General features: G+C 36.9%; 3 protein-coding genes across 6 annotated transcripts; 2 read left to right on the forward strand and 1 right to left on the reverse strand.

Annotated features, from left to right (window-relative positions):
- The first annotated feature begins 995 nt into the window (after nucleotides 1–995).
- LOC137266186 (T-complex protein 1 subunit eta-like) lies at nucleotides 996–22,552 on the forward strand. Of its 2 annotated transcripts, none has more exons than XM_067801691.1 (12): nucleotides 996–1,235; nucleotides 2,864–3,017; nucleotides 11,599–11,705; nucleotides 14,097–14,222; nucleotides 18,012–18,064; nucleotides 18,505–18,676; nucleotides 19,104–19,268; nucleotides 19,376–19,509; nucleotides 20,018–20,170; nucleotides 21,005–21,156; nucleotides 21,523–21,711; nucleotides 22,007–22,552. In XM_067801691.1, exons 1-12 carry the CDS (start codon nucleotides 1,227–1,229, stop codon nucleotides 22,231–22,233), a joined length of 1,641 nt encoding a protein of 546 aa, XP_067657792.1. In that variant the 5' UTR covers nucleotides 996–1,226; the 3' UTR covers nucleotides 22,234–22,552. The 2 variants fall into 2 exon arrangements, with proteins under 2 accessions (XP_067657792.1, XP_067657793.1); XM_067801692.1 differs by having other exon boundaries at nucleotides 1,229–1,310.
- A 76-nt stretch (nucleotides 22,553–22,628) lies between these two features.
- Nucleotides 22,629–63,045, reverse strand: LOC137266185 (ectonucleoside triphosphate diphosphohydrolase 2-like). The gene is made up of 12 exons (XM_067801690.1): nucleotides 62,948–63,045; nucleotides 39,384–39,669; nucleotides 35,506–35,645; nucleotides 35,134–35,254; nucleotides 31,296–31,446; nucleotides 30,443–30,608; nucleotides 29,504–29,734; nucleotides 29,069–29,227; nucleotides 28,498–28,647; nucleotides 27,409–27,528; nucleotides 26,906–27,040; nucleotides 22,629–25,847 (listed from the first exon to the last, which is right to left on the reverse strand). The coding sequence occupies exons 2-12, from the start codon at nucleotides 39,640–39,642 to the stop codon at nucleotides 25,617–25,619; spliced, it is 1,863 nt and encodes a 620-aa protein (XP_067657791.1). The 5' UTR covers nucleotides 39,643–39,669; nucleotides 62,948–63,045; the 3' UTR covers nucleotides 22,629–25,616.
- Nucleotides 63,046–63,315: 270 nt separating this feature from the next.
- On the forward strand, nucleotides 63,316–119,092 carry LOC137266178 (AT-rich interactive domain-containing protein 5B-like). Of its 3 annotated transcripts, none has more exons than XM_067801664.1 (12): nucleotides 63,316–63,601; nucleotides 63,816–64,070; nucleotides 110,091–110,307; nucleotides 111,094–111,333; nucleotides 112,073–112,221; nucleotides 112,490–112,643; nucleotides 113,395–113,447; nucleotides 113,693–113,790; nucleotides 114,754–114,901; nucleotides 115,187–115,282; nucleotides 116,622–117,878; nucleotides 118,692–119,092. In XM_067801664.1, exons 1-12 carry the CDS (start codon nucleotides 63,581–63,583, stop codon nucleotides 118,998–119,000), a joined length of 2,997 nt encoding a protein of 998 aa, XP_067657765.1. In that variant the 5' UTR covers nucleotides 63,316–63,580; the 3' UTR covers nucleotides 119,001–119,092. The 3 variants fall into 3 exon arrangements, with proteins under 3 accessions (XP_067657765.1, XP_067657767.1, XP_067657766.1); XM_067801666.1 differs by having other exon boundaries at nucleotides 63,489–63,601; nucleotides 115,187–115,270; XM_067801665.1 differs by having other exon boundaries at nucleotides 63,489–63,601; nucleotides 113,398–113,447.
- The last annotated feature ends 5,118 nt before the right edge of the window (nucleotides 119,093–124,210 follow it).

Below are 124,210 nucleotides of genomic sequence, written 5' to 3' on the forward strand. Positions count from 1 at the left end.
TATACAGTGTAAGGGACGCAACTCCGTGAACATATACCTTATTTGTCATCAACTACTGCCGGCCAGTTTGTGCGACTGGTCCGCGCAGTCTGACATGGTGTTTACGTGACTCAGAAAATGTTCGATCATTGCATAAAACATTATACAAGCACAATGTGTTTTACCCTCTGAAAGGTGATTTGTCAACTTCGTGTGAGTCAGGTGGAAAATTCCTTCACAACACGTGCATGCTTAGACCAGGAACTCGCTGTGTAACACAATACAGGTTAGGATGTGCGTGACTGGAGTTAAGCCAGACGGTCTATATATATGTATTCATGATGATTAGCAGAAGACGATTATTATCATATACACGCCTGTTAATGGATACAGAAAAGACGTTCCATTCTGTTTGTAGTTTAATCCATTTTATAAAAAGAAAGTACTCTGATGCATTAACGTGTGACGTCACATCGCAATTGCCTCCGCAAGACAGCGACAGTTACCGTTTAATTTAGTACATGTATCGGAATGAATGACACACGAGTAAACTGTATGACCAGGAATTGGTAAATCGTCGGCAATTCTAGTGTCAGTGAAATATATATTTCACAGTAAAACAGAGAGAGAGAGAGAGAGAGAGAGAGAGAGAGAGAGAGAGAGAGAGAGAGAGAGAGAGAGAGAGAGAGAGAGAGAGAGAGAGAGAGAGAGAGAGAGAGAGAGAGAGAGAGAGAGAGAGAGAGAGAGAGAGAGAGAGAGAGAGAGAGAGACTTCCATCGAGGTGATTATATTTCAGCAGGGTCCAGATGACCCGTGAAGATCCGGTTTAGAATTGGTATTATGAAAAAGTACGCTTGTCGTAACTGGCGACAAATGGGATCGTGTGATTTAACGATTTAACGATAACAGCAAGCTACATTGGCGGGATACCGAATTACGTATTTTAGGAACACCAGAAAAAGGGTCAAAGACGCAACAAATGATGTAGCTCTAGGTCTAATTCTCACGCTGGTGCCAGCACTTCTTGTAATTATTCACTGCATGTGCTAAGGAATTTCTCAATGCAGTGAAGCTGTATCAGAAACACGAAAACGTATTACATTCACTTATGCACCCTGAACGTGGCAGTATTAACAATATGTACCAAAGTAACGATCACACAGTTAACTTAGCGGCGAGCAGCAAACGGGCCTATGGCCAGAGTTACTTCCCTTACGGAATTCTTCTATCAAACATAATTGGAAAACATGTCGATGGTGAGTGCAAAATTATTTATTACTCAAAATCCGTCTCATCAAACATCATCGTAGTTCTTAGGAGTCCCAATAATGGTCAGCTATGTTCTTGCGTCTCTAGCCGATGTCGACTATCTCTAATTTGAACTCTCTAATGGGTTTCTGGTGCTCAAGCCAGAGCCGGTGTCCAGTCGATCATGTGGAATGTTCTAGACGGCGTCTTGGCAACCGATACCTAAAATCTTCAGTGTAGCAATATCTTTGGCTATCACAACCATGTTTTTGAGAATAGGGCTCATATCTATTTGATAATAAATTCATGTATGTGTTTCTCTAAATTTTGAATTAAGCGGAATAAAGGGGTTACGGTGTTTCGTTACAGTCAGCGTGATTCGTGATTTGACAAGTTATTCTACACTGACATCATCGCGAGTCGTTTGAAATGAAAGGTGTCTTGGCTCTCTTGGTAGTAATTTGGCCGTAAGGTTTCATATATACATATGCTAATGACTGTCTTGATTTGTCTTGAGAATGTTGATGTGTTCCCGATTGTGATGGTCAATTTCAATTTGTTTGACTTGCAGCGGTCGTAATTTACCAGTTTTGTCAAGCTTGAATAATGTGTAATGTGCTGTGTAAACAGCTCCAAATCTATCATGTCTAATTTTGCTCTGGGAATTTGTTTCACTTTTTGTAGCCAGGACACCAATTGCCATACATATGGATGTACCCAGTTTATTATGTCAGCAAACTCTGTACCTTTTGAATCCAGAGGCATGTTAAGAATCGTGAGTGCCTGTGAACACCCGCGAGCCCTCAATCCTAAACGCCTGTGACCAGATGAGTGCCCGCAAACTATGCTCCCAGCTGCCTCGCCAAGCGAACAAAGATGGCGACCATGTTTAATAGAAAAAGACCCATTCAAATCATTGTCATTAGTTAGCATCCATCTGACGAATGGGCATGGAATAGCCAAGAACCGTTGTGTAAAGCGTATGGAAGAAGTTGACATCCATAACGTTTTGTCTTATACATGCTTAATGCCATTCCTCACCATTCACCCCTTTCCATAACCCCCAAAGAGAAGATGAAAAGCTATTCGGCTTTTCCCGGAATAACATGAGTTGGTCACAAATGGTTTGATGTAAGCAAGCGCTCGCATCCGTTCAGGACCCATTTGAGGGCTCGCGGGAGGCAAACGCATGGGCGCTTGCGGTTCTGAACACGCCTCAGGCTCCTGGTTGTGTTCATGTGCATGACTTTTTATGTGTTACCATTTCTTTTACAGTTTAGTTTGTATAAGAACTTACATTTGTGCACAGGTTACCTCTCTCTGTTATAATGGATGATACAATGAGTCAGTGAAAACAAAATCCCATTTGCAATATTATTTTGTTTCAGCCAGGTATTTAAGCAAATTAGCAGTCTGTGAAGTTTTAATTACTTAACATTAGCAAACTTCATTTTGGGAAAGCAACATATTTCATAATGTTTTAGTTGAATAATTGAGCAGTTGACAAGTTTCACACTGAGCTAGTTAACGATGTCTGAGCTTAGATTAAACTTGAAGTACGTACTTCCAGGTTAGGAGTGTCAGATATTACTTGGATTATGAAATCATTATTGGCATGTTTGTCCTCATGTTCCAGCAACCACCAATCATCCTGCTAAAGGAGGGCACTGACTCTTCCCAGGGTTCCCCACAGATTGTCAGCAACATCAATGCCTGTCAGACTATTGCAGATGCAGTCAGAACAACTCTTGGCCCTCGTGGCATGGATAAGCTTATAATTAATGATAGAGGTAAAGAGGCCTTTTCAATGCTTTGTGATGGATGTCAGCTATATGTGCTACTTGAAACAAACCAGCTCCTAACCTAGGTGCTCTTCAAGGAAGTACACCTATAAACTGATACTTGATAAATTGCCCAGCAGTGATATCTGATGTAAATCTACTTCTGTTCTGGTAGTTTTGTGAATTTGTCGCATCAAGATGCATCATTCTTTCATGTGCCTGAAAAAAATCTGACCTTGTGTAGGTTAAAAATGATAAATGTCATTAACGTCATATTTGACGATCACTTGCTCTTAACACTATCTAAATAAGAAAAGGTTTACAGTTTGTAATTAGCAAAAGTTCTTGACATTCAATGCAGCAACTTGCTCTGAAATGGGTAGTCAGTATTAAAATACTTAGGGGAATTTAACTGGTCTTATTGTATTATGTTTTCTGACATTTGTTTAAATTAGCGCCATGACCATCTTGATTCTGTTTAACTTTTAGCCTGCTGAATTAATTTCAGCATAAGGCGCTGATAAGACTGTGGGTGATTTCAAACTTTTGGTGTGTCACTATATAAGGAACAACTGAAAAAATATTCAGCTCATTGATACTAGATAGAAAAATAAACATTATTATAAAAAAATATCCAGATAATTTCAAACGTTCAGATATTAATTACAAGACAAGCATAAATAAAGTACATTTTCCTGAATTTACCTGAATTAGTAGATTGACAACCGGATGCGTTTTATACAAGGAACTGTATAAACTGTCCAATTATCAAAAACTTATTTCAATATTCTTACTACTAATATTTCATAAGTATCTGACTTTAATTTCGTATATTTGTATCAGCAAATATCCGTGCGACGACAAATTAAAAGTTAATTGTGAAAAAAAAATAATCGAAAACGTTCGTCGTAAACAAATCATATTTTCGATGTCATCACAGGTCTTACTGAAATGGCACTATCATGTTTATTTAAAGGTGTCATGTCATGAAAATGGCAGAATAAAATACATGATTTATATACATTCATGAGTGGAAATTTCAAGTGTTATGGTTCATTAATTTTTGCACAAACCCGCAAAAAGCCGAAGTTAGATCGTGTTACACGTACAAAAAACAAACATGCTGCGCTTCGTCCAACTCCTTCATATAATATAGCTTTTTTTGTCAGAAGAAAGATAACAGAACTCTTCTGTGTAAGACCTGGCGAAAGAGGGAGAATTTCTCATTCTACAAGTGTTCCATGTATCATTTTTTCTTTTAGTATGACGAGAGACAGACGAAAATTAAGATCGTGAAATCTAACTTGTTTTCTAGTGACTGCAAAGGTCACCGGATGTGATGTCACAGACAGGGATTGCCTGATGAAATTCATTCCCTATTGAATATTAACAGAAAAGTTGGAGATATTTCGTCTGACAACGCCAAATGTAACATAAATAACTGTTTAAAATGATTAATCAGAGCTCATAGAAATTTCTTGGTGTATTTTTGACAATATAATTTGCACATAGCTGAACCAGTTTGACCTTGTATGCTCCCGTGACCCGGAAACAGTCGATCAACACTGCAGATGCAAGTTTTACAGTATCTTTTATTTGAATTTTTGTTCATATTAGGCACATTACTTTATTGTCCACTGAATATAAAGATAGCAAAGATGTAATTGTGATGCATGTTGATCTCAGCTTATTCTTTTTTTCACATGGTCCGACACAAAAATGTTTACAAACATCATTCTAAACAACAGGTGCGCTGATATGGGCGTGGCATTTGTGTTTCAAAATAACATTCATGCTTTTCTTTTGTGACGATGTAGTGTAGTAGCAACTGCAGCATATATGTTTTATAAACTAAAATACATTTTCAGTTATAATTTCACATGAAATCAGGGAGGATTTGATAAATATTGCGTTCTTATTACATGTTTGGAAAAATTATGTGTCTCACTTCAGAACAAGTTGAATTACATTCATAATTTTATGCGATAAATTAACGTTCTTGTTGAATAATTATGGTAGATTTGTCAATTGCTTTGTTTCATATCTGGTTACAACTTTAACCCCCTGGGGCCCCTTTCACAAAACTCTCGTAAGCCTAAGGTCTCGTAACTTTTCTCGTAGCATTCATACCTCCTATACTGTAATACAGGAAGTAGGAATGTTACGAGAAAAGTTACGAGACCTTAGGCTTACGAGAGTTTTGTGAAACGGGGCCCAGGATGCCACAGGGACATATGTGTCCTTCCTCTTCACCCCTCACTTTGAAGTCCAATAAAATTCTAAATATACCACGCACATATAGATACTTCACAGTTTTGAATTCTGTGGAAAATTCCATGTTTCTTGATACCATCCACTATTATCTCAGACCAAGCTAAAGCGCTTAGTTGCCTTTCAAAATAGGTTTCATCGTAAATGTCGCCATTCTCAAAATTGAGAATCACAGCGTTATTTGCAGTATATTTTGAAATGTGAAAATTGGATAATTACTGGGAGTAATGAATTTCAAAAACAGCATATTTATGATCACTGTAACCAGTAATAATAATTCTGAAACGTCAACGATGAACCCAGAATCGGTTGGGATGTTTTCGAAAATACACTTACGCGAACACCGAAGTACGCTTTCTGCCATATTGGATAGTGTTTACAAAACCACGTTTCGAGAATGCCGACATTGAGACGCCTAATACATCATAGTCAGCTGCAACAAATGCATCATTGAAATCCTCAAACATCTTAGAATGAAATTACAAATGGTCTTTGTCATGGATATCAACTGTCTAGATAAAACGAAATGAAAACTACAGGATATGAAAACGAATGCTGTGCACGAAAGACTGTGCTTGTTTGAAATGTAAAAAAAATAAATCCGATTTTACACTACGTAGCATTTTCGGACATTTTTCAACATCCAGCGGTCTAATTATTGCCTACAATGCCTCAATACGCTTAGAATAGTCAGGAGAAGAGTATCGGAGAAAAAAATAGCAAATTGAAAATAGATACAATGCAGTCATTTGATAATTCATAAGAAACTGTCAGACTTTTAGTGCAGCGTGACGTCATGACTGATGCAAAATCACGCAGAACGACAACGGTACTTATCGGAATTTCTGTCTTCTTCAGTCACTTGCAATGTAAACGATATAAACATATGACAATACACAGATAGTCAGAATAATTCTGATTACTTAAATCTCAATTTTATGTACAAAAGATTCCCTCAAGGAAAGAGTCCTCACGAAAGCCAGTGTACCCTTGTCAACGAAGCCACCATTTTGAAAGAAATCGGTCATCGGTAGTGATGTCACACGTCAACGTTGTTGCACATATTAGGCATTTCTTTGAGGTGAAGGTCGGTTGAACAGGAGTAAACACAATGGCCATATCATTCCAACTGCACTTTCAGTATTGTGATGTATATTTTGCGTATCGTTCAGATATATTTTCATGAAACTGATTTCAGTATCTACATATATCCATGTTCAACATCATACTAATGTGAGTATAGGGTGTGCGTTTTTATTCTTTGAAAGGTTTGGATTGTTTGAATAATATTTACATGGGAAATTGCCTCAGTAAGTGTACTATACCACATCTTGAACCTCTACACAAGTGTTAGAAGATGACACGTAGCCATTACTGCAACATGTGCTTTAGTTCCTGTCATTCCTGTGATGTACAGTATTCAATACGTCAGGAGAAATATTGCAGTTTCATATGAACAGGTTAATAGATAGCAATTTAATTCAACCTCATTAGTAGTAAGTATTAATGAAAATGATTTGTATATTTTATGAAATGTACAGGCACACATATTTAAAGGAATTGTCTTGTTCACTGCATTGGTTTGTGTCGTTTTTGTAGACAAAACAATTATGGAAATTGATTGACCAGGTGCGAGTTTGTTGAAAAACGTTTTATGATTCATTATCATTGTTTTCGACAATAAAGTCAATTCGAATTCGATTAAAACATATTTTGATGGCAGAATATCTAACTGAAACAATATTTTTAGGGAAATTGTTTAAAAATATATAAACCACGTCATGTCTTATTTTGGACAAACCTAACATCCATATTCTAATAATTCAATGCAGAAAAACCCGATCTCTTTGTACCTTTCATTGCATACTTTAGAAGCAAAAAATTACATAATGATGTATATAATCATAAGGAGAAAAGGTTATATCCTAAAAGAATATTTAATGAATATTCAGGAGTTAAATTTTCATTTACGGTAAATTGATGCCAGACAGGTGCGCGTGTTGCTCACAATATGATACGTTGTAAAACCGTCTAATTGTTGATAAATTCAGGATACTATTTCAGTGGTAAAACCATCCATTTTGTGTTTTGTCTAAAAAGTGTTGAATTCTGAGACAGTAGCCGAGACCTTTTACACATTGAGTGGAAATTAGGTTAGATATATACTAATTATCAAACCAGTGTCGTCTTTTTCCGACGTCATGAAAAGCACAAAACGTGCCATGACGTCAACTAAAACGTCACATTATTTTCAGTTATTTCATTACAATTGATGATGCGGCTGTTACTCCGTTAATAATGATGCAAAATTAATAAAAATACATCTACCAAATCAGGAGAATATGGGAATCTAAGAACTAAATTATGTATTGGATAGGACCATCCAAACCTGCTTTCTCATTTAGTACATTGGCATCTTTTCTTACAAATTGTGAAACGACCTAAAGGTATCCGCTCACATTGGGGAACTTTGTATTGGAATGGTTTCGTTCACTCTGAAGAAAACGTGACGAAATTATACTGTCCGTGTCCACAGCAAATTCCCTTCAAGTGATCTGAGTTACACTGACCTAATGTAAAGCATAGCGGAGTTATGCCCCCTTATCTTTATACGTGCATGACCTCTCTGTCAACGTTTGACGTCATAGGAGAAAATCAATTTTTTACATTTATTGCGGGTCATTTTCTATTTTGTGCGCATGACGTTATACATTAGCACTTAAATCCATTTCATATACATTTTTGTAGTTAAGATATCAAGCTGTATTTTCTTCGCTCACACTTTCCGTAAAGATGACAAATTAAAATAATCGTAGCAGAGTGTTTTTATTGGTGCAGGATAAAAAGCGGAGAAAGTTACCATTTTTTAATGCGCACAAAAATTTTGGACAACATTTAACTGTGTCTGTTTCTCAAACCCCTGAGGTAGCCGCAGTTATATTAATAACCAACGGATTGGAAATTAAATATTCAACATTTGTGTGTAATTTTATAGCCACACGCAGATTCAGGACTACGCGAGTGCAATTCTTGCACAACGTTCACTTTTCAAACTTTACGAAAATGTTGGCCTGAAAAAAAACCTCGGCATCCAGAGGGTTAAATCTTTTCATATATTTTCATATCTTAATTGATATTAATAATATGACAATTATTTTTCTCTCCCAAAAGACACGGGCAAAGACACTCAAGATCTGTCAGTGCATTAGCAACGTGTAAATAACCAAATTTTGATTAATGTCTTTCAGTAATGTGGAAAACTGACAATTTTACACAATTCTTTAATACAACTACATGTATGCCATAAAATATATGGATAGATGTTATGTATTATTTTGTGTATTTTATTTCTTTATAATATTGTGCCAGAATGTACATATGGGTGATGAGCTATTTTTGTTTTCATCAGTACCCCTTTGTTTACTGAATTATTTTGAATCACATATGACTGATGTCATTTATGTTGCAGTAACAGTATATTTATCAGAAAATGTTACCATTTGATTAAAAAAAAGAAACCATATACATATAATAAGTGATATTGTCTGGTGAAAGTAAACAGGCTTCATATTCTGTAAATATATATTATTCTACCTCATTGTCTTTTCCTGGGATTATTAAACTTTCAAGGATTGTTTCTGTTTGCTGAAGTGTCTGATGGTGATATACTCCAATTATTTAGTGTTCAATAGCCTAAACCATCATAAAACAAGAAACACCAAGAACAGTCTTCTTTGAATAACAAAATGCCAAGGACTGAGCAGTCAATTTAAACCATCATAAAACAAGAAACACCAAGAATAGTCTTCTTTGAATAACAAAATGCTAAGGACTGAGCAGTGTTTCGTTTAAGATCTTGAAGCATTCTTAATGAAATAGCTCCAAACTGGACAACAAAAACCACTCACTGCAGAGCTCAGTATTAGGAAAAAGAAACCTACTTGTCCCTGGTGCCATCACATGATTACCTTGATGCCACAGACTAACACAGGTTGCACCTTCTGCTCAACAATCAATTATCTGTCACTTTTAGTTTTTATATGCCATATTCAAAATATCACTACAACAAAATTACTCTAGGTCTGGTATGATAATTTCATATTACTCCAAGAAATTTCATCACAAGAAAAAAATGAGTCTGTCTTTCAATCACTGCCAGTGTAATAATTGCTCTAAGAGTTTGGATCATCAGTCTGTTTCCCAGATGAAGTCTGTTTTAACAGTAAAATAGGAACATAGACACTGTGCAAGTAGGTAAGAAGTATGGCCATCAACATGAGGTACATTTTGCAGTTCAGGTTGCACTAGGGAATATCTAAAAGCTGTATGGAGCCACGGACTGAGCCACATGACATTTTTTTTTATAGACATATGCACACATGTCAAACAATTTGATCTGAAACATTACCTGCATTATATTAGGTAGAATTAACTCTGAAAGCTCTGCTGTTCGGAGTAACAAAATAATTTCAGTTTTGATCCAGATACATTCTCACACTAGCTCTGGTTTCGTTCGTTTCTGCGAAAGGAAAAATGATTTTATTCAAGACCCCTTCAGTCATCAAAATTGTACTTCTTGTGACGATATACACAGAACAATATAATGTTATTGTTACGACACACTGACAATTTATAAGTCTCCCCGTGTCAGAACATTCTTTGAAAAATCATCGACTTTGGATTTGCTAAACTAATGATTAACGCATTGACGGTTAACTTGAGGAGAAATACTACAACACAAGCAACAAGTGACAACTGCTATTGAACACAACTAACAGTAAATAATTGAGGATGACTGAAAGGTATGGACCTTACGGGAATTTGAATCAATTTAGAAAATGTATCAATGGTCGTTTTCGAACTCCTTTATATTTTACCTCCACGAGTGCCTTGTCGTGTACGTGCTTCCGGTTTCATCAAGGGTGGGTACAATTACAAATATTGTGATATTGTTTCATGATCTGCATTATATAGGTACTGAGTCATTTTCTTTCAATGTATATGAGTTCAGATTCTGCTACCCGTGAAGGTCCCGGGGTAGAATAGGCCTTCAGCAACCCATGCTTGCCATAAAAGGTGACTATGCTTGTCGTAAGAGGCGACTAACGGGATCGGGTGGTCAGACTAGCTGACTTGGTTGACACATGTCATCGGTTCCCCATTGCGCAGATCGATGCTCATGTTGTTGATCACTGGATTGTCTGGTCCAGACTCGATTATTTACAGACCGTCGCCATATAGCTGGAATATTGCTAAGTGCGACGTAAAACTAAACTCACTCACTCACTCACTCAGATTCTGCTTATGAACTCGTATTTTCAAACATCCATGTGTCTTGTCACTTAGAAAAAACGCAAGGTTGGCCACGCCCTTTTGGGTCACCTACAGCAGTCAACATTGTGAATGTTGAAGGTTTATCAAACAAAATCCAAATAAACTCGCTAAATATGGTAATTTCTGTGCAGAAACAATAACATTTACCTATTCACACCATGTAATTAATCCCAGATAAAATAGTTGGATATATCAAAAGGATGGCACATTTTCTTCGGCATCACGATGCATGTGGACTTGTTTGTTTACCGCTGTTGCCATGATCGTTCCTGTTTGTCTAATAGATGATGTACCATTGAGATTGGTTTTGTTTGTAATTGTTTAAGCCGAAAGTTACCAATTTTTAGAAAATGGGAATCTTGTGAGTTTCTCTTCGTCAAAGAACAAAAATGTTGATTAAACTATCAAAAAATATTTCATTATGAAGAAGATATTAGACCGGGTACCACTCGATGTGGTGTGCTTGAAAGTCAACAATGGCCGTTATTTTCGACTGTGTGCCGAGAAATTTGGCGATCACATTTTTAATTCGCAGGCATTTCGTTTTAAGGTACATATACATATTGAAGATTGTATCTTTATAAAGGTGAGAATTAGTGCATTCCATACATATTTCATATGACAAGTAAATCCAACTTGTTGAATAATTATTGCAAGTTTTACTTGGAGATGTCATTATCCAACACTCCTGTCGAATGGGTTCGACGGCACCATTGAGAGGACTAAGTATGGGAGTTTCAATCACCATATTGCTAAGATTGCTTTGTTGAAGTCGGCACTTATCTTGTGATATACCACTTGCCATATCTAACAGTAGCTTGACTACCATTAATGCACTCAGATGTAGTTACTCGTAATCTGACAGGAACCTGTTCATTATGGAACCCAAAATATTTTACAATGTCAAGTATCTGAGGTTAGACTGAACTTGTGATTATATGAATAAGGCAAAATATACTGGATATTGATCAAATTTTGTTCACAGGTCAGGCAACAATTTCCAATGATGGTGCCACTATTCTACAGAACCTTGAAGTTGTACATCCTGCAGCTAGAACACTGGTAGAAATAGCCAAGTCCCAGGATGCTGAGGTGAGCATGTCACGTATAGTCAGTGTAAAATCAGATGTGAGTATCGTATGTATGAATGTTCACTGTGATGGACGGGCACCACCATGTGTGTGAAGCCCATTCTTGGTGTTACCTGCCTTGATGTTGTTCAGTGTTGCATCCCTGCCACGCGATAGCGGGATGACTTGTGACACTCTTCTGCAGTGACAGTCTTTTACTAAAAAAATAACCTATAGCTCCAACAACACCTCATACCTAAACGCATTCAACACGGGTGGTCAAAGATGGATAAGTATAAAAATGTAATAGTAGGAACTAAAAACAAAACTCACCGAGACGGGTGCTTCTTCGAATGACACCATGTTTTGCTGCGTGAGTTTCCGTTCGCGTCCGACAAATCACGGAAGTGAGTCGAAAAATGTCCGAAGACGGCCGAGTGTGTTTCAAGTATTACCGACATTGCTTCCAATATGGCCGATGTGTTTCTGTTATTACCGCTAAATTGCCGATATGGCTACAATTGTTTCGCGAGTGGGCTGCGTTTGTTTACATTTGAGATGCAATTCCTTCAAATTTGTTGTAATTCCTTCAATTACTTATGGGGGCCTGATTTATACCTCCCGCAAAAAATGAAAATCAATGCACGATATGTCACGCAATTTAAATCATTACATATCTATCATATTTAATTGTGTCAACTCACACACTTACATAACATGTGGAGCTCTTGGACACATTTATATATCAAAATCCTCTCTAATATATACGCAAACAAGACTGTGAATCATGTTTAATTCTTCCATTTGTTAAACCAAACCAGTTTCATCATTCCTTATCTTTTCATGACAGATACCCAAATCGGTTTCCTCACATATGTCTATTTTCGGTTTTGCATACATTAATGTACGATATAATCTGTAGGTGTTCTCCAGCCAATCATGTGATGCCTATTAAGTATTTGAACTACTCGTCTCTTTCCATGACCTACAACAAGACTCTTTCCGGAATGACACGAGTTTTTATGGAGTAGTTTCTTTAGCTTGATGATTGGTCACCACCAACTAAAAATAGTCTAGCACACCAAGGGTATACTTCAGAATGGGGTAACAGCACAAACAATACACCAAAGGTGCTGTCACATAATCCTTAGTTGTAATTATATATATTTTACATTCATAGACCTGCTATAAACAATGCTCGATCATAACAGTTTTAGATGCAATATTTTCCCAATCACTATATCAGATTCCATGCCTGAAATCACTGACAGATGGTGTTTGGGGTACCTGTGCACAACTGATTGCTATTTCCATCTCAGTATACGAGACAGATACACATGGTAACTTTTCCCTGCTACAAACTGGCTTTTTTCCTAAAAAATAGGCTTATCTCCTAAAAAATAGGCTTATCAAGTGTAGTATCAGTATATGTATAGGTATGTGGAAAGTCTCACAATTGTTTCATCCAATGACATCGCTTCTTATTTATTGTAAGCTAATACAGGCAATTTCATTGGCTGATACTCGGAGCTGTCAAGTTTTAAATACATATTGTTTTGAATTACATGATTAAGAAGCAACGCGTGTTTAATTAGAAGAAGTTCACAAACAAGACTGACAGTAGGAAAACCAACAAACTTAGTGACTTCTTCGGTGTCTTGGGAAAACGAACAACAGAACGACATCTTAATATTGGCTCAGAAGTTCAACAAAATTGCGCTGAATCTGTTAGCCGTGACCATGCTGTTAGACTTAATGGGAATGAAACCAAATGCGAACGTGTGACTGCTGATACGATTACTACAGAATCAGCAAGTCTGAATAATACTGAACATGATCCAGACAAAGTGAATCAGTTAATGACGATCCAAATTGAGGGACCCAGCTCCAAGGAATTTCCCTTTGATGCTGCTATTGCAGCTTGGCGAAGTAAGAAAGAAAGACACATATTTCGAAAGTGTTGAGCCAGGTAAGAAATTTCATGAGACGAGTTAAGCATTTTTGTGACAGCATCAGCATTATAGTAAATAAATATCATTAGTCAGTATGTGATCCCCCCCCTTTTTGTTGTCAGGTCCCCCTCTTTTGTAACAGTTAAGGGGGATGTCCCCCTTAATCTCAAATTCCTGGATGCAACACTGTTGTTTGATTATTGCAAAAGAGTGCCATAGGCTTTGTGGTCAGGCTCACTGATTTTCATGCGTCATCGTATCAAAGTTACGAAGATTGAGGTTCATGCTGTTGGTCACAGGATAGTCTGGTCCTGATTGTTTAGACCATAGCCATATAGCTGGAATTTTTTCTGAGTGTGATGTTAACAAGCCAGCTAACCACCCATGGATGTCTTGAATGGTCTCACTGTGCTGTAATGTTACAATGTTTTAAGGGGAGATACAACTTTTTGTTGTTGCAGGTTGGAGATGGTACAACCAGTGTTGTGTTGCTGGCTGGGGAGCTGTTGAAACAGGCCAAGCCCTTCATTGAAGATGGGGTACACCCTCAGATTATCATCAGGGCATTGAGGAAGGGAGCTCTTCTGGTAGGTTATACTTTCATACAAAAATCTCCCAAACTACACACCTGCAATTAGTTCAGGAATGATAGTCATTTATATGTCTTACAGAACAACTAAACTCAATTTTTTGGTACTCTTTTTATCACTGCATATGAAAGACTTCTGGTTAGTCACAAATGGAACACCATTTTTAAAAAAAAGAAACTTGTGGTTAATAATTACCAAGCGCTTAAAAAGTTGCTAAAAAGCTGCCTGCTTCTCTCTCGCCCGCAAACAAAACCGCAGACAGGTCACGTAACTCTTGTCGCCAGAGCCCTACAGTGACGTCATAGAAGGAACGATTTTCAATTGAATGTATAGAAAATGTGATTTGCTGATTTCTCGATGTCACCAAAGACATGCCGAATTGTTGTGTTGCCGTCAATTGTTCCTTGGGGTCGGGTGATGGTGTCACTATGCACAGATTTCCACCAGACCCCGTAGTTTGAGCTTAAATTGGTTGTTAGGGTGTGCGAAGTGAGCATTGTGGAAACCTGTGGTATATACTAAATCAAATGGTTCGCCCCCTACCATGCTTCCAGGATAGAAAATGGAGTTAGTTTCATCGAGTTTATAAAATCAAGACTGCTTACTACACATTGCTGACCAAAAGGATTTTGTGTGGACTTTATTATTCGCCCGTTGAAGATATTGCAGTGTAATATTTTCACTTCAATATTACACTAGTGTAATACGTCTTGACGTATGACGTCAAAATGGTGCAAAGTTGTGACGTCACAATGCTAATGTTGATGTCGCGATTTTACTAGACCTTGCTTGACTTGAAAGCTGAGTGTCCTCATACTATAGGCGATTTTGCCACAGGTTCTGTCAGTTTATGTTGGCGAGTAATAAACAGAATACTAAACTCGCTTCCTTGAAATACCATTTTCATTAAACTCGTTAAAGATTTAGTATCAAACTCGCTTTCGCTCGTTTGATACCAAATCATTAACTCGTTTAATAAAAATGGTATTACATGGAAGATCGTTTAGTACCCTCTATTTCTTCCTCGGAAACGAGGTTGTGGTCGAAGTGACAATATTATTGTAAGTAATATTATTTTGACCCCTTATATTGACCACTTCCAAGAGTGAAATTGTTATGTTATAAGCATTGTCATGTAAAATCCTAATGTCCATCAATAAAATACATATTTAACTACCAGTGAAAAGTAATTTTGATTTTGTAAGTCAGTGAAAACAAACTTAACCTTTAGCCTGCTGAATTAATTTCAGCCTAAGGCGCTGATAACAGGGTGGGTGATTTCAAAGAGTCGGTGTGTCACTAAACAGGGAACAACTGAAAAAATATTCAGCTCATGAATACTAGATAGAAAAATAAACATTATTATCAAAACATATTCAGATAATTTCTGACGTACAGATATTAATTACAAGACAAACATAAATAAAGTACGTTTTCCTGAATTTACCTGAATTACTTGATTGACAGCCTGATGCGTTTTATATTAGGAACCGTATAAATTTTGTCCCATTATTGCAAACTGATGTCAATATTCTTACTACTGATATTTCATAAGTATCTGACTTTTCAATGTATATGAGTTTAAATTCTGCTTATGAACGCGTATTTTCAAACATCCTTCATGTCTTGTCACTTAGAAAAACCGCAAGGTTGGCCACGCCCTTTCGGGTCACATACGGCTGTCAACATTGTGAATATTGAAGGTTTATCAAACAAAATTCAAATAAACTCACTAAATATGGTAATTTCTGTGCAGAAACATTAACCATGTTATTAATTCCAGATAAAATAGTTGGATATATCAAAAGGATGGCACATTTTCTTCGGCATCACGATGCATGTGGACTTGTTTGTTTACCGCTGTTGCCATGATCGTTCCTGTTCGTCCAATAGATGATGTAACATTGAGATTGGTTTTGTCCGTTTTTCATTTTTGAAAATCATGAAGTCACGGGCTAAAGTCCATTAGAATTATTGAGATTATGATTTGTTCTCATCAAGTTAGAAAATCAAAGCTACTTTTTACTGGTAGTTGAATATGCATTTGAATCATGGCCAAAAGGGTTTTGCATGACACAACTTTTAACATAAGGACTTCTTCCAAGGAGGCAAGTTGGGGGTTGAAGTGACATTTGTAGTGCAAGCAATGTTGTATTGACCGCCACCTCACTTCCAAGAGTGAAATTGTTATGTTATAAGCAATGTCATACAAAATCCTAATGTCCATCAATAAAATACAAATACATATTTTACTACCAGTAGAAAGTAATTGTCCTTTTATAAGTCGGTGAAAACAAAGTAGCATTCATCCCAAGACTGGGCGCCACCAATTTTGAAAATCGTGAAGTCAAATCCATTTAAATTAATGAGATTATGGTTTGTTTTCATCAAGTTAGGAAATCAAAACTACATAAATATGTATTTGAATCATTACCAAAAGGAGTTTGCATGACACAACCTGTAACATAACCTAATGAGGTTGGGGTCGAAGTGAAAATACTGCACGATAAATTTCTTCATTTGCTAAATTTATTTGGTTTGTAACGTTCACTCACCAGTGTGTAGACACTTGTCAATATACGTCTTTATACTTAGTCTCATAATCCTAATTACTTTATAATCATACTTGCATGCATTTGCTTGCAACTTAATAAAAAGAAGTGATCTGCGAATGTATAACAGGAATGTAATATGTAGACATTTCATAGCCTATATGATCATAATTCGTGTGCACGCCCTACTGTATGTCGTCTACATCATTACACTTCACGATGAAAACAATGATTCTGTTGAAAGCTACGACAACTTAATAACAACAAAAATGCAAATATTTAAAATTGTTCGAGGAATGTATCCATCAATATCCACAAAAACAAGTGATGTATAATTCATCTGCAGATTTCCCAAGTGATGTGTCTTTTAACAGTCTAATATACGGAAACGTGATGTATCGTTTCAGGTTTTTCACATTGCTGTATAGTTTCATTGATTCTTTTTAAAGAGTTAGTTAGTTAGCCAGTAATGAGCTATCAATCAATGTATTAGCGGTTAATCCTTTGAAAGAAGGGGGTTGTTTTTACACAGACATGACAGAGTGTATTCAGTATAGATTAGTAAGACCTGTGAAGGTCCCGGAATCGAATAGGCCTTCAGCAACCCATGCTTGCCATTAAGCCAGAGGCGACTAACGGGATCGGAGGGTCAGGCAAACTGACTTGGTTGACACATGTCATTGGTTCCCAATTACGCAGATCGATGCTCATGTTGTTGATCACTGGATTGTCTGGTCCAGACTCGATTATTTACAGACCACCGCCATATAGCTGGACTATTGCTGAGTGCGGCGTAAAACTAAAACTCACTCACTCACTCAATAGATTAGTAAATGTACATACATAAACACTACATATAGCTTTCATTTTTCTCAACAGCTTTTGCGATTTCACATTTGTACAAACCTGTAAACGAAATAGTCTAACCCCTGAAATGTAGATGAATACTGCACAGACCCTCATTTCTATACCTACAATTACGTCACGGAGACGCGCCGCTCTGATTGGTTGAAATTTCATTTGCGGCTGAGAATTGTGCACTGTTGACAAACAGGTCGATTTAAGTTAATTAAAGGTCGAAATGAGTAGTTTTAATGGCGGGGTTTCATTTATAGCGATGTCAGCAAGTGATTTTGTATTTGTACCCTACTAGAGTATATGTGATCTTTAAGATGTATGTGAAAAGGTGACTCCATCCATGTAAAGATATTACAACAGTTTTGTTGACTTTCAGGCTGTGAACAAGATCAAAGAAATAGCTGTAAAGATAAAGAAGGATGACGTGAGGTAAGCACCTGCAGAGCTGTCTTTTGAAATAGTCAAGAGCAGTAGTCACATAAGAAAGCTTGTTCCAACATTCGGATGTTGGAAATTCTCCATGACCCTTAGGGATTTCATTTATATTTGCTCACCTTTTAAAAGTTAATTCAATGATGTATGAAGCTACATTGAAACAATGCTCTATGCTGTAAAGTTGTCATCCATTAAGTGGTATGTTTCATTTTCGAGTAACCAACTTCTAGAATGCTGATCAAACAATTGAGACTTAGGTGTTCTCCACTGCTTCAGAACTGTTATAAGCATTTGTATCCAGTGTGATGTTTTAGGGTATTGCCTATGTGATCATGTCGTCCTGTTTGTATTATATATGGTAGGTTATTTTAAACATAAATGTGTGTCTTTGAAGCCACTTCAGTGTGTTGTAAAAGTTTGTCATTTTGTCATAGTGAGCAGCGGAGCCTTTTGGAGAAGTGTGCCGCCACATCGCTGAGTTCGAAGCTGGTGGCCTCCCAGAAGGATTTCTTTGCCAAGATGGTGGTGGATGCTGTGATGATGCTGGATGAGCTTCTGCCTCTTAACATGATCGGCATAAAGAAAGTGCAGGGTGGAGCTCTCGAGGTGAGACAGTCGACAGTTTGGTTTCATCGTGGTCAGGTGAGGTAGCCTAGAGGTTAATGTTTTCGCTTGTCATGCCAAAGACCAGGGTTTGATTCCCTACATGGATATAATGTATGGGGTGTGATATTGCTGAAATGTTACTAAAATAGATGTTAACCCAAACTCCATCACATGCTCATTTTGGACAAAGATATGATCTTGGAGACACTTGCACACTCATGATGTTAGCCTCTCTGTTCTTCACTGTGCCCAAGCAATTGCCTAATTTTATTTTTTGATGAATGTACTTTTAATGGTTTAAGATTTAAATATTCATAATCATTTGTCCGCTAGGTGTGCAGTAGCTTTAACAACACTAGTAAACATGAGTCAATACCAGATACCATTTGCTTTGTCTCTGTATGTAAACACTTGCTTATTGACACAGGATTCCATGCTGGTGTCTGGGGTGGCGTTCAAGAAAACGTTCAGCTATGCCGGCTTTGAGATGCAGCCCAAACAGTACCAGAATCCCAAACTAGCTCTGTTGAACGTGGAACTGGAGCTGAAGGCTGAGAAGGAGAATGCTGAAGTCAGAGTAGATACTGTAGAGGTACATAACTTGTATCTTTCTGTGGACATCTCCCTGGAATATCCATCTAGCCCTGGATAGTTGAACATGACTGATTGTATGTCTGATATCCCTTTCTGCTGTTACAGGAGTACCAGTCTATTGTTGATGCAGAGTGGAATATCTTGTATGACAAGCTTGACAAAATTTACAAAAGTGGAGCCAAGGTGGTCCTGTCTAAACTCCCCATCGGCGACGTTGCTACTCAGTACTTTGCCGACAGGTGAGTAGGGCAGATTATCAGTCATACTTTTCTTGAATACATAACTGAGTCTTTGCAAAGAATACTACCTGTGTCAGAAGTCAGAATTTAAGACCCTACGTTTTTAATTAGTTGTGCTTGCAGTTTGCTCATTCATTGTACTACTTGAATGTAGTGTATGTTTTTTGTTTATTGCACTTAATTTTATTTTCTTGGCTCCAAAAATTCTCAGTAGCTAATACTGTAGAATATATGAATGTCACAGTTCGTTACGTTTCAAAAGTCTTAGCTGTAATTTGGTGAAGTAGCGTAGTGGTAAAGCATTTGTTCGTCATGCTGAAGACCTGGGCTCAATTCCCAACATTGCTGTGATATTGCTGGAATATCGTTAAAAACGACTCACTCAATAAACTGAAACCTTTGTTTCCTTGACCCAGGCTGTGTGTGTCAACCAGATGGTAGGTGTCCATGTGAAAACTAAACAGTGCACTTTAAATGTGTGTCTCAATCGTTATGACCTTTGTTGCAGGGACATGTTCTGTGCTGGTCGTGTCCCAGAGGAAGACTTGAAGCGAACCATGAAGGCTTGTGGTGGGTCTATACAGACATCTGTTCAGCAGCTGACTGAGGACGTGCTGGGGTCATGCGAGAACTTTGAGGAGGTTCAGGTTGGCGGAGAGAGGTAGGTTTTTGTGGATGAATATGATTGCTGTTTGAGACTTGTTGAGTTTCTGGCAATTTCTGAAAATATCACTGGTTGGTGTGGGGTTCAGTTGTGTTGCGTTTATCATGGTACTTTCAGTATCAATTGCAGCCAAGGTGACATTGTACGCAGACAACACATTCATGCTATTCATCACAATTGTTCCTCTCTGTACCTGTATTCACGATATGAAAGGTGGTGGGTAGCCTAGTGGATCATTTGTCACACTGAGATCCGGGTTTAATTCCCCACTTGGTTACAGTATGTGAAGACCATTTATCTGGCCTAATGTAAGAATGTTGAGTTTTGATTTGTTCAAGCGACTCTGATAAAATACCATGTACACCCGTCACGGTCCACGAGCAGGGAGTACAAAAGTCATATCAACCTGCCAAGCCTCGGTGACCATGCAAAGGGAGAAAAGCGTGCATCACCAAGCCTGTGGTATAATGTGCGCTGCATTGTGGTCAATCGATCAGCTGGTGTCAACATGGCAGCAAGGAAACCTTTTGCGACAACAAAACAATTCGATGCATATTGTTTTCTTTGGATTTAGGAAAATCATTCGACTATGATAAATGCCTTATCACACCGTCTTCGAAAATACAGGGTTTTATCAGTCCCTCGTAAGCTTGTGGAGGCTTGGGAAATACAACCTTACTTGGGACCGATAAAACCCTGTATTTCCCTTGACGCTATGTGCTAACATATTGTGTTATGTTTTTGGAATATTGCTAAAGGTAGCATACAGCCATTAACTCTTGACTTAATGTTGGTTGACTAGTGTAATTTCCTGATGTATCCTGTCCCCAGGTTCAACTTCTTCAAGGGTTGTCCCCAGGCCCGCACTTGCACCATGATCCTGAGAGGAGGAGCAGAACAGTTCATGGAGGAGACGGAGAGGTCGCTGCATGACGCCATCATGATCGTCAGGAGAGCCATGAAGAATGATGCCGTTGTTGCAGGTACGCAAGGGGCCAAGATAGTACTTCACAGGTTTACCAGATTCTGAGGTTCTTTCAAAGTCTCTCTTAAATATGACAGGTCATATGTACAAAGAAGACAGCATACAGTCTTTGATGAAGCAACATGGTAGGGGAAGCTTAATAGCTTGTAATGAAATCACCAGGAGATAACTATAGCGTTATATGGCTTCAGCATGCTGATTTTCAAAGGGCAGTGGCTCTCAAAAGTCCGACTGTTGCATTTTTGTTTTGCTTTGTCTATTCGTGGATACTTGATTTCGACACATTTCAAAGATGGATGATGCTGAGCAGGAGTAGATTGTATGTATTTCCATCCAGCATTTACTGATAATGTGGTTACTGTAGGTGGAGGTGCTATTGAGATGGAGTTGAGCAAGTACCTGCGTACCTACTCGCACACCATTGCCGGGAAGGAGCAGCTTCTCATAGCTGCCCTAGCCAAGGCCATGGAGGTCATCCCCCGACAGCTCTGTAACAACGCTGGCTTTGACGCCACCAACATCCTCAACAAACTACGACAGTGCCATGCACAAGGTAGGTTTTCCTTACAATTCTGACTAGCAAGCACCAACTTGTGCATGTATAACATTTAGCGTAGGCGTAGGTGTAGGTTTATTGTTAAAGCCTGATGGATTTGCAAGTTCTCAATACTACTATCTAAAGATGAAGCTTTGCAAACCTTTCCAGCAACAATTATTGGGCTCTGACAGATTTTGCTTATTGTTGGTTTAGATCCCAGTTCCAACTCTTACATGAAAAATGTAAAGTTCACTGTTGTTCAAAGGGACTGTCCACTGTTGTAGACATCTGTTTACTGTTGTCTCCTCAGGTGGGATGTGGCAGGGAGTGAACATCCTGGAGGAGGACATCTCCGACAACTTTGAAAAGTGTGTGTGGGAGCCGTCTGTTGTCAAGATCAATGCCATCACTGCCGCTGCAGAAGCAACCTGTCTCATCCTTTCAGTAGATGAGACAATTAGGAATCCTAAATCTGAGGTCGGAGGCCCAGGACCAGGACGACCTCCCATGGGACGAGGTCGAGGTAGACCAATGTGAAAAACATAATCATGGACATCTTTAAGTGCTCTAATTTAAATTATACAGAATCATGATACCATAGCCCCTGGCAGAACATGTTCCGTGCATGGCACCTGGACCAGAACATTCTCAGCTATGGCTGCCTTCATTTAGCTGTGGAAATATTACAGGGAACTGAAAGTTGTATCTGTAATGTTCTTGTTTAACAATTGCTCCAAATATTCTCTCTTCCCATTTCTGGTACATGGTGGTGACTTTGAGGCAGATGTGCTACTTTTCACGGATGTGCTACTTGTGCTTCTGATACACTTTTTGTATTAAAAATTTCCACATCACCCATGAACAGTTTGTTGTGAGAACAGCTTGCACAGGCTTGCTGCAACCATGCTGGCAGGTAGAATCTAAGACATCCATTACACGGTGCATTTATTTGGTATCATAATGTCAACATAATAATATCATTTCTTTAAAAGGTTCTAAGGTCGTTGTCTGAGATGAATGTACATGAATGGAGGTGAATTTCCAAGCTCGATCAGTTTCTTCATGTACATATATGAATCAAATGTTCTGTAGCCTATTTACGAAAATGAAAATAATTTTGATTGTCATCTGCAAAATATTAAGAAAACTGTTAAAACCATTTCTAAAAAGAACTATAAAACTGATTCTAGATATATATAAAATCAAATACAAATGAATGTGAAACCACATTTATAGTACAAATTTGGAATGAACTGAAACCTTAGCCATTTATGTGAAAACACCAACTGTTCCAGGCATAGTATATATAACATATCAAATACGTGAAACCACATTTATAGTACAAATTTGGAATGAACTGAAACCTTAGCCATTTATGTGAACTGTTCCAGACATCTGTGAATACTGATGTTTGACCAGTGTATGAGGACACCCACATTAACCAGAAATTTAAAGTTTCTAGTACACATACATTGGTGCAGTCAACCACCCAATATAGACACACAAAGATTTTGAGAAATACATAAAAGTTTGCTGAACACTGGATGCCTTAAACTTCATAAACTAAAAGCCAATAAACAAGGAGCAGTGTATCTTCAGAGATTTTTCTCTATGGTTTAAGACACAAATTGAGGTTTAATTGTTGAAAGTGCAAGCACATGCTTAATAGTCACTGCAAAGTGATTAACATTTGAAATCCAGGAACATCTACATAGATGCATCTTTCTCAAGACATGGCCATAGTTGTATGGAAGTTTGTTTATGGAGTATTACAATTTCAGTACAAAGAAAATTGGAATGTTCATGACGTACTTACAAGTGGTGCCATTTATGTCAGAATCTCTTCTATGAAGTAAGCATTAAACGTCAACAAGAAACAAAAGATGCTGTCAACACTGACTGAAGTAAAAAAATCTGCATTTTCAGTAGATGTAATAGCTTGGTGTGGACACTTTCATATTTGCAGACATTAGCTCTCTTGACTCTCAGACTGGTGAGCCCTGAATCTATTGCTACAAGACATACATATGAGGCTTAAGAAGCCTGAAGGCAAGAAGCAGCTTGTACTCCACATATCCCCACTGATAGACCTTGTGGTCTGGTACACTGTCAGCTTACCTGAAGTCATTGCGACAATGCCATAGAAAGGATACCTAAAATTATAACCTCATCACACCACTACCAGCATATGTATATTGGTGAAGAATGTCAAACATTGAAGATCTTCACAATGATCTCTCCATGTGGACAGACAAAGCACAACCAGTCGCGCAGATGTATCCATTTGAAGTGTACATAATACATACAGGACAGTCTGCGATATGTCATCTCATTGGCCATAACATCAAGCATCTCAGTACTAACAGCTCATGGAATGTGGTAACATAACAACATTGTATAACCTGGGGTAAGCATGGAGTGTTCTATACATCACTCTCACTGTTGTCACACTGCTCTATAATCACCATCCACCCTATGATGGCCAGTCCAGAATTAATTGGTTGAACTCTTGGCACTGACACAAATATCAAACAGATGACAAGGTCACTCATGTAAATGGTGATTATGTCACCTAGTTACATTAATGGCATATCAACTCTAATATGTACTCCAAAACATATATTTTATAATTCCTACCTGTCAATATGTTGGCCATTAGGATCTATATATGGCCTAATGAAAAGTCCTATTAACATACAGGACGTATGACAACCACAGCGACAGGATGTCTTCATGGAACTGAACTGTTCCTCTTTCCTGAGGGTCAACCTGAGGCTATGTGAGACTAGCTGTGAAAGACTTGGTAGGTATCTATAATCTGGTCTTTCTCATATCAGACTAAAGCCATGGAAGTGATAATTCTACTGGAATTTCAGGTTCCTGTGCTAAAACAGAACTATTCCTTCATTCAAACTTGAGAATGTCTTACAAGGCAATTCCGCTTTATCACATTACCTACCAGTATTAATAGTCAGACCAGAAAAACGGGAACGAGTTCCAGCATGAGGACTAGTGACAACGCACGGCAACCTTGCTCCACTCTTCTCACCACTAGTAGGAGTCAGGAATCTGTACGATGGGAGTTCTTATAACACTAATAATATGATATGATCGTAATATCAAACAATGGCATGAACCTGTTATTGTGATTGCAAATATAAATACACAAAACAGTTTTGGCTGTAATTAGTGGCTTTGTGGATCAATACAGATCTTACAGAACTGAAACACACAAGACTTTGCTCAGCGATGTAATAATGATATAAGAAAACACAATTTAAAATATGGACAACATTTAAGTGTTCGTCTCGTATCATAATGTCCCTAACCCTTAATAAAACAACTAAAAACTATAAAAAATGTACACTGATTTAAAAATATAAAAATTTACACAAGAGTCTAAGGTTTGTCATCTAACAGGATAACCTCTAGAATCTAAACTTGGTTATATGCAAGTTCAACTAAGACAAGGATTTCAATCTTGAGTTGAATGTCTTTAACTAGAAATGGCGTACAATTTGAAGGTCACACTGTTTGGGGGGTAAGTACTCTTCAGTAAATAACAGTGGTGAAAACATATTCAGATTACAAAACATACTTTGTAAATAACACACATAAATACTATATGAGAAAATTTAAACCATACAAAAATAACTTTTCTCTGTGAACTTACATTCCATCTGTAAAAGAATCTAATTTTCCTCAAATGCAACCATTAAGTATTCCAGTTTTTAAACTGTTAAACCAAATTACTAAACACAAATCCTTCAACGAAAAATCCCTAATATGATAAAGTTTCAACTCAAGACTCATGGTACCACATATTTCCTTCATACAACAAAATGTCCTTCTCAATGCTAATTCTTTTCTATGAACTCCTGATCAATAATAACACTACAAACGACTTGATCCTACTATCATCAAATGCTTCCATATTCAGCAAGTCTTGTGTATTTCCTCTTGGCTTTGGCAGTCTTGTACAGTCTGGCATGGCAGGCGAAGCCGACAGCAACCAGGATGAACAGCGCAAACAACACCGTCAACAGAACAAAGGTCACAGTGCTTATAGACGTGGCTGGCGCATTCACTGGTATCCCATTGCTCTTGTTAAGCATAAACCCTAGTGACCAACCTATCTTCGTATCGGAAACCTGAAACATGAACAGAGACTGAATTAAAGATATTCTACTACAACATATACAAAAATGTATAATTAAAAAAAGTACCTAGAACAATTATTTATTTCACAGCTAAGGCTTCATGACTGGACTAGACACCATAAATGTTTTTACTCTAAGGTCTGAGACATAGGAACACATGCATGATGATTGATGATTGATACATTGACGTATATGTACATGTATACACATAGCAGTGAAACTTTGTTAGAGCTTGGGGGCGTGGATGGTGGGCACCTATGGTTTTGAGTGAGTGAGACAGTATGTTTTATATGACACTGTTTGCAATATTTCGGCAATATCACACTAGAACACCACCAGAAATGGGCTTCACATATTGTACACATTTTGGAATCAAACCTGGGTCTTCAGCACGATGAGTGGGCAACTTAACCATCCGGCTATCACAATGCTCTGAGATGGTTTTGACTACTGAAGTGTGGTGAACTTTTTTTTCTGTTCAGAAAGGATATTTTGATTTCAAGCTCATGAGCAAGAGAGATGGAGTGATACACGAGATGGAGATGACATCAAGCCATTGTGGCAGACTGCTCTGGTGTACATAACGCAATGGAGGCACATGTATTGGGCACATCCAGCATGCCAGGACCTGACCGTGGCTCCATCTGATAGGGGAGACGGACAAAAAAAGTCTTGTTTTTGAACATCTGACCATATAAGACAGATTTTCTCAATTCTGATTTTCTTACCTACATGAAACACTTTCCCTTAGTTCATCTCTCAGTTTAAAACCTTGAGATGAGAGCCTAGGGGAGCCAGACTTTGGTTAGTTTTCTCTCAGTCTATTTTTTCAATTTGGTTATTAATAGGTGAAAAAAACTCTGTTTTTTTTCCTCCCAGTCTTACTTTCCCACAGTTTTATCAGGGTTCATAGAGACATGAAGGCTGTTCTCTGTCTAGGTAGTGCATGTGTACCAGTTAAATCCAGAAGTTAAAGATCACATGCAATGTAAAACACAACCTTGAAAATTCTGGTACCTTTCAGTATGCAAGAAACTAACCCCACTCACCTTTTCTACAAAATGTAAGTTGTTCCAATTACTTGTGTCGAAGCCATATCCCTTGGTGAGTATGATGTCAATAAAGTTACTCTGGAAGCAGTATGATGGAAGGGCAAACTTCTTGGCAGCTGGTATTACCTTTACCTGCAACAAAGTCCACAAAATATGTATAGTGTTGCTACAGTATACCCATATATGTGTGCCCCTCATGCAACCTCAGCTTATTTCTGTGGTCTTCTACAAATGTGACTGCCCTTCTAATTGCTAACAGATGCGTCTGCCCTGCTGACTTCTCATAAATGTGACTGTCTCCCCATTAAATGTGACAACCCTTTGAATCTCCCATAAATGTGACTGCCTTTTTGGCCACCTGTACATAAACATGTCCTCTCATAAACATGACTGCACCTTTAACTGCTGTGACTGCGAATGTGACTGATCCATGAGGTGATGCCACCTCAGCTGTGAATGAAATGTTCTCCTATCTAGATCTAATAAGAATGTAAACCTACCTGTTTCCATGTCTTGTTACAGAAGTTGTTGATGGCATTATGGAATTCTGGCAGGGTGAAGGCCATCGTCCCATCGGTCAGGTTCAGGAAGTTAGTCACATAGTAGAATGTAGAAAATGCCTGGTCATAGTCAAACAATGGCAATGATCAAAACTGAATATAATTACAACAATTGCAGTATTCATGCTTGAGAGCATTCTACAGGTTTTAACCTTCAGTCAGAAATATCGTAGCAGTTTGCAATGTGACTTGTCCTAATCCAACCAGTTGACCATGTCTTAGTATAATAACTGTGTCTCCAATACACAAGTACTATTCCTACACAGTGGCAACTATCACCCCCGAACAATAAGAAGGATGAAAAGACACGGTCATCAATATCCCTTGCCACAGTGATCTCTTCCTTTTTGGTTCCTGTTTTTGTAACTCCACCACAACATTCATGTCCTGAAAACACATATTACATATGGTTTCCATATCTACAATGGTTGCTGAGAAATTCTGTCCCCACTGGGGTACTGTGCACTAACATGAATTGCATGACAAGGGCTGTAACTCTGTAACAGATTGTTACACTGTTTCCATTTTCAAACTCATCAAACATTGATGTCCGGAAAACACATCTCTAATTAAGTTTCCTTATCGCACGACTGTTTTCGAGAAAATTTGTCCACATAATCTTGACTGGATAGAAGGACGGGTGAAGCTCAAACCTATGTGGCCCTCCCACTTTCTGGTGGGCTGTAATAATAGTCTATATAAATGCATGGTCATTTAGTACTGAACACTTCCTGTGGAGAATACAATCGGTCACCTGTCAGACATTCGAGGTTCAAATTCAATTTTACTGCCTGGTGGACAGAGGCAATTTTGAACAAACTCACTTGCCTAAGGAGAGACCTCATGTATCACATGTGCTTTGTTGTGGGGCAGGAATAAATCCTAGAAACACTTAGGAATCAAGTCCAAGGACTGTCTGCACCAAATGTTGCTTAACTTCAAATGACTGTGACCTGAGCTCTATGCACAGGACCACCTATAGCTTATTACAACAAACCATACAAAAATAGGAAACAATAAAATACATACATAAAAATCACCAACAACTGGAGGCTGGAAGATGCCATTGAACGAACATGGGCTGTCGTCACACTGGGCAGTGAAGTTGAAGAGACTGTCTTCTACAAAGCTCTGGCATTTCCTCAAGTCACTGGCACCACTGAACAAGAACACTGTGTCCTGTGTACAAGACAGAAACAGAGTCAGATGCTACTCAGAGTATATTATAGCGGATGGCAGCATGATAAGTTATGTTCTCAGACCACTCAATCCATACATTTGCTCAGTTCCCCACCAAGTCCCCACAGGCCCAAGAGCCTCTCTGCATTACAACCAAACATCATTTACTACCTGCATGCCCAAACAACTAGGTTCAAATGCCTTGATATCTTTTGCTACATTGTCTCCAAGTGGAAATTTCCCTTGACTTTACATGCAGTAGATGCATGTTCACCAAAAACTCCAGGAAAGAACCTTTAACAAGGGCAAGACTGTGTCAATCTTAATCATGCTGAATCTAATTTTAGCTTCAGAGCAAACTTATTTTTCACAAAATTCTGTACATCCTGTCCAGGTAACTAGATGTGAATCACACACTTACTTCTTCCAAATAGTCATCTGGGATAATACGAGAGCCGAAGGTGTCAACAGCATGTTGCCCTCCAACACATGGGGCCTGGAATAATGCATCATGGGTAAAGTTGCTCTGCCAGCCAGTAGGAGCACATGGGTCGCTGATTTCCACTGAGAAGTTCTGAGACTGAAATGAAGAGGAAATGTAATCCAGTGAAAGAACAGAGTCGGTGTGAGTCATATGTAATGCAGCAACTAAATGTTTAGATACATTCACTTTGGTTTTTTTTCTGTTTTCATTGTTGGAGAAGTATGACTATCTGGACATGAGCTAAGATGCTGGGGTGATGCGTTGATGAGTGTAATGAGAGAGTAACCTATCTGTACAAGGGCTGCTCTGTTGAATTAGAGAACCATTGTGACTATTTAACCTACTGTAGAACTCAATGACAGAGTAACCTACTTGTACAAGGGCTGCTCTGTAGCGCCGAAGAGCCTCGTTGATGCCGTAGCAGAGGAAGCTGTGTGTGTAGAGGGTGTAGTTGTGACCATACAGCTCTACAGGCTGACTGTACCCCTGAGGTATTGTCATGTTCGGAATGAAAGTTATCTGTGCTGATGCTCCGCCCATGTCTAGAGCTCCCGTTGTCTTGGAATCTATATTTTCTGATAACATGTTAGATGATGGCGGGTTCTGAAATTCAAATAACTATATCAGACAAAAGAGGACAACCTAGAGTACTCAGTTGTGTTCTGCAGTCTGAATCCTAGAGAGATTTCTCATTGTCTCAGATGAATCAGAGTTACAACCAACCAACAGTGGATACAGAAACTGTAGAGAGACAACAGTTATGGCCTACATTATGAAACAGGGAAGAGTTTGGTTTAAATTCATTTGAAAAGTATTTCAGTTAGACCAATTAAGAAAGGTGAAATGTTCCTGGGGCATCGGGGCATTGGTGCATCACTTTTATTTTTGCGGGAAACAGGTTTTTATTGCCATCTACTAAACATAATTTTGACTTGGCTGTGTCCTGATCATTGATTTGTCCACTATAAGAATGAGTGTCTGTAAGAACGAGTGTGACTGAATCTACAACTTATTAACACGTGCTAAACTTCCCAATTTTTATTTCCGAGAGGAAAAAAATAGAAACATGTTCCTCCTTTATCAATCTTTTTTTCTGTTATATGTCTTTAAAAAAAGTCCTACCCCTCGCATTACTTTTGAAATAAAATGTGCCCAAGAAACATTTAATTTTTTTATGAAGCCTTACAACATTGATGTTGAAGGCAGAGCCTTCTGGTGGTAGTCTCACACCATCAATCAAAATCTATGCCACATTTTAGTTTCAAGGCCATGACCTGAGAGCCGATCATGGCTCGGCTACATAATACTGACCACGTGGAAGGTGCCCTGCACGTAGTTGCTGGTGATCCAGGAGAAAGCTCCTTCTTCCTCCCCAGTGATGATACGGACGTAGTCATCACTGGTGATGAAGGAATACACCGAAATGGCCTTTCTGATAACATCCAAGATCTCATCACTGATGGTCTGGTTCACTTCACTAAAACACAACAATGTTTGATCACAGTCTGAAAGAGGATCACCGTCTGAAAGAGGACACAAGTAACACAACATAGTTTGATCACAGCCTGAAGAAAGACACAGGTAAGAAAACAATGTTTGATTACAGTCTGAAAGAAGAGACAAGTAACAAAACAATGTTGGATCACAGTCTGAAAGAATACACAAGTAGCACAGCAATGTTTGGTTTTGATCAAGAAGACACAAGTAACACAACAATTTTTTATCAGCGTACGAAAAAATTCATATATGATATTTTTTTGCAGCAATGTTTTGTTTGACAGCGATGCTGCTGAAACACAAGGTGTTTGAATTTCTAGCCTAGCAAAAACAGAAGCAGATCCATCTGGACCATTCCTCAAAGCTGCATACCTTAATGTAAACACCATGTACCTCCATCATGTCAACGTCCAGTGTTACCCAACAGTTACCCAAGGGTTTTGGATGTTCCAGCAACAACATTAGGAACAACAGACACAAGGAGTATGTTTCTGAATAACCTCACAGATTATCTTGACATTTGATACCCATAGCACTAACATCACATGTGGTAAAAACTGAGAATGATACAAAGCATGTTTAACTAAAAGCTGACCATGACCTCACAACCAACAGAGTTGATTCATTTAAGTGACCTTCACATTTGTGCCCCATTAAGTGAACTCACTTCAGCATCCTCATCCCTGCTGTGGCACCAAGGTACACAGGGGTTTTCTTCCAGTTCCTTTGTGGTATCCTGTCCTTGGCTGCATCCAGACAGAACTTGACAACATTTCGACCTTCAGAAGGGTCAGACGTGAAGAATGAGATCCCTGCAACTGTAATGAAAGGCAACATTGATGACTGAGCCCATTTCCATGAACTAGAACTTTACAGGACTTAGATAATTATTCTGCAAATGTACATATCAAGACTGTATGTTTGATCCGCCTTACACTAATAGGATGGCTGGTAGGGGAATATGGTGCACCGAGGTATTTTGCCTATAGTTCAGTGTACTGTAATGCAATAAAAATTTCTGTATTGTTAAAATCTACATATTTTGATATTTAAATACTTACTTTACCATAGGTCTATAGCATATTACCTCAAGCTTCGCTTAGGAGGAGATCTGACAGAGTTGAATTGCTATTCAATCTTGATGGTTACCTCGCAATCGACGACTGCCATGATACGGAAGTATCTGGATCTCCCCACTGTGCATGCTCGCAGACTCCACGAGAACTTCACTTTCACTTCTCGGTCTGAAGAGTCCGTAGTGGGGAGGAGCATCCAGCGTTGGGAGGGACTAACCACCATATGGTAAAGTAAGTATTTAAATATCTAAAATAGTTTGATTTTAACAAATTTTTTACTTACCTTACCATAGGTCTATAGCATATGGATACAACAGACAGGACAGTGGTGTAGGAGTCCAGAGGACAGTCAGTGTCTAAAAATCCAACATATGCCTCGGGGCAGCCGACCACTACTGATTTACTGTATGCTGGTCTGCCGCAACAATTTCTCGTGAAGGTCACTGGAACCAGAATCAGAGTAGTAGGTCACATACTAACCACCGGAGGGGTACAGTACATTATCTCATGTAAGTACAAGACCCCCATAGACCAAGGTAAGTAAGATCGTACCATATAAGGCGGAAGGACATGTGAGTTGCTGTGCAACTACTCATGGTCCAAAAGACTGCAGCCGCTCCATATCTTCCACCGCCAAGTCCCGCAAATAATGGCTAGCAAATACTGTAGAGGACTGCCAGAAGCATCCAGTCATAATTCCAGGCACTGTAGTACAGTTCCCGAGGCATCATAATGGATTCCCTCCTCGGGATGTTGCGCTTCTTCACTCTGACGCGAGTTCCAGTTTTGTCATGAAAGGCAGACAATAGTAATGCTGACAATGGTACTTCAGTGTTAGTTAACTCCGCATGCTCCTTGAAAACATCCGGGACTGCATTACCGAAGAGGGCCTCTGAGGAAAAAGGAGTTCTTATAAGCCAGCGCTTGAAATCCTCTTGCCACAAACAAGCATCTAAGAACCCCATCCTGCCCATCACTGTCATCATCGCTAAAGCTGTGCGGACATGCCCCAACAAGTCATGAAGCACCTTGCCCTGCCACAAGAACAATGTCGACAAGTTCTCCGTCAGGTCTACAGCTGATGCTAGCGCTGGGACTGGCTTCAAGATGCGCCACAATTCCGTGTGAATAGCTTGCATCCTGAAGTCCTGTACCTTATTAAAGTTGGTGGAAGTCAATCTTGTAATGGCCTCATCCAACACCACCCCAGAATCTGCAAAGTTGAGACTATGTACCTTGTAGTCCTGCTTCTTAGACTTAGGCGCTCTGATCGTAGAATTCAGTGACAGCTTAAGCGAAGTCCTCATTTAGGTAGGATATGACGTCAGCCACCATGGGATGGGGCGGGATCATTAGTTCCGGGTCCACTTGGCGCTGTCCACCCCTGATGCTGGGAAAGGGCAATCCGGGATCCTGTCTGCTATCCAATCATACATAGCAGACAGTGGCAGGTATGAACCTTCCTCCTTCTCTTCCACATGAGCGGGGTCCTCCTCATAGTCAGGGGAGAAGTACTGCTCCTCATCGATATCCCAGGAGATCTGCGCTCTGGTGCCTGTCTTCTGTGCACCGACTGTCTGGCACGAGGAGGCAACACAGATCTAGACAATGACCGTCGGCGCCGACATATGCTGGACAAACTGCTCTGGGAGCTTCTGGATCTTGACCTCCTGACTTTCCGGTCATCCTGTTCTCACGCTATCACTGGTAAAAGCAGTGGTGCCCCGCTGCGTTCCAAATGCCAGTGTGCCCGACCCTGGCGCCGACTTCTCTAAGCCTGGCGTATCTGTAGCTCCAGATGCACCCACAGACGCCGGCAACTGGATGCGCTCCTCTCACGGCATTGCCTCTGTAACGTCCAGGAAGAGCAGAGAAGTCCTATTCGGAGGTACCGTCTGGGCGTCTGGCCTTGACAAATCCACCCAACATCCCATCTGAATGGAAGGCGTCGACGACGGAATCAACATAGGCGTCGGCATTGGTGTCTCGTCCCGCCCGAGCAGAAATATCTGACACTGTTCCAGGTATCTCCAGCGCTGTTTGCATCTCCGGCGTTCAGGTTAGAGATAATCTCGATCCAGAAGAGGATGCAGGAGAATGTGACATCTTTCGCGGTCTCTGAGTCTTCCTCTTCCTAACCAACGCCGAAAATGTCTTGAACTCAGCAACTCACAATCCTGAACATGCTGCACAGCACTGCAGAAGGGTGCAGGTTACCTTAGCACAGTCCGGACAATAAGGGTGCAGGTCCTTGCTGGACTTCAGGCCTTTACAAACATCACTGAAGTGATGTGTCATGCACAACTACTGCTGAAATGTAAATGTGGTTATAAGGGTAAAGAAAAAATACCCCTTACCAAGTAATGGACTGCTCCACTCACACGTGCAGCAGCATGCTGGCAATAGACAAGTGAAATAGCTGCCACTTCAAAAAGGACAGCAAAATTTACCCTCGATACAGTGTTAAGTAATACAAAGCTTAAATACAGCAGACATAACTATCAATAGAAACAATCCGCTGACAAATGAAACCGATCTGGTAAAAATTACGGAGGCAACAACGAAAATAGGAGACACGCTACCATGTCTGTTACGAGGTAGCCGACAAGTATACAATAATGAAAATATCGACACAAAGATTGAAAAATATACATACCACACACTAAGAACCTGAGAGGAATCAGTGCGAAAGTGTAGTATAGTCAAATTTTATTAGCTGGAAAAATAAATCTAGCAACCCAAACACGTCTTGACAAGGAGAGACTTGAAGTAAAAGTGAAGTTCTCGTGGAGTTGTCAGTTGCAAGGCAGCCATTCATGATTGAACAGCAATTCAACTCCGTCAATTCATCTCCTACTAAGCGAAGTTTGAGGTAATATGCTACAGACCTATGGTAAGGTAAGTAAAAAATTTTTTTGCTTTTCACACCATCATTTTTATCTAGTCATTGAGAGTTTTGGTCGTTTAAGATAACAACTGAAGGCTGAAATATGTACTGTACCATGCGATGAGTGTACCGCTTCACCCCTAATGGTATGTAATTGAGTTTGAAGGACTGGAACATCAGATTCTAACTGATCACTATAATAGCCAACAAGGAAAATCAGGACAAATCAGCCATGGGCATTTTGCTGTGAACATGGAATGAATCATTAAGAATTCCTCACTCTCTTACCAACCAGTCTGTACCCAGTAAACACAGACTATAATAAAATCAAACTTATTCCAAAATTAGGAAGTGATTGTTAGAGTGAGAAAATAGGTTTAACATCACATTATTGCAATATTTTAGTCATGTTAGATGATTGGGACACCTAGACATCACATGATAATCAAATATTTGCCATGACACATCAAAACTTTAATTGCTAAGCTTCTCAAAAGTCCTCTCTACTCTGAATGAATTCTGGAATCTGGCACCGAACCTACCTGGCGGTGTGACAGGTTCCCCGAACTGAGAGGCTACTGCTGTCTCATTCAGCTTGGCACCGTTCCATCGGTAGATGTACATTGACGTGTGTGATGAGCCAGCATCAAACACAATGCCATACTGAAACAGACAAGGTATTTCAGAGTCACGTACTGTGTCCATTGAATGCAAGTGTCTTCTAGTTATGGTAATCTGCGATTCACCTTGATTGTGATCTTTCGTATAATATCAACTTAAAAGTTACTGGGTGACTATGAACATTTACTGACAATTACTTATATATTTCCTATATGTCAGACGGTTTCTAATTGTGTGCACCTAATATGCTGATGAAGAGAAGCAAATAAACCAGCCAAGCTCAAGGGACTTACACTGTAGGCAACATCATCTTCTCTGGACTTGACAACACTGATGGCGACAAGGCCAGTGGCGCCGATGAAGAAGGCGATAACACACATAAACCACCAGGTGTTGCACCAGCCTTTCACATCACTCACACCGGCTGACGTATCTGAAGAAAAAGACTTTGATCATAACACACAGTCTGAATACCAGGGTACACAGCTAGTTGTGGTATGATTCATCAACAGAACAGTACTCAGCTTGGCAAGGTCTGTTTGTGTGAACAAAAGGGTACCCAGCTTGGCAAGGTCTCTTTTTGTCAACCAAAGCTTACCCAGCTTGGCAAGGTCTGTTTGTGTCAAGTAAGGAGTACTCAGTTTGGCAAGGTCTCTTTGTTAAAAAAGGGTACACAACTTGGCAAGGTCTGTTTGTGTCAAGAAAGGAGTACTCAGTTTGGCAAGGTCTCTTTGTTAAAAAAGGGTACACAACTTGGCAAGGTCTGTTTGTGTCAAGAAAGGAGTACTCAGTTTGGCAAGGTCTCTTTGTTAAAAAAGGGTACACAACTTGGCAAGGTCTGTTTGTGTCAAGAAATGGGTACCCAGCTTGATATGGTCTGTTTGTATGAAAGGGATGGTATTCAGCTGTGTATCAATGTTTGTGTCAACAGAATGGTACCCTGCTTGGTGAAACCTTTATGTCAAAAAACTGGTACCCGGCTTGGTAAGGTCTGTTTGTGTCAACAATAGGGTGCCCAGCTTAGCAAGGTCTGTTTGTGTCAATAAAATGGTACCCGGCTTGATAAGGTTTGTTTGTGTCCACAAAAGGGTACCCAGCTTGGTAAAGTCACAGACAAATACAAAACATCAACATATCTTTTTTATGATTGGCCACCTACTGTGAGTTAAAGCCATCATGCAAAAAGGCATAACTCACTCTCACTCACTCACTAAATGATACTACAAACATGTACATACACAATCATATGATTGTAGAAGCAAAGCTTCTTTTTCACCAATAATACTGAATACTGAATGGCATAAGAGGGCAACTGACAAACCAAAGCCAAATACAATGATCCAAGCCATCTGATTTCTTTTGATAAAGATGTCTGCCAGGGTCATTGTCACCAACACATTCATCACAGTATGCCATACAGAAGTGTAAATCATTCCTGAAGTGTTAGTAGGGAGAAACAGTGCTCTCAAGTAAAGATCAATACTCTGTGACAGTTTTTCAACATCTGGGGTACGTATTCCTTATTTTGTCAATACAGGAGTACTGACAAAAACTTAGAAATACATTGTGAGTACTGAATGGAATTTAATAGCATACCAGTAATCTTGTGTTTCCTTTTATATATGCACCAAATTCATATTCTCTTGTGTAAACAGGTCAATAAACAATGAAACAATACTTTTTCATATAAATATGTCCGAAAATGATTCTAAGACAATACACCTTTGCTGTGATGTGTATCTGATACGTTTTCTAAATTATTTCCTACCGTATGGTGCATATTTTTCATCTGTATATATGCCGATATGGCCTCTATCTGAAGTTTTAAATATGCACACATAACAGACACATATAGCATGAAGAAAAAAGGTAATATTTTCTTTGTTATACATCCGACAGAAATAATTATATTCATCCCTCATCCATATCCCCCACCAAACAAAAAAAAAATCATGTCATTATTTAAGATCAATTCATAATTGGAAGTTGTAACTTGTCCAACTAACACTTATTCCTCATCCCAAGAGCAATAATCGGATCACTTACCACAGTTCACCTGTGTTCCAACAAACACCACTTGGGTCAGCCCCTTTCTCTGGAGACTGTTTATTCAGTAAACAATCGTGAAATCCACATGACCAAGCTGCAGCTTTGAAGGCAGCTCTCAAGTTTAAAGACAGCAAATTGTGAATGAAAACAGTCTAAGAGTTTTCATTTGTTCAAAACAGTGAAAGACAAGCAATAGATTCCGTTCACCTGAACGTCTCAACAAGTCATTCTATTAGGTATATTACCTCTAGACACACTGATGCGACTTCTTATCTGAGACACTTAAATCTTTGTTGGCATGCAATGTTCTATAGGTAGATGTCATATATGAGTCAAGGGACTCTGAATAGACATAATTTCTAAAGTATACTTCAGGTGTTTCATCACAGTTCGTAATCAGTAGTCTAAACAAGTCAAGTAGTGGTTGACAACATGAGCTAAGATCCATTAATTACAATGACCTAAAACCATCTGGGTAATGCTGTAACAACCAAATGTTACCCACAATCGACAAATTAAAACGGCATAAAAACTGTTCAGTCCACAAATTACATTGACATAAAACAATCTGGCTAACATGGCAACCACCCAGTCCAAGATTGAGCACTCTCAAACATAGGTGACATGATTCTGTCCATGCCATGCATATCCACACTGATGACAAAGGACCACTTTCTTCAAACATTTTTGTTAAACCAAGATGATAAACACTAGGACCAACATGGCAACTGTACATCACAGTCTTGAGCATGGTTTACATTGAAGTTTGAAAAAATTCCTCAACAAATGTGAATCAGCTTCTTAAAAGTCTTCAGAACTTCCATTATCATATTTATAAAACACATTCCTAGAACACTGGGTTAAACCATATCACAAATGCATCTTCTCATACTGCCTCTGCAGCATTCTGGATGGGCAATGACTAATTTGGCTCACAGTGACAAATTATGAAACCAAGTGCCAGGCAATGACTGCTGTCGGGTGATGATCAAGCAAGATGGGTTGTTGGGTATCCTAAAGCTTAAAGCATTCATTCTTCAGTTGAAAACCTGGTTCCATTACCTATATTGGTACAGCATGTGAAACCCATTTCTCATCTCCCTCTTGTGATACAACTAGACTATTGCTATAGCTAAAAGTAACATAAAACGCATCTCAACTCACTCATTGTAACATCGGGTAGGGTCTCCACTATTAACAAAACATCTTCTATAATCTGCATTCATCAACAATGTCTCTCAAATCCTGATTCAGATATATTTCTTTGAATATCATCTTTGTTCACTTACTGGCGGCAATCCAAGATTACATAGTTCCTGAGCCTGTTTGATTGTTTGCTTGAAGAGAGTTACAAAGTCAATATTCACTCAGTCAAGTCCAGATTGGACAAGATTATCAAAGTTGGTTGCACACAGAGAAAGAAAAGGGCTTCTTTGACTAACCAGTGTATGCAAGCCTACTTGGCAGACATCTGAGGGATGATTTTACCTCCATAAGCAAGGAATGCATTCTAGTATATTGACTGAACTTTGGTACATGCTATTAACTTCAAACAAGAGTACTATGAGGGATTTGTGGACAAGTTTCACTGATGTAATCTATTGTGAAGATGGTGTTTGTTAGGTAGGGACTAGTTTGTGAACATTTGTTGTTTGTAGAATTTGTATTTATAAGTCACAATGTTTATAGCAACTTTCCAGAAAATTGAAGAAATGAGGCTGCATGACTCAGAATATTTAACTAAAGCTTTCATTGCTACACATATAGCAGTGAATATTGATGATATGTTGAAACTTTTCCAGCTCAAAATTGGAAAGTTATGAGATTCTATCAACTGCAAGCACAAGTTGATCTTAACACTTACCAAGTGCACACACTTTCAAGCAGGGTATGATACTCCAAAATGTTCAGCCAGACAAGGCTGGTTAGAAATACAACTTGCCACCCCTGACCAAAACTTATCTGCCTACAAAATATTTTCATATACATGTCCAAATTTTAACCAGACATCGGGCAGGTAAATTTGAGAATCTGACATTTGAAAATAACCTCTCAAGAGCAGTTGAGCAAGCAGTCATTCCAAACACTGATTCAAGTTGTTGTTCCCTATTTTAACACCTACCTTCATCGCTCCAATGAAGCACACTGCCGTTGATCACATCCAAGTTGTTCAACGTTTCAAGGGAGGGGAGCACCTCATTCTTGCCGTTCTTCAAAACATAGTGTGGCAATAACGGCACATTGGCTTCTCTGCACACTCTTCTCAACACCCCTTCTACACTGATGTCGTGTGGGACTTTCAGCGAAAACTGCCCTTGTGGACACCCCGGACTGAGTACGCTCTGGACGATCACCTCAATTTCAACTGGTCCTTCTTCCATGATGGGAACTGTCTATGGCAGTAAATTCTGAAGAGAAAGCGATGACATCTTAATCAAAGGTATTGTCTAAACACTCAAGTCAACACAGACCTAGTACATTCTAGCCATGGGTCTGTTATTTTGTTTTTGTTTTAGTGTGTGAGTGTGTTGCGTGTGTGTGTGTGTGAGTGTGTTGCGTGTGCGTGTGTGTGTTCTAAGCCTCTTTCAGCAATATTTCAACAATATCCTAGTGGGTGATACCAGAATGGGCTTCGAATATTGTACAGATATGAGGAATGGTACCAAGGTTTGAGTATGATGAGTGAGTGTTTTACTAAACTACCTGACTATCCCCATACACTCAGAACTTCAGGAGAAATCTTCAACTTCTAATCCCAATTCAAAAACAAAACATTCAGCAAACATAACCATTCGTAGGTTCATCATTTTTACCCTAACACTGGTTGGGTACAACCAAACTCCATGTATCCTGTAAGTAAGAGTTATGTCCCTTGGACCAGTTTCACCAACATCTACCACTGCATGCAAGATCTGTGGGTATAATTAATACCAATTAGATCTACTAGTCAGTGGATCTACTACAGACACAAGCATGACAGCAACATTAGTCATAAAAAGGTAACTGGCGTCATAATACAAAACCTCTACCATTGCTTGTTGAACAAGTTAATATCTTCCTGAATCGACCATTGATGCCAAACAAGTAGTTTGTTATCATGGAAACCCACAAGTAATATGAATATTTTAACAGCAAATAGCTGTCTGTTTTTGAACAATTCCATCTGAACCAGTCATGTGTTTTTCAATGACGCCCTGACCTATGCCTTCCAAAAATATTGATCTTGTGATCTCTTATTTGATGACATTTTCAAACACAATAAATATTCTAATAACTACACCAAATAACTAATAAATATTAGATGTTATTTGCTTGTTGCAGTAGTATCTGAATCATGTTTATGTTGACATATTGAAGTTAGTTATGAATAACCCAACTCAATATTTGTCAAAAACAGCATAAAAGAAATAAAAAATGTGGTCTGTTTTATTGAAAACTTCACATTTTATCGCACCTTATTTCCTTTGAAATTATATATTTTTAAGGTCTTTATTTCATGAAATGAACAACAAACTGGACCAGAAATTATTATTATGTTACTATGCATTGTTGCCATTAATGTATTGATTAAGAAATTACTGAAATCAAGAAATGTACTAGTATTCCAGATTAGTAAGATGTTTTCAGTATCTTTCAGCTTTTCACTTTTTAACATTATTGTAAATTACACATTCCTCCAAGAAACAAAAACATTCTTCAGCTTGTCTTGCAGACTCTATAGCTGTGTTATATACGATCAACAAAGAATTGCAGCATGTCATTAACAACGTGAAATATACACCCTTGATGTGTCCATTAGTGCGTTCCTTTTGCTGTAATTACATGTCAAGTAAACGACATAGCAGATAATGCTTTAGGGTGTACCATGCTGTTATTGGAATCTAATTAATCAACGTCAGGAGGCAATTAATTAACATAAATAGTCTTCGGGACTTGGCACAAGCAATCCAATGCACAGTTTGACTATGTACTATTTTATGAATACATCTCATCAAACAACATAAACTTGTCAACAAATTATAGTTAGGTTGATGCAGAAAATTATCCTGATTCATTCTGACATTTATTTTCTTGAAATAGATATTATATATAACTTATGTATTTCTTTAAATAAGATATTCATATCAAAGGATTAATATCTTCAGCTAGAAGCTTGACTCTTATTGTAAATAGTTTCAAAGGTTTTAGTTGAATAAACAGTTATTTCAGTGAATGTTTTTAGTTCTGCTGATAGAAATGATAATTATGCTTAAGACAAGACAAAATTCAATTTCCAGAAAAGTCTTAATTTTGATACACAAGACATATCACTAACAAAATACTTAATCACTGAAATAAAATAGACACTGAATGCTACATGATTTTAATCAAATGTCACTTCTTCCATATCTGAAAAGGAATTTAACATGAAAAAAGGGAACAGCCTTCTGAAAAATTCCATGTCAGATGAATTATCACAATATGCACAATCAACAGTAATATACCAGGAATAATACAACCCTAATACTTTTGATCAGCCCTGTCTAAACAATTTCTAAGACCATCATTATAATATTTTTACAATAGCAAGCCAGGGCATTTCATTCTCATTCCAGAACATTCAGTTGAGGACTCGAACAATGTTTAATAGCTTTTGTGCATGATCGGTCATGCGTCTTCTTCATAGCAGTTTGTGGATGGTATATTATCGTACTTACAATCCTAGCCGATAAATTTCAACGCCATGTTTACATAGGAGGGGTCTTACTCTACACGCATACTGAGTTTGGCCTGCTCTCCTTGTTTCGGTCAAAGGTTCAGGGAATGATCAAATTAAGCCCAAGTGTGTGAAGATGTAACATGATGGTGAATCAATGAAAACAATGCAGGCCACAAAAGACGCAAACTGACATGAATTGAAAAACAACAACCTCACACACAGCAACAACTGAATTTTTAATAATATATTTTGGTTTAAGCTGTTTTGTGAGATCTGTCATGAAATCAACACTTGGTTGTAAAATGATAATAAAACAGACAGTGTATTTATTCCATTTACAAACATTTATAACAATAAAAAAATTATTATTCTAAAAAATCTAAGTTTACGTAGATCTTAAAAAATGTGACTGTATCAGATGTTTGAAAATGTGCAAGTTAACTAGAAAAAAAATTAAATTGAACAAATGTGTGGAAACTGTGAGGGACAAATTGCAAGGTCTGAAAAAGCAGTGGGGCTGATCAACAAGAGAATTTTAACACTTTGCATACTGAAATTCAGGTCAGTTTTTAATAAAATCATTTGACCCACAAGACTAATATATTTGTTTGAACTATCAATGTGGCTGTTAATACAGAGATAAGTGACTGCACAGTGACTCAAAGATCAAAGTAATCAGTTTCTTTATTTTTGTCATACATGGCAGCAAATATTGATGTTTGACAGAAATATATTCACATTAGATTAACACACATTAGATTATTTCTTCCTTCCCTGTGATGAATAAGTCACAAAGCTTAAATATACAAAAGCTTGAGAAATTCTAAACATCAGAACCACAAAGGCTACAAAGAATATATGTATGTAACTCCTCACTATAACAACAAAACTAGTACACATTCCCTAATATATCATTATTTTCATAACAGCTCAAAATCAACAATTTTTTGTCTACATACAATTTCAAAACTTTTTAAGACATCAGGACTACTTAAGCCAAAAATACATGTACTTTCGGGATTAAAACAGTAAGTCTACATTAATCTGCCTTATAAAGAGGAATATTCATCTACTTGTGAAGGGATAGGATTCCAGATATTTAGGTCAGCTGAGGGACTGGGTAACTAGCAAGAATAATTTTGCACATTCAGAACTAATCTGAAGACTTGTGCTAGTGATTCTCAGAGATTATATTTCCTGAATTTGATCCATAACCTCAGGGACATTCACTTGCCAATTATTTTGATAAATTAACAATTTTATTACTTCACACAAATCCTCAGACAAGAAAATTTTAATGTAAAATTGATTTTCTTTAATACTGAACAAAATACAAGCCTCGCTCTGCTTGAGTTTTATATTTCATAAACTGACAATTAAATCAAATTTGAAAATTTACATCAAATTCATAAACCCTGCATTTTGAATCAGGAACAGTACATGGGTTACCTCAGTACTTTATACAATAACACGACATACTAAATGGAATATTTTTTATTAACAGAACCAGTCAGCCATTGTATCCCTATAAATTCTTTATGGGTAAGTCACAATGTAAAAGTATGGCTGCCATGATCTTAAAGATGTATATAATGGCTGTTTGTGAAAGCAAGGACAGTACATGTCTAATCTCTACACATAAACCCACGTTTTATCTATGATAAGACAATAATCAATTTTTGAGCTGGTAATGTATTATAACTGACAAGCAAGCCCACTGTTCATTGCAATCGGGTCATTTTTTATTTATTCCTATTTTCTAGGACCTTAGTCAGAGATCATATAATGGTATGAGCTAGCCAGCACTTGGGGAGGACTAGCTTTATTATTTTTTCTGTGTGTCAAACATGTTTTGTTGCCTTGCTTGACGTCTTTCCACCATGCTGTCAGAGTACAATGACTGATTTCAATATAACTAACAACATATAACTTGTCAGGCTGGTCTCACTAGTGTCATGTGACAGGTGATTGATTGCAATATATATGGCCTGGCTATTTCACTTTTGAAATGAACAAGCGACAATAAATGACAGCAACTTGTGGGGTCATGATGAAATGAGTAGCAGTTCATGGTGAAATTTGTGCATGAGATATGATAGTAGTGGTGTTCCTATTATCTAAAATAACAGAATCTTGATCAATAGAAGGACTAAATATAATTATCGATTGTAAAATCATATTTTCGATTAATTCGAATTTTGATGTCTTAGCATAACACATGGAATGAAGCAAATTACCTGTAATTTGATGAATACTCATGAACAAACATGCACTCATTAAGGTATAGGTACAGTAGAGCTATGCCCATTGCAAAATGTCAACCACTTTCATAGTTTAAATACAATTTCAGGGCACAACAGTGTTAATTCTTAAACACATTAATTCTTAAACACATTAATTAGAAATAATCTGGAAAAAAATCTTAAAAATGGTGATTACATAAAAATGTATATATTTCGATTATAATTGATAATTGTTCACCTTAAATCATCCCATAATCCATGATGGATTTGGTTTTCCATTACTATGTGATAGTCTTTTATTGATTGGTAGAGTCTGTAACTACCAATGCATAACAACGTCCGTGTCGGTTATTAGTCAAAGAATCAACCAGTAACTTATTAGATCACAGTATCAATAATGGACGAATTTAATCAACGTGAGACAGACAAGGTCTTTCATGTTTCCCACTTTCTAAACATACATACATTCAAAATGATTTTGTGATAAAGGCCTTTAGTAGTAGGAGGAAAGTCATGCTTAATGCAAGATAAGAAAGTATTTTCACAGAAAGATAATGAATATTATTTTCCTACTCTAAACAACTGAAAGCAAACTCAGGAAAAAAATCAATGAATCATTGTATATATCAGCTGGTGACATGCAATAAACCAGTAGCACTTGCCCATACATGTTGAGGGCCTGTAAAGAATATTGAGGGCAAATTGATATGAATTAATGGTTTACTTGTTACAACTGGGACTATGAATCTTATCATATCTATTGCCAAACCACAGTGAAATCTACACATCCATATAGGTTAAAATGTATTTACCTCAGCAAATTTGAATACAATGTACTTCATTCTGCCATGTTATTCATTTAAGAAAATATAAGCATGAAATTGAAACACATTTTTTACATTGTTATTTATCAAAAAAAAAATAATAATATATATATATGAAATTTAAATAAATTTCATGCAAACATATACTTTAATGATTTCATAACATTAATTTTATTTTCACAAAATTAGGACTATTTTCTCCTCCAGCCTTAACATACAAACATGTTGTTCGGTTTATTTTGGGAGAAATATGCTTGCTCCATCTTTAAGATAAATTGGTTTCTCTAATTGCACTGTGGGTCAGTCAATGAAATTTGGAAACTGGCATAAGAAGGTCAGTGTGAGTGTCCACAATGTTTGGCTATTTTTAGCCTGTTACCACGGCAACAGGGGGAACCTGCTGGGGGGCCTGTTGATTGATGTCCAGTTTCACTATTATGAAGAAGGGGCAACATCTTGAATTAAATAATACCCTTTCTTTCGGAAACCTTCCTGCAGCAGAAAATTAAAATACAACATTTGCTGGGCCATCTTTCAGGAATGTGCAGCTGTAATTGACATTCCCGTATCGACATGCTTGGCAAAATTGATTGAAATTGGACACACTATCACAAGTGTATATAATAGGAATAGCTGGATGATCAATGAAATTGGTGACATGTTGCATGTGTGCATTTCAGGAACTGGTCTATCAATACTGATAAAACCAGTATGCTGAAAAATCAATGTTTGATAAACATGACATTTCAAAATGGCATGGCTGTATATCTCATCAAATTTTGTGATTTATTTTTACATCTATTTTCTTGCAATGCCTTTTTAATCATATTATTCAGAAATATTTTAGAAATGATGACACACAACATTATCTAAATTGTTTTGAAACACTTCAATTTTGTTATTTTCACAAAAAGAGCAACACATTCTCAAACAGAATAAATATCATGTCAAATATAGGTAATCTCACTTGAATAACATATAAATTTATGTACTGAAACTAATAAAGTTCTTTCCGAAAAAATATACATCTGCAATAAAACATAATATATGCATTTATATAAATAAAACCAGAAAAAATAGGCTCATTCTCAAATTTCATAACAACTACTTAATTATTCGTCCATTCAGGTGATCAGCGAGTATTTGGGGGTAAACGTCCTGATGGGTTAACCAACTGGTTGTCATTTCTCAGCTGTTGATTGACAGGCCATACAATGAAGCTCTGGACAATAATCAATCACCTCCAGTCACAGCTGTCTCCTAGCAAGTACTCTACACCATGCCTCTAGTAAGCAGTCCTGAGAAGTCGTATAATTAAAATCTGAATTTGAAGCAATATTTTGGAAAGTGGAGTTTTAACTTAAAGTCACAAATATCAAAATCTTGCTGATTAAAATTTGATCTTCTTCAAAATCAAACAGTTGAAAAATTGATTGTATTCTTTTTCTTGGTTCAACTCCAAACGAACTGCAGTGATAGCAATTAATACAATCTTCCTCTGGCTGGTGAGTCAGTTGATACGAGAAGATTTCCTAAGGGACAGCAGAATTCAAGCATGTTTGTAGTTTTTATGTTAGTTAGCTAGAAATCTAATTTCTTATTTTAAGTATTTTGTGGTCAATATGCCAAAGGCGGGAGACAAAATTGGAAAAAGAAATCATTTTTTCAAAGTTGACTTGAGGTCAATATCCGAAATCAATATTTGGAAACACAAAACAGTTATTACAAACAAACCAATTACCAAAATGTGAACATATCAATTGCCTGCATTTACTTCATACTTTTACCAGAAGGACAATATAATGAGGGCCATAAACTACAACAGAGACTACAAAAGTTGGAAAATGAACCAAACTTACAGAAATTGTATTTAAGCTGTGAGAGCTCTTCATATGAGTGAGAAAAAGACAGGGTTTCACTGTAACCTACAAAACTAATTGTTCAGAGGACAATTATTTACTATGGTACAAATGCAGGAAATTGTACTGTACTGTATTGTAACCACCCTGTACATGATCGACATGACCTCTTGTCAGAATGCTATGTCTCTGGAATCCTGGGTGTCCGAAACTGCTGATTCTGTGTACTGGGGATTTGATGTCTGATTCTGGCAGCGTGAGACTGTACAATACAATTCCAGATACAACAAATGATCCTTTTGACCACTTTTACCACTTTTTAAAAGACATTGTCAATGCTATCACAGCAACCTGTGTGGTGACCAGTGTCAGAGTGAGGCCACTGATCATAGTACCACTGGCTCCCAGTAACCTGTGTGATGTCCAATGGCAGAGTGAGGCCACTGATCACAGTACCACTGGCTCCCAGCAACCTGTGTGGTGACCAGAAGTGTCAGAGTTTGATCACTGATCACAGTACCACTGTGTCCCAACAATGTGTGTGGTGACCAGTGTTTGAGTTGTCACTGATCACAGTACACTGGCTCCCAGCAACCTGTGTGATGACCAGTGTGAGAGTTAGATCACTGAACACAGTACCACTGGCTCCCAGCAACCTTTGTGATGTCCGAAGTCAGAGTAAGGCCACTTATCACAGTACCACTGGCTCCCAGCAACCTGTGTTCCAAGATTGATCTTTGTTGGTCACAAGAAAGTCTCTTGCTGTATCAGTTCAGTCCCATGTTGAGCTGGATGACTGACTGCTATATCAGCATTGATAATGTCTTGAAGAATCATGTCACGGTGAGGTGAAATATAGTAATCCAATAACATCATGAAAATTTCACTGCTCGGCCTGCTGAAAACTGGGGTTTGGCATAGAATCAGCCTGGAAACTAACCACTCTGAGTGAGTGAGTGAGTGAGTGAATGTGTGAGCAAGTGAGTTTTGTTTTATGCTGCTTTTAGCAATATTCCAGCAACATCATGGCAGGGGACACCAAAATGGTCTAAACAAACTGCACGCATGTGGGGAATCAAACCTGGGTTTTCCTCTTCAGCGTGATTAGCTAATGCTTTAACCGCTGGGCTACCCAACTGCCCCACCACCACTCTGAAGAACAAGCATCATTGCGCAGGAGACGAAGGGACACACATTAATACTGTAAAATCATTATTATTCGCAGGGGTTTAATTTTCGCGCTTTTCGCGCAAAAAAATTATCCGCGAAAATAAAACCTCCGCGAATAATTTTGATATACTAGTATTGTGGAAATAAAAACAAACAAAGAGCTTTGAGTTTTAGTTTTGTATTGCTAGTGATTTGACTACAAGTACACGTCATTCATTCATGACTCAGTGAAACAAAAAGATACATAAAAACAAATTAAATAGTTGATTCAACACATGTCATTTTCAGTGTCTCTGATTGACACGATACGCACAACTTTATTAAATTAAAAATGTCAGGTCACCTGCTACTAGTGAATTAGTCCGAAAGTCCAGCTTGGCGAAATCCGCTTTGGATTAAATCCTTCCTCTTGGATATGTTGTCGTAGGTCTGGATAATCCATTGCGCATGTAGTGGTTTGGCAATACTGGTACACGTGCACAGAGCTTTCTGAGTAGCTGATTGGCCGAGCGTGTCATGGGTCGAGGTCACATAGGTCAATGATTTCTTACGCAAATCTCAACATGGATTCTTCAGTGCTCCATTGCATCTCTCAACGTAGCGGAAGGCCCATGTTTCCCCAGCTAATTAGGCAGGTGACAGGACGACAGTTAGGGTCAGTGTTTTCTTTACAGTTTACAGTTACCTGTGTTATACTCTCGTGATTTCTGTACTTTGATGATGCGCAAAAATTAAACCGCGCGAATTAGTCAATTTTTCTGTGTCCGCGAAAATTAAGCCACGCGAAAATAAATGATTTTACAGTACTTCAAACACCAACATAAACACTAAAAGAAGACTACAGAAGAAACATGCATTGTGTGTGTGAGTGAGTGAGTGAGTGAGTGAGTGAGTGAGTGAGTGTGTGTGTGTGTGTGTGTGAGTGTGAGAGTTAAGGGGTGGAGGGGCGGGAGAAGGGAAGGGGGAGGAAGAGAAAGAACAAGAGAGAGAGAAAGAAAGAAAGAGAGAGGGGTGGGGTGGAGGGGACACCAGTGCTTCCCCCATTGTTCCCATGTGAGGAACTAAACAAGGGTCAAGCGACTGCTTTAGCACTAGGCCACCCTACCATTACATTGAGTGAATGTATTTAATCTGTAATAATAACCGACTATAGAGTCATAAATCTTTGAATCAACTGCAGAGAATGAGACAATCTTGTCTGACAGTTTTCCTCATAACCGGAATGATCCGGAATGATCAGGCCAATGAGAGACATCCGACATACTTTCCTCCAGAGTAATTATGTCTTGACATTTCATGAAATAATGACAAGTGAAATGTGACAAAACTTATCAAAGTATTTCCTCCATAAGAATAGATAACAATCCTATATAACCTTTACTATGGTGTGAATGTGCCGACATAACTTATTCCAAGGTATTGATATTGATATCTGCTGTCCTATTCTATATCAGATTCTATCCATAAACCGGCCTTTCTTGGGGCTTGCATATGGCCATCTATCAAACAGATAGTTGGATACTGACAAGAATCCATCTCTGACACCTGACAATATAACTCATTCTCAAAGAAAACATCATTTCAAGTTTTACAGATATCAGAATATCTTCTCTTGACAAAGAAGGATCAAATGACAAAGAAGGATCAAATGAACATGCATGGCACTGAGTCACTGGGTCAACGAAAATGAAATATCAGCATCACATCTCCCTCAAATATGGAATTTCTAATTCTTTTGAAATGAACAATTTGACATTTATTCCATCAACAAGTTCTCAGTTCAGGATTAGATTACACTAGATGTAACAACAATCCAAAATATACACAGCACATCAATCTACTGAGAAATTAACAGATGAAATTTACATCAGGAACATAGTCAGTTTGCTCATAAATGACCCCAAATGTGATGTTCATAACATATATCATCTTATTATTATAATGAAATGTTTGTTGTGGCTCAATCTGTCATGAAAATAATACATAATGCGTAATGAAACTGCAGCAGCACATTTCTCTTGCTGCCGATTTCCCCCAAAGACACACAGTTATTGATCAAAACCCAGTGCTTGTTTCGAAATCAACCCAAAGCATTACCAGAGAAATGGAACTATATCATATTGATGATTTTCAGATAAACCATTTTCATATTCTCTGTTATTTAGTAGATCTATGGCAGGGTGTAAAACCATCAAGCAGAAAGACGAGGTGCAACACTCATTTGCCAATGATTTCAATCTACTCACATTTATCATTTAAAATACTGATAAGATCATTAGTGCAAATATCAATGTGCTTTGTTTTACATGTCATCATTTGGAAATATTCAAAATATTCCTAAATAATACAGATCATGTGTTATTTCGTTATACAATGCAGAACACAACAGGATTACAAAAAACCTACAAGTGTATCATATTTAGAACTGAAATCCTGACACATATGGCATTAAACGATACTGTGTTACCATGGTAACAGTCTTTTATTATGAACTGCATCACTGTTATGAAAGTCAATCTTTTTGTCAAATAATGGCAAGAAAATGATTTATTCTTGTTCACATTAGTCCTATGACAATATACTGCAGACTTGTGTTATATTGATAGGGAAATAATGTCCAGTGTTCAGAGGAGCATATTTTTCATTTTAGTTAAAACAAACATTAACATGTCATAAATCCTTAGGATTATGACTTTAACTTCAGCATTTCATTTCATTTTTATCATTATTTCTTTTATATATGAATTTTACAGCATTCATTACTCATGGTCCAAATAAACAGACATCTACCCATGTAAAACAATGTCTAATTAAGTGAACAGTCGAAAACACCTACACATGAACACCTGTTCAAAGAATACAAGCGCATGGACATCTGTCTCAAGAATACAAGCACATGGGCATCTGTCTCAAGAATACAAGTATTTGGACACTTCTTCCAACTATTTGAACAATATATCCCCCCCTTCCCAGCAGCCCCCTAAATATTTGAAAGAACAAATATCTGACAGTTACTTGATGTTTTCTTGATTAAGTCTGAATCGTTTCCATGGAAGTCATGAAAAATATAAATGCCATGTATCTGTAATCTGTCATAAAGACACCAACTTCAAGATCTGTCTAATACATCTGTCAAGATCTGTTGAAAGATATCAAATGGACTGTCAGAATCGTTTCCATTGAAACTTGGAAAATGATAGATCACAAAAATCTATAAATAGCAAAAGGCACCTCTTCAGGTTCTGGTTGATATATCTACCAAGTTTTGCAGAAAAATATAGAACGTTTTTTTAGTTCTGCTCCGGAAACGAAAGACACCTCTCTCTTTTGAGACTATGTCCAAAACGTTTCCATGGAAACCAAGAAAATAATAAATCATAAAAACCTATAACTAGCAAAAGGCACAACCTTAGGTTCTGATTGATATATCTACCAAGTTTCGCAGAAAAATATTAAACAGCTTTTGAGTTCTGCTCTGGAAACGAAAGACACCTCTCACTTTTGAGACTATGTCCGAAATGTTTCCATGGAAACCAAGAAAATAATAAATCACAAGAGTCATCAGAAGATGACATATCCCCCCCAGCCCCCAACATGTCTGAAAGGACAAATCATCTGACAGTTACTTTCTGTGTTTTTAGACCAAGTCTGAATTATTTCCATTGAATTCATGAAAAATATAAATGCCATACATCTGTAATCAGAAAAAGTCACCGTTTCAAGATCTGTCTCGTATATCTGCCAAGATCTTTTGAAAGATATGAAATGGGTTTCGAGTTTTGCTCCAGAAATGAAGTCAACAATGTGTTCTCATGGAAAAGAGAAAATAATACATTAAAAAAAAAAAAGGAAATAGCAAAAGTTTTTCAGTTCTGCTCCAGAAACGAAACACACCTCTCACTTTTGAGAGTAAGTCAAAAACGTTTCCATGGGAACTGAGAAAATGATAAATCACTAAAACCTGGAAATAGTAAAAGCACCACTTTCGGTTCCGATTGATATATTTACCAAGTTTTGCCGAAAAATAGTTTTTTGAGTTCTCCGGAGAAAAAGGAGCCCATACCTCCATTTTGAGACCGAAACATTTCCATGGAAACCAAGAAAATAATAAATCACAAAAACCTGTAAATAGCAAAAGGCACCACTCTGGGGTCTGCCACACATATCTACCAAGTTTTACTGACAGATATTTAGAAGTTTTAGAGATCTGCTCCGGAAACGAAACACACCTCTCACTTTTGAGACTAAGTACAAAATGCTTCCATGGAAACCGAGAAACTAAGAAATCACAAAAGCCTGTAAGTAGCAAAAGGCACCACTTCAGATTCTGACTGATATATCTACCAAGTTCTACAGAAAAATATTGAATGGCTTTTAAGTTCTGCTCTGGAAACAAAGCACATGTCATCCCTCACTTTTGAGACAAAGTCTGAATCGTTTCCATGGAAACCGAGAAACTAAGAAATCACAAAAATCTGTAACTAGCAAAAGGCACCATTGCAGCTTCTGACTTGTATATCTACCAAGTTTTGCAGAAAATATTGAACGGATTTTGAGTTATGCTCCGCAAACGAAGCACATCCCTTCATTTTGAGAACATTTCCATGGAAACTGAGAAAATAATAACTCACAAAAACCTGTAAATACCAAAAGGCACCACTTTAAGGCCTGCCACACATATCTACCAAGTTTTGCAGAAAAATATTGAACGGTTTCTGAGTTATGCTCTGGAAACAAAATGATTATGGAAGGACGGGGCGTTGACTATATCCCCCTGCATTACATGCCGGGGGGATAAAAACCTGTACATAGCAAAAGGCACCACTTCAGGTTCTGATTGATATACCTACAAAGATTTGCAGAAAAATATTGAACTGTTATAGAGTTCTGCTCCGGAAACGAAGCCCACCCCACCATAAGACTAACACTAAAATGTTCCATGGAAAAACAACAAAAATAAAAATGCCAAAACTGTGTAAATAGCAAATGGCACAACTATAGGTTGAGATTATTATAACTATCAGGTTTGGTCTAAAAATATTGAACGGTTTCTGAGTGATGCTCCGGAAACAAAATGGACGGCAGACGGAGGACAGGTGGACGGACATACGGACAAACAGACGAGGTGTCGACTATATCCCCCAGCATGTAACAAAAATGCAAGCACATGGACACCTGTTTCAGTAACACCAACACATGGACACCTGTTCAAAGAATACAAGCACATGGACATCTGCCTCAAGAATACAAGCATGTGGACACATGAAGAATACAAGCATATGGACACCTTTTTCAAGAATGCAAGCACATGGACACCTGTTTCAATAACACCAACACATGGACATCTGTTCAAAGAATACAAGCACAGAAACATCTGTCTCATGAATACAAGCATGGGGACACTTGTTTCAAGAATATAAGCACATAGACACTTCTTTCATTAACACATAGACACCATCCTCAAGAACACCAACACACGGACATATGACATAATCACCAGCATATAGACACCTATTACAAGAATACAAGCACATGGACACCCATTTTAAATATATAAACACATGGACACCTGTTTCAGGAATGTAAGCACATGCCTCAAGAACACCAGCACATGGACATCCGTCTCACAAACAGGCTCAAGAACATGAGCACATACACAACTATTTCAAGAATACAAGGACATGGCCACCAGTTTCAAGAACACCAACACATGGACACCTGTTTCAAGAATAGAAGGACACGGACACCTGTTTCAAGAAAACATGCCTGTGGGCACCTGTTTCAAGAATACAAGCACAGGGACACTTCTTTCAAGAAGACCATGGACACCTGTCTCAAGAATGCAAGCAAATGGACAGGTGAGTCAGCTTCAACCATAGTGTTTTTCAAGTATCACATTACAAGACTATTGGACATTATCAGATGCATGTGACTTTGCTAGATCCAGTCAAAAATGGATCACAACTTAGCATAGGACAGGTTTATATAGCTTTGTACTTACGAGACAGAGCAGAGCAATACCAGGTTTATGTAGGATTTGAGCCAAGACAGTGAAGCACTGTCTATGCACTGCAAGTATTTACCCAAAATGACTAGTGTGAGGAGCCATTCTGACTGATCAGCATCATCAGCTGCAATGTCAATCATGTCAAGAACACACAGTGTGGCCACTAGAATACTTAATACATGTTTAGTTTAGTGACAACTCACTTCTTTGCTTCTCTTTACAGATGGCAGACATCCTGTTTGCTGACATAGTGGGTGGTGGGGAATGTTATGTCAGTATGTGGATAGGTTTAACGTCATGAATGTAATGATGTGGGCCATCTACCCATACCAGTACTTTTTCATACACATCCGGGGCAACTTAACAGCACACAATACCCAGACAAAACTTTGGGGCCACATGTCCTTCCTATTTTGCAACAAACAAACATAACTTGTAAATACTCAATCTCACATGGCAAGACTAACAATGGTCTTTTTTAGGAACTACACCATGAAAGTTCTGGCATGGCCCTCAATGTCTGCAATAGTCAGAGCACTTCCAACAGTTGGCACAAGCACTGCAGGAAGAGTAGGTGAGCATTCCTCTGACCACAATCTAATTGGTTCCATGGGATGATGATTCCAGACAGTACCAGATTGTCATACAAGACAATAAAAACAGATGACCTTCACCTTTACTTCTGAATAATTCATATGTGCCACGGTGTCAATGACAATGAGATGATGATGAGTTCTGCCAGATTTGATCAATTTATTATGAGGCTTACATCTCCAGAACACTCTTGCATTTCTTTCTTTGAAGAGTATACATTATAAAATAAATAAATATTTCTTTGAAGAGTATACAGTATAAAATAAAAAGTAAAAATGTTGCCTTCATTTGTCCACTAAAGAGTGACTTATACAAGGTATCAAATTGACAGCGGTTGGTCCATCTACTCATGGAATCATTCAGCCATGCAAAAACATAACCTTGGGCAGAATAGCTTAGGTAAGATTGGTGGGCCTGAGGCTCTGGGAGCATCACTGAAGAAGTCCTGTCTTAATCATAATTCTCAGATGGGGCTGTTAACATCACACACTGACCCAGCTGGACACTGTCTGCTCCAACAGAAGACTCAGGACAGTCACAATCATGGATGGAAATAAGCAACCTCTTAAGGGAAGACCAACAGATTGTTAAGTTTCCTGCATGGGACATTAGAGACTTCTGTAATGGGGAGGTAACCTCTACTAACCCGCCAGTCCCCATCACTCAAACAACCCTTTGTTTGCATGCTAGTCAAGAGCATTTGATGAGTATTAGTCTACCAGCTAACGACTACTGATTACGAAACAGCCACATGTGCAAAATAATACAGCATAGACCTTGGTTAAAAATGGACATGAGGTCAAGAACATGGTCCCCACTTAAGCTTTAAAGATTACTGCATTGCTTTAATATAATCAAGCAACAATTCAAATTCGCATTTGATCAAATGAGATGCCTCTCTTGCAGTATAAATTACTGCTAGACACATATTAGATGATCCTGCACACTAAACACATTTGTGACAAGAGAGGCGGTACAACGAATTGGGCGAGTACACTTGGTTGCTACAGGTAGCTTGACGATTATGCACGTGCAATACATGCTAACCGTGTGACATGAAATCAACACCGCTACTGATTAATACCTGTCTCGCTACTGTGTAACACCAGTCTCGCTACTGTTTTACACCGGTCTCAATACTGTTAAACAGATTTCAGCTGTAATAAAAATGTCCAAGTTAGGAAAACATGGGAAAATAGTTCATTCTCAGGCAAGGGAGATACATTTATCAGTCCCACCAAGTTGCGCAAACCGGTGTGCAGTCCGTCAATTTGTACAAACTTTATATGGCGTAAAAAACACAACTACCCACTCTGGATACGATGTATGATATGGCAAAGTGCCAATTGAACTACAAGGTTCTAAGGAAAGTTTTCGAAAAAATCTCAAAGACATGGGGTTTAGGTGGCGAAAAACGTTGTTTTAAGTGGATCATTCTGTGGGGCGTTCCCAAGTATGCAAACTGGGGTCATTTGTCAGGTCGTGGATCATCTTATATGTGTTTACCAGAAGAGGTGATGTTACACGACCTGTTAAGGGATATTTTGCATTCAGATTCCTGATCAGTGCCCCATCATGGACTGTGACTTTTGGGTGATATAATACTGTCAGTGACATGCCAGTATATTTTATTCATTCACCATTGTCTGCTACCAGAGTTGTCTTCTTTATCACTCAGTGAAACCGGTCTCATTCTGTACAGTTGCACTTGTGAGACATCCTTCTGTTGAGTGGGACTTTATTAGCTTTTTCAAAAAAAGCCCCTCATGCACCAATACACCACTTTGCAGAAACTCACAAACAAACAAGAGTCATCAGAAGATGACATATCCCCCCCGCCCCCACATATCTGAAAGGACAAATCATCGGACAGTTACTTATTGTGTTCTTAGACCAAGTCTGAATTGTTTCCATGGAATTCATGGAAAGTATAAATGCCATATATCTGTAATCAGAAAAAGTCACCATTTCAAGATCTGTCTCGTATATCTGCCAAGATCTTTTGAAAGATATGAAATGGTTTTTGAGCTGTGCTCTGGAAATAAAGTCAGCAACATGTTCATGGAACCGAGAAAATAATACATCAAAAAAAAAAAAGGAAATAGCAAAAGGCACCACTTTGGGGTCCGCCACACATATCTACCAAGTAACACTGACAGATATTAAGAAGTTTTTCAGTTCTGCTCCGGAAACGAAACACACCTCTCACTTTTGAGAGTTAGTCAAAAAAGTTTCCATGGGAACTGAGAAAATGATAAATCACTAAAACCTGGAAATAGTAAAAGGCACCATTTTAGGTTCCGATTGATATATTTACCAAGTTTTGCCGAAAAATATTGAATGGTTTTGAGTTCTGCTCCGGAAACGAAGCACATCCCTTCATTTTGAGAACATTTCCATGGAAACTGAGAAAATGATAAATCACAAAAATCTGTAAATAGCAAAAGGCACCACTCTGGGGTCTGCCACACATATCTACCAAGTTTTGCTGAAAGATATTTAGAAGTTTTTGAGTTCTGCTCCGGAAACGAAACACGCCTCTCACTTTTGAGACTATGTCTGAAACGTTTCCATGGAAACCTAGAAAATAATAAATCACAAAAACCTGTTAATAGCAAAAGGCACCACTTCAGGTTCCAACTGATATATCTACCAAGTTTTGCCGAAAAATATTGAACGAGATTTTGAGTTCTGCTCCGGAAACGAAGCATATCCCTCCATTTTGAGACTAAGTCCGAAACATTTCCATGGAAACTGAGAAAATAATAAATCACAAAAACATGTAAATACCAAAAGGCACCACTTTAGGGTCTGCTACACATATCTACCAAGTTTTGCTGAAAGATATTTAGAAGTTTTTGAGTTCTGCTCCGGAAACGAAACACACCTCTCACTTTTGATACAAAGTCTGAATCATGTCCATGGAAACCGAGAAACTAAGAAATGACAAAATCCTGTAACTAGCAAAAGGCACCATTGCAGCATCTGTACAGTATCCTCTGTTTTTGGAAAGATGTCCCGTATCCTCTATCTTTAAGAAAGGTATCTAGCATCTTCAGGTGTAGTGTGTAGGTGTCCAGTATCCTCTGTCTTGTGAAGGGGTTCAGCATACTATGTCTTGTGAGTGGTGTCCAGAATCCTAAGTCTTTTCAGTAATGTCCAGAATCCTCAGTCTTCTGAAGGTATCCTATATCCTCTGCCTTCTGATCTGCTCTCTTCTGAAAGTGTCCAGCTTCCTCTTCCTTGTGAAGGTGTCCAACATCCGGTCTTTTGTGAGTGTCTAACATCCTCTGCATTTAGGTGTTCAGCGTTGTCTGCTTTGGGAAGGTGTTCAACTTTCCATCTTGTGAAGGTGTCCTGTATCTTCTGCCTTGTAAGTGGTGTCCAGCATCCTGCATGGTCCTACTGAGCAATGTGATGTGGCAAACATCTTCTATACCAACCAATGTCTTGTGTCAAAGATTTTCCTTACCAACCACTGTCTTGTGTCAACATTCTCCACACTGACACTGCATAATGTTAAACATCCTCCATACCAACCACTGTCTTGAGTCAAACATACTGACCACTGCCTTGTTTCAAACATTCTCCATACCGACCAATTCTAGAGTCAAACATTCTCCATACCGACCACTGCCTTGTGTCAAACATTCTCCATACTGACCATTGCATTATGTCAGACATTCTCCATACCAAACAGTCATGCATCAAACATCCACCTTACTGACTACTGTCTTGTGTCAAACATGTTTCATATCAACCAGTTTGCATCAAACATCCTCCATACTGACTACTGCCTTGTCAAACATCCTCCATACAAACCACTGTCTTGTGTCAAACATTCTCCAAACCAACCAGTATTGCATCAAACATCTCAATACTGACCACAGCCTTGAGTCACACATTCTCCATACCAACCACTGTTTTGTGTCAAACATTCTCCTTACCAACTACTGTCTTGTGTCAAACATTCTCCTTACCAAACACTGCCTTGTGTCAAACATCCTCCATACTAACCAATGTCTTGTGTCAAACATTCTCCAAACCAACCAGTATTGCATCAAAGATCCTCCATACTGACCACTGTCTTGTGTCAAACATTCTCCTTACCAACTACTGTCTTGTGTCAAACATTCTCCTTACCAAACACTGCCTTGTGTCAAACATTCTCCATACCAACCACTGTCTTGCATCAAACATCTTCTGCATTGACCACAGTATTGTGCCAATTCTGCATACCGACCACTGCTTTGTGTCAAACATTCTCCACACTGACCACATTATATCAAACATCCTCCTTACCAACCACTGTCTTGTGTCAAACATTCTCCATACCGACCACTGCTTTGTGTCAAACATTCTCCATACTGACCACTGCATTATGTCAAACAGCCTCCATACCAACCACTGCCTTGTGTCAAACATTCTCCATACCAAACAGTCTTGCATCAACATCCACCATACTGACCACCGCCTTGTGTCAAACATTCTCCATATACAAGCAATTCTAGTGTCAAACATTCTCCATACCAACCACTGCTTTGTGTCAAACATTCTCCATACTGACCACTGCATTATGTCAAACATTCACCATATACAAGCAATTCTAGTGTCAAACATTCTCCATACCAACCACCGCCTTGTGTCAAACATTCTCCATACCGACCACCGCCTTGTGTGAAACATTCTCCATACCGACCACTGCTTTGTGTCAAACATTCTCCATACTGACCACTGCATTATGTCAAACATTTTCCATATACAAGCAATTCTAGTGTCAAACATTCTCCATACCAACCACCGCCTTGTGTCAAACATTCTCCATACCAACCACTGTCTTGCATCAAACATCTTCTGCATTGACCACAGTATTGTGCCAATTCTGCATACCGACCACTGCTTTGTGTCAAACATTCTCCACACTGACCACCACATTATATCAAACATCCTCCATACCAACCACTGTCTTGTGTCAAACATTCTCCATACCAAACAGTCTTGCATCAACATCCACCATACTGACCACCGCCTTGTGTCAAACATTCTCCATATACAAGCAATTCTAGTGTCAAACATTCTCCATACCGACCACTGCTTTGTGTCAAACATTCTCCATACTGACCACTGCATTATGTCAAACAGCCTCCATACCAACCACTGCCTTGTGTCAAACATTCTCCATACCAAACAGTCTTGCATCAACATCCACCATACTGACCACCGCCTTGTGTCAAACATTCTCCATATACAAGCAATTCTAGTGTCAAACATTCTCCATACCGATCACTGCTTTGTGTCAAACATTCTCCATACTGACCACTGCATTATGTCAAACATTCTCCATATACAAGCAATTCTAGTGTCAAACATTCTCCATACCAACCACTGCCTTGTGTCAAACATTCTCCTTACCAACCAGTTGTGCATCAAACATCCGCAACACTGACCACTGCCTTGTGTCAAACATCCTCTGCATGGTCTTATGCCAAACATGCTCCACAAATGACTATGTGGCATGAGAAAGTGAAAGTTTTGGCATATAAACAATAAATGAAAAGACATCAGTTTGGTAAAAACCTCTACTTCTAAGTATGACACTGCTCTATTGGGAAAGATTTCATCAGATTAAGAATATTTCATACTATATCAGGACTTCAAGTGTGAGCTTTAATGAGCATTAAGATAAGCGAATGAGTGAATTAGCATTGGAACATATTAAATACTAAAATCGGGAATAACAAAACCAGGGAGTGATATCATGAAAGACAATCAATGTCATCAGAATACACTGGAACACATTCAGCCTCTTCATAGTGTGAGGGAATGAACTATTTAGATAAGCAATTCGCAAACTATTTTGATACACCACTCAAAATAAGTAGGGGGATATTGGATTTACATGACTGATAAAATGTTAATGATGAAGCCAAGGAGGAATCAAAGGATGATGTTAAATTAAGAGAAAATGTGACAATTTATTCCATTCTTTTGGAAATGTTTCATCTGTATGATTTTGTACTACTTTTTCTCATATGCACTGGCATTGGCTTGTGGTATGCTCACAAAATGGAACATCCGCAACTCTTTGTTTAATAGTATATTATATAAGAATCTGTAAATAAATACAGACTCTGACGGAACATTTCCTGTGCTTGCATGGAAAATTTTCACATTTTAACATTTTGACCATGCATCACAACACTGTGTCACAAACGAAATCATGAATGAAGACTGTGTTAATATTTCACTTTTTACCAGGTATTCATGGCACAAAATAGCAGTAACCTGAGAGTACTGCAGTCACCCAAACAATGTTCACCTGTGTATTTTTAGTGGCTCCTACCAATGAGTCATTATGAGAACTGCTTGCAGCAGAGAAGACAACTCTGTTTTGTGGTGCCAAGCTATTACCTCTGTTAAGTAAATGGATTCTATTTGTAGAATTGAATATACTCCAGAACTGAGGAACATGAAGGACGTCTATGCAAACTTTGAGAATCAAAGGCTGACATTATGTTGTCCAAAGAATGGGAGAAACAAATAAGCTTTGATGAGTAGTATGGTATGCTATCACCAACAATGTGTCTTCATAGTTTCATTTCTCTTTGGGAGAGTGTGCAAAGGGTTATTCCGTCATTAAGTCTGTACGTAATGTAATGGAAAAGTCAGGACGTCTGTAGGAAGTATTCAATGATGACTTCTTTACACTGCACGAAAAACAATATCGATGCTGCAACACTGGCAACCTGAATAACGAACTAAGAAAAATGACAATGAATATGTATACAACATGAAATGATACTGAAATCAGCAAACAATTAACTAGTACACAATAATAATAACGTTTTGCAATAGTGAGTGAGTGAGTGAGTATGCAGGTAGGTAAGTGAGTGAGTGAGTGAGTGAGTGAGTGAGTGAGTGAGTATTCGGGTAGGTAAGTGAGAACTGGGTTTATAGTTTGGAGTGAGTCAGTTGTGTTGTACACCGCTTTGGGCAATATTCCAGCAATATCATGACAGGGGACACCAGAAATTGGCTCAACAAAGTGTACCCATGTGGGGAATAGAACATGGGCCTTTGTCATCTCAAGCAAACACATTAACAAGAAGGCCCGACCACCACCACTTAGTTTGGAACAGTAGTCGCGTTTACATCCATGGTTGTCAGCTTAAAATAGGGTATTAGACATTAACCTTTTTGGTTTTAAACCTAATAATGCTGAAACATTATCTGCTCAAAATTGGATTTGAACCTACAATCAAGGGTATCTGTCACACTCAAGGGATGCTTGTCTGAAACCATAAACAGTCAGCTGTGCTCCCTTCTTGATTTATTCTGATATGGACAAGCATATGTATTTTGGGTGCAATAAAATATGTTTGCCACCTTATTTTGTAACTATTTTATCATGTTTACCAATAATCCTTTCCTCTAATACTCAAACACATGTATTCGACATCAATACCTTTTAAAGTAGCAGCTGTCAGGGTTTGTTGGGGGTTGGGGTTACAGTTAGGTTAGGGTGGCAAACACATCCTAGAGCAGCTCAGCATTTGGTTTGTATATCGTCAGCGTATACATTTTCAGTAGTCATACGTTTTTACTCAAGCTATAGTTAGGTGTGTTAAATTAACTCAGGCTACTTACAGTAGTTCAGCGACTTATTTGGAAATAAATGGATGCTTTTAAATGTAAAATAAAACACCATCACAGCTGGATATCTATTTATATATATTACCATGGTGACATACAGTGAGAAGATAGGGTGAGAAATACTTAACATTTTCAAAATAACAAAAAAAAAAACCAAACCCCCCCCCCCAAAAAAAAAACACCCATCTGTTTCCACTGGGTACCAGTTCCCTTACGAAGATTTAAAGAGGCAACAATTCACATAGGGAAAGGTATTTGCTGTCATACATGCATGTTTCGACTGTCAAATCAAAATTAATCTTTGCATAAGCAGCTGACTCAAGATCATGTGATCAGTTAAATGTACGGACAGCCATTAATCACATATAATTTATAACATATAGTTGTTACTGAACATTAAGACAGATGAGTCCTTAGGCATGAATTGTTTCAATGCCGGTTAAAGTGACAAAATGTCATAATTGAGCTAATCTTGCACGTTTAATGTCAAAATATGGATCTGCAAGTCGGAAGAGTGGGTTCAAATTTTAGTGCAATTTCCATACTAAATCAGGTGTAACAGTTGGGATACATGTTGTCGAGTGTAAATAATTAAGGCCATCAAACTGTTGCATAGGCATGACACGCCATTACTTACTTAAATCCTCCCAAATTTAACACACAATCACTTCCGCAAATTCATAAACAAACTTCGGCACGCCTCTCGCCATGTTTTGCCAAGCGCGTGGTGTGTTTAGGTTATTCTATTACCCCTTCGGAAAAGATCCGCCTTGGGCTGAAGAGCGCAATAACAAATGTAATTTAAATAATATCATGAAATACACGGCCAAATAATGTTGGTTTCATCTCACTTTGACTTGGTCTAATTCATATACAGAAACTGTGGTACAGTTGATTTTGAAGAGAATCATAAATGAAACAGAACTATTTGTTCCACTTTCACAGGGAGCATAATATGCTCGAACACCGGCAAATCTTTTTTTAGCAAGTGCGATGCAAAGCCGGAGATGCGAAGCCAGTTTGCGAAACATAACATGGAAGAAAATACACCAGAATACAACAGAAATATGTATCGAGCGAAATGTGTATTTTGCTGTTGAATGTGCAAACTAGAAAGTGCTTTATTCGCCAGTCAATATTCCCTGGAATGGATTATGATAATTCCGAGGCTTCAAAGATGTGACGTCACTAATTAGGGGCCAAATATAAAAGTTGTATTGTTGGACTTGTACATGTTGCGATCATCATAGATAATCAACTTTTTAATGGGATGGATTCTACCAGCGCGAAGGTAAGTGTTCATTTTCACGAAAGGAATAATTTGTTGAATTATTTTACAACACACTTGTTGAATTATTTATGAAACATGTATTCTGTTGCGACGAGTATTTATTGAGTGTGTGACCCAGATGCGAGTGTCGATTTCAGATTTGAGGCTGACGTACAGCCCTGTGAGCATACCGATAGATGTGAGAATTTCTTAATTTACAATGTCTGTTTTGCAGTTCGTTGGCTCCTCCTGTGGTCAGCATGGACCTTATACTTTCTACAAGGCCTTCAAATATTTTAAGGACAAAAAACCTAAAATTTTGTCGCTGGGGGAATTTTTCTTCGTGGAAATTGTACGCGACGCACCAGTAAGCATTGGTGAACTTCAACTGCTTTGGCACGATAAAAACAGTAACCAACTGTTAACAAGTGTTCGTCTGTATTTTCTACCAGACCATACACCTGATGGAAAACTTGACTACCATGGAGAGGTAAATATTTTGAATTTTTTTCAATTTATTTTAATTTGACTACAAGACGAATTGACGTGTTAATTATTTAACATTTTTCATCAATATTTTGTGACTGTACAAGTTCTTAACTACAATGTTAAATTTATGTAAATGAAATTGATTTACAGTCAAGTTCAGTTAATTTCGATATTTAACAGGAAACTATACATTGCTGACCTATATCTTCCAAAACCATTTTAACAAGCATTTCTATCTTGTTTGTTTCATATGAACTTCAAATGTCATTTTCAGAAAGGAAAATGCAATTTCTTGTATTATTGATTACTGTTTACCTTGTTCCACCAGAACGCTATCAGTTTTTGTCTTTGTAATTTAATGTAGCTTGGTCATCATTGCATTAAGTGTTGAAATTGAAAGAGTTCAGAAAATCAATGTCTATGTACACATTAAATAATAAATTACATGTGGCAGTCAGACTTTCAGATAGCAATGGGAAGTTTGGGTGTATTTTAGTCTCTTTGGTGTTTGCGATATTGCCTGACCTGTAACCCTGGGTAAATCTGCTCAACCATCAAACCATAGCTTAGTGGAGAAGCTGGCTGGCAACCTCCAGTATGTAATCACTACCATTACTGAAGCATCTAGCACAAACATAATCCTGGGCCCAGTGACATCTAAAGATAGTAACACATCGCTTTTTTATTTCCTTTAGTGCTTGCAAGGAAGATTAAGTTAATTTGTGACATGAAACTTGATAAAACTTCATGTATATCCTGCTGATGGTCTTTTGTAAGAAAGTAACAGGAATTTATTTGTATTGTGGAACAATAGGGAGGTCAGGTCATAACGTTTATGTTTCTCATGTGTTGTGAATTTGCTAAACATGAACGTGAATACAGAATGAGTTACTTCAACCTGTCATTGTACTTCCATGCTTAAACATTGAAAAACAGGACTTAGGGAATTTTCAGAATTTGTTTGATCTCCTTCATTTGAATGGAGTATTTTTGAAAAATCAATATTGAATTATGTTGGATTTTTTTTGTTTGTTTTCTTGTTATCAGATGTTCTTTAAAGAATTGCTTTTAAATTCATCACTTTTAAAAATTTCTGCTGGATCAAAGGTCAGTTAGTTTTGGCTTTGCAAATGTGTCATTATCAGCTGTCTAAGAAGTGCCTATTTTTTGTACTAATTACATTAAGATGTAGAGCCCTTATGTTTAAACTATATATAGCGTGTAGCATGCGAAAATACCTAGCTGTTAGTAAGTTTCTCAACAATTTCCAATTTCATTTCCTTGTTTAGACATGAAAAAGTTGTGTTTGTTGTACAAACTTGCTGGTGGGGTTTGCAAATCCTTTTAGCCTGAAAATTTTCCTTTAACATCAAATAGAAAACTTAAGGGAGGTGGGGGAGTTGAGAAGGGGGTATAGGCTGAGAGGGGAAAGGGGATGGGTCTAACAATGAGGAAATTTGCCCAACCTTCTGTCTCATTATTCATACAGTGCTGTAGTAATGCCATGGGGCAAGCAGAGTCTATTCACAGCTGATTCCAAACAGATACATAATGAGATGCACTCGCAATCAAAAAGGTCAAATTTCTCCTCAAAATCAGTAGTTACACCTGTGAAATAATTTCAGATTTTCCAGTCATGCTCCATGGGGCATTCATGCTGAAAGAATATTCCTTGTGAAATGTTTAGTGTTATAATGAGGTTGCCTGGGCATCACAGCTCCACAGCATACTGCAATGGAGTGAATATCCCCATGGGTCAATGTTTACACTGTCACATTCTTATATTGTTGAGTCTTAAAGATCAGTGTAAGCAAAGGGCATATTTAGCTCTTTGAGTAATGACAGTTGTTATAGCGAGGTGTATGATATGTATAAGTATTGCATTGCACTTATCAGCGTATATATTATCTAGAAATTATATTTTGCGTCTATCCTTGAACTTCGCACATGCAGGAAGTTTGGGGCTTGTTTCTTTTGTCAAATATTCAGACTTGTACAGATGTTGTGTATAATTACATTTTGGCTCAGATGACATAATGAAAAACTGTTTTGAAGAAATATATTTAACTTTGATAAACAAATGAAATAATTTTTATGTGACTACCTTATTTTTTATGTCTTTTATGATTCATTTATAAGATTCTTGTAAGGTTTTTTAGAGTTTATTTGTGTTATGTCAATTAATTTTATTTTTGCCACTAATCAATTTCACCATGTATGATATGAAGCAGCCATATTGAATTTGTTAAGTGTTGTCTCCTGATGAATGTGGAGCAGCTTTTCAAGCTTCAAGTGAATTTATTTGGTAACACTTTTTCTTTTCAAATAAAATAACTGCATTTCTACAGACTGATAGAATTCAAATGTAATCTTAATCATTTGGACTTGGGTAGATTTATTAGATTCCCTAATGGATCTATATATGCTGTATTTCAACTTACATGTTACAACTTAAGAATACAAGAAAGATCATTCACATTGGCAAAACTTGTAATGGAAAAGGCATAGACTTAATATCCTCATTATAACACTATTTCATGTAGACATGGGGAAATGTAATGAAATGTGGACATAATTTAGTATTGTCAGTTCATGAATATGAAACAAGTATTGGAAATTAATATCCATGCCAGAGGATAGACTTATGATGAAGATTGGAGTAATTTGCGTTATAACGAGTTCGGCTTGGCGATAATGCAGTCTATTTTTAAGCAGCCCTGGTTTTCCACTGACTCTGGCCTTCAGTGTTTACTGAGTTTGTGGTTAAGTCCTAGCCTGTGGGGTTCAACTTGTCATTTGTGACATTTTTCTTGTCCTCTTTATCTTCTAAAACTCAAAAGAATGTTGAATCAATTTCTCTTAAATAATTGTGAATACAAGTTTATAACTTTGCTACATAATTTATTCATATGGAATGAGCTGAAAAAGACATCCAGAATTATTTGCTGTAATCAATTTTGAAAAGAAAACTTTATTACATTGTTTGGAAAGTGTCTTTTGTGTTTTATAATCAGTTTGATTTAAATTCTGTTTTTTTTTCTATTTTATCAAAGTAGCATATCAAGCACTTTCTAGTCACGAAACTATGGAGCTCTAAAAAGATTTAATTGATTTTTCCAGCACCATGTGTGATTATCTGCTTCAATTACTTTATTCCAATGCCAGTTTTGAAAGAAACATTACTCTAGAAACAAACAAAAGAATAACAGGTTCTCTGTGTGATTTTGTTACATGGAAGGTTTCAGTCTAGCATTTACTTGGCAGAACAAATTTTGCAATTTGATAGTCTTTTGTTCTGTTTCTTAATGAATTTGAAACAAAGAATGATAAACAATCATCCTTAGTGAGTAATGATATAATTAAAGATACTTGTCTCTTTTTGAAGCACAAGTTTCTTTAAATAAGCTGCTTCTTTCCCAACAGCAGTGAGAATACATATTCAATGAATTTTTATTGCAGCTATGTCAGGCCTTTGCTGAGAGACTTGTTATTTTTGGCTTGCACAATGCATGCTCATTAAACTATCATTTCCTTCAGGACATACTCAAATGCATAAGTTAAAGTAGGGGTAAATTTGAAAAAAAAATCTGACGGATTAGTTATTGGTTATTATGTTTGAGATACATGGCAAAATTTTGATTTCCTTCCTTGTGAAACAGTAATCATGTTCTGGAGAAATAGACTTGATATATAGACAAATACTCATGATATACACTGGGGAAATAAACATGATATATAGTGTACAAAACATATAATGGAGAGAAGTGGACATTATATATACTGGGGTAATGCAGTATATTATATACTAGGGAAATAAACAAGGTATGTAAATTGTAATGGACAAATATACATGATATATACTAGACAGATATAAATAATGTATACTAGGAAAATACACATGATATATGCTTGAAAAATGAACAGGATATGTACAAGGGAAATACATATGATATATACTAGGGAAATATACAGGATATATACTAGGGAAATAAACATGATATATAGTGGTACACAGAGGTAGCAGTCAGAGCAGGCTTCCAACAGATGGCAGCTATTAGCGCTGGGGCCACATGTCCAATAAACAGCCTGTTCACAAAGTACATTGCAGTACATGATAAGCCAGGCCCAGATGACTTTCTCATGCTGTAATAGTCTCAGAGCTTTGCTAATTTCTTTTTTTTAATGAAATATTAGATTCTATCTAGTTTAATATCAGGAATAAGAACATAAAGTTTAAGATACTTATTTTGCAAATTTTGTTTTCAGTGATATTGTGCCCAAACAAAATGGTTAATTTTTGTACGTTATTTATCCCTTGACCTTGGTGATTTGCTCAGGGAAATATCTTCACTTGTGATTGTTTCAGTTAAACAAAGTACAGTATCAGAAGTCAGATTGAAATTGCAGCTGTAGTTATCTAGATTTTTCACTGATAACATTTTAAGGCAATTTCAAAGTAAATAGTAATGGATTGCAAATGTTGACTTTTTGAAATAATTGTGAGCTGAATCATTAAATGGAACAACAGGGTACAAGGGTAATATGGTTTTGATAGTGGCTTGATCCTCATTGAAAAGAATGTGGAGAGGCATTGTATGTAGACATGAATGACAACACATCATCAGTTTCTATGAACAGCTCCTAATTCACACAGTCATGTGAGCTGGTGGGATCCAAGGCTTTTGCTTCACTGGCTATAGGCTTTGGACCTCATTGAGGAGGGGTCGTAAAGGAAAAACCTGGCATTTTTTTTGTGTCAGATTCCATGTTGACATGTGAAATTGACATCATTTTGAAATTTGCCATATATGTTGAAGTGAAACCAGTAACATTTTGTTAAACTTGACATTCATACATTTCCTTTGTTTAATTCATAATTTTCAATGCTTTGAAAATGTTGCAAGGAAAAATGTAGATAAAAATAATGCTTTGGAATTCACAGCAGTCTGTTTAATTGATGTTTTTATAACATAAAATGTGATTCCAAATGAAACAGGCAGTCTTACAGTATGTTTTGAAAAACTGCAAGAAAATGGTTTAACAAAATTACCACGTACGCCAAACGTCTATGAGTTTCTTGGGAATTGATTGCTTAACTGAACTTCCAATCTCTCTTCATTTTGCTAAGGAATCTTTTGAGGCAAGTGCCTTTGAGTCATCCTACAGTGGAACAAATTTTGATTGGCACTTGAACATAATCAATTTCATTGCTTTTTTATTTGTTAATGATTGACAATACAATGCATTTCAGTTTCAGGATACAATTTGGCAGTCTGTTTTACCACATGAAGATGCTGTTTTATTTTATTTCTTTTTCCATGTTATTATTGAAAGTCTTGATATTTTGTAATGTCTGAATAAGTTGTCAGTAAAGAAAATTGTTGACTTGTGCTGTAGCAAGTAAGCTTCTGGATGATTTCCTGCGAACTATTATTGTCCTGAAAACAAAGCATGAATGATTTTCCTGTTTCAATGGTTCCTTCCTTGTTGAGCAAGACCTGAGTGCCATGCTGGTGTTGGCGCCTGTGAGCAATGGTCGGTCAATATGATGGTATACTACCTGACCTGCAATTTACTCTGTTCGGTTTAGTGGTGCTGATTGCTTGATGGACCATATATAATGGAACGTTACATCAGATAAAAAAACCTATTCATTTCAACAAAAAATGTCAAACTGAAGTTTGGAGTAATGTGAAAACAACTGAAATCACAAATTACAAATATGTATTACATACATATTGTAAAATGTAATTTGCAGATACATATTGTCAAACAGATTCTTCAAATCATTGAAAAATATTAAAAATCATTTTGTAGATATTTTTCATATTTCCTGTAAAGGGAACTAGAGATAACATTTAACTTAGTATATGCCATTATCTTTGTGTGTAGTATATGCTGTTATCTTTATGTATAGTATATGGTATCATCTTTATGTAAATATCCGCTTCACACCCGAGGCATCTGCTGGTTATCTATGAAAAATGCATCATATTGTATATGTAATATATATATAATGGCAAGCATAATGTGCATGAAATATATGTTGATGAGATATAACATAGCAGTCTGGCTGAAAATAATATTCATGGAATAGAGATTCCATTTCCATACAGCGAGCTTATCTAAAAATAGCTGTACAGCTTTATCAGCTGCCTGAAGTATGAATTAGTGTTTTAGGTTAAGATGTACACTTGTGCAAGTCTCTATGGTAAAAATGAACAGTTTAAATGATACTTTCTGAAAAATGATAAATAACAGACAGGGGTCCTGTCTGCTTATCTAGACTTCCATCTCTAAATGATGGAAGTATTATATATCCATGGACACAGCATTCAGTACAGCCTTAGAGCAAGGCTAGAAAGGATGCTGTTGTGTCCTACTCATATGTGCCAGTTGATTTTTCCATGCAGTGTTTTGTGTGTTATATGTGTGTCATAAACACACCTCTAAAGGTGTGTTTATTGCGTTGTACATACCTGAGGGATGTTGATGCAGGGTACATGTTTTACTGAGCAGTTAAAATATATCACTAAAATGTCAATGTTTGATAACATTGTTATTGTATCTGCAATGTTAGTATCATTCTTACTGTAACTGTATTCAAACGGTATTGAAAGAACAAAAGCTAGTTAGATATAGTTTAAACAATACTTATAACTGTACATAATTCATGTACAGTGGGATTGACAAACACGGTTTCTCATGTATTAATGTCTCTTCCCAAATGAATGCATATTACAAGGTATTCATATTAGAAATGATTGTACATTCAAAAAGCATTGTGACATGCTTATATTTTCAGGTAAAACATTTGTTTACTGATATAACTTATGAACAGATTGGATTATTTTAGTACTGACATGATTTGATAGGTTCTTACTGCCAAATATTAGAGTGTTATCTGTATAATTTGCACATAGGTACTGATGTGTGTCTTCATGTGCATGACCACATAAACACTGTGAATCATGGACAATAAACTGTTTGCTAGAGATATGTTTTGTAGAATAGAACTCACTTGCACTTTATTTGTCATTGAAATACAGCTGTGGAAAAAAAGATTTCTTGTATGTGGGTGGGATATGAATTCAGCATTTGTGGCTGTTGACTGTAAACTCTTCTCTCAAGGAGAAGCCTAGCAAGAAAGGGTGGAGATCCTCTGAGATTGATTGGAGAAGATGTTTGAATTGATATGATGCCATGTTTGAAATAGCATTTAGATGCACAAATATTACAATGCTAAAAACATCTCCATTAAAAACATCTTCAAACTTCAAACTTCAAACTGTTCAATGCAGGTGAGGGGTGCCAAGAAATGACAAATTCCTCCAGTCATGCATTGGCTATGGAATTTCCTCTGAGTCAGCAAGTCTTATGTAATGTTTTATGATATTGATTGCAGTTGCTGTTACTCCATTTGGGCTATTCGAAATGAAATGGGTGTTAGATAAACTTTAATTATATATGCTCAGTGGGTGAAATGTCAATGTGATTAATATGCAATATCATCACATATACAAGTGAGTGAGTGAGTGAGTTTAGTTTTACGTCGCACTTAGCAATATTCCAGCTATATGGCGACGGTCTGTAAATAATCGAGTCTGGACCAGACAATCCAGTGATCAATAACATGAGCATCGATCTGCGCAATGGGGAACCGATGACATGTGTCAACCAAGTCAGCTAGTCTGACCACCCGATCCCGTTAGTCGCCTCTTACGACAAGCATAGTCACCTTTTATGGCAAGCATGGGTTGCTGAAGGCCTATTCTACCCCGGGACCTTCACGGGTGTCACATATACAAAATCTGTATGAATAATGTCCAATAGATAACATTGTATAAGTAAAACATATTTGTAATGTAACATGCAGTATACATCAAACACTCAAGATAACACAAGTGCGAAAGAGAACAAAATTGCTGCTTTTGGATGTTTTTAATACCCAGGTTGAAACATGAGATAAGGAGAATGTTGTCTGTATTTTCTGATATACCACATACCCTCTGAACCAGTGAAATGTGTACCTCTCTTGTGATACAATGAATACATAATCACTAGTCATACCTTGCCTTTAATCAATAGCGCTTGTCATAGATCACCACATCTAGTCACTAGCAGATAAGATTAGGCTTCTAACCGTGACAGACTCATTGATTGCATCTCTCAAGGTATATATTTCATGTTCTCCCTCATGGGTTATGTGTCATTGCCCTCTTCAAATATATTAGGATCATCTGCTGTGTTAAGACAGTATTTTGTTATGATATTCATCATTGATAGATATTTTAATGAAAATCCCTGATTATTGATTTAATGAGTTTTTTCATATTCATTGATATTAAGGAAAATAATTTTCAAGAATACTGATCAGTAATATTTCTTAATAAAGATTTCCACTTTGATCTTTTAATGATGACATCTTTGATTTGCACACAAATTCTGACATAATTTTTATTCTTTTTTTGTTTGACATTTGCAGATTTCTGATATTTTCATCCTGACTATCAAGATATTTCTGTTGTTTCATGTCTAATTTAGCGATTCTTGACTATCACAGGTGTAATGATCTTGGACATTAATCACGGATGTAATATGGAAGGCGGAACAGTTTTCATGTGCTTCGACTGATTTAATGTAAGCAATGGCCTTGTCCAACCTCCTAGCTGGACATTGTATTTTGCCAGGGGAGACTGGACATTTCAATTCCTAATGAAAAAATTCTTGCTTCTGCCTCTGTTATCTTGCCGTGACAGCTGTGCAAGCTCATATACTGTGTCCTCAATATACAGCGCCTCAACATACAACCAATCCTGATTAGTTTCCATATTGGATTTTTTCAGTTTTGAATTTGTTTTGTATCTCAGTATTAATGACATACTGGAGCCCAAGGGTTTATATTGGAAGGCTATTTGGCAGAAGTAATTGAAAGCGGTATACCGAGGCAAGTGGAGTAATATATCCCTGATTTTCCATGTCAGTTTTCTTCTGGTTGTGATTAGCTTTCATTCCTGATTGGGGAACCTGTTGGTTTTCATTAAATATGCCAGCATCTGACATTTTTAACAGATTTCAAGATCGAAATATTTAAAATGACTTCAAGATAGCTGATGTTTTCTTTGCTTTCAGTTTATGGGTAATTTGATATCCTTTATCTTGAAGGAAAATCTTTATTTGATTTGTAAACATGATTGTAAACAGATAATTTTGGTAGGAATTAGTATTCAGGTTGTGGCCTGTTATACACCTCAACTACACCCCAGAAAACAAATGATTGGTTCTTTTTTTTCTATCAGAATTTATTCATCTGAAATACAAAGACATTCAAAAACATTGAATATTTAATAATTCCCATGAAATTTCCAGTTCAATTTTCAGGTAATCATTTTCGTTCTAAGAATACCATTTTCTGTAAACATATGCTTTTCATTTGCAAGCAGCACCAGCTATATCCCTGTTTCTTGTATTTACCTATCTCCACAAAGATTTATCAAGCATTCCCAGCTGTGGAACCGATTTCAACCTAGCTAAGAAATCAGTTTTGTCTTATCTTGCCTACCTCATTGTAAAGCTGTGAAAACATCACAAGCCAGGTTAATGATGCAATCGTGTACTTAGTTTCGTATGTCTATAATTTGACTAATATAGCAGTCCCACATTAGGACTAAGCATTCTCCTTGTGGAACAAGTTGAACTCTAGTAGAATCAACAGTTCATTCTGGTGCCAAAAATCCAAAATCAAAATGTATTCTGATTGGCATGATAATAGTCTTCTCTCATCCACATTTCCTTAATTGTGACGAGAGAATGTGGATTTCATCTGAATTCTATTTGATTAAGATTAAATACGCCGAGTGTTAAGATCAAGTTGATCATTGTTGATGAGATTAGGATGGGATAGAAAAATGTCAGTGTCTTATAAATATTCATGACTTGCCTTTGAGAAGTGATCTTTTCGGGTTATTCATCCTGTCAAAATGAACGTCCAAATATTTCTTCACATTTCAGTACAATATCACATAAATTAGAAATTGATGTTTCTGATCCATGTCCATAGTATGTCCATAGTCAGTCTCAAAATTTGAAAAGTAGTATTTTTTTAAAAAATATTCTAAAGATCTTTGCATAAATGTTTTGATATTTGGCATATCAAATTATTGAAAATCAATCATTTTATCCTTTTTAAAAAATGATCAATTTGCCTTTTCTGCATCCCTATCATTGAAGTTTTTGAACAGTGCTTCCTTTTCTATTCTTAAACTCTTTAAAAAAACACAAATTAATAGAAATTCAGACGCTTAAAAACTGAAGAAGCACAGCTTGTTTTAAAGTGACATATCGTTTTTCAAGTGCTGAAGGCTTCAACTTTTGGATTTCAATTAACTTTTCACTGGAGTGAATAGGAGAAATTTATCAAGGAAAAACAACTGTCAAAGATTTCCAATTTGGTGTTGTTGATTGTGGTAAACAAATGGGGAGATCAAAGGCTCGTCATTGTCAGTTTCAGTGGTCTCGAAATGTACCATTGTAATTACTAAGGTATTGATCACACACTCAATGTCGCACAGTAACACGTTTAGAGTAACGTCCTCAGACACATTCCATGATTAATGTCAGATTAGTTTCAATATTATATGCTGCTGTATAGAGGAACAATTTTCTTTATTAAATTTGTCCAACATTTGACGTTAACATGAAATTAAATAATATACCAGAATGGTGGTCATTTCTTTAAATGGCATTAAACAATATTGTTCTGTTCTAAGGTAGCTTGGGTGGGAGAGTGTCTTGCCACTTTTGAATAGAAAATTCAGTTGTCTCCTTCAATCAATATAAATTTGATTAAATTGTGCATCTCCCAAGAGAGTGGTATTTTCCAGAAATTTGTGTTTTTCACGATCTGAAGACCAAATTTACTGAAGATTTTTAGATACTTGTGAAGACACTGCATTCGTGTACCTAAAATTCATTTTAAAAACCAAGCATGAAGATGGTGTTTGAAAAATATAATTGTTTATCATGTCCCATTGTGTTTGAAACCTGTCAGCATGAACAATTGAGGGAGAAAGTACTTTGGCTCTGTTGGAGATGCAACCAATCCTCACCTATCTGTCATCATTGTACGATACTATTTCAAAGTTGATTGTATGTGGTCGAAGGTATGAAACATGCATGCCATGAATAAGCCGTTTTAGATATTGATCGTGGATTGTAGTTCCAGACTGTTGTATAATTCATGTTTTGTCGCATCAGGGAAACGTATGTCTTCTTTCTATTCATCAAACGTTTTCACAGGAGTATTGTCAATATCGCTATTGGCGACTATTAACGCCTTCGTTACTGAAATTGATTTGATATTTCAAAAGATTCTTGTTATATCAACAAATTTAAGTAGTAAATGTTCTGTTTATTTTGAAACGCTTGTTGGTTGTCTTTGTGTTTAATTCTTGAATTAAAGACAGTGTGATTGTTTGGTTTGGGAAAAGTCATCAGAGAACTGACTGAGATTGAGAACAGTTGACTGTAACATGGTTTCAGTGGTTTGCACTGAAGATTTGAGATACCTCCACCTAAGGGCAAGACAGACCGCTGTAATGGGTTTATTTGAGATAGTATGGATGTTTTGATGCCTGCTTATTGAATAATATCTTTACACTGTTATCTGAAAAATAACATCAAGTACATTGCTTTGTAGAATATCTTCATTTGTTTTTGATCTCATCACACATAACATATCTGTCTTGTAGGATCAGGTTTGAAATAAGTGATATCTTTCTTGTTGATGGCACTGAAAGCAATAGACAGGCTTTCCCAAGACTTGTAGATCCCAAGAATTTAAAAAATTGCAATCTGTTTAGGAGTGTGACTCACTCCTAACACAATTTCTCCTTTGACTTCAGATTTGGATTTAATTTTTTGTTTACGAATGAATCAATAATTTTGACACAACTGATAATATCCTCCAAACTGTGTTTCTAAATATGTTAATTTCCTCCTGGCTGGAATCTGTTACAGGAAGTGGGGTGAAATTGACGTGGACCACTGTTCACTCTCTTATATCGAGTAGCACCCATGGGAAATGTGGTTAGGCAAGTTTGTTTTACAAGAAAAACAATTATATTTGTGAATTAGGAAAAAGGACCTTAAAAGCTTTTTGTTTATCTTCAATACAGCTTAACATTAAATTTCCGAAAAAAACAGACATCTATGAATCTTTTGGTTTTGTGTGAAATGTACCAAAACAGCTGATCATGCTTGTTAATTTCGTTTGAAATATACACAAATCTTGATGGATGTAGTAAGTATGTTTCATCTGTAGCTTTATGGTCTCCTGATTATTGTCTGTTAAATAATGAAAGAGTTATCTCGTCGCTGAGTATCTGTATTGCAGTGTATTTCTTTCAAGGGCCTCCATTATCGTAACCGACTCATCTTACTCACAAGCTGGGCCATAACTTAGTCTTGCCCATATCTCATGTTGGGAAATCGATCAGTGGTATCGAAATAGACGACTTTTATTAGTATTGTATGCACAAAATGCCATCAGGGAGTATGAATAACATCAAGTAAGTGCAATCAGTTTCATATGTGTGCAGTTTACCAGCTATCTCTTTTCCATCATGTATGTAACGTATTATCCAATTATGAATTCCATCATGATAATACTGTGCCCACCTCTTGGGTGATATCAATTCTCATTCTTCCAACCAGCATTAGTTTGCTTAAGAAATCACTTCCAGTCTTTATGAAAACTTCATTAATCAAGAACTTCTTATTGAATATCACTTATTTAAAGTGAATAAATATGTTGTATTTTATTTGAAACATAACACTGCTATTTGGAAATGAAAGCTTGTCGGTTACAAGACAGACAAATTTTCAGTGGCATGGGGTCAAAATGTTTTAATATTTTGAGGCTGTTATGATTAATATGATAAAAATCCATAACTTCATTGGTCATTTGTATACAGGAACCTTGTCTTGTGTCATGAATATTTTCTTGGGTTTCCATGTTCTAAATGACCATATCTGATGTTTGGTGTAGTAAAAGCTATGAATCTCTAGGCAATTCTCAGTTGATACAAACGAATATGTACTTGTAAATTATGTGTGATGTGTATGTAGGTGTAAATTACATTTATGATATGTACATAGATAGTCTGATGTGCATTATTTACCAACAACAATGATGAAAACAGTTTCAAGGATCAGCACCCATTTCTGTCAATACTATTCAGCATTGTCAGTACTTATTGATCAAATGTCACCGGCAATCACCTCGTTATAAGAACAAAGATAGGATGCATTATTTATTAACATGCTTTTCATCCACGGTCGGAAATTAATCCAAGCAAGTCGCATTGTTAATTTCACGCTTGGCATATGCAAATTAAGCACATTATAATGATTATTTTTAAGCTAGGAATTGAATATTGATGAATAAATTATATTTAAAAATAATAATGAATAAGTGAAATTGTTTTTGTGAAGACAAAGATATTGTCAATGTACAGTTGTGCAGATGTAAGTTGATTAAGGTTATTGGGAGTTTAAGTTGATTATGTGTCGAAATGAACAATGCTGGGAGCCAGAGCCTTTACCAGGTGGTTAAGTAGTAATGGCACTCAGTACCACATGTGTCTTGGTTGCCATGGATATTCACCTTATTACAGAAACAATTCAATTTGAAGACATGATTACTAAGTTATTCTGCTTATTAAACCTTGATTTAAATAAATATATTCATCTGGCATTTATTCAGTGGGAATTGGCTCTCTGAAATGTTCTTTTTAACAGTGTTTTATTCTTATATAAACATGGCAGTACAATTGGTATTAAATATCAACTAAATGTTTATACAGTGAGATCGATTTTATAACTTGTCTTTCAAAATGCCAAGGAGGAAAAAGGTGTTTATTTGGCTAAGTAGTGATAATTAATTAATGTCTATCATGTTTGTGTGTACTGATGCTACTCAATGCATTTATGTGATGTTATCAATACCGCAACGCGTCATGCAGTAGTGATTCTGTTTTCCACTACTCTGTTGTGTTTGTGTACCATATGGAAAATATAATTTTGAACTTCAGTGAATTTTTAATTTTATCCATACTTGTTGGTGACCTCATTCATGAGGATTTAGCCCAGGAATGGTTTTCAGGAGATTCATGTTTGTTAAAAAAAAAATCAGTAGGTATTCCAACAGAAGCCTATCATTTCCACTTATTTTTATTATCTTGAAAACTCAAGATACTGTGTTGAAAACTCAGATATTTAGTTGAAAATTCAAGACACTAAGTTGAAAATTCACGAAAAACTAAGTTAAAAATTCAAGATGTTAAGTTCAAAATTCAAAATGTTTTTGTTTTTTGGCCCTAATAGGTAGGAGTTTTATTCATTTTGTCAGTAATAAATATGTATTTATGTTCAGACAATCTCAATGCTGTGTTGAATCAACAATTACTGTTCTTCATGCTTAATATCATCTGTTTCAGGCCATAATAATTACAGAATATGTGTAAATCTTTGTTACAAGGAAACATTTAGAATTGTAAACTGAAATTGTTTGACACATCAAACAATTATAGCAGTATAGACCGTATAGCCGTATATGGGCTGATAAAGCTGATAATGGGTCTGATCAGTTGCATGGATTGTTGTCATGTTTCTACATTCAATACGTAACCTGCTACTCTTTCCGCTTGTCCAAAGCCCAAGGCTAGTAAAAGTCCACTTAGGTCCAGTAAACACATCAGATAATAGCTTGGGCCTAGATTTTCGAAACTCTCTCATTGCTAAGATAGTTGTATGTTAATGTTAGTGTATGGCACTAACAACTATCGTAGCGCTAAGAGAGCTCTGAAAATGTAGGCTCTGTATGACGACATTAAGGTCCAGAGAAAATTTTGCTAACAGCCGTATCCTGGCTAATTTCCCATGATTTTGACAAAAATGTGTTATTTGTCCCCATCATCTAACCTACAACAACCAATAACATTATTCCTTTACTTCAGCAAGCTTTATTTTCAGAGCATGTGACTGTCTGTGGTCATGTTATAGTTAGTATGAGTCTGTAGTATTAATACTGGCGTAAGTAGTACTATGAATATCAACTATCAACTTCCTAGTAGTCACTTCTAGCTGCAGTATTGCCTGTGGTTCTAATATGTGCTTCTTGCAAAAGCATCATCAAATATTTTAACATCAAAAAACCTAGAACAGTGTCCAATAGTGTCTTTAAAAAATTCAAGAATTCTGAGGCAATGATGGGTTTCACCGATTCATTTTTCGTTATAAATGACAACTGGATAATAATGTCAAACACTACTGAACTTTCTTTTCTTGAAACTTGAGCAATCACCGCAAGTATTCGGAATGTACAGCTTTGAAATACGATATGTTTACAAAAATAACCCTTCATCGACCTTCCAGTCTCCTTCTTAACAAATGGTTTTCACATGGCTGAATTCAAATAGCCTGCCATTTACTCAGTAGATGGAAAACGTTTGTAAAATGTTCATTATAAACTGATACTAACAAGCTTTGACTCAAATAAAAACCTTAATAAAAGATCAAACTAATTAACCTTGTAAATAAATGTTTGAGGGCTTCTTTTTTAGAAGTCTTGTATTTGTGTGATGAAATTCTTGTTCTCACATTGTTGAAGTTTTCTATGAACTGTCGTAATCCATGTTAACTGGTGGGGTGGGCGGGTGAGGGGGTGGAAGAGGAGGGTGTCTTTATATGGACGTATTCTCTTAATTCTCAATTTTTTTTGTTCTAATCAGCCTTTGATGTAATTTCACAGGACTAATTTAAATTTGTCAACATTGTGTAGGGAGGTAATGGTAGTTACACACTTCAGTGGGTAGAGATGGGAAGGCCATTAGAACAAGACTGCCAGTTCCAGAACTATGATCAGCAGTTTGGTATGATATAATTGATGGTGTCACTCTGGGGGATGTGCAGTGGGTGGGGGAGGTTTGAGGATGGGGAAGAGTAGAAATTGGATAGGGGTCATAATGAGGGTGTTCCTCTATTGTCACAGGAGAATGTGATGGTCAGGCCAAGCAGGATCTCGCTAAGCAAGGAGGTTTTGCTTGGGGGAGAAGGTTTTCCCCCACCCCCACCACTGTCAGTAGACTGGCTAATTGGATCAGGCTTATGTACTGTCAAATAGCACAGACTGAAGTGTCAGTCCAGATCAAGTATTGGATGTGCTTGGCTCTGTTCTAATGTTACACTGCTGTACAGTATTTGATACCCTATATATTTATTTCCTCAAGGGAGTGGGGGTGTTTAACTGATGCTAACACAAATGAAAAACTTTCCATTCCACTGTTTTATTATGTAAAGTAGGCAGTAATATGAAGATAATAAAATCACGTAAGTTTCAGGCACAAATAAGCTCACCTTCCTTATTTGAAACAACCAATGTTCTTTGATAGGTATTTTTTGAAGCTGTAAAGCTGAAGGAAAACCAAGGTCTATGGATTGGCAACTTCCTTATTGCCATAAACCATAGGAAATTGCATTTATTGCAATGAAGAAGTTGATTTATATCCACAGAAGTTGGTTTTGTTTCAAGATTGTACATGTCACGGTAAAATGATAAAGATCTTCTGTGCGTGGTTATGAGGGAACCCTCTTTTAAGGTAAGAATAAGTTTTGAACATCTGAAATGTTTTATGTCCCTACATATAAAGTATATGGAATTACTAAGTATGTATGTATACCATTATATTCAGTGAAAGTCAAATTTAGATATGCGTGATGGTGGAAGGTGGTAATATGTGGGTGAAAATATGACATATTATGCATGCATTTATCTTATGCTTGCTTAGTATATTTTTGAACGAATACCATTTTATACACAATATAATACATTTGAAAATTTTATAGTCTTTGTAGCCAATATCGAGTTTGCCAATATGTGCTGTAGACTGACAAAGGACATTTCGTATCAGGACAATCTGTATTACACATAGGGACAGATATAAAAACCGATATTAACTGATGTTGGGATACGGCAGATAGGGTAACTGCAGCACACTGTAGATGCTGCTGCGTCTCCTATTTCCAAAGAATGCCGAATACTAGGAAGAACTAGCCACCAACCTCTGTACTTCTTAATGCAACATATGTCTGTAGCAAGAAACAGTGGCAAGATGCCTACTTCCTGGCTTGTCTCTTCTAACAATGGTATGCAGGGGAGGCGATATGATTTGTTTCATCTTGAATATTTTATTCATATCAACACAACTATCTCACAAGTGTGGGATTTTGTAAGAATATTCTGAAAGATCCAGTTTTTCAAAGCCTCATGGTTAATAGCACTCACTGTAAAGAGGGTATGGGACATTGCTATTGAGGGTCTTCTCAACTGAGGGTTTTGTCCACAATGAAATGCCTGGTTGGAAGGAGGGGGTTTCCTACTAGAATTCTTGCCCTGGGCTAGTAATGCTTTGAAAGAACTAGAAAATCACTGTGAAAATTCCATTAAAATGACACCTGACAGAATTTCATGGTGAATGTAATTTTGTTTCCAGTTTGAATTCTGGTATCAGATGCTTTGTGTACTTTCACAACTGATGCTGTGTTATGTGTAGGATATCATGTAGTTGTACTCCAGCTAATATTCCAGCTAAATGATGCAGTCTGTAAATAGTTATGTCTGGACCAGATAATCCAGTGATTGACATCATAACATAGTTCTAAGCAGTTTGGAAACGATGACATACTAGTAAATCATTGTCTGATATGAAACCCACTTCTGGTATCTCCCGCCATGATATTACTGGAATGTTGCTCAGAGCAACCAAAACTCACTCACTCACTCACTCACTCACTCACTCACTCACTCACTCACTCACTCACTCACTCACTCACTCACTCACTCATTGCTTGATAAGACAAACATGGATCGCAGATGACAGGTCTATTCCAGAATGCATGGTCACATAGTGTAGTTGGTAAAGCACTAAGGCTGCAATGATTCAATTTGGTTCATCAAAAATTGAATCTGACACCTTAGTTTCGATTTTCGATAACCATTATCACTATTTTGATTTGATATTTCAATAAATATTTACAAATTTTCCACACAGCCAGAACACAATTTTGACTCCAACAGCAATTTTCGGGCGCTGACATAAGGTGAAATGCGATTGGTTGACCCTGGGCGAATTAGCTAATAAGAATTGTTGCTAGTAGACATTGACCAAGTTGACGATAGATTTCACACTGAAAAAAAAAAAGTGTCTGAGAGTTCAATGACCTCAGATGCATTTACTTGTATGAAGAATCGAATGAAAAATGATCAAATTGACATTCCAATAGAGAAAATCGAAGGAAATCAAGGCCTGTGTGAATCGTTGCAAGCAAGTGCCCTATATGGCACTGCAGATTTCAGTTTGAGTCCCACATGCCTTCAATATGCGAAGAGTTCCCATGCCATAGGGTGGGTTTGGATATGTTAAAAGCAAATGCCATACCCACACAGTAAGGACTAATTGTCAGTGTTTTATCCTTCCATTTTGGATGTTAAGCCTGTACCATCACTGTTCATAAACTACTGATTTCACCTGAAACCTATAAACAATCATAGTGTAGACCTCCAACAAAACATGTCACTGAGTTTCTGTAAGTTCAGTTTCTTTTCTTTTACTTTTTCTCTCTCAGTCTTTCCCCTTCCTGTCTGTGTGACATATGGGCTTTTGTGGTAACTTGGATTTATCACATTACATTCAAGATAGTTGCAAGAAAAGGAGAATACTCGTCATAACTTATGCATACAATACTTGTGATAACTCAGTGATCAATGTACAGTCCTTGAGGGTGCAGAGTTAGTTTCATACTGCTTTTTTAGCAGTATTCCACCAATATGACAGTAAAGGGCCCAGAAATGGGCTTCACGTATTGCACCAATGTGGGAAACAAATCCAGGGTTTTGGCATGACAAACAAACACTTTAACCACTTGGCTACCCCTATCCTGAGGATGAAGAGCACAGAATACGAAATATTCAGGTGTATTTAATTCCCATATCTCTTACAATGCATATTTGAAAGTCTTACAATTCCGAAGATATTGCCACCTTTTTACAAATAATGAACATGTTAGCATAGAAATATTTTATCTTCATGTAAACAACAAATCTGAAATATCTTTTGATAATCCAAGGTCATTCTCAAATATTTGTAGATGCATGGGTATTGTTATCCGAGTTTTATGTCATTGTTTATATAGTTTATAGACATCGTTACTTTGTCTACATGGAGTGTTTGCACAATAATCTATATTGTGTTGTGTATGTTGTAGGCTAGGCACAAGGTTTTAGATAAGATAGATGTGTACTAAGTTCCTGTTAAGTTTATACAACTTTCTATGATCATAGGTATGATCCTTGTATACTGTCCTTACTGGTTTAGAAAGTCTGATTTGAATATATGTTAACTAATGGGAAATATTCAGATCTGTAAATCAAATTGGAGTTGCCGTCATTGCTATTAAGGCTGAAAACACATGGCTTAAATCAGATGTAAATTGAAAACACTCTCCAGCAAGGAGAAATGTTCCCAGCCTAGCTTTGTCAACAAGTGTTATGTTATTCAGTTGTAAAAAGTTTATGTGAATGAATCACCATAGCCATGTAGCTGACCTGATTTTGTTCAAAGTCATTTCACAGATAGGTATATATATATATGTCTTTCATGAATATGTCCTTTTGTAAATTTCACATACAATTCACACATACATTTCACATTTGTAAGTACTGTTGTGAAGGAAATAACAGGTTTTTTATTTATGTGTAATTATGAAATGGATGTGCTCATTGAGTTCATACAATTGATAAATTTCCTTTCCATTATGTAAAATCTTCTGTAATATTAAAACTACCTATTATTAAGTCATTAACGAGGATGAATTTTGAATGTTTGTTAGTCATTCAGTTATGTATGAAAATATGTTGGGTCAAATTGTTCAAATATTATGAAAACGCTTGTTGAAAACATCCAAACTAACATTTTATGACACATTTAATTTGCCTCACTTCAACATGTGAAAAAAAAGACACAATTGAGAATCCATTTCACTATTCTTAGATTTATTATAAATTATTAAACTTTGTGGGCAAAGTGGGCCATGACTGTTCTGTGCTCCACATCAGCATATGTTGATCAGTAGAAGAAAATAACACTGTGCAGGTGTCTTGTAATTATATTAACTGGGAGAATTATTGGCATGCTTCAGTGCATGTTTGACTGTCATGTACATTTCACTTATGCATTGCACACATTGTATGCAAATAAGATATACGTGCCTTCAAAAGTTTCTGGGAAGATGCACTGTAGAACTGGTCTTGAGCAACCCATGCCTGTCATAGGAGATGGACACGTAAAGATCCGAGGTAGAATAGGTCCTCAGCAACCCATACTTGTCATAGGAGCTGTGGATAAGTGAAGATCCAAGGTAAAATAGGTCTCGAGCAACCCATGCTTATCATAAGAGCTGTGGACCTGTGAAGATCTGGGGTAGAATAGGTCTTCAGCAACCCATACTTGTCACAGGAGCTGTGGACCCATGAAGATCCAAGGTAGAATAGGTCTCGAGCAATCCATGCTTGTCATAAAAACTGTGGACCCGTGAAGATCTGGCGTAGAATAGGTCTTCAGCAACCCATACTTGTCATAGGAGCTGTGGACCCGTGAAGATCCACGGTAAAATAGGTCTTCAGCAACCCATACTTGTCACAGGATGTGTGGACCCGTGATGATCCAAGGTAAAATAAGTCTTCAGGAACCCTGGCTTGCCACAAATGGCAACTATGCTTGTCGTAAGAGTTGACTAAAGGGATTGGGTAGTTAGACTTGCTGGCTTGTTTGACATCTGTCCAGACTCAATTATTTACAAACTGCCACCATATTGCTGGAATACTCATGAGTGCACCATAAAACTCACTCACTCACTCACTCACTCACTCACTCACTCACTCACTCACTCACTCACTCACTCACTCACTCACTCACTCACTCACTCACTCACTCACTCACTCGTGGGGACCATGATGCTTGTTGCACGTAGCAGCCAAAAGGTCCAGTTGGTCAGATTTGCTGACTTGATTGCCACATCATTGTGTCCTGGTTTCATAGATTGATGCTCATTATGTCAGTCATTGGATTATTTTGATATTATCGGACTACAGTATTTAACAACCACTGACATATTACGTGAGTACCCATGTCATACTATGTTTACGGCATGTCCTCTCGCTCAGGAAATACCAATATTTAGGCATTTGTGTTGTAAACTTAATATGATATGAGCAGGAACATAAAATTCTGTTTATTATTGAGGTCGTCAAATTGAGGAAAATGAACCCAACTCTGCTTTCAAATACAGGCTGGCTACCTGCCGTCACACTGAGTGTAGAGTGAGTGAGTGAGTGAGTTTAGTTTTACGTCGCACTTAGCAATATTCCAGCTATATGGCGACGGTCTGTAAATAATCGAGTCTGGACCAGACAATCCAGTGATCAACAACATGAGCATCGATCTGTGCAATTGGGAACCGATGACATGTGTCAACCAAGTCAGCTAGTCTGACCACCCGATCCCGTTAGTCGCCTCTTACGACAAGCATAGTCACCTTTTATGGCAAGCATGGGTTGCTGAAGGCCTATTCTACCCCGGGACCTTCACGGGTCCCGAGTGTAGAACGCAACGTCGCAGAAGAAACGTGATGTCATAGTATTGTTCACGTCACGTCACCATGACAAAGTGATATTTTGCCCTAGGGCATCATATGAAAAATTTGAACCTGATATGTTCGCTGTGGTAGGTAATATATCTAGATATTCCTGAATGTAACGTTAAGCAACAAACTGGCAATCCTTCCAATCTGAGCATCCACTCAGAACAGGTAAATCACTTGTTGTGAAATTGACAAATATTCATGGGCAGTGATTGATGGCTGATGCATGAGGCTTCCTTGCTCTTGTTTGGGTGTTAATTAACCTTGTGGCTGCTGGTAAAAACTGGTAATTAACAATTATTGGCCAATAAGGGCTTATAGATGAATAACACATAGGAAATGTAAATGTTGACTCTTTATAATGTGGGGCGGTGGAGTAGCCTAGTGGTTAAAGCATTTGCTTGTCACGCCGAAGACCCTGGTTCGATTCCCCACATGGGTAAAATGTGTGAAGCCCATTTTCTGGTGTCCCCCGCTGTGATATTGCTGGAATTTTGCTAAAAAGTGGTGTAAAACTAAACTCACTTTTTCACTAACTCTTTATAATGTTGCTTCTCTATTAGATTTAGATTGAATTTGGAATACACAGTTTCCCCAGTTTAAATTTTCTTCAACTTTACGTGCCTTTGTTGTAAGAAACATTTATCATCAAACATGCTTTCAGTGCATTCGGGAAAAAACTTTTCATAATTGTTCGTGTAATGGTGAAGTAACAGTCAACTTTCCTTAAATTTTATATATAAGAATACTCATTTCTTGTGTTACGATCCTTGTCAATGTCAAATAGACAGTTCTTCCATACACTATAGGTTTTATAAGAAATGAACAGTTCTTCTTTAAGCTATAGATTTAGTATGGAATAAACATATCCTTCCATTACCTATATATAGTATGGAATTTATTTTTTCAAAAGCCCAAAAAAGTAAAGGTATGTACTAAGCTAGAGGCAATATGTTAAGTGTCCTGATTTTATGCCTTCATTGTGAATATGTGAAGGAAGAAGATCAGTGTAAGTTGGGACCTTCATGGTATGAATCAGCTCTTATAGCCTGTAGATGCTTTCAGTTTGTGTGAGGTTGACAAGACCATTTTCGGTTTGTGTGAGGTTGACAAGACCATTTTCGGTTTGGAGGCTTCATTGAATCAGTTTTGTAAACAGGATATGGAGGAATGTAATGAGTGTGAATGCATTTGTTGATAAATAACTTCAATGTTTGAATCAAGGATGTTTTCATTGTTATGTAAACAAAAATACATATACTCTCATATCCCATCCATCCCTTATTGACTTATATGGTGTAAATCAAAGAGACTGTTAAATATTCAGTTTATAAATTTAACATTGGTCATAAGACTAACATGCTTATACTCAGGTTCCCTAAAAAACATTGTGGCATTGAATCAGTGAACCTGTAGTACTTGGTGAATGATCGTTGGTTTTGGGTAGTATTAGTTTTATCTCAGGTTTTAATTTAGATGTCACATCTTGTGTATTAATACTGAAGCAATGATTGTGTTTCGTGAAATATTTCTTCATGTGTAAATAAAAGTTTTATTTTTGTCGCTCTGTTCAAAGTGCAGTATTTTTTTCATACTTTTTTTATGAAATAAGAGACAGTTTTCCAAGTCATTATTCAAGAAAATTAGCAGATATTTACAGTTTGAACATTATGCAGTGAAGAAGAAAGTCAGAAATAGACATAATTCAAATAATGTACTTCTAATATCTTTGTTCAACAATTAATTCTGACAGACTTGGCCAGCTGAAGAGTCTGTGCATCAGAGATAAGTTGGATGTTAAATATTTCCAGATCCACCTGACCCTTGGCTGTTGTCTCTGCTGCGCTTTATCTTTGAAAAACACACTGGATGATTGTATGTTTAGGAGTATGAGTATTGCAAAATTTCATACTGGTTGAAACAATTACCCATTGTCAGTAGCTCGTTCAGAAGAAAGTATACATTTATCTGTATTCATATCTTCTCAGTTTTGAAAACTAAGCATCATAGTACTAAAATGCTAGATTTTTACTACCAAATTTGAACATGTCTGAGAAGAATCATTGTGCAAAATAGGCACTGGTGTGGTAGCCCATGGCTAGTACAAATCCAGTCGGGCCAGTAAATCTCCAGTCACTATTCTGATTGGGTAGTGGATTTTCATGGGGTCATACTACGATATCACTATCTCAGACCTGTTAAATTAGAATACACTTTTAAATCATGCAAGATTGTGGCCTCATAATGGGCTCTTGAATTATTTTGTGGACTATCAACTTTCGGCCATAGCTAGCTTGATTGGCTTGCGAAATTTGGAAACTATCTCGCACACTGTGAACAATGATATTTAAAAGGAATTAAATAAGCTGTAAATATTACCGTTTGGATCAAGGCCAAAATTGACCTCGACACATAGCATGGAAGACTTTATAATGAAAACACATTGATGCAAATCTTCAGTGTACATTTTTACAAATCATAGCGATTTTGAGAAGCATTTTGTTTTCTTTTCAGTTCTGACACATACAGAGTAAACGCTTCTTTTACATGTGTTCCAAATTGGCAAATTATTCCAACATGTGTCTTAGCAGTCTTGAAGACAAATCTCTTGCAGCTCAACAGTATATTTAGAATCAGCTCTTCTGCTACAATGCTGCTTCATGACTAGGCTGTTTATTTCACTGGAAGAGATCAGCTGTCCAAATGTGTTGAAAATCGTTATAAGGAAAGAGATTTTTTTGCCTGAGAAATATATGCAGAAAATGTGTAATTCTATCTTCTCCTTATAACAGTAAATGACAAAAGTTTGAAGGATTTATGTTAAAATTTCAAGGTTTGTTTATAGCTTGTATATTATCCTTCAGTAAGAAATATCATGTTCCATCAATGGCTTTGTGCTGGTGTGTTTTATCTGAATCTGTGCCGCAAAGATAACTTGTTCCAACATGCTGTGTTATCTATATATATTTTCATAATGCAGTATATCTTTGAACACTAGGATTTCAATAATTTAATCTCTTTTATGAGTTATATCACTTTTAAATCATTCATTTTTAGTCAAAGGAGAAGTTTCTGTTTTGTTACACATGCAAAACTGAAAGTCATAAATTATATAGAGCATGGTAAAATGAATATTGTTCTTTCAATATAAGACAAACTGATTTCATGTAGTCCTGCATTTCTACTCTAAATAAAAAAAAATTACATTACAAACTAACTGCTTGAATCTTTTGCTGACTATATATAAAGATAATTACGTAATGAGAATGAAAAACTAAAATCACTTGGATTTCAGAAAAGGTGATTGAGTAAAACTGAAATTCCCTTCTGCCACATCAGCTAATGGTAGCTTCTTTGCAACATTTTTGTCGAATGACTACATGATGAATAGGCATAGAGTTACCTCCCTTGGTTTTAAAAAAGAAATTGGTTTGGTTCCATATGATGTTGTGCTTGGAAGCAATTTCCCATCAAAATTCTTGCAATAAGATTCCGATTTGTTTGCATTATAAAGGCATCTCCATTCAATATTTGCGTCTCGTCAGTTGAGTTCATTTGTGAAAAACCAAACGACCGCAAACACAGACAAGCTATGTACTACAAACATTTCAATTTGTGTAAATGTAAAGATTGGTAATACAAAAAATGCTTTAGTGGAAGAGAAAGATTGTAAAATGTTTGATCATCCAGGCTTGATATGATAGAAATAACTGACAAGAAATAATCGGAACAAATTGAAGAATTGACCTGGCTTTGATTTTCAAGTTTGGAAGTCGGAAGTTCCAGTGGGGATGACTCGTTTTGTAATGTTGTTCTAGACAATATTATCTGGCGTACGCAATCAGTGTAGAAATTGCGCTTGGAATATCAATATCTTCGTATCCCACAGCTTCAGTGTTTTGACATTCTGGAAGCTGATTCAACGATTACGATGGATGATATGAGGAATATTTAGAAAATTACGTAACCAAGAGTTACTAAATTGCCGTGTTTCACATCATCTGATAGCATGAGTTGGTTTTTGTTTGCTATTGATTTAAATAATGGTTTCTGTGTAGATGAAATGATTGTGAGATTTTGTTTTTGACATAAACATTCTAGGTCAAACCTGAGATAGCTTGCAGTCATGTTATGTTAAAATTATGGATTGAATATCTGTGTGTTCATTAAAAAATTGAAATAAATTATCCCGAAAATATAATAACGTCTGGTGTTTACCATAGATTTGAATTTACTTGACATAATTTTGATTCTGTTCTTACAAAGCAAAATAAGAGTTGCTTATGCATGCAATAAAATGTTCACAGAGGTCTGTTGTGCAAAACAGTTTATTTGATGTTTACAAGGTGTTTATAGCATTTTGTTGATGCCCAGATACAGTGTAGTATGCGGTTGTTGTGGTTACACAAATAATCAGAGACTGTGGAACTACATATGTGACTTCGGTTAAACAATTTTCATGAAAAAAAAAACTAGCTTACGTAATGAGCAGAATGATGATTCAACAGGCAACAAGTACAAAAATCGTGATTTATTCACTTTGAAGTAGAAACAGCATGATTCAGCTGACTTCAAGTACAAACTGTATGATTCAGCTGACTTCAAGTACAAACTGTACGTTTTTTATGTCATGTTAATTGTATGCTTTCAATAACTTAGAGAATTGTTCGAATCACTGTTGCAAGTGGCATGTTTTCTTCTGTCTGCAGTAATTTGATCTTTATGCCTCCTTCAAACTGAATCTGTACATCATTTTGGCTAATCACTTGAACCAAAATAGCCAAAATTCATTACTTTCATTGGCATGGAAATTTGGCCTCATTATATAATACCATGAAATGGCAACAGGTATGATATGATTATTTTGTGCAACATATGATAATGGTTGATTCAGGTTTCAGTTTGATATTAACATGTCAGTACTGGCAAGTCCAAATATTTATCCGCTCTGTCGAGTGCATTTTATCAGTTCAGTAAGTATGTATGTGTATTCCAGCTGTATAAAAAGGGCCTCACCCCACATCCTGGGGGATTTAAGGGATCAAATGAACATCCATGCCCTTCTTAGAGAGCTGGTGCACACCATGTACTTAAATGGACCAGGTGCTTTACTTACCAATGTAAGACACTCTCTACTATGCGATTGACAATTGACCTGTGCTCCCTCACACCGCAGCATCACATTGTCAAGGGTTTTGCTGTTGAAACATATTTATATCATTTTGATCTTTGTTTAGAAAGTAGGACGAAGGTTATCTTGCTTGAAAAGATTTCATTTGCCAGCTCCAACAAACTTGAACTTGTTATTTTGATTATTGTATGCATTAAGGTCAACATTATACAAGTTATGACATGCATGATGCATCTTGTAGGGCATATTATGCTAGTTACAGAGAATGTTATATGAGTTATGGAATATCTTGTATAAGTTAGGGAGTATTTCATACAAGTTCTGCAAATTTTATTGACAAGTTATATGTTTTTAAAAAAATATATAAAAAAAGTCATGGATTGTATTATTAGGAGATAAACATACTGTGTTGGAAAATCAGAGGTATATAACGAAATTATAATAGCTCTAATTTTGATTTAAAACCGAATGCGTAGCGTGAGGTTTTAAATACAAAATTCAATGCTGTTATAATTTCGATATATACCTCTGATTTTTCATCACAATACGTTTATCTCCATTCTACCATAACCATGTTATTCAGATTTTAAACAAGTACCTAAAGTGTTGGCAAATCAGAGGCATATAACGTGATTGTATACCTCTGAATGACTTTGATTAACCAATCACAATCCAGTATTTACTGAAGTCATGGTAGAATACATATCATGGATTATGTTATACAATCTATGGAATTTATTATGCAACCTACAGAGTAAATTATACAAGTTATGGAGTATATTGTATAAGTTTTGCAATATTTAATACAAGTTATGGGTTATGAAAAAGTCATATGATTAAAGTTGTAGATTGTATTATACATATTGTGGATGATGTTATACAATCTATGGAATATGTTATGCAAGCTATGGAATATATTACACTAGTTATGGAGTATATCATGAAAGTTAAGGAGTATATCATACTAGTTATGGAGTATGTTATGTTCCATAAGTTAAAAGTTATTGAGGATATTTTCAAATCTTGTGTGTCAAAAGGTCTGGAAAATATTTATGTATATGTTTTTATTGTCATTGTATGGGAGATATCAAATAAGTAGCCTCCTTTGTCATAGAGACTGAAAAATGAAATTGTTCTAGTACTTGATAGATTTCATTTTTTCGCCATCATTCAAATCAAATTTCTCTTCTCTTTGTGAACAAAACGCATTTCCTCATTTCACTTGGTTGTCAGAAATTTGTAGTGATTTTGGATACGTTTCAACAATATTCTTCCTGGAAAGAAAGTACTATGTAAGTTAAAGAAAAAGTTCATGATGTCAGATAATGGGAAGATGTGTTTCATACATATATTTTGTTTTGCTGTTTTTTCAATTAAATATAGGAACAACACATTTTGTAATGTTTGGGAATGAGAACCGTTAAGAGATAATGATAGAAACTGCTTTTATAAACATGTCTTTTTGAGTGAAAGCATTTGAACTGGGCTTATCCCGAGGTACTCCAGAAGACGTCAAGTGTGATAGAACCATAAAGGAAGATGAAAACAGTTGCTTGTTATGTACCACTTGTTAAGACTCTATTCTACGATGATGTGACTCACACAATCCTCAGAAACGAGAAAGTGGCCAAGTCATAAAATGTGATGAACAGTTCAACACAAAATGGATTCAAAACATGGAAAAATCTATATTTCATCTCATCTGAATTTGAAAAAACCCAAAGCACTCTTTGAAATCAATAATTAAGTAAAAAGTTATTTTTAGTTGTTAATATTTTGTACTCTACTTGCAAATTTGGTGATCATATTTTATGCAAAAATTATCAGCCTTTGAAAGAGGATTACTGTGAGAAAAACTGAAATATAATCCAAGTAATGAACATGAAAATAGATTATGTTTCTGAAAGGTTTATCTGAAGACTGGGAACCTTCATTAAATTATATATTGATTATGTCATTGGAAAATCAATTTTGTCCTAATTTGTTAATGCATAAAAAACTGTCCCCAATGGTGAATCTGAGTTTGTGATCATCGATATGAATGGGAGAAAACAAAATCAATGCTGTAAACCTTACACATTTGAAAAGTATTTTTGATTAGTTTTTTTTCTGTTATTTATCTGAATACAGGCTGGAATGTGTAAATATCTTCATGATCGGGATGTTGGAGGTGTGTAAACACAACATGAAACATCTGATAACATGAGGAAGTGTCTGTTATATTTATGACTAAATTATGTTTTGTTCATTGTAATTCCTGCTTTCTGATTAACTGTGTTATGTGTTATTCCATTTACTTCCAAATGAACATGAAAACTTATGCCATATCCACCAATGAATAATACTTTCACCACCATGGACTGTGTTCCCAGGACGTTTTTGACATTGATGTATATTCTTGATTGTCAAAGCCACTTTTCAAGGATGAAGACTGAGAAGGAATGAAAAAAAAACAACACATATCCTCGATTTGCTTAATGCCGGAAGGCTCGATCATCTTTTTTGTCCTTGTTGCTTGCCTGAAAATCATGCTTCAAGTTTTCATATCTCAAATATTTCAAAATGTGTCTACCCATTTCTAGGAAAACAATGTTAGAATCTTGCAGTTACTGGGCTTTCCCTTGTTTTGTTCTGGTTTTTTATTGTCTATTTGTTGTGGTTCTTGCCCTGATACACACACCATGTGGACATTGTTTTGTTCCTACACCGTTCATTTACTACTGAATCCTTGATAAACACATCCCATGGACATTGTTTTGTTCTTACACACTGTTCATTGGCTACTGAGTCCTTAATAAACACATCCCGAGGACATTGTTTTGTTCTTACACACTGTTCATTGGCTACTGAATCCTTGATAAACACATCCTGTGGACATTGTTTTTTTCTTACACACTGTCCATTGGCTACTGAATTAGGGAAAAGTTATTTCTGTTAAATATATTTTTCTCAGAGAATAGATGTAAGCCTACATGGCGTACTTCTTGCAGCCCATCTTGGATGATGAATGAGCAAGAAGTGGTCATGAAATGTGGATGGGTTCTACAGAATCTGGCATCTATAATAGTCCTGATCCTGTCTATATCCAGCTTCTGAAACCCATGACAACTGTCAGTTAACTGATTTACAACAGCTGATCACATGATGAGGAAAGAAATGACTATTGACATTGTGACTGATTTTGGACAGAAAGTTCATTGCAAGCAAATGTTCTCCAGCTTGAAATGTGTGTAGCATAAAAAGATTTATATCATCATGATCAAAATGAAACATTCCTTGGTGACATCCCAATATTAGCAGTTATGGATCTAAGAACACCAGGAACAAATAATATATGTTTTAATCCCTCAACACCCTCACACTGCTCAACACTAGAATGTACTAATTTGTTGATTAAACAAATCTGTTATCTGAAAATTGCTGTTGGTTTATTCCACAATTTTCAGACTCCTTTAAAGCAGATGTTTCAGATAGTTGTAAAAGCAAAGTATTTGATGTCATAATTTCCATTTTTTTCAAATAAAATTATATTTTTTTTGAGAAATATATAGTAATAATCTCTGAATATTGTCAGTAAATTTTGTTCTCTGAAAGTCTTGCATGATGTGGTTTCTAGACTTGCTAATTACTGAAAAACATAGAGCAGCCACAAGACTTAGCCAATAGAGATTCTGGTGTGAAGGAATGGGGATTTTTTTAGAAGTGGAGTATTTTGATAGAAGGTATTTTTTATCTCATCCCAAGAAAGATACTAGGATGGATTCAGATCCAATTACAAACTGGTAGATGTGCATAACGTGAATTACTTGTAGGAGGAGGCAGTTTGTTATAATGCAGTTGGCTAACTGGATGTGAAAGTTGGATTGTTAGTTTTGGATTGGCAAGAAATGTTTTGAATCCTTTCTGTTGTGCTGTAAATGATGGTTTAATGGATTAGTTCAAAATCTTTCCTTGTTAAATATTTAGCCGGTTCAGTGAGTATAGCTGTCCAATACAAGGACTGAATGAGTCATGACTTCATCACAATCTGAATAGGGAATAACAGTTGAATGATGAGGTTGAGTCTTTCGAGCACTAGTGGCAGTGGGGTAGCCAAGTGGTTAAAGCACCCGCACCTGCTGAAGACCTGGGTTCGATTCTTCACATGAGTACAATGTGTGAATATTGCTAAAAGTTGCATACAACTAAACTCACTCACATACCCACATTGATATTTCAACAAAGAAAGGAATCATTTCAGGGGTTAATGAATAGGTATATTTGAATCTTTTTATCTTTGTTTGTTAGTTGATTTAGCACAGCAAGGAGCAATATTCCATTTGTATGGGCACAGTCTGTGAATAATCAGTTCTGGGCCGTACAATCTAGGGATCAACATTATGAACATCACTCTTATTAGTTGGGATATGTTGACATGCATCAACCTTGTGTGAACCTCCTGTTAGATGCCTTTTATGATAGTCATGGCTTGCTGAATATCAGTTCAAACCTGCATCATTACAAGTTCATCTTTCATATGTTACTCAACTACATTCATAACAGAGAGGACTCACCATTTAGTTCGGTAAGATTGTGGTTTGTCATACACATTTCCACTAAAGTATACAGCACATGGTCACAACCCCCTAAACAGGTCATTATAGCCATCAGTTCATTATAAGCATGTTTGTTATAAATGGTTTAATGTAGTATTTTTTTCCCAAAAAACTGTCATTGTTTCAAGTCCTCCTTTGCTGTGTGAAGGCCTTCAGTTGCAGATAAAACCAAAGGTCAGCTATTAAGGTTGTGATTCTTTCTCTTCAAACAAGACTAGGAAAATGGTCTTGTTAATCTTACAGTTGATTGGCAGACGCCAGGTGATGCTGCTGAAAGATCATAATGTATGTGATTGACAGCTGCACAGCAAAGTCCTCTATGTTATGGGGTGCAGATACTTCATCAGTAGAAAGAATTTTAAGACTAATGGCTTGAAGTTTTCTTGATTTCTGTTTCATTTCTTCATTCCTATAACATCTTTTATGTTATTCTTATGAAATGAGTAAATCGAAGAAATTCATCTGAATAAAACTACCACTGTTTTATCCCATCGTGCTGGGATATCCATTTTTGGAATGTTTAGAGATTATGTTTGTGTACTGAGATTGTTTCCACCAATAGAAGGAGCATGGTATGTATTGAGGATTCAAAAAAGCTATCTTTTGTCAATCCAAGTGGTAGCCTACCTTTATAGCGGAGTAGAAGTGAGATAGCCTTGTGGTTGAACCTTTTGCTCATCTCGCTGAAGACCTAGGCTCAATTCCGCACATGGGTACAATGTGTGAAACCCATCTCTGCCCATCCTTGGCATTGTACCTAGGCCCAGTGTTTATGCATTACAGTTATGCCTACTGTTAGATAGAAATAGGAATAAAATCATTTAAAATAAATTGCATGAAATGCCTGTCTCTCAGACCCTGTGGAATAAATTGAATTCCACTCAAAGCTTGAATGATTTGGCAAGTCGGTATTTCTCATCTGTAAAGATTGTTGAGGGCTTCTTTTCAATTTTTGTATGTAAATAAGTATGCTTATATTTATAGATCTATGTTTATTGGTCTAAATGTCTGTCTGTTGAATGACATGCATATTGTTGCAGGGTCGTTGTTGATACTGGATAATGTAATCATGGTGTTGTTTAATCATTTTGTTATATTGTGTAGAATTCATGAATGTAGAGGTGAGTCTCATCAACACAAAGCACTGAATGTATGCTCTGTGGATGGATCAGGTGAATGTTACCTGATCTTGTCAAAACAGTGACTGGGAGGTTGATAGTAGTTAAATTGTCTGCTTGTCTCGCTGAAGACTCGATTCCCTACATTGGTACAGTGTGTGCAGCCCATATCTGGTGTCCCCCACTATGATATTGCTGGATAATTGCTGTAAGTGGCATAAAACTAAACTCAATCGCTCAAAGCAGTGACTCCGTGGATCAAGTGGTTGCATGACAGTGTATCTTACAATATTCGATATTGCTCATGATGTCATTCACTGGTTCATCACAACTAAGACCCATGAAGATCCATGTTAGAATTGGTCTTCAGCAGCCTAAGAGGCAACTAATAGGATTGAGTGGTCAGGCTTGCTGACTCGGTTGACTCATGCCATTTTATCCCAGTCATGTAGACTGATGCTCATGCTGTTGATCACTGGAATACCGTATAGCTGGAATACTGCTGTTTGAATGGAAAACTAACCTTACTTGCTCACTCATCACATCTAGTCTTGATCATTTTAAAGCTGCTGTCATATACTGGAATATTAATGCCCTTAACAAGAAACTTGATAGATAGTCGTATGGACTGGACAAGAGTTTATTACATCCTTAGAAATATGGGCACAAAATCAGGATGTTTTGTTAAGAGAACTGAGAGGTGTCAACTGCAGAATAAAACCCTGTGTATATAAGTGACCAATCCTGCTTTAACCTTTAAGAGTTTTACATGCATCTACTCTATGCCTTTGAAAAGAATTGAAAACATACAATATAAAATACCAACCATCATTATTTTTCTAAGTACAAGACTAAAAATAAATTATGGAGTTAAATAGTGTTCTAACCACCAGATGTTTGTTTGCCTTGGGAGATTTTTTCTGACACACACAGCTATAGATTATCAGGTAAGAGTGTTCTCTACACTATCTATGTTGGTGTTATATATTTAATGTGGAAGATAATTGACAGGCTTGACGGAATTCATTGAAACATACGATATACAATGTATGACTGGTTTTGTCCGGGCAAGTACATTCAGCTTCGTCAGTTGATCAAATATTTTGTCATGCTTCAATGACTCTCAATCCAGTTTCATTCAAAGTTTTTACTTTGTACTAATGGGATATTTCCACATGGAATTGGCTACTGCTTTGTCAGAGAAATCCAATCACTATAATGTTGCCAAGGAAACAGTTTATGAATCATACAGTCAACAACTCTATTTGCACCTGCGTACAAGAATTTTATGTTTTCAATTTTATATGTTTGAAGTATACCTGAAATATATTTGATCAGTGAATCTGACCAGTTTCACCTGTTACACAGTGGTAATTAATCGGATCACTTTCACCTGTTACAGATTGGTAATTAATCGGATCACTTTCACATGTTACACATTGGTAATTAATCAGATCAGTTTCACCCTTTAAACAGTGATAATTAATCTGATCACTTTCACCTCTTACACATTGGTAATTAATCTGATCAATTTCACCATTGGTAATGAAGTGCCATTTTCCCCTGTTACATAATGGTAATGCACATGACCAGTTTCACCTGTTACACAATGATAATGCCTCATGACCAGTTTCACCTGTTACACAATGATAATGCACATGACCAGTTTCACCTGTTACACAATGATAATGCACATGACCAGTTTCACCTGTTACACAATGATAATGCACATGACCAGTTTCACCTGTTACACAATGGTAACAAACATAATGTACATCTTCTGCTTTTGAGTTTAAACATCACAAAAAGTGATGACCTCAGTGATGTACATCAAGAAATGAATGTCTGAACTTCAGTGTCTGAAAGAGCGGCCATTCTGCTATATGAATTGATAGGGTAGCATTAAAGATGAGATATGTGTATGTCAGATATATTTTTCTGCTGCTAGTGTTGCTTGTATCTGACATTTAGTATGATATACTGTTTTGATATTAATATTCACTGTAATTTGATACTCATCGGTAAGGTCAAACTGGGATGTTGTAAAATTACATGTTATACTTACTTTAGGTTTCATTTTGATCTAATCCTATCTTTGCATATGGGTACCTTTTTCACATCATTTTTGTAATTTTCTAGTTTCTAGATTGTATAAATTCTTTCTGTAATGTTGTTGGACTTATGGAGATATTGGTTGTTTGCACAGATTAAAGCTGAATAGCATTTTATTAAATTTCACTTTGAACCCATTTGATGTAGCGTTTCAGTGTTTGATAAATGAGGATCGAGCTGACCTACATATGGAGTATCTGTTGTGCTGTAGATAGCTATGGAGTGAGAATGTATATAATATTCTCACAACAATAACACAAGTAAACCCATATGGTGTACACTTGGTGTGTATTATCAGCACTGATCAAGAAAGGAACAAGCTTGCAACATCAATTATGAATTTCTGATTTGCTGTTATATAAAGGAACTGGATAAAAAAACAAGCCAGCTGCACATGATATTTGTTTTTAGGTCATGGCTGCTATTGTTTCCCGTGGTAGGGCTTGATAATTCCTGCAAATGTCAAAGTGCTGTTTAAAACATCAGTGTAAATATGCTCGTTTTTGCTTGTAAATTTTAGACTACATGCATTTTAATGTTTAAATGTTCTGTTTCGATTCATAGGTTAAATGCTCTTTTGTGTTAGGATCTACCCAAGTACAATCCATCTCTCTATAAACACTGCCATACTTAGTTGAAATAGGGCTATAAGTGGCGATACAAGCTATGCAGGGCCTGCTTACTGTATTAATATATTTTGCTACAGCTCATAACAGTATTGATTTAGCTGAAGGAATGTATAACGTGTTGAAATATACATTAATCTGCAATGTACATTACTAAATACACAGAAGGATGTTTTAATTACAATTAAGTAAGCTATTTATAGCTCAGCATCTCCATTGAGAGAAAAAATCAATTTGTGCTGATGATTGCAATATAGCTATGTTAGTTGCCCTTGAGGAGCCATGTTGGGCTTCCTTCACATGTCAGCTGTGACGGTCTCGTTGATTCTGATGCACATTGCATTATGTGTCGTCCAACTGGCATTCATTACATCATGTACCTTCTTTAATATGTGTGTATGTAGGAGATCTCTTATTCATGAAATTTCTACAATATATGTGTATAGTTTTTTTTTCCAGACTACTGTTCCCTGAAATACTTTCTGTATATGTGAGTAATTCACAGACCTCTGTTTCCTGAAATACCTCTGAAATAAGTGTGTAATTCACAGACCTGTGGTTCATGAAATCAATACAGTACATACCTTGCAGACTTATCTAGCCTGAAGTAGTTTTCCGAGACCTCTGTTGAATGAAACAATGATGTAGTAAATGGGATTTGAATTCTCTGAAAGTGAAATGTAAGGAAAACTTGTTCTTTAGCTTTCCCTGTTCATCATGCTGGCATATAAGTAAAATTTATTCATATTTTGTCATGCATAGTTCATTTACTGACATTCGTCATCATCACTGACCACCGGTGTCATAGCATTGGAAAATGCTAACATGTGACACACAGATTGTGATTTAAACCTATGGTGACACTCAGTACATATGGATATACTACATTTATTTCTACAAGTTTTTATCATCTTGTTTGTTGCAGTCAGTTACAGTAAATCTCATACTTTTGACCTTTTTCGAAAATGAAAAGCTGCTAACTTATGAATCCGAGACTGACATTTCTAGGAGATGGTCTTTTAATGGTTGTACATTATATAACAGTCATGTCTATTTCGGATGTTTCTATTCTGACAAGGAGGGTATTTAAGTGAAGCTTGTGTAACAGTCTTGCAGAACGTGGACAGAACGAGATTCTCATATTGGTGTACAGCAGCCTTAAAAATGCTTTTCTTTTGCTTGGGAAAATGTTGAGATGAGCGAAAAGTGTGAAAACTACAGTCATGTGGAAAGTTGAAAGCTGTAAGGTGTGAATCATTGTGAGAGAAGGAGTGTTTCTGTGATGATAACATTTGCATGTGCACTTTCAGGCATGGTGGATTCTGGGATGTCAGATAGTAATTATGGAGTTCAATAGTGGGCTGCCATGAATACAAAGTTATATACTTTCTAAATGTCATTGTGTAATCATAAATTTCGAAAAGTTATGATGTATTCAGAGTTTTGGTTTAAATTAAGGTGAGATAAGATTTTTTAATGGGATGAAGATGTCCTAAACGGATACAGTGACAGGGTACCTTAATGGTTAAAGCGTGTGAAGCCAATTTCTGGTATTCTCTGGATACTGCTAAAACTAACTCACTCACTTAAGGTGACACTGATGATGACATCCTAATTTTGTGAAATATGTTTGAGCAACAATGTAGACATGGTAAGATTAATATAACCTAGCTATTTCCTGCGGTAGTATTTTGCAATAAAACTCCAATATTAGATAAATAGTTGCAGAGGTCAAAGTTTGTGTAAATCAGCATAGATTTCTTTGTCCGGGCTGTCATTATTGACATTTGATTGATAGCACTTGCCTGTCCAACCTCCATTCAGAGAGTTCAGTGTATTAGGTCTAATAGTCCCACACACGGCAGTAATGGCTGCGATGTCTTTTACAGCATGTACACTGTTAGTTTCAGCTGGAACATCATTCAACCATGTAGAAATCAAGGGAAATTTGTGCTCAGACACTGATAATGAAATGCTGCTGCAGATTTGAGACATTTTCACAAATACCACAATATTTCACTTGCAAGAGGTCGCAAAATCACTTTGATTTCTGTATTCAGAATAAACATGGGAAACATCAATACACCACCAACATATGAGGGTCTTTATTTGAATTATGCATGATTTTTCATTCCTCAAGTTCAGTAAGTTAATGTATGTATGTAGATTTCAGTCAGTCAGTTTTTGTAGACTTTAGGTGATCGGTCTATGAATGTACATTTAAGTCTGTTTTTGATATAAATTTCTATCAGTCTGTAGAAGTGCATCTCAGTTAATCAGTCTGTATAAATGAAGATATCAATTTATTAAAGTAGATATCAGGTAATATGTTAGTCAGTGTATGAATGTAGATCTCAATTTATAAATGTAGATATCACTTAATCAGTCTATAAATGTATGTTTAAGTAAAAGTTTTTGATGTAGATTTAAATCAGTGAAGTCACTCTATAAATGTAGATATCAGTCAGTCAGTGTATAAATGTAGATATCAGTCTATAAATGTAGGTTCAGTGTCTTTCAAACTATTCTTCAATAAGTCAGTTTACATGTATATACTTTTCAGTCAATGTTTGTAGGTAGATTTCAGTCAATCAGTTTATACTTGTTGCTTCAAGTCAATCAAGTTTGTGTGTGTGTGGATTTCACTCAATTTACTGTTTACCCCTTTTCACTGACAGTGCATATTTGTATCAACAAGATCTTCAGTGGAACAAGATCAGACATGAATTTTCCCTTCAAAGTGAATTTTTTACCCTCAATATTTATGCACTCTTTTGTCTGAACAAGTGTTCTTTTGTATGTAGCGATTTGAAATAGATGTTAACTGGATGAGAATGTGGTCTATTCAGTTCAGGTTCGTGAATCCTAGCTGAACACAGCGTTAGGGAAGAACACATACGCTATTGTTGTTGTACAAATACCTTCCCCATAGGGTGATAAGTACAATAGCAGATAAAACACTTCAGGTGTGACTGTAAGCTTGCTCCAGGACTTTACCGCAAACACACTATTCACCTAAAGAAACAAACTTTCAAATTAGGTTTCGATGCAGGAAACATTTGTGCTTATAGTTGGAATATTTTAAAATCAAATATTGTTTGTGGCAGTTTCAGAATTATTATTGATCCTCCATGAGGACATTAATCATTATATGTTAATCCTGGATAAGTTTTATTACCATGAATGGTAGGAAATATTTTGACAAACAACACAGTAAAGAACTTATCCGCATAATTTTTTGTGACTAACCTGATCACTTTCAGGTCTATTGAGTGATTCTGAATGATTCTGACCCCCTTGATCAAAACAACAGTTTGTAAACAGTCTCATGAAAATGTTTAGCAGTTAAAGGTGTTAATTAAAGAATTACAAAATTTAGCCATGGGTTATGTATGGGTAAACTGCTTTAAAACAATCTGTACATGACCCTGAGAACTTTGTACATATTAGGATGGGTCTGTACAGGGACAGTTTGACCTACTTCTTATGTCCTTGTTCCATAGGAATATAAAACATGATGTATGATTTATCATTTTGTTCTCTTGGAAACACATGTTTGATATAAATATGTCTCTCCATTTTTCCCAAATAGCTGAAAAATGTTACCTTGTTTACAATAGATATGAGACATTTCGATCTGAAACTTCCACATAAACCTGTTTCACATCCATTGTTTGTGAAATGGTGATTTTATATTAATGCTATGAACAAGAATGCATGACGTAATTTTATTGGGTTCAGATCTGTAATTGAAATGACAAAGTGGGGTGTAAAAGGTATAGATGTGAAGGTGACCATTAGATTTGTCAACTATCATCACATTCTGCTGGCAAGGAAACTGGCTTTAGCCTGGTCTGATAAATTGTTTGGGAAAACAGTCACATATTAATGTCACTATGTATTACATATATAGATGATAGTGTGTCATTGAAGGGTTGTAAATATGTAAAATGCAATATACAACGGAATAACATAGCGCCACCTGTAGTGGGCAGGTCAGTTTGCTGCATATGTTTACACTGGGCAAGGTGGAAATACCTTAATGAGATCAGTCTATCATAAGGGTTGAGCTTGACACGCATTAGGAAAGCTTTAGACAATGGTTCCGGCTTATGTATTGATGTTATGATCGATCATGACGATAACACAGTCCTGATTACATTCACATTCAACAAGAAAAACAGAAATTCATTTCCTAACAGAGTTGCGTGCCAAGTTGTTAGTCTGTTGGTCATGTCTTGGAAAATGTAAAAAAGTGAAAATATTAATGGAAACAAAAATTGGAATAGATAGTCTTTGAATATTGATAGTATTTTGTTCACATCTCAGTATTGGGTATTCATTTTGGAAACAGACAGGAATTATACCAACCATTGTTATGATATTTTGTAATATAATATTGGCAATGTTGATTAGTGTCATTTGTCAAATATCAATATTGATATGATAATTTGTGATGATAATAAGAATGATAAACAGTAATAAACTGAGCAGAACTTTGATAAGAATGATAATTATGACTGTTACTTTTGTGAAAGATATCAGACTGAGTGATAGTTGTGTATAACAACAGTGTAAACAAGGACTGTTCTTGCCACCAGGAAAAACAACATCAATAAGATAGTAGTAACAGTTGGGTTAAAATGGCAACATCAATAAGATAGTAGTAACATCTGTGTAATATCACAACGTGATAAGTATTTTAATATGTAAGATCACAGCATCAATATGTATTAATATAATCTGTACATTAAGATCATAACATCATAAGGATTTTGATAACAATTGTGTAAGATCATAACATCAATAAGGATTTAAATAACATTTTGTAACATCACAAAACCAGTAAGGATTTATGTAATACATACAATACAATGACAACATCACAAAGGATTTTAATAACGTAACATCACAGCATAAAAAGGATTCTAGTAACATTTGTGTAATGTCACAACGTCACAAAAGATTCTAGTAACATTTGTGTAATATCACAACATCACAAAGGATTTTAGTAACATGTAACATCACAACATCAATAAAGATTTATATAATATGTACATTAAGATCACAACATAAAGATTTTAATAACTGTTGTGTATGATCACAATGTCGATAACGATTTTAATTACAGATGTGTTAATATCACAACATCAAAAAGGATTTGATGATAGAGATAGTAGAGAAAGATCGCAACTTCAATAGATTTTAACAACAGCTGTGAAAGATCACAACATTAATATTGATGATGACATCAGTTGTGAAATATCAAGCATAAGTGTTTTGTTTGTTAGTGTCCACAATAGTTTCTACATAATATATTGTCAGGGATAATATTGTTTAATGATAAAGTCCCATCTATTCTAGCCCTGGCTAGATGACATTTTTCCCTGAACTCATAATAAATGGAAGTGTTTATCCTGTTTATGTTACTCATTCAAAATCGTGAGTCAGTGAATCCTCTCTATAACACTGAAATGTATGTATGTACATTGACATCTATATCAGCTGCATGTTCATCGTCAATTCACAGCAGTGTAGGTCACAATCATTTTCAACATCTGTAACTGTTACACACACAAACTAAATTCTGAAATTTATTTGTTATAGTCGCAGTACTGAGCTATGGGGCTTCGGTGTCTGGAAACTGATTTGTTATTCAACATAGGAGATCCGTGTTGTGTTAATACATAAAAAAGGCTGATAACAGTGGATAGTGAAATAGATTGCTATGGACGAGAAAGCTGATATAGTGTCAGTGAAACAGCCCAATGGGCTGTTTGTATAACCTGTTTAGTCTTGTGGCCCTCTTTCAGCATTATGGCAGCCTTGTCCTCTTTTACTGCTGTTAGGGAATGTTTAATATTTAATATAGGTGTCTTTCATAAGTGGTAAAGATGCTCACATGTGAGTTTCAGTGTTTCGAGACAAATTTCTGAAGATGTACATTTAACATTCTTTACACTTGAGGACTTCTGACAAGCATAAAACACTAATGTTATTATAGTATAAAATTTGGTTTAGAGATCATATTGTCAATAATATCAAAGTTAATATTATTTTTTCATTCACAGATATTATGTTGGCTGTTATTCACAAAATGAAGTCTTTCATTTCTTTCTTTTTAAAGGTCACATTTGGAACTTGGAATTTTGTTATCATGTATAGTCTCAAATGTAGCTTCAGATTTACTTGTTTCAATTTCACGAAGAAGTAAATTTTAGAATATTTAAAACACAGATACAATGCTTTGTGGAGTTCTGTCATGAAAATTCCTGAGATGTATTATTCTCTTCATTAGCTTCATTCACTCAAAAAAGTCATTGAGGGACAGATAGAAATAAACAGTGTATTTTGTTGATTTTTTTAGATTTAAGAAATTTAATCACAACAAGTTTCCTTTCCTAATGGCTTTGTAATGTCTACCATGTACTACCCATCAAGGGTCAAAGGTTACACTGCCCACTGAGACACCACTGAAGGAAGGTCATCTGACAACTGAAATTTGTCTGTTCATGGAGTCTCCGCCCTCAATGCACTCACATGCTGACCACAAGATGGTGTTTGATCTTGCAACATTGGGCTGACCTGGGCTTACTGTACATCAATATAACTTCCTTCAGTTTACAGCTACAACACTCGGAAAAATGTCTACTTCATGAAATTGACAGTGGTTGATTTTGTGCACTAAATTGGCACAGATAATTTACTGAAAGCATAGTTATACTGGCATTTCTCATTGATGCAGGTGTGTTGTGCATGCAAAGAATGAACTTAGGTCAGCATGTTCCAGTTAATATGTCATCAAGTTAATATCTATTTCTGTGTAAGGAAATGATAAAATTCTGTTTCACATGAGGCCTGCATGTTAATGAAATATAGATGGTTGCCAATCAGCAGCTTCAAGTCAGTAAAGATTATTCTGTCCTTTAGAAACAGATGCCATATAAGATAGTCTATTTCACGCTTAAAGTAGTAATATATATGTAATCATGACCACTGAATGATGCAGTTTGTAGTTAGTGTCAATCCTCGTGATGTTGATGGTGATGATGATGGTGGTGATGTTGATACTGATGATGGATCTTGCTGTTCTGCCATTGTGTTCATTACTTGCTGAAGAAACAGCTGCAAGTTTGAGATGAAATAAGGACAAAACAGTAAATGGAGTATATTGTTATGTTACAAGAAATATGTTGCATATTGTAACCTTTTTGATTATAGTCTTTCCTACATATATGTCTGTGTTTTGCAAGCATTCCAAGTAAGTCAAGCAAATGAAAATAAGAGGATTGGTTGTTGTTTTTTACAACATTGTGTCTAAGTGAAACATGATGAAACAATTGAGCTTAGAAACACCGAAGTTTTAACTTTGATGAGATTTCTGTGATCATGTGAATTGTACTCAAGCAATCATTCACATCACGGAAATGGATCATCAGGTCAACAATGGTTGACTAGAGTCTGTTTGTAACTTTTCAACTGAAGTGCCTGTTGTTCAGATGAGGGTCATTTCTTGTCTTAACATTTAAAAGACCTTCAGTGCTAACTAAAAACAAATTTTTCCAAAAAATGTTATATGCAATGAGATACTTATTCAGTGACCGAGATCCCATTGTGCGAATGTATTTAATTACCAATCGACTAAATGTACCCATGTTCTGTAAATCATTGGTTACTGCCTCATTAGCAAACCTCGATATAAGGCGAAAGTGGAAAGCAGTAATGACTTAGTCACAGAAATTATTCTAAATCTAGAGTCATTGACCACTGTTACCTGTTAGGTTGTGTAACTACAGTTATCGGTTACAGTCTTGGTGAAGCTTTATAAGGGAGCACGCTATAGTGAGGAGTGATATTTACATGGCAGTAGATTACTGGCAAGATGAGCCTCCCTACATATTCTTGGCTCATTGCTAATGCTGAAATATTATTCACTTTGCTTTCCTGTTTGTGCGAGAGCAGGATATGCGAGGCCCTTTGATAAACACAATTATTACATAAAATGATAAAACTTCTGACATTTAAGTGCATTAGGCTTTTTGTATCTTGGTAATATAATTATAAGGATATTGGTTTCAAATAGTTGAAATAGCATGTATACAGTGAATGTTAATACTCTGACTGCAGAATCATAGGTTTCTGTGACATTTAGTCAGCAAGCAGTGTAGACAAACAACATCATCCATCACTGTTTCATCTGGTAGATGGATATGAATGGATGCACATTGCATGTAAATACAGATGGGGGGAGGTGTTAGCTTAGTGGTTAGAGCATTCACTCACCATGCCTGTGGCCCAGGTTTGATTCCCCACATGGGCGTGAAGCCCATTTCTTACGTCCCCTGTCGCCATATTGCTTGAGTATTGCTAAAAGCAGTGTAGAACTAAACTCACTCACTCACTCATGTAAATGCAAATTTAAAAACATTCACTTAAAATTAATGAATGAAAATTTCCATATTATGAGTGAGAATTAAATGATGCAAAAAGTCAGTTCACAAAAATAATAGAAAGATACATAAAAACTCCTGTAGAAATTATGAAAAAGATGTGACCCCTTTTGTATTGAGGAATCTTATCAACTAATTGATTGGAATGTAATTTATTGTGGTGTTGGACAGGCGGTATTGTTCCCATAGGTACTGCAATTGATCAGTTGTATGTTTGGGTTGTCAATCATCTCTCTCTGTCGACAAAGAAATGTCAATTTCCCTGTTTATGTTTATTTATGCATGCCACCGGGTCAACGTAGGAACGCATTGTCATCAATAATATATTTCCTTTCAAGCAACTATCACATCATGTCACTGGAAAAAAATAAACCGATCTCTAAACATATACCAATTTCACTGTGAATTGTACATTTTCGATGTTTTTTCATTCATTGCCGCAACTAATGTTCATTTCTCAACAAATCAGCTTGATATCAATCAATACTCTAGCCATGTGCAATTTCTGCTTTGATGCACTGGGTGAAGGGGAGGTAACTCTGACTATTGATTACTTCAACATTTTTCTGCTGTTATCTGAGCATCCACTGATAATGTGAATGTTATTGTAGGCTGACTGGCGAACATGTTTTACTAAATAAAATTTAAGCATATTTTGACAGTAGAAGAAAATTGTCTTGATTTGACAGTTTCTGACATAATGCAATAGATTTGACACTGACGGGATAAATTTGACATGTACGAGATATTTGTCCTATAACAACATGCTAGTATTGATCATAGACTGCTCCAGCTGTGCAATCTATTACATTCTCAATTATTCCTCTTTATAATGCTGCTATGGATTTCTGGATGGATCGACTTCACCATTTATGGTTGTCAAAAATGCAGACATACAACTACAAAATGTTGGTTCTCCTAATGGCATTTGATGTTGAAGAGACAAGAATTGATCTATGTTTAGTTTTCTCCTCACAAATGATATCATGAAGAAAGCCAATGCTTTATATTTTAGTAAATCAATCGTTGGTTCCTAATTAAGTCTGTATTTTTCAGATAATCCTGGTTACAGTATTTAAATATGAATACGATATAAAGTGTTCCATCTCAAACTGTTAATGTATTTTCCCATGTCGAATTAATGTCTGCTTTTGATATGAATAAGTTACCATGCTTTCATTCACCTAATACACCTACTTGATAGCTGATGCAAGTGTTGGAATGATAGGATATCTTGTTTCAAATTTCAGATTTATCAAGCTAATTAGATTTTCAAATCTGAATCCAGGCCAGAGATGTAAATTTCAAATGAATACTGAAAATGACATAAGGTTAATGGACTCGAAAAATGGCTTTGTTTGAAAGATGTGAGATGTTTAAAAATCTCCTGTCACAGTAGTGGTTGTTATATATCACGTGGCAATTTGCCAAGCATTTAGAACAGTCTCTGTTAGTGTAACTGAATTATTCAGACTCTTCTCAGAACATTTTTCAAGTGATATCTGAATAAAAAGTGGATTTTTTTAAAATAATGTTAGCTGTTTTGAATACAGGAGAGACCGCCCAAGTGTCACAATAGAAACCTGTTCAGGGAACTGGCAGGATAAAAGTATTATCTTATTAATGAGTAATCAATAACTAGTCAGAAAGAGAGTATTCAAGTTAACAGTAAATATGATATATTTCGTCAAATAATTCATGCTTAAATTATGTATTTTTCTAGAAAAGAAATCTAATTCTGTTTTAAATAATCTTAATTTTCTTCCTTTACAGAAGAGAAACAGTTTGTATATACACGAAACATAAAGTCAAAATAATGCATGTTCTGACCAGCCAATTGTAATAGCAACAGTCTTTTGTAATAAGTGGTTGTAAGGTTGTTACAACTTAATATACATCAGTAAATTTAATATGAGGGCAGTTTCATATCAAAGTGAAATATATGTTCCTTAAAAATGGTGCAGTGGTTTTCTGGGCTTTCAGAAAGAAAGCAAATCAGTACGAGCTGCATTTGTCATGTTTCTCAGGTAATTACAGGACTCAGTTTGACTTGAAGACCAGTGCAGTGAAAATCTGTCTGGTAGATGATTTGCATCTGCGGAAAGGGGTAGACAAAATCAAGGCTAGAGGAGACTAGGATTAGTATAGGCTCTATAACAATGCATTGAACCAGTGCACAGTTTAGAAATGTAGGACTTCTTATTGAGGTTGATTTATTTCTTTTTATTTCCAGCATGAAATCCTTGCTCTTTCTGAGAAATTAATTCTTCGTCTGGATGATCTGGTGACCTTGATAGCAGAGGATGTGCCCTGGTCAGATGGTCTTATGGCATTCTGTGAGGATGATGGTCAGCCAGATTTGACCCACAATGATGAACTGGTTCAAGCCTTCAGGAGTAATAACTGTGGATTGCAGTTTAATGATGTCAAAAAGGAGAAGGAGCTTATTGGTAGGAATTAAGAAGATAATATCTCATGAATATCAGGGCTAGGAAAATAGTATCCTAACAATGTAGATTTTCTGTTTTTCGTTCACTTTTGGTCTTGAAATTTTGGAGTAAGTGAAAGTGCTATGATTTTGAAGAGACAATGTATAATGATCATTCACACAGTAGGTACTTTGGAAAAGATTATGAAAGCAATTGAAGTGATGAAAATGTTACTGATTGTTTCTAAGAAGAAATTTGATCAAACTTGGTTTCAGACCAAAATAGATAATTGAAAATGAGGTTGACCTAACTGAATTGTGTTCCTTACAGAACAGTTTATGTTATAGACAATCCTTCTTCTACTGTATAGATTAGGGAACAAAAAATGTGTGTTTGTTTCTGTTGACAATTTAACAACTGGTGTACAAATATGTTGGACTGCAAAACTTAGTTATGTTGCAAGAATAAGCTGTTGCAAGTAATTCCTGGAATATAAACAAAACTGTTTTCAAAGCATTGTTAACTGATCATGTGTACACCATGTCTTGCCATGCAAGAGAAATCCGATTGTGTGACACCTGTATGTTTTTCGTCAAGTTTTTAAGTGCTTTTATGAGATTTAATTTTTTGAAAATTGCATTTCTTTTGCTGGTCAGTGTATTTTGTGTTCATCTACCATTCATGCAATAAAACACAAGGGGATACAATTAACATTTAAACAACTGAATCAGGTTTCAGGTTAAAATGAATCTTTTTATTGTACCTGTTCCATTAGAGATAATCTGATAATGTGTTTTTTTCTCCCAGGTGACAAGGGTATATCAAACAATGCCCAGCAAGTGGTGATCATGAGTTATCCCCAGTACTGCCGATATCGCACCGTCCTCAAACGCCTCGAGAACATGATGGACAAATGGTTGCGAAATGCCATTGTCAGCGCCATCGGTGGCTTCTCAGTGAAATCCAGGAACTGTCGCATTATGTTCTGCAGGGAAACATTCTATCACCCTGAGTTGGAAGACTTTGAGTTGCGCTGTGATCATCTAGGTGGGTAGTTGATGGGTCTCCATCCTTCCTTCACAATACATACAGTGTAGCTTCATTTGAGAAGTGACGTCATTAGCTTCATCTCTGGTATCAAATACTTCAGCACAGAATATCTGCCTTGATATCAACAACCAATCAAAATGCCTCTAGTTGGGGTTAAATCTTCATTCAGAAGTAGCCACATCAATGCAAATTTAATCAGAAATATGAACATCTAGCCTGAGGTTGAAGTCTCCAGGGCGAGTTGGTTTTCCTCATCTGAGACACATGCTGGGCAGAAACAACAGTTTCCCATCACTGGTTAAACATTCAAATTACAATCTTGCAGAGGAAAAGAAGAATATTCCGACCTGAATACAACTTAGAAATACAATGTTTCAACTTGAAGTTGTGTAGTTTGCATTGTTAATTGTTTCACAGTATTCGCTGATGATGAGTTAAAGAGCTTTAGTTTTATGTCACTTTAGCAATATTCCAGCAATATCACAGCGGGGGATGTCTATCTGATGATGAAATATTATTGATTTTTAAAATATAACAAATTTAACAGTGATAGAATTTTGCTGTTCATAGTTATGTAAGCAGAATGACCAGTATACTGACTTGTGTAGTAATGTCACAGACTGCTTCCTTTCTGTATTGCTTCTGGAACAGTTTCGATGCTGGAAATTATGTTCAATCGTCAAGAGTGGCTTGTGAATCTTATGTTCGTTATCACTGTGACTTCTTTGTCTTCCAGCACCTAACCTGAAGGGTCGGCCTCGTAAAAAGAAGAATCTCAAACGAGAGTGTTCTCAAGATTCGGACAGTTACGAGGATGGCTCAGACACTTCATCATTAGCATCCACCTCACAAGCACCATCATCAACATCATCAGCATCATCGAGGGTGGGTAGATAACAGCTTCTTTTGTTGGTCATGTGTGAAATTTGGAAAAAAATGCATTTCAATCTGTTGGGTTTCTTCAGATGTCACATAATAAATTATGAATATTCATGAGACCATTCACAGTATTTTATGACGGAATGAATATCCAAAAAGGTCATGACTTTTCTTTAGTGGTTGAACTAATCTGTAAGTGAATATTTCATTTTGATATTCGTCAAATGGTACTTATTAGATAAAAAAATCTTTACTTTTGACCTTGACTTTTCAGCCTCGAAGACGGTCAAGTCAAAATGGGTTAGGTTGGGAAAAAGGGGGCAGCAAGGTCTCAAAAGAAGAGCAGAATTTTATGATAAATCTCCACAAGTTTATGAGGAATCGACAGACACCCATAGACAGGGTTCCGTCATTGGGATTCAAACAGAGTAAGTTGACTGTGTGTTTTACCAAGTTGTTTCAGATTCATTGAATGATGCTGTAATAATAAGATACTTAAGACTAAATATATAGTCTGTTAGCGCTTTCCAAAAACCATTAATGATTTAGTCAACTGTCAGGTTCTGATGATAAATGCTTAATATTAGCTCTACTGTTGAATGCTAAGAAGGTCTGACAAGTATATGAATTGTAAATTTTGAGAAGATATGTATTTTGTATTCTATGATAGTCAAGTTAATTACCATGTTTTTCATAAATAATGGCAAGTATGATAGGATTGTGGCATATATTTATAGTTGTTAAGAATGTAACAATCTATGAATGCACAATACGATTTAGAAAGTGGTCAAATGTAGCGTATGTCATATTTGGGATTATATTTTCTTTGTAAAGTGCAGATATTAGTATTTCATATTGGTTGCGTACCATCTAGGACTCTTTGAGTCACAGAACTGCTCAACAATCTAAGCCAAATTCTCCACACGGACACAAGCACAGGTACAGGGTTCTGTACCACCCCGAATTCTCCACATGGACACAGGGTTCTGTTCCACCCCAAATTCTCCACACGGATACAAGCACAGGGTTCTATCCACACCATATATTATTAAGTGTCCTGTCTTCCATGCTGCCTAGTATGTTGTGTATGCTGAATATAGCCAGCAGTTTGGATCGGGCATGACTTGTCTGGAGGTTGCCTTCCTTAATGTTGTCAAGTGTCACTGTTATTTCTTCCAGTAGATCTCTACTACTTCTACTCATATGCGAAGAAACTTGGTGGTTATGACATGGTAAGTCCTCCACAAACATTACCTTGAATCTTCATAGCAGGTCTGTATGTACAATAAAGAAGGCTAATTTATTTAGTGCTCACTTACAGTTTCATCATACAAATCTGTATGAAATTCTGACCCTTGTATTAACTGGCTGTGGTGAACTAATGCTAAATATCTGATCCTACAATCACAGAAGATAGGTGATCCATGAATAATCCATGCTGCTGTTGTTGTAGATAAATGTTGTTATATTATCACAGATCACAGAGAAAAGGCTCTGGAAACATTTATATGACAAGCTTGGTGGACACCCAGGGAGCACTAGTGCAGCCACCTGTACACGCAGGCATTACGAGAGGTGGGTCTAAAATATGAAAACCTTAATAAGAGACAGCGTATTTCATTTCAAACTTAGCTGTAGATGTTGGTTTAATAGATGAAAGTACACCTCTGACATTTGATTTAATGCTAAGATTAACGAATCCGTGAGACTCTCTGAACTGTTTGACTCTGTTGTTTGTATCTCTAAATATGGAGGAACTGCATCACCTCGAACTTTTCTCCCTCCTCAGGATGATTCACTGTGGGCTTTCTTCTTTCATTAATTGCACAGACTGTATGTCTCTCCCAAGGCCCAGTGTACATCACTCCCAGGACCTCCTGTACATCACTCATGGGGCCCAGTATACATTACTCCTAGGGCCCAATGTGTGTTACTGCCAGGGCCTCCTGTATGTCACCCCCAGGGCCCAGTGTATGTTACTCTCAGGGCCCAGTGTACATTGGTCCCAGGGTATAGTGTACTGTACTCCCAGGGTCCAGTCTACTTTGGTCCCATGTTATAGTGTACTGTACTCCCAGGGTCCAGTCTACTTTGATCCCAGGGTCCAGTGGACTTTAGTCCCAGGGTATAGTGTATTGTACTCCCAGGGTCCAGTGTACCATACTGCCAGGGTCCAGTGTACTTTGGTCCCAGGGGCCAGTGTACTGTACTCCCACAGTCCAGTGTACCTTGCTGCCAGGGTCCAGTGTACTTTGGTCCCAGGGTCCTGTGTACTGTACTCCCAGGGTCCTGTGTTCTTTGGTCCCAGGGTCCAGTGGACCATACTGCCAGGGACCAGTGTACTGTACTCCCAGGGTCCAGTTTTCTGTACTCCCAGGGTCAAGTGTACTGTACTCCCAGGGCCTCCTGTATATTACTCATAGGGCCCAGTGTACATCACTCCCACTCTTGGTATGTTTGGGCAAAATATACCAGGCAGAATTCCATAGAATTTCTGTTGTGCATGGATTTTTGTAATACATTTTGTAACTGTTTTAGGTTACTGCTGGCCTTTGAACGTTATGAAAAGGGTGATGAACCCCGGAATAAGATAAAGTCAAAGGTCAAGGCCATGATCAACAGCCAGAACAAAGGTCATGATAAGGCCAAACTGAAGTCAGAACTGGATGAAAAGAAGGAATTATTGGTAAGCAAAACATATAGCGCACTGCATGGTATTGTGAATGATACTAGATAAGGCAGTGGGGAGGGACCATGGGTTGCCTTGTTTGTTGGAGACCTGGAGTCAAAATTGCAACCTTCCCTTGTATCTAGTTCTTTTATATAGTGAGAAAATTGCACAATCTCTGTATTGCAATATGTAATTTCTTAAGAAAGACTGGAATTCTCTGCCTTGCTAGAACTAGAATTTTGACTGCATAAAACACATAGAAATATGGCAGGCTGTTAATGTATGCTTGTATATGTTTAGATGCAAGCAATTGATGTGTCGATGGAAGAAAAGGTTCGGAAATGGAATGAGATCCGTCGCCAGAAGGCTATGGAACGTGATCAGGTAAATTCACAGGTAATCAGAGTCATTCACTTAACAACCTGCATCCTTGTAACCCTGCAGCATTGATGTGTATCAGCTTGAGCTATTAACAATGTAGAAGTATTTATGCACAGAATTGGTGGTAACTATTGGATGCATCATGGACTGCTCTGCCTAAAACTTTCACTGTGTTCAGTGGCTGGAAGGGCTGTCATGCAGGTGCTGTTGTGAGTCTGATTTGGAATATGTCCACAGCCTGTAGTCCGTTTGGCTCAAAAGAGGACTGATGAATTGCAATCTAACTCGAATACTAACAAGCATAAAATACTCACTGAAAAACTGATCATAATTAAAGCATCATTCCAACTCTGTGAGGATGTTGCAGACTTTTTATAATAATAAGAAGAAAAATAAAAAAGTTGTCAAACAAACTGCCACAAAAACAGTTCACGGTTTGTTACGAGGGAGGAGTGCAGAGAAAGGGTCAGCCAGGTGTGCGAGAAAGAATGGCGACAGCACGGCACAGGTTAATGAATCTAAAACTTAGTCGCCACTTGTGCACATGCTTCTTCAACACCAGGCTGTCCCTTTCTCTGCAACTAGTCCCTCCTCCCCACTTCACACATTCTGACTCAAATGACCTTGTGTCATTGTACCCAAACCTATCAATCGCAGGATTGTATTGACCCTAGTCTGTACTCCAGCTGACTTGCTGTAAAAGGTTACCAACGGGGTTGCATAGTCATGCTTGCTGACTCGGAAGACACATATCATTGTTTTCCAATTGCATAGAAAAATGCTCATGTTGCTGATCACACTCGATTATTTACAGACCATTGCCATTTAGTTGGAATATTGCTGAGTGTGGCAGGAAACTAAACTCACTTTTGTCAGGCTGTAGTAAACAACAAATGAAAACTTTAACAAAAGAGCCAGATTTTTTAACAGTATGCACAAGTTGTATCTCTACTGTGTTCATGTCTTCTGGTTTCAACCCTCATTAGGCTTGTCTCATTCATGAAAGTTTCCTAAAGCCTGTGTCACTTTGAATATTGCTAGTATCTCCAATACTGAATTGAAACTTGAGACATGACTGGAGCTGATGTCTTTTAGTGGCATTTCGAAGTTGTACATATGACCAAGATCTTTTATGGATAAAGTTTCTTTTAGTTTTTGACACACAACATTTCGGGATCATTTGGTGAGTTCACCTGATGAAGGGGTCTAAAATGACCCCAAAACAATGTGTGTCAAAAATTAAATGAAGATTTATCCATAAAAGATCTTGGTCATGACTGAAACTGTTGTTCACATCTGTGATGAAACTTCAGCTGTCACTGTCACTTTTCCTTATATTGAATTTCCATTTTAGCTGAAACGAGGCCACCCGAGACAGACAGTGAAGAAAATGTTGGATAAAGTTTCATCCAAAGAGAACAAAGTTGAAGACCTGACAATGGAAACACTGAAAGAGGTCAAAGTTCAGATTCCCAAAATGGCCAGTATTGAAAATGGCAAAGTCAAAATTGAAAATGTGCAGATATCTTCAGTACAGAAAACAGACCTCGAAGTGCCATCAGTTAAGCAACGCACACGGCCAAGTATTTTATCGCCTTTAGTTCAGCGTAAGGTTCAAAACCATGTGAAGTCGCAACCTACCCAGTCACAACAGCAGACACCACTTCCGCCTGTTCAGACGTCTGCTCATCTACAGCAGACGTCACACACCCAGCCCCCACAGACACCCGTGATAAGTACACATGCACTTTTCTATGCAAGCAATTTCCCCTTGCCCGCATCTCATTTCATTGCTCACCCGTCATCTTCGTCATCTGTGGAGGTTGCTGCCCATGCCAGTGAAAGCAGCAACGTGTATTTTCCAAAATCCTCATTGTTCGTTACCAACAATGCTTCACAAATCAACGAAAGCCAATCGAAAAAAGCCATTCCGAGCATGAGGCCATCTGTGATACAACACACGCCGAAACCCAAACTTGATGAAGTGAAGTGTGAGGGCACCTCGAACTCCAGGTCTCACTCCCCATCAACATACAGCTCAAAGCCAATCGTCCCTGCCCATAGCGGGCCAGCTCACTCTCATCAGCAACTCAAACGGCCATACCCATACCCTAATGTGCCACAAACATCTCACCTGTCATCCCGAGACCATCCGAGATCACACCTTAGTCCTGTTTTAGCCAACGATCCGTTCTTTAATAATGTAAAACGTGCGAGAGCCGATCCGCCTCAGGGTCGAATCACTCCTGCTCATACAAACCACACCAAACCCTCAGACATGAACATTAGTCAGGACCAGCCTGTTGACTTTAGCATGAAAACTATGAGAGAAAAGGAACAGAAAAGAATTGAACAAAAACGGGATTATGAAGCAAAAGACTTTGCTCCCAAGACCTTCAAGTGTGCTCTGTTCCCTCAGGAGTTTCCTACCTCAGCAGCAAGAGCAAGTCTCAAAGACCATGAGCGGTCAGGGTCAAGGTCAGATATCCGGTCAGCTTCTGTCCGAGGTTCAAGTCCCCTCTCTCTCGTGAGATCTCAGGAACGTCACAGCACCTCTCCATCTTCAACTGGATCTAGGTCTGCCACAAGTACACCACTTAACAATAATAAAGTAAGTTGTCAGTGTGATCTCCTCATCAACATGTGAGCATGTAGCCATGAGGTTCATTGCTAAAATATACCAATGGATGTTTTAATGTCTCAGGTTGTCAGCATGTAGTTATACTGAACAGTTAAAGAAACAAAATTTATGATATGAAATCTCATAAAAGTTGGCATTCATGTTTGTGTCTTTTTTTTTTTGTTGCATTTCTTTTGCTGGTCAGTATATACTGGTGTCTCTTTTTGTTTTGAATCGACACAGATTAACATTTGAAAACTGACAATTCTGGGGATTGGGGACATGTTCCACAGAGTGTTTTTGGCACTTTGACAGTCATAAGCCTGTCAAGAAATGGTAGTTACAATCATCTTGGCTAAAATTACTAAGTGGAACTGTCTGATTATCAAAATTTCTGCAGAAGGTGAACAGACATCATAGTTATTAGAGGAGTGACGATATAGAAATTTCACAATATGATACATATCGCTTGGAGTGATGAAAGTTCATTCAGTGCATATCAAAATATGCTGTCTGTAGTTTTCCTTAAAACAGTATATTTTCATAGCAAGTAATGAGTAAATTCTATAACCGTCAATTTCTAGTGAAATTTAACAGTCTAAGGTCAACGATAAATATCAAGGTACGAAAAAAATATCTACATGTTTATCGTCAGATGAAGTACATGGATCATGATTATTGAGACAATGATATGTTTTCACATCTCTAAGAATTATGAAATGCTAGTTTCATCAATTCACACAGCTCATAAGTTATTCTGTAATCATTTCTCTGAATGACGCTAACTCATCCTTCCTGTTTCAGGCATTGTCCAAGCCCCTGACAGCGTCTGCAGCTTACTCCGAAGTCCCGTCTCCACATCTTCATCCTGCCTTCCCTGCTCCTTACATGCCCTCCCATATCTCCCCTAACAGCGTAGTTACCTCCCCTGCTCAGCTGCAGCAGATGTATGCCGCGCAGTACGCCAACATCCAGATGGCGGCATACGAGGACATGATGCGGCAACAGGTCCTGGCGCAAGTTGGCAACACGTCCCCCATACTGATATCGCCCTCCCAACTATATCAAAACATTTACAAGGATACGCAGAAATTCAGTGCCTCAAAGTCATAATCATCTGTCACCAATCATTTATGCTATGGAGACAATTATGAATGTGCTGTTTTTGCCACGTTTTTTGTTTATTTTTGTTGTTAAAGTTGTTTGAAAGTACCATGCTGTTTATCATGTATGTGAGAATATGTCATCTCATTGTATAGATTAGGTGAGATATTTAGAGAATGTTCATCTCATGGGATAGTTTTGATAGTTCATATTCTGTTGTGTATTGGAGATTAGTTAGCAAGAGATATACGAGGAACAGCAGACTTGTCACAAGGTGTGCACAAAAGTGATATGTAGAGATGTGTCAGTGAGATCATTTCTTGTCGAAATTGTGTGACAAGCAGTTGATTTGCATCTCAGGATTTAGAGATGTGTGTATTATGTGAGATCTTATTTTGAGATTTGCTTACCTCAGTGTGAACGCAGGGCATCTCTGTCATGAGGAACTAAGATCTGACAGGTGTGAACCAGATCAGGTGAGAATTGTCCCCGCAATTTGTTTTCTCACCTGGATGATTCAACTACTAAGAATTCTTCTTAGGTATGAGAAATGCTTCTTGTAATAAAACGCTAGGGATGTCATGATATTACTGTCTACAAAACAATCTGTGATACAATGTCAAATAGTTTATACTCTTTTATACTCTGATTCAGAAGATGTGGATTGGGAATTGCAAGATGAGGTTGTTACAGCTTACACTGTGTACTTCCCAGGGAGTTGAGAATGAAAACTGAGATCACGCTGATCTACTGACTGGAGTAATTAGAATGTGCTTTGAGCATGATTCTGGCCGTACACATAGACTATTATTACTATTATCATTTTATTATATTTAGGCTGGGTTAAAGGTGTAGTAGGCACTGTATGGCATGAAGTTTTATTGTGAGGAGAAGTGTGTATTGTGACATCCCTAATGAATAACAACATAATTCAGTTTCTAACACTCAATCAGATTACGTTTAGAGTTATTTGTCTTCAACATACTGAAGTAACTGAATCTGTTGGTTTCTGTTATTTACACTAGATGAAAGTCCCTATAGAGGTCTGAAACTAGCCTCTCATGGCTTCACTATATCATGACTGGCTTTAGAGACCATGGCAATTACCCCTCACTAGTAACATGTAGGCTAGTTAACCATTTGCCTCTTCCCCCGAGGTCACTTTCTCACATGGCTTCATGTGTGAAGCCCATTCATTTATCAAAGGAGCGAAAACTGCACACATGTTTTCAGTCCGTTTAGGCTAGGGATGAGAATGATGAATGATCAAATAACTTGAAACAGAGGATAAGTGCTCAAAGTATTAAAATAACACGTGGTCTTGAAAATTCTGAACCCAACCAGATCTGAAACCTGATGTTTTATGATTGATCCGGGAAAAAGTTATTTAAGAAACCATGTGATATTGTGCTGTTTTAATGTTTCACACCAAGGAAAGACATATGGGTAGTGGAAACATGCAAACACTTCAAGTGCAACCAGAGGCATGATCAGAACCATGAGCACACGCATGATTGCCTCTTGCGAGTGCTCAGATTTGTCCTGTACGGATGCGAGCACCTGGTTACATTAAACCCTTCGTGACCAACGTATGTTAATCTGGGAAAACCTGAACACCTTTTCGTTTTCTTGTTGGAGGTTACGGAAAGGGGCGAGTGGTGAAGAATGACATAAGACATGTATAAAACAAAATGTTATGGATGTCACTTTCCTCTTTATTGTTTACACAATGTTTCTTGGCTATTCCTTGCCCCTTTGTCAGGTGGATGCTAACCAGTGATGATGCTTTGCATGTTTTTTGTTTTCAATAAACATGATTGCCATCTTTGTTCGCTTGGCAAGGCAGCTGCAAGGATGGTTTGTGGGCGCTTGTATGGGCACAGGCATCCAGGATCGAGTGCTCGCAATACTGAACCATGCCACAGGTGTGACTACCAAAATGCGCTGCTCACCTGTTCCACCAGATGTTTATCACCCCTCAGTGTGATACAGTAAAAGCAGACAATACCGTATGATGGTTTCTTAAACACCTTTTAAGTGATTGATCATAAAACGTCAGATTTCATATCCTGTCAGGTACAGAGGTTTCAGGACCATGTGTCTTATTTATGTTTTGACCACTTACCCCTATTTTGAGTTATTTAATCATTCATCTTTCTCATTTGAACCCAAATGGACTGTAAGCCGTCGATGACTTATGGTTCTGAAAGAAAGTCTGGTCAAGATTCATGTAGTCCAGTATCGGTAAGCAAAGGTTATGACAGCATATATATGTTGTAAAAGATTGTTAGAAAGGAGTGTAGTGTACTGGGTGTGGCCATGACATTTTGGGGTTGATTAAAGTTTCAACATATTCACAGTTTTTTTAAGGCCTTGGTCAGGTGGTGTAGAAGAGACTTACTCACAAGGCAAGATCTGATATACTTCTGAGGTCATTAACACAAACTTCCATCGTGAGGAGGGGTAACACTTGATGAAACTGTGAACTCATTGTTCCTGTGTTGAACCTTTCACTGATACAGCTGGAGGTCAAGTCCAGTAATCATAAGTGATGTCCAGAAGGCTAGTGAGTGGGGAAGTATTTGCATCAGTGTTTGAAGCAGTCTTATGTTATGGCAAGTTAGATGTTCAGCTGACATTGTTACCTAGGATCAAATTTCAATACTTTAGATATGCGACTGATATTTTTCTTCAACATTGCTTCTGCCTAAGTATTAGCTTTGCTCCAAGGCTGCATTGAATGCTGAGCCCATTGATAAATAGTAATTCTGTCCTTCAAAGAGGCAAGTTTAGATAAGCAGTCAATACCTGTCTGTTATTTATTATTTTTAAGAAATTAGCATTTAAACTATTAATTTTCAGTCTTTAAGCAAAGTCTTTAAGCAAACCAGTTTTGGTAGCCAAGGGCTATATGGCAGGTGGTTATATCACCCACTGTAATTTATGGAATCTAAAGTATAAGGTCCAAGGTCCACTGTGTTAGATCCAAAATTGTTTTAGGACCCACACTATACTGAGACACAAGTATTCTATTGCCAGTGCTGTGTGCATTAAGTTACGTTTGTTAAAATATCCAATGAACTAGTAAAAAATATAGACAAAACTGGTTCTAACGCTGATACTCTGGCAAGGATATGTTGAATTTGTGACCTCAGATATAATGTATGGTTCATGTGTTTACATTTTGTCATTGAAAACTCGTCTGACAACCAGTCTCATTCTTACAAGTGCCTCTGTAGAGTGGAAAGTAAAAAAATGTAAACGCACTTTGAAAAAGTGGATATATTGAGTTTTTCAGATGCAAGCTGCTTTATGGACAGTAGGATAACTCACAATATAATTTTTAAAGAAGGTGGCACATTTTTGTCTTTTACTGGTTGGACTCCAATTTGAGAATTCGGATCTTGTCTTTCATATCTTCGTCCGTTTCATGTGCCTTGTCTGACATAATGAATAGGGAAATATTAGTCATATGAGTTGAGACAGCTCCAGCATTTTAGAATTGTAAACATCCTAAGCTGCTTAGAATGTATTTGAATGTTTGAAAAGGAAATCATTGTTACATTTCCTATATGTCACGATAGTATTCACTGAGCGATTTCTAGTCAAAGAGATTTTAAGGAATTCTTAAGGAAGATATTATTCGAGATGTTAACACAACATAAAGGATTTATGACAGTTACATGATGTAATAATACTTCTTTATTAATATTGTTGAAAATTATCATTTATGTTTAGATTTTTGTGGTCTCAGCATAATTTGAAACATGTTTATCTGTTGTATATGGCATAAACTTCTCAGTGTCTTATGTAGTACTGGATTTAGAACAGAGTTTGTTCTCAGTTCACATATTCTAATGTATTATCTGTGTCTGATCATGTTACATTTTGTTGGTTATTCACGTATTAAAACGTTCAGGGATACACACCGTGTAAATAGTGTACAAAAGTTATTGTTAGAAACTTCAAAGTGTGAATGACTGTTTCTTGTTGGTGTCCCATCTAACAGATTTTTTATCAATTGTTTTCAGCTTTCTGAAAATTTCCTGTATTATGTTCTAAAGCTTTTTTAGATAACAAAGCGTTAGGTGTGAGATATGGAAATTAGGCCTAATATAGCTGTTGAGAAAATGATAAAAAGCAAGCAATGATTTTGAAAATATTTCTTTTTTCATGAAGAAATAGTCAATTTTATTCTTTTGAAAAACCTTATGGAGAATGTTTAATTCTAAAAATCATTACAAATATATTTATTGTATTTATTTAAGAAATTATCTTGCATGGCTACTTTTGAATGTACTTGGCTCTAAATTATTGTTTTCAGGGAATGATTGATATGAAATAACTATCTCAATGTTTCACAGAATTCATGGTCATTTGGGGTTTTGATGACAAAAAATATCACTATTTCTGAGAGTCAATTATGATAAAAAAGTTCATCAGGAAAACTCAAAGTAGGATGTTGTATTTACCTGAAGAGAGGATATTACGCTTACAGTCTGTCATCTCCAATAAAGGTTCCATGTACCAGTTCAGATGATAAAAGAACATGGGAGTTTACTGTGGTAAGAAGATGTATGGACTCAGTGTGAAGACACGTCTTTGTGAGACTCACTTTCAGGGAATTGTTTATAGGACTGTACATCAGCATTTATAAAGTAGGTTGTGCTGAAAAATTACTTTCCTCAATGTTTTGCTTTTGTATTCTATTGAACAAATATTTTGTACATCATTTTCCACACACATTTTCTACTTTATCCTTTGTTTCAAATAATCTTGTACTTCTTTTGTATTGTATACAAGGATGTTTATGAATAAGTGTTTTGATATGTTTTATATTCACTTCTTTTATTATTACTAGGTTTTGCCCTGTAGTTCAGTCTATAGTTTGTCTAGACCCCTACTTACAAACTATTTATGTTATATTATATAGTTCCTGCTACGGCAACCTATCATACGAGTCTGTTGACTCAAATGCCAGTGATTGGTATGGCTCTAGTTATTTTTAACTCCGATAGATTCTTCGTTTGGCTTTTCATTTTAAGCCAGATAAAACTAACCTGACAGGGATGTTTGTACTGCCATATGACATTATCACAACACAATTTGTCATCACATTATAAAGGACATAACTCTTTATCTTCTTCATTTGGCATTTCTTCTGAGCTACATAAAGTCAAAGTTGATAGGGAAGTTTAATAATTTTTCATAGGACGGTA

This window comes from Haliotis asinina, chromosome 15 (genome assembly GCF_037392515.1).
Source record: "Haliotis asinina isolate JCU_RB_2024 chromosome 15, JCU_Hal_asi_v2, whole genome shotgun sequence".
NCBI classification, from domain to species: Eukaryota; Metazoa; Mollusca; class Gastropoda; order Lepetellida; family Haliotidae; genus Haliotis; species Haliotis asinina.

What these genes read in the sequence shown, in the direction of transcription:
- LOC137266178 (XM_067801664.1), top strand. Translation starts at nt 63,581, where the DNA reads ATGGATTCTACCAGCGCGAAG. An exon ending in CATCATCAGCATCATCGAGG is followed by an intron (nt 112,222 to 112,489) that starts GTGGGTAGATAA and finishes TTGACTTTTCAG; the next exon opens with CCTCGAAGACGGTCAAGTCA. An exon ending in ACACGCAGGCATTACGAGAG is followed by an intron (nt 113,791 to 114,753) that starts GTGGGTCTAAAA and finishes TAACTGTTTTAG; the next exon opens with GTTACTGCTGGCCTTTGAAC.
- LOC137266185 (XM_067801690.1), bottom strand. Translation starts at nt 39,642, where the DNA reads ATGGAAGAAGGACCAGTTGAAATTGAGGTGATCGTCCAGAGCGTACTC. An exon ending in AAGATGATGTTGCCTACAGT is followed by an intron (nt 35,255 to 35,505) that starts GTAAGTCCCTTG and finishes TGTCTGTTTCAG; the next exon opens with TATGGCATTGTGTTTGATGC. An exon ending in GGAACCTGTCACACCGCCAG is followed by an intron (nt 31,447 to 35,133) that starts GTAGGTTCGGTG and finishes CTTTCATTACAG; the next exon opens with TTGCAGGGATCTCATTCTTC.
- LOC137266186 (XM_067801691.1), top strand. An exon ending in CCAAGTCCCAGGATGCTGAG is followed by an intron (nt 11,706 to 14,096) that starts GTGAGCATGTCA and finishes TTGTTGTTGCAG; the next exon opens with GTTGGAGATGGTACAACCAG. An exon ending in GAATGATGCCGTTGTTGCAG is followed by an intron (nt 21,157 to 21,522) that starts GTACGCAAGGGG and finishes TGGTTACTGTAG; the next exon opens with GTGGAGGTGCTATTGAGATG.